Raw genomic sequence first — 121,896 nt, 5'->3', positions numbered from 1 at the left:
ACAATAAACTAATAAACTTTATTGCATTGAATCAAATAGGAACATGGAATTGTTTAAGAATAAAGTAATATATTATAGTAAATTGGAATAAATATGAAATAAAAACTTTAAAATTTTTTAGGGAACACTTGTGTTCCACAGAACACCAGTTAAGAACCATTGCTCTAGAGCAGGGGTTCTCAAAGTGAGTAAATCTAGGGGGGTGCTGGAAGCAGGGTACTGAACGGTGACCAAAGGCAAAAGTTGGAGTCACTGATGGGTTAGGGGGCATTGGGTATAACTTTATGGAACAAAGGGGGAGGTGGATTGAAAAAGTTTGAGAACCAATGCTATAGAGGAATGTGATTCCATGTTTCACTTCTGCTATTCTATTTCTACATATGAAAGAATACTGTTTTCTATCCTTAATTCCATTTTATGAAACATATTCTAGGCAGTTCCAAGGAACCATTCTGTTGGAACAGCTTCAACAGTTCCAGTTTAACTTCTGGAACTGAATAACTCTGCTGTTTAAAAACTTAACAGAAAGGACTATGTTTTAAGTGTCTTTTTTTAAGAAAATTTGAAGAATCTTAATTTTTTATCATTACCACTTAAAGGGATATACGTTGCTTAATATACGTCGCAGTCGTTTATCATCACCACTGACAGAAGACACCGTATTTTAACTTAGATCGTATTTAGTTCTCTGTACATTATAGAAAAACTAATAAATTTTTGATTTAAAATAAATCACAAACATATTTTATTAATTTCATTTTTATAAAATCTTTTTAAAAGATTTTATGAAAGTCATTTTTTTTATTACAAATGAAATTTATTTATATAAAATTTATAGAATTTTTCTATTGTCATTTCATACCTTTATAAAATGATATATAACAAATTAAGAAATAATAAAAATTATTCAATGTTTTACTCATATAAAAAAATATGATCCTTAACAATTACAAGTATAATATGATACATCTTTAATATTTTTCTTATAACATTGATACTTGTAGTCATTCCAATTTCTCTCTTATTTCACCAACTACTGCTATTGCTTCAATTTCTACTTGAGCACCCTAAGACAACAAACGTATTCAAAATACATATGTATTTTTGAAAAATATCAACTAACAAATGTAATGTCAGATCATTTCAAATCAATGTTTTCCAATTGGTGGATTATAACCCCCAACAACAAATTGTATTGTACCATTTATTCTTTTCTAGCCCATAAAATATATTGGAGTGACCATTACATCACACTGAGATGGCTACGTCAGCAATGCCCATAGTGTTTTAAATAACTGTAACGTGACTGTGACAGATGACACTACCTGTGACTTTAGGTGGCATGAGTGGTCACTTATGAGGGAATGAACAGACCCAGGATGGAGAAGGGAGTCAAGGGACAGTACACTCCACTCCACTATGCATTTAACCAGCAAACAACAAATATTTATTTTCAAGAGGGAAAATAATTTACAAAGAAAATTTAAATAGGAGAGGGTCTTATGATGGAAGAATAGAGAGGAGAGTGTATTCAAGTGACAGTACGGGTTGATAAATACCTGGATCTGTAATGTCTGATGATCACTGTCTGGCTTGGACATCCTGGAGAGAGGAAGGAGAATCTCTCACTAAGTTATGACGAGTCTTGAATCCCAAAGTTCATAAGAGTAAAATCCACAACTGTTGTTGTCCAATTGATTGTTTGTTAGTTTGAAGCAGCCAAGGCCTGGTGGAAAGGGTGGGAAACTGGGAAAATCAGTGGTGAAGCCTGGCAAGGATGAGCGCACACTTCAAAACGGGCAGGCAAACTCTCTCATTTCTTTCCCCTCTATTTTTATTTGGGGTTATTCCCCTCTGCTATTCTGACCATATTTGCTATGGTCACATTGGTGGTGGTTCGTCCAATCCCCAATTTTTTTGTGACGCTTCCTTTGATGAATAGTTTTTAGTGGAATGTGTCACCCACGAAGGAAGTGTTATCAGTGGGAAAATCTTGCAAAGTTCCTCTGTGGAATTTGTTAAAATAAAATAATTCTCTCTCTTAATTTTTGAACAAAAATTAAATAAGATTAAGATTGTCAAAATTACAAGAAAATACTAGCCCAGGTTCTCACATTGGAAAACATTGCTTTAAATGTCTTTTCCCCTACACTTATAAACTAAATGAATAAAAATAATTATTATTTAAAACACACTGCAAAAAAATTAAATAGTAAAAGACAAATATCTCATTGAAAATGATTTTATCGAGTTTAAAAAAAAATAAGTATAAAATTTGGTTCCTATTTGGTTATGTCAAAATGAAGTGATTGATACAATGACTCAAGGCATCAATATACTGTAGGATATTTAGCTTCCTTGGTTTTGTTAAAATTTAATATAAATAATTCAAAAAATGTATCCATTTTCATCACATTCATTACATTAAAATCTGTTTTTTACGAAACTAACAAAAAACTTATCTGATATTTCAGTACTTTTGAGCTTTTTAGACTCATTATGAGGGACAATCAAACAGAAATTCTAAATTCTATCAACTCAGCAATTTCATTGACGGAATTTAGAATTTTCTATTTGATTGCACCTGATGATGAGTCTAAAAAGTTCAAAACTATTTTGGTAAAATATCAGACAAGTTTTTTTGTTAGTTTCGCCAATAAAGCAGTGTTTAACATCAATAAGTTGTAGATTTTTAAAGTTAATTTATAGCTTTGAATAACAATTCTAGAATTTTATCCATTGTCTGATGTATACATGCTATAGCACTAAAATGTAACTAAGCAACTGACACTAAATCCAAAGCAATAAACAGGAACTTTATTTTTAGTCACTATATATGTGTACCAGCAGTCATATTTTTATAAAAAGAACACTGGGTAGGTGCGTTGAGCAAAGTCAACAAATTTCTTAAAATTCTTCAGCCAACATCACAGAAACAGCAATTTTCATAGTTCATGGAGAGTGAATTTGTAATCACACATTTAGCATTTCCATCAGATATATTTGAACATATAAACTAGTTAAATAAAATATCACAGGAAATATATAAGACATTACCGAGCTTCTCTAAAAATGATATGTGATATGTTAGAGAAGGTATTTTGGAAGAACAGCTCTATTTATCTGCACCATGTTGGACATCAGCAGAATTTACAGTTAGAGATGATAGATCTCCAGGAATCACTGCAAAGGTCAGATCAAATAAGCCAAAAATTTCAAAGTGAGCTTAATAGCCACAGATTCTTTGAAGAATGGAAATTCATGTTCTCACTATGTTTGGTTTAACATATCTGTGCATAGGTGCTTTCTTGCATATAAATTATAACAAAAACAAGTACAGGAAGTGTCATATTGTACAATGCATCCAAATTACAATGTCATATAAGCCAATTTCACAGCAATGGTTAGAAAGAGGATTTTCAACTCTTATTAAATGCAAAAAAAAAAAAAAAAAAGATTGACTCATTAAATTAACAGCATAGCATATGATACTTTTCAGTATTGCAGTGGCGTAGCAAGGGGGTGTATCATGCACCAGGCACCACTCACAGAGGGGTGCCCAAATGGTCTCCAAGACAAATATATGTGTTTCTGGAGGGGAGGGCGTCAATAAGGCGCCTGGCGCCAGTTATGTTCACTATGCCACTGCAGTATTGTATACCTATGTAAAGATAGCAGCACAATCAACAACACTTTTCTCTTTTTTTTCCTCTCGATTAGTTTAATAGTTGAGAGTACTATACACGATCCAGACCAGTATTATGTCTGGCAGTTCCATATTAAGAACCTTGCTACAAATTAGTTGAATATAGGTGCATCATATACTTATCAATTTGTGCTTTGTCTGGCAATAGTTGAATATGTAGTTAGGTTAAGGTTAGCAATGATATAGTGATTAGGTTAGTGTTGTTTTATTTAAAAGCAATTGATATTTTCTATTAAATTGGATCATTTGCATGTCGATACAACTGCTGATCTAAACCTAACTGCACATTCGTTATAATCCTGCACTGCATTTGTATTATATAGTGAAGCATTCACCTGTCATATCTGACAGGCTGTTCCAAGATCCTACTTGATATTTCAAAATGCACAAAAAGGAAATAGTAAGTAATTTTTTAATTAATATTGGAGACAAAGTTCGCCCATGCAGGGACCATCATTTATTAATTCTGTGTTCCAGACAGACAATACAATCTCGGCGACCGACCTTCCTTTTTAGGCTACTAGCCGCCAAAACGCTAAAAAGTCCTTTTAAAAAACACAAAAATTTCCAATTAAAAAATATAAAATTTTTCTAAAAAAGGAACTGGTGATACGAACGTCTTCTCAATGACAATCTTGCCTTCTTGGGGTGTTTCGGCTTTTTTATCCACAACGAAGTAGCGCTGGAAAATGCAATTTGAAAAAGCTTCCCCCTGGCGACGATATTTTTCAATTATGATTAATTTTGTGTTTTTTAAAAAGACTTTTTAGCGTTTTGGCGGCCTAGTAGCCTAAAAAGGAAGGTCGGTCGCCGAGATTGTATTGTCTGTCTGGAACACAGAATTAATAAATGGTGGTCCCCGCATGGGCGAACTTTGTCTCCAATATTAATTAAAATTAAAATAACCATCGGACAAAAAAAATTAAAGTATTTTTTTCATATGCTACAACTCTGTAAGTGATAATGTTGCCCTATCTGCACTAAAGGTTACCTATTATGACCGAAACAACTGGGTGAGCAGAGATTTTTGTTACAATCCTGTATATGTGATACAATATTCTTATTCTATCCATTTCTATAATAATTATTATATACAATATTATTAAATACAATACGTCCAAATCCCTTTTGATATGAATTGCCAATATTTCAAAATAATCTAAGCAACTATAAATTATTAGAAAGAATTTATAGTTCAATATTGCCCAATTAGAAAATAGATATAAAAAGAAAGCATCAATATCATTTTCTTAAATTTTCAAAATTAAAAGTTAAAAATATATCATCTATCAAACGCAATTTCATTTGCAGTTTTTACTTTAAAAACTATTTTTATTATCATCGTTTGAATAATGAATTCACAAATTTTATTCATTATTTCATAATATAATCCTTGGCAAAATTTCAAACTGCTTTTATGACTTATAAAAAAATTACTATTTTTAAAGTAATAAAACCTATCAATAAAATATTCACCATTTAATCAGCATTGCACTTATTTGACTATGAAATCTCTTTCTTTTAGTATTATAAGAAATGGATTTAATAAATAAGGTAAAAACTCGTTAAAATTTATATTTTGAAGATCACGTGAATGAAATATAAATCGTACAAAACCTCCTCTAACCTTTTACGACTATTTGAAATGTTAAAGTGCCAATAACGAATGCACTTTTGCGTCAATGTACTTTTTTAAAGTAAATCGAATTTCATAAACTATCATGTAATTGTGTAAAAAAGTATATTATCATTAAATAAATCATTTCAATAACTTTTCAAATAGTTTAAAATTAAATAAATTTAACAAATTATTTTCACAGTATGACAGTAACCAAATATAACTTTTTATAGTGCATTTTTTTCGTCTTCATTTCTCAATTTACTCCTTTCAAAATTTATTTTAAAAAAGCATAAAATTCAATATTAAAACACTGTAATTTCATTTTTATTTCGTAATAAAATAGCCAAATATTTTAATTATTATTTACTTACAGCCGGTAAAGCGGCTACTTGATAGGCAGCACGCGCTGGAGAATTAGTAGGAAAATCTACAAAATAATAATTATTAATTTCTTCGAAAATTCAAAAGAGCTTATAATATAATTTATATTATTTTCTTTTGAATTAATTATTATTTAAAATTTATTATAAATATTTAAATGATTTCATCCGAAACTAAATTTACGCTACAGTCTCATTGAAATACAGTAGACCGTCAATTTAATAGATTAGATTTAACAGAAAAATTTGAAACTTTTTTATTCGCAAAAAGAACATGCTGAAAGGTCTTATTAATGTATATTTTTATAACATTCAATTTAATAGACTTTTGGTAATAGTGGATCCCAATTAGTCCGTTAAATCAATGGTCTACTATAGATTTTTTATAATTAATTTCAATAATGTTTTAATTTAAATTACTTTTTATTTTTCTTACAAAATATTCATACATAATGTGACCTTTATTTATAAATGTAAAAATTTTATATTTATAAATAAAGATCACATTTTATAACTAAATCTGAAATTTATACTCAAATACAGTGGGTGATCAATTAACGAACATAATCTGTTCTAAGACTTTGGTCGCTATCTGAATTGTTCATTACCCTATTATCGATTTACCATAGGCTTTTATGGAAATTTGATTAATTTGTTCTGGAGACCCCAAAAAATAAAAAAATAAAAACTTTCTTACTACGTTTATTTATATGTAATAATAAAAATACACATATACACAGTCTTGCATTTTTATTAGTCGTGTTTTTTCCATTCGTGGGGGTTAAAGAATCTGTCTAATGTTGATTGCTTTTCTCTCTTCAGGATTTTTCAGAAGTAATTAATAGCATTGTAATTGTAGAGATCCCTAAGTCTATTAACCTCAACCTGGTTTGAATGCCATTCTAAGACCGTCGTTCTGACATCCTCCCACTTCTTCAAAAATATGTTTAATAGCAGATATTGACATTAGTTCTCTTTTTCAGAAGAAAACATATCTCGCCGAGTTTCTTGATGTTCTTCATTCAAGAATTCTCGGCATTCTTGTCGTCAGATCAGTTTCAGGTTCCATTATGAGCTCTTCGATGTTCTTTATTTCTCAGATGTGATTTTTGTTACTCCTTAGGCTGCTTGAGTCTTCTTGATTATACTATATCTTTCTTAGATAAGATTGAACTGCGGCCTACTGTAGACCTGTTTGAGCCATACTGCCCAGTGACATTGGACATCTTCTGCCCACTCTCTACCTTTGCTATTATACTTTCACCTTTCGAAAATAAAAACTGATGAAAAACTTAACGAGTGCCCAGCCGACAGTCTCGTGAATACTATAAAAAAAATTGTTTCTGTCAGAAAAATAAACAGCTGGAATTACAAGGGAGAGTTTCAAAGTTTGGAAAAATACTATCCGACCGGGTTGAGCGTCGATGTCAATGTCTCCCGTGCTCCAAAAAGTTTCAAATTGTTGCCTGAAGACAAGGTAAGACCAATCGGTATTCATTGTTTTACGTCGCTTCTTCTTGTGTTTGTTCTGTGAGGTGTTTGTTGTCAGAACATAAAAATCTTTCGCTAAAGTGTTCGTTATCCAAACTGTTTGTTAAACGATGACCCACTGTATTACACAAATATTAGGTGGTTATAATTAAATTTTATTTAACGCTGTCTGGAGAGAGATTGAATAATCTGACTACTATGAAGACTGTGGAAGACGTTCTTCAAGAATGCAAAATTTTGAGAAAATACACAGTATGAAAAATGTATTTTAAATGCATAATTTATACTAAGTTGAAAGAATATACAAGACGAGTAAGCAAATAACTTTTTCTCAAAAAGAATTTATCAATACTATCATTTTGTAGTATATTCTGTTTTACCATATTTTCATGGAATGACTAGCATGCCGCATCAAAACTGCGACTAAAATATAAAATTAATCATATCTAAAAGAAATTAGTTGTTAATTAAACATTAAAGAAAACATTCTTCCAAGTACAATAAAATAATAACATTGTAATTTGACTGACTTAAAATCAGGAAGAGTTTTCATTTACAAGAAAATAAAACAATTAATGACTTATTGACATTAGTAGTTAGTCAGTGTGGGCTACACTGACCATAAAAATAACACCCTCCTCTCAAATTTCACACAAAACCAATGTTAATTGGTATAAGCCCAGATAATTTACATCACTTTTCTTAAATTTAATATGTTTATTTTTGCATTTTTCAATCAAATAACAATACAATACACATTAAAAAAAGCACTTTCAGAATTCCACGAGTATTTTATATCATTACAAAGAAGACAAAATGAAGAAATTAAATGTATAATCATAGTTTTTGATGTAGTGCCAACAGTTTCACACTTTTAAAATAAAAACACATTCATTTTTACATGACATAATTCATTCAATTTCTTTTAATGTGTCCTCTAGAGAGGGATGTATAACCTCACTTAAACTGGCATGTCAGCATTCCCGGGATCAACTAGCATGCCAGCTTTTACCATATGGAAATATCTGATTTCGTGGTCACCCCTGGATAGACTGGCATGCCAGTCATTCTATGAAAATATGGAACTAAAATCCAAACACGTCTTCCAAATACCACTGCAATTCATTGAAGAAATTTCATTCTACACAGTGCTAAATGCAATAAACACTGAATGGATGTAAAAACATATAAGAATGTGCATGTTTTTGAATAGTTTGACAGATTTCAGAAAATTTATTGTAAAAGTTATCAACATTATTCTGAATTTTAGTCCTTTGATAGCAAGGGATTTCAATGAATGAGTTGACAAAGAATTTTTATTTAGTTAGTAAAATAGTAAATAAGAAATATGTAAGACACTGAATAATTTAATTTTAAAGAACAACTATTACATTCAAATTTTAAGTGACTGCTTAAAAGAATTTGTGAAAGCTGCACTCCTACATCTCGCCAGCTCTCCTCTCTCAAGAGGGAACATTTATGAATTGATAGGAAAACTTCAGGTGAGAGAGAGAGAAGGTTTGGAGACCAGATGTAGTTTTAACTAGTTGATTGCCGTCTTTTGAAATCTGAGGATGTGTTCCATCTTCTGTACAATATTCCTTTTTGTTTTAAAATAAGGTTGTAGTGATAGGTAAAACAAAGTGTACTCATCAACTTCTTTCTACTATTACGCACTGTAATAACTTTCCAATAAGATTTCAATGCTACAATCGGGAATCTGAACTTCAAACACTATGGCTTCACTTTGATGCTATTATTCATAAGCAAGGTGTTATAAATTTTGAATTTATTATGTTTTAGCCTATTTTATACATTAAAATTATTTTATATTTATTAAAGTTTAATTAACTATTAAATAAAACATTGGAGGTCCAAATGTTTGCCAGAGCATGCGGTCTACAATATCTACTATGATCTACTTGTGGTAAAACATAAAGAACACATGGTTTAGTGCTTTGTTAAATATCTAATCAAATTACTTTCTTTGTTTTTAAAACAAGTGATTCTCCAAGTCTTTCTTCACATTAAGTTGCTAGCCTGAAAGAACTGTAAAGAATTTTGGACAAGCCATTAGCAAAGCTAATCAGCATAAGTTCTTTAAAACTGCATTGAATTCAGCCAGTATTTTTCAGAAAATAGAAATTACACATGATGATGATAAAAGGGATATATCTATCAGAAATATTATTTTTAAAGATGTTTTCTGATGCATGCTAAATTTTTCTTTAATAAAATATTGTACTTAGTACTTGATTGCTTGCTATTCTCTCTTTTGATTGTATGTTCTTTGGAATTAAGCACAAATTTTCTATGGAGAACTTATCATACGGGAACACTTTTTTCGACGAAAATAGTAAATTTTATTTTCTAATTTTTATTAAAGGAAAAGCATTTTGGGCTGTATGTTTCTATTCAGTCCTTATTACATATAATGATAAAACTAATATAACTAATGTAATGATAAATGGAATAACTAAGTGTTAAAAACGTACGGTAAAAAGTAATTTTATAGTAAAACTATAAAATTAAAAAATAAACATTGTTAAAAATATGAAAAAAAATTGACAAATAAAAGGAGTAAAAACATAAAAACTGGCTAAAACAAGGTAATAAATACTTCAGTTTTCCAGTTTTCCAGTAGGTATTCCAGTTGTCAACATTAGTTATATTACAGTTGTATCATGTTATAGTTGAGATGGGTTGATAATAACAATAATAAGTGCAGAGCCCAAATGGTTAGGAGTTGAAAGTTGAAATTTGATCCCCTTCTTGGTGTACATCACGAGAATGTACACTAAGAAGGGATTTTTCGAAATTCCCCCCCCCCCGTGGGGAGAGAAGGAGAATTAAGAATTACTTTGAAGAACTTGGCTTCTACTGTACTATTTTAGATGCGGTTTTTTGTATTTTTTGCAGGAAATCGAACATATTTTTAGACCCACCTAAAAATCTTCTAATAGTCTCGGAAGAGGGAAGGGACTTAATCTTGCACCCGGTAAAAATGAGTAAGATCGGATATAATCTAATAATCTTAATCTTTGCTATCGTTGCTTCTTGCCTGAGCAATGCCGGGCTCATCTGCTAGTTATATATAATATGGACTGAAGAGGGGCATATAGCTAGAAATACATTTCCTTTAATAAAAATTAGAAAATAAACTTGTACTTTGTAGTTATTTCATTTACTTTTACTTTACTAAGCATCATATAATCTGTCATTCTTGATGAGCATATTTACTAGTGCAGTATTAAAAAAACTCATTTATTTTTGTTTGTGTGCAGTTTTTAAAGTTTTCCTTTCAAGAAACATTTAGCATTCATTTAACAAATTGAATTGTCTTTCTCCAACCTCCCTTGACATTTCAGGCCTGCCTTATTGTCTGGAATGTTGTAAATACTTCACTAGCTGATGGTTTGCTAACAAGTCTATTGTCATCATATATTTCTTTATTCAACATACTGTACTCTTCCACTGGTAAATTGTGAGTTTGAATATCACTGTCTGCATTCATGTAGTCCATTATTTTTAATTTCCTTCATAATGATGGCTTTTCTGAAGTAATTCTTGATAGTGGATGGAGAAACATTATGTTTCTTGACCTTGTGAATTTTATATACACAATCTCAGAGCAGAATTAAACCTTTCAGAGACTGAATCTCTTCTAAGTTTCCAAATTTTCATTAAAATGTATTTTCAATAATAAAGTTTAATGTTCTTTATTATTCCTTGATCCATCAGTTTCAGTTTTGAAGTTATGTTTAGAGGGGGAAAAGTTGTACTGTACATTTTGCTGTTTAGTTTGTAACAACTTAAGCTAAATAATTATCAATAAAAGGAAATTTCTACTTACTGTTACATTTTATTAAGATAAATAGCAAAACAAAAAAACAATAAGCTGCATTGCACTTACAATCCTTATAAATATCATTCACTTTTGAAAAATCATCCATATTCTTCAATAAGACAGTGCATTTTACCACTGAAAAAATTATTTAGAAATACATTAATAATAAAAATACATAAATAATAATCATAATTTATTCATAAAAACATAATAATAAAACTAAAAACTAATAAATAATAATGTATAAACAGAAAACACTACATAAAGCAACTTAAGTTGTTCTTACTTTATTACTGAAAGAAGAAAATAACAACAACAAAATACTCTATCTTACATGCTGTTATTTTGGTATCATGTCTTTTAATTCATTGAATTAAATTAGAACAAAATTCATCACAAGATAATTAGTTTTTATTTGCCAAATAGTTTTAAATCTATTGTTAGCTTAACCTAATTAGTAAAACATGCATTCATTGTAATTATACACAACACTGTTTATATGAAATTCATTATTTATTACAAAATCAATTATTTTTTATCATTAATTTTGCTGCGATGCATCCTCTATTATGTAGAACTAAATACAGTAAGACCCTGCTTAATGCGGAGATGCATTCCTAGACGACGAAGCGCTAAATGAAACAGCATTGAATGAAGTCATTTTAACATAGAGTAAATAGGGATAGGGGAAGACACAACCAAAAATAAACATATTTTACTTTAATTTTAAGTTATTTTTATATTAATTTGTATAATAATATATGTAAATAACACATAAACATATGCACACAGAAATCTAAAATTCATTTTTGTGACAAAGATTCTGGCTTTTCTGAAATTCTTGTTTCTTGCGATAAAGTCATTTAATTTCATTTGTCGCCTTTTTTCTTTCCTTAAGCAAATGTCAGTATCAGAAGATCGCATCCAAAACGCCTCATTTTGCTTTTGCACTCCTTTCAAAATTTGATCGTTCGTTACAATTTGATCAACGATTTCGGTTATTGCTGTATTGAGCTCTTCTCGTCGAGAATTCTTGGATACTTTCAGCCATAACTTCTTCCATACTTCATTCATGCATTTATCAGTTAATTCTTGCCAAGCCAAATCGATATTGCCCATGGCATCCATGATGCTATATTTTTTCCAAAATTGCACAAAACAAACATAGATTTAAGAAAGTTCAGCGCTACGATGAATTACCACCTTTCACTGATTGGTTTGTTTTCGTAAATAATCGTATTATATACGAATCAATGAAATGCTGAAATCATTTGAATTGGCGTAAATTTTGAGCTTTTTTTTAGGCTTCGAGCAGACTGTATGATATCGAATCAGTGTTAAATGAGGCAGCATTAAGTGGAGTCTTACTGTATATACATAAAACGATGAAGTGTAAATTTCTTAATGATTTTTAATAAACCTTAAAAAATAAAAAGCACCATAATTTTAAACATGGTGATGAATACGCGACAGAAAATGTCAACAGTCATCCCAACGGAACGGGACACATTCCACTGAGATGACTATTGAAAATAAGATAATTACCAGTATTCAGTTTAAAAGTTGCCATCTCAAGCATTAAACTATTGCTTTTTCTGTTTCATTTCTATTAACAAATCTTTATAAATGTACATAAACAACCAAGCACAAATATACTATGATAATCATACTTAGGTTTACCGTAATATTTTTTTTCTCAAACCGGGACAATTTTGAGAAAATACTTGCAACAGAAAATTAAGCCTACTAGGCAAGTACCTATGATTGAAAAGGTTAAATAAACTAGTTGTTAACAAAATCAATGAGTTAAAAGCAATTTTTAATAACTGAACTAAACATATCTTATTATTAAGAAGTTATTAATATTTATCACTAGTGTGAACTTTTTTAAAAATTCTTTAAATCAGTGCATTTAAAATATGGCAATACATTTGAGGAAGTTCCTATTGCTTGCCTTATGTTTTGCACATTTCAAGTGATTTTTAATGTTTGAATGCCCACCACGAGTTACTGAAAATTCTGAAAAGCACTGAAAAGTTCATATTTCAATTCGTCAATACAATCACAGACTTTTTTCAATCATCAGTAAACACACGGTTTCTTTTTGGCATTTTAGAGATTAAATGAATTTAATATACTGTACAAAATAATCGCAAATGCTAACCAGCAATTTGAACTCAACTAAGATATGACATGAGCAGCAATAATGTGGCCAGTGTAAGTTTCAGTCTTGCCAACTCTAATTGAAACAAAATATCTAAAAAAATGAAATAAAAATATCTGGATCTCATAGGCTACGTGCTATTATAAATTCTGTGAAAAAATATCTGAATGACAAAATAAAAGATCTAAATTCATTATGCCATATGCTATAAATTTTGGAGGAAAACATCTAGACAACATTAAAAGTACTTACATCTAGATACAAAATATTTAGATTGGCAACAGTGAGTGTAACAGAGGGGTAATTGCCAAATTGCCACTTTACTCAAGGCTGCACTATTTTTACTTTTCGTCAAACCAGGACAATCCTGGTCAAAACGAGACGTCTGGTAAGGCTAATTATACTAAACTTTGGATTATTCAAATTATAGTTTGGCTAAGTATTAATAATATAAAATAATTTTTCTAAAGATAGACAGTTAGACTGCTATCTTATGCTAACATTAATTAACAATTACAATAATTTTATTTAATTATTAAATTTAATTCAGAATAATAATTAACAAACTTAAAACTAAAAATGACATTAAGCAAAAAACATTATTTTTTAAATTCTAATGTAAAAATCCATTTTACATTTAACATTAGCGAGGTCGAGGCCGAAGTTTTAAAAGCGAAAATGTGTACGTCGGACATTCGGCACCGCTTTCTTGTAAGCTTAGAAGTTTGACAATGGTGTTTGGAATGACGAGGATGATTCCATTGACTTTCCAAACACCATTGTCAAACTTCTAGGCTTACAGGAAAGCAGCGCCGAATGTCCGACGTACACGTTTTTGCGTTTAAAACTTTGGCCTCAACCTTGCTATTAATAAAATTTAAAATATTAAATATCTTTCAATCCATGTGTACATTAACAAATAATAATTTCGTACAGTAGCAGTGTGTTGTCTTTGTTAATGTAATGTGTATTTAAAGATGCCTTGTGTGTATGTGTGTATCGTACAGTACTTAGCCTTAACAGGAAAGTGTCTACCGAGAAATCTCTTTAAAATACTGAGAAATCCATCCCTGTACTCACTGGTTATGCCCCTAATTTGATAGCAGATGTTTATAAACTTTCCCAATTATGTAAATTAAGTGTAAAATTAAATAAATACAATTTATCATTTTTATTTTATGACTAATTTCCTTTGTCCAATAGTAATAATAAAATAAACTTGAAAAAATTTAATAGAAAATAATTATATTATTGATATTATATTACGGACCTGAAATTATGGAACATGCACAATTCATAAGTTTTGTATTCAAACACTAAAATTTTTGCATTCAAAATAACCACTTCAAATCTGAAAACTTTGAATACAAAACTGAAGAAGCTAATATATAACTGGTGAAAGTATTTTTTATTTTTTAAAGTTTAAACTTTTCAAGAAACTTACAATACTTTGAATCTGCATTTATCATTGATATTTCAATGTGTGTAAATACTCAACCAGTTGAATTAAAATAACATTTATAGAATTACAAGCCAACCAATTCTGTATGTCATCGGGCTAGGTAACGGCTATAATACTAATAAATCATGAAACAATTTGATACTAGAGAGAGGCGTTAGGCACCCGATGACAAATAGCATTGGTTGGCTTGTAGTTTTATAATGTATCGGGTTTTAGTGATGTTGTTTGTTAATATTTATAGAAATTATATTTAAAAAATACACTTACCATTCTTACAAGAAAGACCTGCAGCTTCAAGTATTTTGCTTAAATTTTGAAGAGCCTAAAATTTAATAGAAAGTTTAATTAAAATCAAAATAATCAATGGATAAACAGTAATTGCACACAATATTCTTCAAGCAATAATATCACAATTTACAGATAAATATTTAGACTTCATTTGTATGGAAAGAGGAGTTTAAATAATATAATAAAAATGATCAAATTTCATAAATTTTTACACAATATAAGAATCATTAATTTTATTTAAATCATTAGTTTTAAACTATAATTTACTATCAGACATTATGTTATATGTTCTATGTTTTAACATATTAAATTCTGAAAATGCAATAATTATAAAGTCAATATTAATTAATTACTGTAATTAATGTGTGTACATAAATTTAAAATCTTTTATTTAATAATTTTTAAAATGGAAATATCAAAATACACCAAAGCATTGTGAAACTAACCCAAGTAATTGCATATTATAGGGAATTTATAATTCATACAGAAATTTGGAGCACAACTAAAACTGATTTAAATTATTATTTTAATAAACAAATAGATATCTTTTATTTAATTTAATAATGATTATTTTGATATAAACATAGATAATATTAAATGCAGCTTTAATATTTTTATACAATATTTAAAAATTTACAAATGCAGATATCTTAAATGATTAGTAATTACAGGTACTCCTCACTTTACGACCAAGTTCCGTTCCGACGACTGCGTCGTTAAGCAAGTTGGTCAATAAGCGAGGAACTTGCACCGGGAATATAGGATCGTTGTAAAATTATCCAAATTATGCAACAAACTTCAAATTTATTCATAAAAAGACTATTATAGTATGCTATTAGCCTATTATAGTACGTGCAAGCCTATTATAGTACACTTAGTGCACATGTCACCATTTGCCACAGACCGACACTCGAGCTGAGAAAGGGGATTCCTCGAATTGCAAGTTGAAACTCGATTGGTCGTAAGTGCAAGTGGTCATTAAGCAGATAGGTCATAAAGTGAGGAGTATTTGTATTTGTCACTAAATCTGCATGTCACAAAGTGTTATTTTATTTTACGAAAAAAACACAATTACATAAATATAATTTTAAAAATTAAACTGATTCTTAAAGACTTAAAATGAATAGTTAATAAAAAAATTAAGAAAACAAACTTTAAAAAAATGTCTAGAACGAAATCATGGACAAATACAAATAACTAATTTAACTTTACACTGGGAGACATTAATACACAGTCTATGTTTTTTTTCCTCTAGTGTAATTTAAAATTTCAATAAAGTTAGTTTGCTATATGACTCAAAAATTTGAAAAGTAAATTCATCCAATGAATTCCAATTTAATTTAATAATATACAATAAAACTTATTTGAATCTTATTTGATCAGTCAATTTTTCAAATTATTATTTTTACACGTTGAAAACACGTTTTAACTAGTTGAAACTAGTTTTTACTGGACGTCATTGTTATAACCCATTTTGTCTAGTTAAAACTAGAATTTACTGCTGTACATGTTTTGATTTTAGATAAAACTAAAATCAAACATTAACTTTTTAACTTTTAACATTAGTTAAAACTAATTTTAGCTACATAAATATGTTTGGGGGAAATAAATAAAGTGATGATTGGGATTAAAACATTTGTATTATTTAATAAGATATTTATTGAAGATATTGGTCACACATCTATGTTATTAACATTAATTAACCCTTTGTTCCCGAAGGCACCGATCGATCGGTACCCTGGCTTTTTAAGCAAAACTTCGAGGGTACCGATTCATCGTTACTTTGGTAAATATCGATTTTAGTAAAATTTATTAACAACAGATATAATCTCGTTCGATACGAAGTGAATAAAGCATAATAATTCATTATATTAGTTGATAGCAGTATAAAATTTTGATTTCAAACAAATGTTTGATATAATGTGTGATAATTTCACAACGAATAAACGTACATGCATAAGTGTTATATCGAATTGTACAAAACAATATTCTAGGTCTTTCTGGCTCAGTGCTAGAAAACAAATATGTAACTAGACAATGTTAATTTTCACAAAATGTTACAAATTATCAAGTTTGTGTGTCAGTTCTGATATATATTATTTTTTTTCCTATAAATTTTTCTAATAAAATGCATTGAAAAATATCGTATTTAAAACTAAAGATATTAATAAATGTAAGTGATTTTTTCATATAGATATAATGATAATTTGATTTTTGGTGAACTTTTAAAATAATATCGCCTGACTGACCTATATTGCCTTAGGAGGGATCGCAAAATAAATGTAAACAAGATGTCGGGGGAAAAGGGTTAAAGCGATACAAAATTCATCATACACTATAGGAACGTGTTAGCTGAATGACCTTGGTCGAAACAGTTTTTACTAAGCCATTTTGTTAAAACCTGTTTTGTCTAGTTAAAACTAGTTTTAAATCAAATTCATTTTTGACTAATGACATCCAGTAAAAACTAGTTTCAACTAGTTAAAACGAGTTTTTACTGTAACATATATATATATCACGAACAATTACACAAATTCAGTACTATAGAATATATTATACTTTTATTAATAAAATATTTTATAAATAGAACAAAGCATCATATAGTGAAAAGTATATAATTTGAACAAATGTTTGATTCATTTAATGAATCATCTTGAGCTTACATGTCAAAGAAATTCAAAATAGAATATGATAAAGTTTATTAGGGTGTTTAGTTCTACTTATAAATTATATCAATAAGCATTTTTCTTGGTTTGTTTTAAAATAAATTACAAAAAATTCATGATTACAAATTAAATTCATTTTTAAATTAATATTTAAATAACTTTCAGCAAAAAGTTTATATGATTTACAATACTTTCCTAATTTTAGTGCTCTATAATAGCAAATTTATTTATAAATAATTTAAAATCTAGTAGATATAAATTTGTATTAAGATAATATTTAACTTCAAGAAAAATATAAATGAAATCAAATATTCTCAACTTATGTAAAATTTACTCAAAAATATGTCCCAAATCATAAATAAGTACTATAAAATATTCTATATTTAGCCAAGAAAAATATTATGTTGTTCTCTTATAAGTTTATAAGAATTTGAATTGATATATAAACAAGCACAAGATTATTTTTATATATATATTATATTAAATATGAAAAATTTGCAATTAAATTTTATGTACAGTTCTCTACAAAACATTTAAAAAGTTGTCAAAACAATTAAAGATTGTAAACTCTTCTATTGTACACATCTACTAAAGATATAAACAAAAACATATATATATATATACACACATTACATGCTAAAAAATTTACAGTAAAAATTTAGGTAATATTTATTTCTGTTCTGATAAAACCTCTCATTTAAATTTATTCAACAGTCACATACCTATTGTCTGTCTACATCAAAACACATTTTTGTCTTCGATATTTGTTTCTTCAATGAGAATGCAATTGTTTAGTCTTTGGATATTAAATGTTTATTAAAAAGCTATTATTGTATTGTCTAACTTTCTGTTTTATTTATAATACTTCTATTTATATTCTAAAATATTTAAGAAATATACTTGTTTAGTTTCTGTAGTTACTCCTCCATTAACAAGTTTTCCAGTAGATGGATCTAATCCAATTTGGCCAGATATATACATTGTACGATCAGCAATTACTGCTTGGCTGAAAAAATTAACAAAAAATTTATCTGAAGGTATTAAAACTTTCATGCATTAATAACATTTAACATTTAATAAGATTTAAAGTTGAATATATTAAAAAAAAATCAATAATTAAAATACTTGATTACTTTCAATTAGTGATTCTCAAACTTTTTCAAGCCACAGTCTCCTTGGTTCCATAAAGTTATACCCAATGTCCTCTAACCCATTTTTCCTTGTTTGAGAGAGGCTTGGAAATATTCTCAGGAAAGCTTTTCTATGAAAATGACACTTTGTGTCCTTACCATTCAATGTTATCTGCACCTGGAAACCATTAAACTCAATGTTTTTTACCTGTTTTCATGAATGAAAGGAAAAGGTTGTCAGTGACTCCAACCTTTGCCTATGATCACTGTTCAGTACTCTGCCTCCAGTGCCCCACCACCTACTTGCTTCTTTTTGTCCCTCTAGCTTTACTCACCACTCACAGGGAGGCAGTAACACCCATTTTGGGAACCACTGCTTTAAATAACTTAATGTGAGTGTTGAATGTATATGGTTTCTTAATTAATTTCACTGATACAATAATTCTTATTAATGTTAGATGAAGAAATTTTATGGAAAAGTAGAAAGGGAAGTAATAAACAAAATGTATGTAAAATGAAATATAAATTTTCATTAAATATTTGCATTCTCTTTTTACTGAATTTATTAGTAAGTTTTTTTGTTGATGAACAAAAATTTTATGAATATTGTACACATTTGAAATAAATTTTAATTGTTGAATCCAAATTAATCAAAGAAGATTTTAAATTAAAATTCATGTTATCTATATCACTATTATCTTAAATTTTTATTAAACTATCAACAAAATTGATAAAAATGGTATTTAACAATCTAGATCATTTTCATAGATTGAAACAATCTATCTTGCATTATTACATTATTACTTCTTAAACATTTTCATAAGTAACATTACACTAAAAAATATCAATAAAGTTTAACAATTAGTGAACCAATATTAAAAATTAATCAAAATTCAAAATGAAAACATAGATAATAAAGACTTAGATGGATGGCATCATAAGTAACTAAGCTTTTGAATTTAATAAATACACCCATCTCTTAAAGCATTTGAATGATGATATGACAGATTAGTGACCAACATCCAAGAATTAGGATAGAAGTCATTATTACAATTCTATCTTTATTCCTTATGAACTTTCTCCAATTGAAAGGAAACATTATGCAAAAGATAAAAGCTAATAATAAATTTACACATTGGATTTTATTAATAGAATTGGTTCAGCAATGCCTATTTATTGTATTTAGATCTATCTGAAATAATAAATACCGTATTTTACGGACTATAAGAGGTACTTTTTTCTTCGAAAAATTGCCTCCAAAATTCAGGTGCATCTTATAGTCCGTAAAATACGGTAATTCAATTGAAAAGAACAATGACAAAAAGTTGTAGTGACTTGGATATATCAAAAGACATCTAGTCTATTGGTGGAGTAATGAATTGAGGACTTTACAAAACAAACATACTGATGGAACCAACATAATATTAATAAAAACATGACAAATCAGCTCAATTCTCAGACAACCTTCTTATCAGTTATACAGTTATCTTGATCTTATCAACTAATTACATAGGTAATTCTAAGTCAGTTACTAATACTACTACTACAATGCAATTATTCCTAATATATATACAATTATTTACAAGTTGGTAAACCAGGTTGTTGCATCTTCTTAGAACAATCACTTAGCTGAATCAGATACTCTTCTTTAGTCAACACGTGGTTCAATGAACAAAAAAATAAAAATCAGAATTGATGAAATAAATGTATGAATGAGTAAACCTGGTTCTTAAGTATACTCTTACACAAGTTACTCTACAGTAGGAATAAAAATCCTACTCTATGGGTTTGGATTGTCCTTTGCACACAGCAGTCCAATCTCCTATCATTGCTGTTCCATCCTTACCCTAACCCTCTCTCCCTTTTCAGTCCAGGTGGGAGCTCGAGAGTCCAATCCCATCTGAAGAATCCAAAGAAAAAGGTGCTCTGCCATGTGGGACAGGCACTTTTATAACTTCCACCATCTGGGAACTTCTCCACTCGTGATCCTTTCTTGACCAATCCACAATCACAACTGCCGTGACCCCAAGAGGTGATACAGAATGCACGACATTATGTTACTTGTAATAATAAAAACCTGATACAACATTCTTTAATAAACAGAACATGATTAATACAATTAAATAACCATAGTAGCAGAGCACTACAAAGTTCACATAAAATTTTTTATTCTTTCTGCCTGGTGGGCACTAAGAGGATATTTTTTCTATACTCACTATATGGAAACTAGGCCCACAATGGAGTAATCAGATGATAAGAGACTAGGCCCAACGTATTTAGAATTGCCTGGGATTGTTCACCCAGATTTGATCCAGTTCTCCAGAATGATAATTATCTCCTTAACTGCCCCAGTCATCTGATGACATAAAATTATTAGAAAGATAGAAATATGTTGGATAATGATTATAATAAACTGGAGCTAATATAAATAAATTCTAACCAAAAACCAGACAAGTAGTCTACATTGGAATCACATTAACTCCATTCTATAGAAATTTTAGTTTTATATTACTACTGTTTAATATATGATAGCAGCAATAGCAGAAAGCTTATTCTTACTATTATTACAGAGTAATGAAGTTAATCCTGTTACTTGTAAGCTATAGCTTTGTTTAAATATTTATTAAAATTTTGGTGTTTTATATAACTTTAGGATGTTGTATAGATTACTCCTGCTGGAATTTCGGGACTTTGAGTATATATCTGAACTGAGGGGACCGAGACAAGTTCAATGGTAGGACTTGGACCAGCTTTTGGACCAGAGACGAAAAGTAACAAAGTTATCATACTTACGATTTCTTGCCTTTCACAATGTATTCTATCCTATTTTAGTGTTTTTCACTAGGTGGCACTTTCTAATTCTTTATACACATTGTCCCTATTAAAACAGTATTTTATTATCTCATCATGTTTATTGATAATCAAACTTTAACAACTTACGTTGCGATCGGGAGTCGCGTCGCTCTCTCCACTAAGTCTATTGCGTGTTTAACAGGAAGTCCGGCAAGCCGGCCATATATTCTAAAGACACATCAGCAAAGACTAAAGAAAACTGCCCTTGTAAAAGGCCAAGAAACCAGATTGTACACTCACATTCAACAGAGACAGATGTCGATCCACGGACACACTGATCATCTGCATTTGGAGTTCTTTTCGCATGCCCCATGCTCCTCAACCTCGAGGTAAGTTCTTTTCGCACCGACTTGTCACTTTGCACCGCTCTTAAGTTCTCAACCTGAGTTAAGTTCTTTTCGCATGCCCCCATGCTCCTCGACCTCGGGGCCTACGGCCCTCAGCCACCGACATGTTCGCTATCGCTCGCGGTCAGCTAGTACTACGCGCCACTTTTGCGGCTTGTCTGAAAACCTAACCTACCCCTCCGGGAGGTGACCGTCACTAGTTAGGCTAATAGAAAACCTTTTATTTCGGTTCAATCGATGTTCAAGGCTGCAAGCCCACGCACGGTTGGATTAAATACATTACCACATAAAACGCTAAAATGATGTAGAATGCATTGCAAAAAGCAAGAAATAGTAAATACGATAACTGTTATTTTTCCTCTCCGGTCCAAAAGTAGTGTACCGTCGAACTTGTCTCGGTCCCCTCAGTTCAGATATATACTCAAAGTCTCGAAATTCCACCGGAAGTAATCTATACAACAGCCTAACTCGATAATAAATTTAATATATTGTAATGTAGTGATAAAATATCGTTTTCCAATAAAAAAAAATACCAACCTGTATGGTCCAATGGGTTTAGGAGCTAAAGGTGTATTTACAATTTCTTTTACAATTGTAGCCATTACAGATCTGATCATTCTAAAATAAAAATAAACGAAATGTAAAACATATATACCGTACTTATAAATAAATAACACGTAAAATATTATTATAATAAATCATGATATTATATTTATTATAATTTAAATAAAATTAAATTATACTATTTTACTCACAGTTCTAAATCTTCTGTCCTCTGTCCAAATCGCAATCTGTGATTAGATGAAATTCGTGCGAGGGAAATTGTATTTATTTATCTTAAGGTCGAACGTTGGGCAATGTTCTGCTATTCATCACGTGGGCTTTGACATCTGGTCGAACCAGTGGCGTCCTCTGGTAGTTATAATATTTTATATGAAACGTGCAATGCCAAAAAACAAACTTTTCGGGAGAGGTAAAAAAACGCTCTTTCTAGTGAATGAATACATTTTAATTTTACAATAAAATGGTAAAAAAACTCACTATGTTACAAATTCTCTGGAATGTCAAAATGATGTAAATATAAGCAGCGTCATAACTAGTCTTTTATGCGCCCGGTGCGAGCTTCTGTAACTACGCCCCAGAACTACGATATAAAACTTGGTCCAGGTCATTTCTACGCCCCCCAGGGTCTGCACCCTGTGCCTGGGCACCGCTGGCACCGCCCTAGTTACGGCACTGAATATAAGCAGTAACGTTTTAAGCGCCAAAAGTCATGTGACTTGACCTTTGGATTTTTTGGCTTCATATAAATTCAACTTCAAAATACAGCCAGGTCTAGTGCTAATATCGCCACAATGTTTTTTGCAGCAGAAAACATTGCGTTTGGGATTCAATTCTTCATAAAGAAAAATGGCATTTGTGTGAGGTTAGCCGATTGGATGGAAATGGTCACGACAATCAAGCGGTCAATACGGTCGTGAGGGAATGGAAAGACTCACTGAGGCAGGTTTTCTATCTTAAAACGGTTTAATTAAATAAAAAGTCCTTACAACTATTCTTATAATAAGGCGTAATACTTGGCCGGATGGCCGAGCAGTCAAGGTGGTAGCCTACCGCTCTGGGGGACCCGGGATCGAATCCGAACGGGTCGAAAAATCCCCAGAAATTTTTCGGGGGGTGGTCCGTTCGGATATGTCGGGCCCCGTCCCTCACCACCCGGTCGCTCCATTGTGGGCCTGGCCGAACCCATAATGGGCCTACTAAAAGAGGCCCTCTTAGTGCCCACAGGGCGGAAAGAATTAAAAAGAAAAAAAAAACGTAATACCTATCCGAAGGTGGAAAACCAGACTGTACAAAAGTTCAAATGTTCCGACGCTCCGATACTTGTCGTCGTTGTCTTCTCCGCCACCACCCACATACGAATGGACCCTAGATCATCACTGACGCAATTAACTGATTGCCCCCGGAAGTCGGCTTCTTGCAGAAACACAGCTTCTCTATCATCAAAGATCACGGCACGCCACTGCTTGACACATCAGGTAAGATCGCCCTGTGTTCTTCAACAGCTCGAATTCGATATCAAAGCGGTAGACCGAAGTCTTAACCGCTCAAACATCCGGCCGTCACCTTGTTATAGTAGGTGTTGAAAGTATAACAAGTAGCGACACTTCCATATAAACAGTTCTTATTATACAATAGACACTTGCACATAAATTGTTTTTTATGTTTCTGTATTTAATAATAACATACACAGTATGACAGTATTTAGACTATTCCCTCTTAAGAAATGTGTGGAATTATTTGTGTGTTTCGACTTTCCGTGCATGTTCCCGTTATTACTCTGAATAATCGGGAGTAAACTGTATTTTACATTTTATCAATTTTTAAAAATACAGTATTTTTCAAATGGAAAACTTCAGCAAGGCCCACAAAGGAACTATCGGGCGGTAAGGGACGAGGCCCGACATACGCGGACAGATGAACCACCGAAAAATTCCTGGAGTTTTTTCGACCAAGTGCTGATTCGATCTCGGGTCCCCAAAAGCGGTAGGCTGCACCTTAATCACTCGGCCATTTCACACCAAGGCCGCAAACTGAATTAAGTCGTACTGAAGCGAAGTTTGAAAGGAAACGAGTTTCCGAAATCGGTCATTTCATCGCTTCTATTTTGAGACATACTAAATAAATATTTAATAAAACTTATGTAATAGTTTTAGTATGTAGTTGTGTAGCAGTACATAATTTTTATCGAATATACAAAGAAAAGGAAGTGAGTGAAAAAAGAAAAACAATGAATAAACTCTATATTTAAGCATAAATCTCTCTCAGCTCAATTTGCAGACGTTGAAAACAACTAGTAATCACGAATATTATCAGTTTAATGCTATCAAAATTTAAGTGTTCTATGATTAAACATATGTTTTAAAATATACTTATAAAAGTTCGCTTATTGTCTTCAGAATTCGGATATAGTTATCATTACCTTCGGGTAAATAGGCCTAGATATTTTTAAGCTGTGTTTTCGTACTATTAGTGTTAATCAGTGCATTAAATATAGGATCTTGATCGCAATAAATAAAATTGATTTTGTTGGCAGAATGAACAATTTTAATGGAAAATTACAATAAATTAATGAATAGTTAAATATCGGAAATGCATTAAAAACAGTCCTGAATTAATAAATTTCATCGATTTACGTAATTGCTACTGGAAAATAAAGTAAAATGAAAGCAGGAATTTTAATGGTTTATCTTCTAATTAATATGTAAACAAAGCTAATGAATTATAATTTAGTTTTAGTGCCATACCTTTTAAGTATAGTCATTTAGTGTTATATCATAACTCACAGATTATATAAATGCGCGAATTCGATTTTCATCCTTAAGATACGGCTGAAGTTCATTCGCAATGCATTCTACAAAGGAAAGAAACGTGAAGAAAGACGCCTGGATACTGAAAGAAGGAACCGAATTGTATACAAACGTCGATCTCCTCAGCTTTATCTGAGGCCATCTGATCTCGACTCTCAACAGATAGACATTTATATTCTCTCATAAAACGCATATTTACTTGAGATTATTATAAACATTAGCTCAATTTAAAACAGGAAAATGAATTCAAACGTTTCGTTCGAAATAATGAAGGAACAATTATGTTTGAACTGTTTATTTCTTCCGTCATTTTCTCTACTGAAAACCGTCGGTTTGGATATATTAACGTCGTGCAAGAGTATACAATGTGATGTAAAAACTCGACTATTGAAAATATATTTGGCATTCGTGCAATTAATTTTCCTCGTTTCTGCTTCTTCTAAAGCGATAGAAATATTTTACAAATTAAAAGGATTCCAAACCGGATGCCTAAAAGACCATTCTTCTCAACAAGGTACGGTCTTTTTCGGTAGCTTATTCTTCACTATTTCGAGCTGTTGTTTCTTAATTTCTGTTTTTTTGAAAAATAAAAAACTATCAATAAATATTCCCGTAAATATTAAAGAATTCTGCCGAGTAATGAAGTTTCAAAGAATAATTATTATGTTCTGGGGCACCATCCATTTTTTTACTATTTCTATAAGTCCGACATTATTATTATTGTCATATCTCTTGCAATCTGGTAAAAACAATATTACTCGTTTTGTCTGTGGATCTCTTTACGCTTTATATAGCTTATTTGAAATTAATCTAATCATGTTTTTAATGATGATAGTTAATGTCATTTTATATTTGATTCAAATGAAGATGTCGAAAATACTAAAAGCCAACGAAAATGCAATAAAAGTGATGGATCATCGAAAGATGCAGCGAAACATGAAGAATCACGAAGCGGTGTTTCGATTCTTAAACCATATAAATCATACTTTTGAAAATTGTATATTCGTCGGCTATTTTGCCAGTATTTACTCATTGTGTTTGTGCATTTATAATGTGACAATTGGAGGATCAGCAATTGTAATTATGAAATATTTTTTAATTCCAATCATCATAGGCGTATCTCTTACTCTGATATATCTTTCCTATGGAATTTCACAACTTTTTATCTTGGTAAGATATTTCTTTTTAATTAAATGCTTGCTATTTTTTATTTTAATATATTCCCTTCTATCTTTATGAGGATAATTGAAAGTTGTCAATAATATAGAACATGTTTTATTCTATTTAAATTATGTAGTTTTACGGATCAAACCAAGAAGTAAGAAAATTCTCAATTTCTTCTTTGCCCATTCAAACGAAATTAAAGGTATATTTCGTATGTCGAGTTAAGCTATATGAAAGATTATCTTTCCCTAATAATAATAATCACAGAAATTTATTTCAGATGTTGTGTTTCATGAAACTGTTTTTTAACAAAGAAATTGGATTTTCTTGTGGAGGATTTTTTACTCTTTCCAGGACGTTTCCCTTAAGAGTTCGTAACTTTTTATATAATATTTTTACATACTGTATTTTGAAATTAACTTCATTTTTGTCTTTTAGGTTATTAAATCTCTCTTCAGTGCATATTCCCTCTTGTTGGAACTAAGAAGTTTAATGGAAGAAGAAGTATCTTGTAGAAAGTTGAACTTGGCTCGAAATATCAGCACTGCATTCAATGCATTTCAACACAATTCTATTATAAATTTATAAAAATCTCCTCAATTATTTTTCTCATTTTTTAAAATTTAGTCTTTATATAATAAATGAAAGATACGGGAATTAATATAAACGAACATTTAACTGAATATTATCGTGAACTGTTTTTAAACTTACAAGTGTAGGTTGCTAGTTCCTCTAGAATATAAATAAAGCTGTTTATCTAAATAAGCTTTCGCGTTAACCTTTATCGAGCATTTGAGCAAAGGGAGGAAGCGCGATTCTCAAACATTTTCAAAAATTTAAATTTTAAAAATATCGAGAGACTTGCAGAACTTTTCGCCGAAGTCCACATGGTTTGACGGCAGTTTTCCTTATATTTGTAAGAATATTTTTCCTCAAATCATTGCAATTTTTATATAAAATAATTGTAGCGACCAGAGTGTACTTCAACCATTTGCAAAATATGCATTTTGATCCCTTTAATTATAATTAACCCCTAGATGAATTGTTATATCTTGGTTTCTCATTAAGGGACGATTTGTATGCATGTTTCTTTCCTTAAATGCTGTAAGGTTAAAACCTTGATATAAACGCGATTTGGGTACAATGCATATTTCAGGTCTTTTTACTCGCACGTATTGCGATTTTAAGCTTATATTAATCTAATCCTTAAATTAATCATAAGTTTATTGTCTTTATAGCTAACAAACAGACAGTGAAAATAAAATTTTAACGTAAAGATAATTATTTTATAGTTTTGATTTAATTATTCAAGTATCAGGGACAGAACTAGGTTTTTAGGGGCCTAGGGCTTATTGAAGTCCAATAAGGGAACCATTGTCGTTTTCGGGTTCGATGATGTAATTGTTGTCACCAGAAGTCATCGTAGTAAGGTGAATTTTAGTTGTAAAATTTTGCCTGGGTAGGTGCGGTAGTTTATCCTTAGCGAAATAAAATACCCCAAAATAAATAGAATAACGAAATAAAAATAATCCCCAAACAAAAATAAAATAGTTCGGAATCGACTCCTTACAAGTTGATCTAACTTTCACTTAATAATAAATAAGTGGTCCTTTGTCCTCCGAATAACTCATTTTCTAGATTCCATCAGGACGTTACGATATGTTATTAAACCAAGAGGTGATGAGTCAGTTACATCTGAACTTCAAAGTGCATGCATGATTCACTCCCGTCTTTTATATAGTATTGTCCACATGCAAAATACACTTATCCTATGCTTGCATACTCCTAATGAAAACGTACAATAAAAATACACTTTAAAACTGCAGGAATAAATAAATTATTCGATAATCTATAAATATTAAAGCAAAACAAAATTAAATTTTAAAAAATAATAATGTTTCTAGTGAATATAAACGATTCTTATTTAAAATTCAGAGATAAATTGCCCGAAAGACTTTAACGATCTCGACACAAAAACACTCGTATATATATATATACAGACATAAGAACGTAATTATATATGAACAGACACACAAACACAGACGTAAACACCTATCTACCTGCACATACACAATGCAAAAGATTGTGACGATGACTGATTAAGAAAATGGAAATAGATAAAAATTAGCAAATCTTTATTTGTTTTTACTGTAAGAATCGTTATTTAGATAAATAAAATACTTTAAAACGTCGAGAAATGCAAAAAAAAGTTTGGGGATAATTTCCGTACGTATGGATGTTAGTGTGTATGTGTGGCATAATTTTGTTCACCCTCTTCGAAGGTTAATAACTCCCGTGCTCTTCCTCAAAAATTTCTAAAATTTTGCAGGGAGGTTTGTTCATTAGGGGGATTGATACTACTAAATTTTGGTGATTAAAGGTCGAGGGGATGGGGAGATAATAGGGATCGTGTGTATTTCCAGTACGGTCGGACTTAATGGCGATTTTACTCGTTATTAGTATTTACAATTTTTTTTAAATGAAAATTATTATATATAAAATAATAATTATTTTGAATTGGTCTAATTATTCCGCTAATTCAAAAGGATATTCATAATGATAAAACATTTTTTGAAAGGAACATATATTGTATGTATGGCGGGATTAACATTGGAGGAATGGCATTTGATTGTTCTATTATATTCCATTAACATGATAGCTTTTCCTTAATAAATAACATTAATGGAAGGCATTTACTATAATTATTAATAAAATGATGTAAGATTTAAAATCGATCCAATTATTAAATTTGTTCCATTAACATACTTAAGTTTATAGCATTATTATTAGTAGTAGTAAACGCATATTGTCATAAAATAGCGAAATTAATATGGATGTAAATGGAAAATGTAATGTAATAGACTTAGGAACATTAATCATTTATTTTTTCCTAATTAGAAATTAACATTGATCGTCTTTAAAGATAATCGATATTGAAAATAACTTCTTATTTTGACGAGCATTTTGCTATTAGCTGTAGCCCAATCTAATACTAGAAGATGTATGGAAATTCAAACATTTCAATCGGAATAATGAGGAAAAGTTTCTGTTTAAACTGTTCGCTTCGTCCAATATTTTCTCTGCTTAAAACTGTCGGACTGGACATATTAGAGTCGTGCGAAAATAAGAAATCTAATTTAAAAACTTATGCATTGAAGATATATTCGGCTTTCGTACAGTTAATTTTATTCGTTCACGCTTTTTCGAAAGCAATAGAAATCTTTTATAAGTTATTAAAAGGGAGTCACATTGGATGTCTGCATGACCACGCTTCTCAACAAGCCACAGTCTTCTTTGCAAGCTTATTTTGTATCATTTCATTCTCTTGTTTCTCCATTTCTGTTATTCTGGAGAATGAAAAATTCTCGATAAATATTCCTATCGATTTTGAAGAATACTGCCAAGTGATGAAGTATCAAAGAAAAATTATTATGTTATGGGGTTTCATCTATTTTTCTCTTATTATGATATTTCCCACCACGTTATTATTGGAATACTTCTTGCGCCATGATTACGAAAACATCATTCCATTTTTATGCGGATCTCTAAATGCTTTAAATAGCATATTTGAAATAAATCTAATCATATTCTTAGTAATGCAAGTTAATATGATTTTATATTTGATTAAAACAAAGATATCGGTAATACAGGAAGCTATCGAAAATGCAATAGAAATGATAGATCATCGAAAGATGCAGCGAAACATGAAGAATCACGAAGCGGTGTATCGATTCTTAAACCACATAAATTATACTTTTGAAAATTGTATATTCATCAGCTATTTTTCCACTATTTATGCATTGTGCTTGTGCATTTATAATGTGACAATTGGAGGATCAGAAATTCTGTTTCTGAAATATCTTTTAATCCCAGCCACCGTCATCGTCTCTCTTACTTTGTTTTATATTTCGTATGAAATATCAAAACTTTTTATTCGGGTAAGAAATTTTTATTAATTACAATGCCTACCATAAATTATCCTCGTTTTTTTATGGGAGTACTTTTAAAAAAATGTTATATTAATCTAATATTAATTAAGATTAAATTAATTAGCCTAATAAATACGGCTGTAATAAATTGGAAGGCCTATACATCAGGGAATGACTGGAGCAAAATAGACTAAATTTTTTACAAAAAATAGCCTTTAATTAACCACAATCAAGGTCTAGTAGGATGCATTTCGGGCACAAAGACCCCTCATCAGCCTACATACATCCATACAGTATAAAACACAAATAAAATACAATACTATTATAAGTAGCAATTCCAGACTAAAAAATATTCAATTTGAATATGAAAAAAGTAAACAACCTGAATTATTTAGATATTACTATAGTTAGATTACATTGTAAATTATTATTTAAAAAATATGTTAAAGAATGAGCTACTGGAAAAGTTATACACTTCAAATCTAGTATACCTTTATATATAAAAGAATATCTTTCAGATTTATATTAACAAAATTAAAGAGAGAACTATTATGCGAAATGATTAGGAAATTGAAATAGAAAATATAATAAGAATGTTTAGTTCATCTGCCATAAATCTTAATTGTTCCAGTTAATCACGTTTATATTAAATCTAACGTTTTCGACCCATCCCGGGTCATCTTCAGGATATCGTTGTAATCGTTGGTTGATGTTGTTTGAAGAATGTTTAGTTTAAATAATTATGCTAGATCTTTATTGTTAAAATGGTTAGAAACTGTAATACTAAATAGACAAACAAGTGAGGTTAAAATACAGTAGAGACTCGTTAATCGGAACCCCGGTAATCGGAACGATTTTCAGTCGGACTGTGTCGTGCCGAATCGAACGTTTTTGATACTAAATTTACTTCTAAAGTATAATTTTCATGTTTTTATATTCTTCAATATATTTATTTTGTTTGTACAAAATGCAGAAATAATTTTTAACGATACGATAGCCTCGATTATTATTATAAAAATTTTCGTTAGGCTTAAAATCGACGAAAATTCAACACGAAGCGACACGCAACGGAGAAAAATTTGAACATCGGACAGGTTAATATATTTATTCGTACATAATCGGTAATGGGGACAAATCACTAATCTGAACAACCCCAGTCCCCAATTGATTCCGATTTTCGGTTCTCTACTGTATATTATCTTAAAATGGAATATGTGTTCGGTGTTTCTGAAAAAATTAAAACTTTAGATATTATTCTGGTACCAGATCATACAAAGACCATAAGGAAAATGATTAATAGAAAATATAAAAATAATGAACATAGTGGTTTATAGAAAGAGGTTAGATTTACCTTAGGTAGCCAAAATTTCGGCTCGCTTCTAATTCCAGCAAACAGAAGGGAAACAGTGGAGACGCACGTTCTAACCTAACCTAACCTATTCTAATAATTTTGTTGGTAATAATTATGGTACTTTATTAGAATAGGTTAGGTTAGGTTAGGTTAGAACGTGCGTCCCCACTATTTCCCTTCTTCTGTTGCTGGAATTAGAGACGAGCGGCCATTTTGGCTACCTAAGGTAAATCTAACCGAGAAAGATAATATAGTTTATTCATTTGATTGAAGTTGTTTACATTAAAAAATATATATTGGGAAACCGGAAGAAAATTAAATACAAATAATTAACGAACGTATATATGCCATTAAAAATAATTTAATTTTGTCATCAGTGGCACAACATTGTAATAAAGAAGGTTGTGAACTTACAAAAAATGGTATTAAATTCATAATGACAGAAAATAATCAAATAAAAAGAAAAATACAAGAACATATTGAAATCTTGAAAGTACCTGAAGATGATAGAATAAATAACAATGTGGAACTGAGGCTATATGAGGGGTGAAGTGAGATCATATTAAAAATTTTGAAATCGAAACAAAACTGACGTTGGAGGTAAGATTCAAGCTCGAATGAGGGGTTTTTCGACCACCACCCCAATTGTAGACCACTTGTACGAGCAGAAAAGTCAACGGAACCATACCTGTACAAGCGACCCTTCGAGAGATACTTACCTCCAAAGGTCAGTTTTTAACACGTATCAGTATACTGCCTATTCTCCATGTTCCGTTCCGTATGTAATCGTGCCCGGGCGGGGGCGAGCTTCCACGACCTCCTAAAACTATATAACATCGAGTACTCCGCAACATTAATTATTTTTATTCTATTTAATTACATAGTTTTACGGATGTAATCAAGAAATAAGAAAATTTTCCATTTCTTCTTTGCCTATTCAAATAAAATTGAAGGTAGGCCTATATATTAATTATTGAAGTAATTACAATCAAGCATTTTTTCTCATAATATTTATAAAATTAATTTCAGATGTTGTGCTTCATGAAGTTGTTTTTTAAACAACAATTTGGATTTTCTTGTGGAGGATTTTTTACTCTTTCGAGAACATTTCCTTTGAAAGTTTGTAACGTTTCAATGTATCAATATATATATATATATATATATTACAGATAATTTAATTATTACAGATAATTTATTATTATATTTTTAGGTCACCAAAGCTCTCTATAGTGCATTTTCCATTTTGCTGGAACTAAGAAGTTTAATGGAGGAAAAAAGATCCTGCAAAAGTTTTCAATTAGCTCAAAATATTAGTTCTGCATTCAAAACATTTCAAAAAAATTCTATTATTAACTTTTGAAACTGTTTATAATGCATTTTCACATTTCAATAATTTAAATTTTAAATGCATTTTCAAAATAAACATTTATGTATTTTTGTCTTTTAGCAATTGTTTAGCGAATTCATTGAAGCTCGTTAGTCATTCAAAATTGTACTCATAAAAGATAATGTTACATAAAATTATGTTACAATTTAAATTGTAATTTTTTTTCTTTGTTTATTAAAAAAAAATCTCATAAAATTAATTTAGGTTTAATGTTACCTGTGGTTCCAAAATGGCATCTCGTCTCTGATTCCAGCAAACAGAAGAAAGGAAACAGTGGGGACGCACGTTCTAACCTAACTTGATCTATTCTAATAAATTACCATAATTATTACCAAGGTAATTTATTAGAATAGATCAGGTTAGGTTAGAACGTGCGTCCCCACTGTTTCCTTTCTTCTGTTTGCTGGAATCAGAGACGAGATGCCATTTTGGAACCATAGGTAACATTAACCTTAATTTATTTTCTGTTTGAATGTTATATCTCTTGTCTTTTATAAAGTTTTTTTTTTACAATAAGCTTTAATTTTCTCTCATTTATCTACGTCATTTCAATACATTAATTGCTGTATTTGTGAATGTTGATCAACAGTTTTTTATTCTTTCTAATTTTTCCGCCTTGAAAACAATAAGAAAAATTTTTATCGCTTCTTCTTAATGCTTGCTTTTTTTAAAAAAAAAATAAATAAATTTTATTTTATATTCAAATAAATTACGATAATTAAAAATGATTATTATTGCAGAAAAAATTCTTTTATATTTTATATAAATTTTAAAATATATTTACTTACAGAAAAACGTTTCAATTCGCTTCGCTCACTTGTTTCCAATTCATAACATAAATAATTTTGTGATGATTCATCGATTCTTTCAGTCCAAAACACGTAAATCGCCTAATTCCTGAAGGATGACAAGATTCGTTGATTTCCGGTTCCGCCGTTTTTATTCCCCCCCCCCATAGCGGAAAAGTGTCGTCAAAATTTTAAGCTAAATATTTTATATAAAAAGAATAGATTTAAGAGTAGATTTAATGGAATCCGTTCGGTTGTTTAGTCTATGAAATAAATTTTATAATCGTTTTTCTCCGTGTGGGATTGAGTGTAGAATCACCTACCCGTTCGAAAATCCCGTAAAAATTTGATTCTATAATTTCTAACAGGACTTATCTTACTTCTATGAGAAAGATAATAGCCTTTTTCCCTCTGTATAATAGCAGGGAAAGTAAAAATACTCATATAATATTTCATACGATTTAATTTTTATTTTTATAAATACAATCCTTCTAAGATTTTCTCTTCTTTCTGATAAAGAATTTTTTCTTTTGCTTTAATGAAATCGTCTTTAATTATTCTCATTCTTCTCTCTCTCAATGCCAGAAGACCCGCTTCGGTGCATAGAGCTTTGATGTCCGCACCGGAAAAGTCTTCTTCTTTAGATGATAATACATCGTCGATATTAATGTCATCTTTTAAATTCATCCTAGCCGTATGTATTTGAAATATTTCTCTTTTAGCTCCAGCATCTGGTAAGAAAAATTCAATTTTTCTATCGATTCTTCCGGGTCTTATTAATGCTGGATCTAAAGATTCGATTTTGTTAGTTGCCATTATTATTTTAATGTCTCCTCTACAATCGAAACCGTCTAACTGGTTCAATAATTCTAGCATTGTTCGTTGCACTTCGTTTTCTCCACTCGAAACGGAATCGAATCGTTTTTCTCCAATAGCATCGACCTCGTCTATGAAGACGATAGAAGGAGAATATTCTTCTGCTACTCTAAATAATTCTCGGACTAATTTTGGACCATCTCCACGATATTTTTGTATCAATTCTGATCCCGTAACTCTTAAAAACGTTGCCGAAGTTTGATTAGCGACTGCCTTGACTAACAACGTTTTACCCGATCCCGGAGGACCATACAAGATGACACCCTTAGGAGACGAAATACCCATTTCCTCATAAAGTTCTGGATGAGTTAAAGGATATTCGACAGATTCTTTAACTTCTCGAATTTGTGTTTCAAGACCTCCAATATCGGCGTATGACTGAAGAGGAGCCTTATCCAGTTTCATTACGGATACAAATGGTCGAACATCGTCTTGCAAGATCCCTACAACGGCATAATTTTCATGATTGAGTAAAACCTTACATTTTAATTCCAATTGGGTTTTATCTACGAAAGATAAAATTGGAACAAAATGCTCGTCTCCGGCTGATGTTGCGACGATGGCAAAATCGTCTTCGAATAATTCTTGTAGAATAGCTACAATCATTGGAGATCCTCGCAATTCGGAAACTTTTGAAGTTTCACGTTTAGATCTCTCGCGATGTTTAAATATTCTTTGATTCATAAGAAATTCTTCTTCCATTAATAAATAATCTTGAATTCTTTCCAGTCTTAATAATTTTAAACGACAGTTTTTATTCGGTTTTACTTCGGGCAACTTAGTGGCAGGTTCAGCGCCTCTTCTCTTTTTGCGATTGATTATCATTGGCACGGGCTTGACTTTGGGCCTTGGTTTTTGAGATGATAAAATTGTCCCCATTTTTTGGAATGAAAGGTGATCAATGTATAATAAACAGTAATTAAGTAAAACTTCGTATGTCAAATTTAAGAATGAGCTTTTAAACAATGAAATTATTGTTGCTGCTTCGATTATAAACTCCAATCACTTATTTATATGTAGTTGAAATGATTTTGAGATTTATTTCTGATAAGGATATTAACACAGCATAAATTTGGCTCTTAATTAATCGATTTTTTTCTGTGCAATTGCCAATGAAAATTAAAAAATATTACTTTGATGATTACACTATTTACTATGAGGTGCTGTATTAAAAGCATAATAAGTTTAATTGTTTTAATGACAATTTTTTTCAATTTTTACATTACTCGTATATACTATATAACCGACATAAAAATTGGTTTACGCATATTTATTGTGATCTCAAATATACATATCTACGAAATTAACATTGTAACTATGAGAACCATTGTATACTTACTAGGGGACGACATGGACGGCCGGATGGCCGAGCGGTAAAGGTGGCAGCCTACCGCTCTGGGGGACCCGGGATCGAATCCGAACGGGTCGAATAATCCCCAGGAATTTTTCGGGGGGTGGTCCGTTCGGATATGTCGGGCCCCGTCCCTCACCACCCGGTCGCCCATTGTGGGCCTGGCCGAACCCATAATGGGCCTACTAAAAGAGGCCCTCTTAGTGCCCACAGGGCGGAAAAATTAAAAAAAAAAAAAAGGGGGGGGACGACATGACGTTGAGTCACCGATTTTGATTAAACTCAGTGAGGTTATAATGCATCCTCAACATCTGACTTTTGACGAACAGTAAGGTGCAATACTCAAAACTAAAAGAGAAAATTAAATTTGAAAATTGCAAACCACTTAAAACCTTTAGAATTTCCATTATTTACAAGTATAGTATTAGTGGGGAATGTATGGGTATTTCGAATTCCGTTGGTTTTAATTTAATTTTTTTAATACAAAACTATAATTTTTAAATTTATTACATTTAAAAATTATTTCCGAATATTCTTGTACAGATGGGATTCGCACTAACATTTATTTATAGTTTATTTTGGAAGATCAGATATAAACAAAATTATCATTGTTCAAGGCCAAATTTATTAATAAAAAAGACACTTTTTCTAACATTGTTCAACCACGGCCGGATGGCCGAGCGGTAAAGGTGGCAGTCTACCGCTCTGGGGGACCCGGGATCGAATCCGAACGGGTCGAATAATCCCCAGGAATTTTTCGGGGGGTGGTCCGTTCGGATATGTCGGGCCCCGTCCCTCACCACCCGGTCGCCCCATTGTGGGCCTGGCCGAACCCATAATGGGCCTACTAAAAGAGGCCCTCTTAGTGCCCACAGGGCGGAAAGAGTTAAAAAAAAAAAAAAAAAAAACATTGTTCAACCTGTTTGCTTTCCGGGAGTACAATTTTGTGGATGATAAATTGTCGTGTGAAACAATAAGCATTTCGGCATTGTACGCATTGAATAAATGCAGATTTTTACAATGAAAATAATATTTACATGTCACTGAAAAAAACAAACTTGATTAATGTTTAAAAACATTTCATCAACTAATTTGGAGGAGAATCGTTGGTACCGTATCACATTTGAAAGTATCAAAGCGCTTAATGTTTTTTCTACCGCCTTAGCAACTTCTGAAAATGATGAAGAACTCCCGATTGCAATTATATCTTGATTTTGAAGGAGACTTTCACAATATGTAAATTTTGTAATATTATCTTGCTGTGATTCTTCTGTAAAGATGTCAAAGCCATCTTTTCGTTCTCTAGCGAGCGAAGATGCAATTATAGATACATTTGGGTTAAAAAATGACTTTGATGTCAGAATAAACTTATTTCGAACAAGCAGCAACAAACTTCACACTAATTTGTTATAATTAAACAAGTGAATTTCAATTAATAAAATAAAATGGAAATTTTATGATCATTATTCTATAGATGTTTGTATCGTTAAAAAATTCATGACAGTGGTTGCGGGATTCAAAATTGTGAGTTTAGTGGTCCGTGAGGTCAAATAGGTTGGTGACCAGTGTTCTAGAGGAAAAAGGGTCAGTGACGTCAAAATCATGTGAAAGCTGCAGCCAATTGATGATTCATTCTGTCAAAAAAAGGGGGGGAAATGTAAAATTTATTAAGTTAAACCATCGAGTTTGAGGCCGGATGGCCGAGCGGTTAAGGTGGCAGCCCACCGCTCTGGGGGACCCGGGTTCGAATCCCGACTGGTCGAAAAATCCCCAGGAATTCTTCGGGGTGGTCCGTCCGGATATGTCGGGCCCCGTCCCTCACCACCCGGTCGCCCCATTGTGGGCCTGGCCGAACCCATAATGGCTTGCAAAAAGAGGCCCTCTTAGTGCCCATAGGGCGGAAAGAGTTAAAAAAAAAAAAAACCATCGAGAAAACAAGTTATATAAGTGTCGAGTCGGCAACGCCGGACTTTGACATCGTCGCTCAAAACAGAGGGAAAACAAAATTTTAGAATAAAAGAAAGTTTAAAGGGGAATTATTTAAAACTTAAGACACAGTAAGGTAAAACGAAACGAGAATGTGAAAATATGAGCATAAGTGTCTTGGTCATCAATAAAGCGCGATCGGAGTCGAGAAATGGTGTCGAATAAACCATCCTGGGCAGACCTTTCTCGAGACTTAAACTGGTCTCAGTTTTCACTTAGAGACAGGTAAGAGACCCAATAGGGAAAGGGAAAGTCCGACCAATTAGAAATAATTCGATCCCGAGAAAATTATAAAACCTCGGCCGTCAAGGACAAAAGAGCTTCCTCCTGAGTGATCGTCGCCCTCTTCTCTCCGTGCTTCCTGAAGACATCTAACGGACTGGACTGTAACTTTAAGGGCCTAGTCAATCATATGTAAGCATGATCTTCAAAAAATAAACGGTTTCTTTGTGATACACTTGTCTTTTTCTGCCTCCGAAAACCACCACCTGCATACGCGAAGACCTTAGTCCATCCCGATGAGAGGGAATAAAAATCCTCCGCTATCGGCGAACTTACAATTCCTATTTCTAAGCGTACAGTACATCTCGTCTCAACCAGAAGACAAAACAAGATATGCTGGTATCTAGTGAGAACCGAAATATTAATAATAATTATGAATACATTAATAAAAAGTATCCAAATTAAATAAGCTTTAATGGGTTTTTTCTTATTATTTGTGTCAATAAGAAGACGTACGGTAAAAAGTGATGCATAAATAAATAACGGCCGGGTGGTCGAGGCGGTTAAGGCGGGATCCTGAGATTTAATCCATGCGATCATCTTCAGGGATTTTTCAAGGGCGGTAAGTCTCAGATATGTTAGACCGGTCCGTTACTGACTGGTTCCATAATTATAGACCTGGCCAAACCAGGGGGGGAAAAGGCCCTGGCATTGCTTACAGGGCAGGGCAGAAGACGGCCGGATGGCCGAGCGGTATAGGTGGCAGCCTACCGCTCTGGGGGACCCGGGATCGAATCCGAACGGGTCGAATAATCCCCAGGAATTTTTCGGGGGGTGGTCCGTTCGGATATGTCGGGCCCCGTCCCTCACCACCCGGTCGCCCCATTGTGGGCCTGGCCGAACCCATAATGGGCCTACTAAAAAAGGCCCTCTTAGTGCCCACAGGGCGAAAAGAGTTAAAAAAAGGGGGCAGGGCAGAAAGAGCCAAAAACACGAGTAAAAAATTAATAAAACATGAAAAAAATGAAATTTACTATTGATCTTCAATTGGAAGTTTTTAATATTATTTACAAGATTATTTTACTTTTTAATAATTAGATGACTACAATAATTATAAAAACAATATTTTATTGATAAATTAAAGAATTGAGTATTACAAATGAATCAAATATAATCAGTTTTATTAAAAATAATGAAATTTTAGACCATTTGTATGTAGTCGCTATCTACAAAAAATTAAATGAGTCAGTTTACACGGCCCATCTGAATTTACAATCAAGGATTAAAATTCAAAATCATAACTAAACCAATTGGAGTTCGCGTACTTAAAAGTACAATGAATCTAATTGGTTAATTTACGATCGTGTTATTATTATTATTTTTTTAAGTCCTCGTTCGTGAATACAAAAATTTAAATTATTATAAAGTTCAATCTATAATATTCACACTCCTCACATTATGTAAATATAATACGAGCGATAACACATTCACTAATTAACATTTATTTAAATAAAAAAATACACATCCTTTTATTATTTAAAAAACACACATATATATAATCGTGTATATTACATAATAAAATTTAAAAAATAAGATAGAATAATTAAACATCAATCACGAAAAACAGGAAAATCGTTACGACCAAACGATAATATATTTCATTGCCGTCAGGTGGCGCAACGATAATTACACAAAATTTAAGAACGTCGTAATGACGTCACTTTGTTGTTTGATCGGAGAGTGAAACAACAATTTTATCAGTTTTTGTATAAAAATATCTTAAAAAAGTTATTTTAAAACTTTAATTTTATCGCAATCAAAATATATTGATTAAATGCATTTGAAGAATGATTAAGAAAGGAATTTAGGTAAGTACGTGTTATTTATATATATATTTTTATTTTTCCTTCTTTGATAAAAAGGAGTTATAAAATTTGTAATGACATAACAACACAATTTTCTTTGGAAACAAAATATTTAAATGGAATTTAATGACATATTCGACGTTAAATTTCATCTATTTTTAGTTAATGATAATAATACACCATTGCATATAACATATGATTGCATAAAAGGACATACATGGTGTTTATATATATAATGTGTATATACATTGATTCAAGATCTTACTCACAATTTAAATAATTACTTAATTAATAGCCACTTTGATAACTTTTTACAGCATTTATTTAAATCAGAATTAACTACTTTCATTTACATGTTAAATTGTCAAATGATTAATTTTTTTTATCCATTAATAAACTTAAATTTTTCCTCATTGCAATTAATTTATGAATTATATTGATGTGCTGGGCTAATTACATGTTTTCTTGTAACGGTATATTGATATCAGAAGCAGAAAACCACTCCGATCCCTTAACCTTGAACGGGTTTGTCTACAGAGTTTTATGTTAGATTCCTTTTGTTGTTATTGTGTATGGCACGATTGGCAAAATGTCGTGCGATGTGTTTATGTACCAATATAAATTTTTTGGGATCTTAAGTGCGACCGAAATAATAATTTTGTGCAATAGGTTAGATCGTGCAAATTTGAAATCGGTTCGAGTTGTACGCGAATCGCCTTTAATGATTTTGCACGGTTTAAATAAATATGGTTAAATTTAAGTTGGCAGTTGAATTAGTTTTTTATTTACGTGTTGTCAAATTGTTTTTATGCATTAACAATTTTTTTCTTATCGGTGAGTATAATTGATCATATTTATATACATTACTGAAGCCTATAGATTTGTGAATTATATTTATTCTATAATTAAGATGGTGTTTTGCAGAAGTGATATGTTGATATTAGAATCAAAAAAAGTTAAATTCCTTAACCTTGAATAGATTTTGTGTATGAAACTGCTTTAAAGAATATGATAGTTTCTTTTCAATATTATTATTATTATTATTTGTATGTAATGTTTATTTAAAAACATTATTTTAAGTTTACATTGAAACAATAAAAATTCATGTTTCAATTATTATAGAATGAATCAAATAATAATAGTAATATAAGAATTTTAAATAAATAAATATTAATATATTATAAAATATATATATTGCAAATTATTATAAACAGATCTTTTTTACATATAAAGTTTTTATTAAATGGAAAGATTTTTACCTAATGTAAACAAAAATAATGATTAAATCTCATAATCTCGTTTACTGAATATATAAATATTTTGAAATTAAAAAGAAAGAAATAAGTTAAGATTTTAACAATAGATCAATATTTTTCCAAATTTATATTGTATTCTTGAGATTAGCTGTTGACATTGATTTGTTGGTTTGTATGCATATTAATGAAAAATAGATATTATGAAATACAATTTAAAAATGATTAATTGTGCGCTAAAATGAAAATATATCAAATTTATCTTGACGCTATTTTTAAAAAGAAATTAAAGTAAATTTTATACATAACAAATATAATCATGTTTACATTATTTTTAAAAATTATGTTTTATATATTAATTTATAACAAAAACAATTAAAATTAAAAATTTTTACAAAACAAAATTTGATTTTTTAAATGTAATGAAAATTTTATTTTTAAATTTTAGTAACTAATCTCTAAGCTTGTGAATGATTAAATATTAGAGTCATAATGAATAAATATTCTATATGAAACAAAGATCAAATTTGCTGCTAAATGTCTTTTAGCTAAATTACAATTGTATTTTATTTTAACTGTAAAAAACTTTTTTATAAATCAGATATAATTATACATTGGTATAGGTATTTATCTTAATAATTATAATTATTATTATTATGAAGCAATTCTACTCTTTGTTTATTAGTTTATATACATGGATAATTGTACTGTACATCTATAATTAAATTCAGTTTATAAATACTTTCTGTAAATGATTATATAATGTTTTCTTAAATATTCAAATACATAGAGAAGATCTATTCTAAATTCAAACTTCATTTTGATTTCATCAACACAAATTGTTTACTTAAGAACATCTTGACTGGAGCTGTATCAAAGTTTCAGTATTAGCATAATGCATAATAATTAGATGGTTATAAAATGCTTTTAACTCACTAATACTAGTATATTTTTCAATATCTATAAATTTCATCAAAGAATATACAAATAATATTTTAAAGCCATTGGACTTCAGCTACTGATTTAAAGCTGTAAAAATAAATATGCAACTTTTCATAATGACTTTAATTTTATTGATATAAAATTGTTTATATAAGAAAAGTGGTCTTAACTTTAAAAATAAAAATTATAAACTATTAAAATATTACTATAATTGATTTGAATTTATGTCAAGTTTATTAAAATTTATTTTTAGATTTAATTGACATTTAAGAAAAAATTTCTTTGTTATGAGTATTTTTATTTTATTCACTAAATAAAAATTGGAATTATAACAGATATTTACAATTAATTTTCTTTTCGGTTTTGTAATAGTGATAGGTATTTTGTTTGAACAAATTTTAATCTATCAAATCTTTCACAGCTTTACTTATGAAACTGCAATATTTCTGAAATATAAATAAAATAGTGGAAAGAAGAAACATAAAATAATACTATTCAATAATTTGTTGCAATAATTCCTGATAAAAATTAATTTATTATGAATAATAAGATCAAATTATTGAAAGGCATCATTTTATGGTGTATTTTATTAATATTTGAGTTATTCTGACAAAATGGATATACATTGAAAAATAATAACTTTTGTGGAAACTGAAAAAAAATCAATTTTATAAAGTACTATTAAAGAAAGTTTTTATTCTACAATATTATTTCACTTGTCATTATGTTCATATATCATGACTCAGTGATAAGATTTTATTTCGATAGCTGGAACAACAAAAAGATTTTATTTTGTAAAATAATTTGTCTTGTTTTTAAAAGATATAAAATTTTGACTTAAAATTGAAAAAAGTCCTTTTATCTGTAATATTTATCCTATACTTGCACTTTTATTATTTGTAAAACTTCAAACAAAAATTTTAATACACTTTTAAAGAAAGCTTCATTTTAGAAAAGGCATTAGTTTTTCTGATCTGAAGAACAAAATTATATTGGATATATCAAGATGATAATTTGCTTTGGAAAAAATCATACCTGACAAATACTTGATTTTTACATTTTTTCATAGTTCCAAGATATGATAGTCTGTTAAATACAATTAATATATAACATGATATAAAATATAAATAGCTCTGTACTTCTATTGACATATTCTTGTAACAATATTATCTGTAATATGTTTAATTTAAAGTTAATATAGAAAATGTTGGAAATTAAAAAAAAATGGAAAAAAATTATATTTGTGTACTGAATGAATTATAAGTCTAAAGTATAATTTATTTAAATTACATGTTGCATTCAAAGAAAACACTAAAGGGGTTCAAATAGAAAAAAAAATATTCATCCTTGGACAGAAGATGAATCACATTTTTTACTATTATTTAATGCTGTAACTAGTGAAGCTATTTGTATACATTATTTACTCAAAAGTAAGGACACTTTTTTTCTAGATTTAGTATCTATGAGAATAGAATGTGTCTTAGATTCAATGTAATAAGACAATCAGCAACCTCTAGTGCTGTGCATTTAAGTTCTTTGTCACTAATTTTATTGCATTATTTTAATGATTTTATTAGACTAAAATTCATAATAGTAAATGTTTAATGGGTCAACTTAGCTCAGTCTCATTAGTCTATTAGTCATTAGTCTTTCTCATTATTAGACTAATGAGACTGAGCTAATGAGTAATGTCATAAGTACATACTTGGATGAAAATCCCAGAAAAAGTTGTGCAGCAGTCTGAAAAAATGCTGCATTTCTAAAGTTTTACAGAGAATGTGATTGTGTGGGAAGATGTGAGCATCAAATCCAGTGTTGATTCAGAAGAGCCTAATATGTAAAGTGAAAAGTTTCCAACTTTGATACCATGGAAGACAGGGATTTATAACTTTACTTGCAATAACTGAACGATACTGAACAAATTTATATCAACAGAATCAGTCCTATTGAGATAGATCTGTCTTATTCTCTGTTTCAATAAAAAAAAATTCATAGTTGAACATATAGAAATTAAGGTGCATCTTAGCAGGGATGTAGCCACTTGAGGTGGCAAGGAGTGCCATTTCCTGTACTAACACTCTTCTGCCCCTCATTCTATACCAGCCCTACTGTTAACCAGCATGCATAAGTTTAAACAGCATAAAAAGTCACAAATACTCGACAGCTGAAACAGTAAACAGGCACATCAGACTTAAATACTAGGCTACAAGAACAGCCACAAGGTAAAGAATAAAGTTTAATACTTGCTCTTGTTCAACCTTTTCTTTTTCTATTGAATATTGTTGTGTGCATATCACATGCAAGGAGCTGCATACCAATGTGGTATACAGTTCCTTGTATGGGTTTCTTGTACAGTAATGTGTTACTAGTAATCTTGTGCCATTATGTTATTACAGTAGCCTATCTACTTATGCAAGCTGTCAGCAATGCCAATAACCTTCACTCAGAAATCTCTGATTACATCTCTGATCTTATATTTGTGCAGTGTTAATTTTTTGTATTAAATGTACCAAAAGTTGATTCTATGTCATCATTACTTTTGTTTTTCTTTATAGTTTAAATACTTAGAGCTAGGAGTGACTAGCAATTGAAATTGGTCTGGGGAAATTAGTTGAAAATGACCCATAAACCTATTTTTCAAAATTAGAATGAAGTTTTATTATTTTATGTTTCTTACCAATTTATTTTAAAAAATAAAATAAAAAATACATTTTAACTTCATTCTCTGTTTTATAATTACTTATAATTTTGCAAAAATACTATCACAAGGGATTGGAATAAAAAAACATTGGTCCATGAACACAAAGTTTGAGAAGTGCTGGTCTAGAAAAAAATGGGATTTACAAGGTCCTTTTCATTGACAAATGGAATGAATCCATGTTAAAATATACAGAGATGGCAGCTTTTAATAGGGATGGCCAAACATTGTCATGATAGGAGCAATATGTTATCCATCAGAAAAATAGAGCTGTATTTTGTTATATATAGTTAAAATATTATAGTTAACACTGTTTATTATAAGCTTTGCTGTTATGTTTTGTTCAGAATGCCTATATTTGGGGCTGTTGAGAGGGAGGAGAGCTGGGAATTTTTTCTTAGGTTTTAGAAAACTTATATTTACACAACAAAAGTTAAATGGGGTAAGAGTTATTCCAACTAAGTTATCAAAGAGTCAGTAGATCATAGGTTAAATGGTGTTTGCATGGAATTTAACTTGATTTAGGTTAACATGATGTCATTCTTCCAGTTAAATCTATCAGCGGTCTAAAGCTGTGACATATCTCTAAGCCACAAAGATTAACTCAGTTGCAGAAAGGATATTAAAATCACTCAGTTGTTAGAATATTGATCAGAATTGGATAACTCTCTGTTCTGTTCAAATGAAAAAGTTAATACAGACCAAGCCTTTGAACCAGATTAACTCTCCTCATGCAAATGTAGTATTAGCGGTTAATAATGGTTTCTCTCCTATAAAAAAATTAATATTATTTTTATTAATAGAAAATAAACTCTTCAAGATTGCCAATTTTAAATAAATGCATAGAATATTTCTTTATTCATAAAAAGCAAAATGGGGGCTTGCTCTACTTTCAGGATCTGTACGAGGTCTTGATGGTTCCTGTATATGTTTGGGTAAGTACTATACACAAAAAAGACTATCTAAAATACTTTGAGAAAGTAGCTGAAAAGAAATTAATTTATAATTAGTTTAAATACATATCAATGTTTCTCTTTTATTACTTACCGGATTGGAGGTTTGTGGGTTGGGACACTATTTAATTAAAGTTCAATTCATAAAAAGCTTAGAAACATAATCTTAGAGGTCATTCATAAATTACATAATGCAGGTCTTGTATTATTTCAATTTCTTAAAAAGCAGGGTATTTCCTAATTGTTTTATTTTTTGTCTTTCAGTGATAATACAGGATTAATTTTGTTTATAAATAAAGAATATGTAATGCAAGATCTTGCAATCACTAAATGGATAAACTTTAAATTCTTAATTTAAGATTTAAAAAACAATTTTTTTTAATAATTTTTTAAAATTTTATTAAAAAATACATTTTTTTTAATGTATAAATCTCTATTCAAACAAATCTTCAAAAACTATTTTATCTGTAAATAGTTTTTCTGATATTTAAACAAGTTCCAATGAGGATCATGAGAGGAAGATTTTTGCTCAAAGTTTTTCAAAGCTGTTGTCAGGTAGCAAGTTGCAGGCAGGCAGGCAACCCACCAGGCTGACAATTATCTATTCATAGGTTCACAAGAATTGACAAGTCTTTAACTGTGATATACTTCCCACTGTTTACAACCCTGATGTACAGTTGAACTTGGTTATAACAACATTTATGGGACCATCTTATTTGTGTCATAGCCGAATTTCATTGTATCTGAGATAAATATGTAAAAATATAGTATGACAACTATATGCATTAATATACTGACACTTTGTTGTATTATAAATTACACATCTATTGCTTTTAATGCTTAAAAAGTCAGTAATTTTGAGTCTTTGGCATTTTCCAATATATGTTTAAATCATTCTGGAGACTGGACGGAGTAGCATTGTCAGCTGTTTGAGAAGAAAATTTGAAGAATCGAGTCTATATTTCTGAAATGGCAATCTCTTCATTTATGTAGGAACAGGTTTCAAATTTGCAATCCCTTCACAGTTATCATTTCCATTTTCTGTATCATCATGATGACTTTTTCTCTTGTATTTCTGCTATGATGTCGACATTGGTTTATTGCACTTGTGCATCATGGTATGCACTTGAATATATTGCTGCATCTCTTCTGCATTTGAGATAATTTCAATGTTGATCTTATATCATTCAGATTCCTCAGAGTCCAAGCTTGCAGCTGCATCTGAAAATTATGTGTGACAGAAGCAGTTTCTAATTGTCTCTGGCACAACTTGATTCCATGCTATGGCTAAACATCTTATAGCATCTAGGAGAGAAATTGTGTTCTGGTTGCTGTTTTCAAAGCCCTGTAATACAGTAGAACTCCATTTATCCAGAATGAGAGAGAGAGAGATATGTATGGAAAACCTATATACTGTATATATGAAAAAAATCAAAGAACTAACTTTAAGTAATACATTCTTGCCTGAGTATAATGTTGCTGCTGTAAGAATACTGTTTCCACTTGACTCAATGCCAATTTTGAAAACCTGTGACTTTATAACAGAGGATCTGATAACAAAAATAAATACGGTACAGTGTATCACAATTATTTCAGTTCAAATTAGTCCTTTGGTTTCCCTACAGAGTGCTAAGCCTAATTACTGGTTGATCTTGATAATGGCCATAAAGAGAAGTTCTACCCCACACAAATGGTAGGAAACTTATGTACAGTACATGTACTGTACCAGATGATAGAAAATAAAGAACTGATACTATATGTATATATGTCTTTTGCTTTATACTGTTAATATTGTTGTGAATAGGGATTGCAATTGCTGGATCCCTCATCCAGCAATCCAGCTGGATCCAACGCAATCTTCGGCCTGCTGGATCCAGCGCTGCGGATCCGCAATACTCAATTAACTTTCTAAATAATGGCGCAAAAGTCTATGTTGTCGGCGTTGCTGCTTTGCTACGTGCGCTATCACTCGGCAGCGAGAGTGACGTTGCCGTTCAATGCGGCACGTGCTACACCCCTCTCTACACCTCACTGTCCGCCCTTTTGCCTCTGCTGATGTAATTGCTAGTTGACTTTCCGCTCTCGCTAAATAAAGTGTCTTCGTGCTAAATAAAATAAGTAACTCCTCTCCTAGTCCTGGTGCATAATTCTAATTTACGGTCAGTTGTGACGTCAATGAATCACGTGACGGAACGATTTATGATTATTTGATGACCCTGAAACCAACTAACGTAGAGGCAGAAAGGGCCTTCTCCGCAGCGGGATATATAATATATACAGTTCATTAAGAAGTAGGTTGGGAGACAACACCATCAATACCATTTGTTTCTTGAGATGCTACTTCCAGAAAAGTCAAAAAAATAACAGAAGTGATTGATTTAATTTTATTTAATCCTTTAAAATACTTTATTCAAGACAAGACTAATATTTTATAACTTCTACTCTAATTCTATTAAGTTAGAATTTTTAACTTTTATTCTATAAGTGGGCTAGACTAGGCAATTTTATTGTGAAAATTAGTGAGAAACTGAGACTACCTAGTTAATTAAATAGTTAATTAAATTAATGAGTATCAGCATCTTAGATATATGATGATATGAATGTATGTGATTCATGATTGTGATAATAATAGCTAACTACTAGACTACTACTAATTACTTACTCACTACTTTACTAACACGAATAATTAAATTAGTTATAAATAACAACAAACTGATATGTAGAGCCTATATAAGAAAACTGGTAAGACTGATAGCCACTTAACCACTGATTATCCGTCCTTACATTATTATAATATATTAATATAAATTAATTAGTAGAATTACCTTTGCTATTATTTAACTTAAATATTACATTATAATTATAATCTAACTAAATATTTAATTATCTCTATCTCAAGTGTTAAACCGAACCAAAGTTAAGTTTACTTCCTAAATGTGTAAGAAGTTTTACTGATTTATAGTGACCAGTCTAAATAATAAAAGTTTCTTAAAACATTTTTTAAAAATACTTATTTTCTTTAAAAAAAAACCATAAATTGCTGGATAGATAAATAGATAGATAGATAATACTTTATTGCACCAAAAATACATCTGCGCTGGATCCAGCTGGAATGATGTTGGTCCAGCAAAAATCTAGCTGGATTGAAAACACTGCTGGATTGCAATCCCTAGTTGTGAAAGTATATATAATGTACAACAAATTAAATAAATAACATAGTTTAGATGTACATTTTACGTCATTAATGAATTTTCCAGATTATCCAGATTTTCGGTCATCCAAATTGGGCCCAGTCCCATTTGAGCCAGATAAACAGGGTTTTACTATACGTGTATCAATGCCCTTCTGGAATGCAACTTAAACGTATCCCATACATTGTTCTGTTAAAAGTATTGTATTAATATAAATATAATTTTTCCTGTATAAATATTGCCTTAAAAATGTTATACTGAGAGAGATGTATTCTAAGAAGTTTGAGTATTAACTATCAAAAGATATTCTGTAAGATAAGACTGTATATTGGTTGGGATACTGCTATTCACTACAAATGAAAGGTAAATTCATGCATATCTAAACTTTATTGATAGATCAATATGAATATGTAAAAGTAATGTTTATTCATTTCATCTATTTATTTTAATGTATTATTAAAATTGTAAAAAAATTTTCATATTGTATATAAATAAGTATTTTTATGATGATTAATTGGAAAATGCTTCAAATGCATATCAGTTAAAAAGAAAATATTTTTACTTATTATAACTTTAAAGTGACAATTACACATTAAAAATTAATATTTAAAGATTTCCTCATACTTTGCTTTATAGCATATTGCTTATTATCTATAATTTCTGTTCAGATGACCGTTTCAGTTATTGCTCATTATGCTTATAGTTCTTTATTATACACAAAATAACAAACCTGCATTGTAAATGTCTGTGATTAAAGCGTGTGGCAATAATATACTAGCAGATAGTGTGATTCTGTTTTGTTTTTTCTATGCTCAATGGATCATTCAACTGTAATCAAGCATTAATTACTTTGTGGACTTTATAAAATTGTTAGTTGTGTGATATCAGTCTTAAGTGTTTTTCAAAAGACTTTTGGCAGACTGTGGGAACTTGTCTAACTGGTACCTCTATTACCAAACCTATCCATTTATTAGGAATATTGAGAGGTACAATATTGAAAGTTATAACAGCCTAATGCTACAAAGTAAAACATCTTCAGCTAAGAAAAACAGTTCTCAAAAGTATCAGTGCGGAATAGAATGACAAGACAGAAGGGTGCTAGATGATTACAAAAAGTTATAAGACTATTTTTAAAGTGATTGCAGAGTTTAATGGACACTTTCAGGATCCAGTCTCCACAAAAACCATTCATCCCACCCATAGGAGGGAACACTGTAATCAAAAGTCTCAAGAATTTTTTTATTTAATTTTTAAAAAATGTCAGTGTTTTATTTAATCATTCCATCATCGAATATACAGACCCAAAGATCATCTCCAATTGCAGATAGAAACACATTAATCAAAAAAACTTTTTTTTTTTTTTTTTGATTGGTTTAATTCAAAAAATACAAACATTACTGGAATACAATTTTAAGTTTTTTTTTTTTGATTGTGAAGTATTCATTATATCAAAATACCACTTAGTAGACCGAAATAACTCATTGGAGAGAACTTCATAAACTGTGAGTATTCCTGGCAGGGCAGCAATTCAAAAGCTACTGATAACACCAGATAATGCAAAAACAGTGGTGTAATGAGTATAAATATGGGACCAAACTAAATAATGAGTGAAATCCGTCTAGTTCACTATTCAGGAGGACTTCTCATTGGTTCTTTCCTTAAATTTTAGTTGCTAATAAACACTATTCAAATATTACACTACAAAATAACTGGATAAAGAAGAAAAACTAACTTACATCTTAACACCATTCAATTCTTCATTTGACTTTTAAGGGAAGTTTGCACATATTTCATGTATTACAAAAGAAAGGACGAATGGCAAATTATAGAATGATATTGGAAATACTGGAATGTTGATGACTCACAGGAAAACTGTTGTTTGGGCCAATGAATCAATTTTTATACCTTTTGCACTAGGAGTTGCATTTACGTTGGAGGACTATATTTTTAGAAGAAAAAAAATTGGCCTGGAGCAGGACTCAAAGCTGTAACTGCCACCTGCAGTTGCAGGTTCGAATGGAAGTACAGGTAGTGTTAGTGGAGGGTTGGACAGTGTCTGGATAGCCTAACTATATTTTTATGTAATAAGTAGAATAGAATTTCATCTGAACAGAATATGTCGAGAGAATATCTATAAAACATATCAACAAGTGTGACTTCTAATTAGCATGATACAAAGAATCTGATTATAATAATCATTTTGGGAGTTGATTATACTGATAATAATAATTGACTGATAACATAAAGAGGATAAATAATACTATAAATTAGTGAAAATTTTTAATTTTGTTGATTATAGATAACGAGTATGTTAAAATAATTTAAAAATATATGTTTAAAACTTTGTTATTATTAAACATTAATTTATCCAGCATATTTTTCAGTAATTCACCCCGACAACCTTTTGAAAAAATTAGTAAAAGTTAATTGAAAACAAACGTTTTTGACCGTTAACTCGGTCTTCCTTGGGTTCTAACTATTGAGATTCGTTAAAAGTTCAAAACTCTTTCAGAACATATTCAAACTTTTGAATAGAACCGTTGCGCGTTTGTGTTGCCATGGTATCATATGTGCTGTTGACATACGTAATACGTGTGACGCAATAACACAATGTAATTACATTGCATATATAAACGAAGGGATAGGGATGTACTGTACATTTTAAATAGAGCTGTGGGGAACTTCCCCTTTGTAACAAAACTTCCATGCTTGAGAAATGTTAAGTGCATCTTTAGAATTGATGCAGGTTGTGCGCAGTTATTTTTTAGTACTGTCTTTAACATGGCATAGATAATTAAAGTAAGAATTACTAATAGTTAAATTACAGATATTGTATTACAAAGAAATAACAATTACATTGATTAGCATATTGGTTATTTTTATTCTTAACCAAAAGTATTATCAGCCATATGTTGAGATTGATAGTACAAAAAGACAACTTCAAAATAACTATTTACCTGAAGATAATGTTGGTGATAAACAAAAATCTGATTACATTATGCAAAGTTTTATCAGTGTAAGTGAAAATGTATGCTAGAAAAGATTAAAATATACAAAAACATAACATATTTAACTCAAGATTGAAAATACATATTAGAAGAAAATCTTAGTTAATTTTCTTTTTTTCATTACAGTAGAATTCACTCATTGTTATCAGAATTAATGTCCTAAAACATAAGTTATAGCTTATATGTTTTGGGACATTAAAAAAAACATTGAATATAAATTTGGGACAAAAAAAAATTTGATAGCACTTTCTTCTAATATGTATTTCCAATTTGAGTTTAAATATGTTATGATTTTGTATATTTTAATTCTTTTGATGCATATATTTTTACTTAGAAATATAAAATTTACATAAATTTTCTGTATTGAGAATTTTTTTTTTTCCTTCCTCCTTCCATATGAAGTCCTCATAACAATAAAATTTTTGTATTACAGTAGAGTCCTAATAATTCAAAGTGGATGGGACTGAGACTATCTTGAATTTAAAAAAAAAACCCTGAACAGGACCACAGCTAATCTGAGTTATAACTTATCTCATTTGGTAGAACTTTAATTGAACTATGTTATATCTGATCTATAATTAGTGTAAAAAACTTATTTCGATATACAAACAAAAATGTTATTCTTAGATCTTGGTTGCTTGCTGTTCTCTTTACTATATGTATTTTCTTAACATAAGGTTGCTGATGAAAACAAATCACACAGGAACACTTAATGAAAAAAGGCTTTTTCCACTAAGTGTTCCTGTGTGATTTGTTTATTTGTACAACGTGTTATCTCCCAACCTTATTTGTACAATGTGTTATCTCCCAAATAAATTTGGTTGTGATATCTCTGGTCCTTCTTGGTGTTGCATTTTGGATGGCCAGCAGTGTAGCTGAGTTTTGCCAAACTTTAGGTTCAATATAACATGAAATTGTTCATAATATGGTTAAAGATTGACTCCCAATTTCACATCTTTCAAATTTGATACTGATAAGAGACAAAAAATAGGCATCTTATATATTTTTGTTTTGTTACAGCAAAGTATATAAAATTTTGATACAAGTTCACTTACAATACAAGGAAAATTTTTTATCTCATTGCCTTTATTATATTGGCTTATTACATATTATGATTTATCTTTAATCTTTTAATTTAAAATATGAATGATTGTGCATACATAGTTTCCTGTTAATAAACTTTAATTTAATATTTAATAGAAATGTTTTAAAATGTTCTGTTTGTATTTGATAGAATTTCAATAATAGTCATTTATCACTTTAAAACATTTAATGCACTAAAGCAGTGGTTCTTAACCTTTTTATACTTGCGGCTCACCAAATATTTCATAATTTTTTGTGACCACCATTTTTTCAAATAATAATTTATATTTGTTAAATTATCTATAATAAATTGATTTTTTATTATTGCTTTATTTTTTTATATAATAAATGTAAATCATAACTTTATTATTTCATTATCTGTTTAAATAATAATCAAACTTCACAATTAAACATGAAAACTCATTAATTTTTAACAAAAAATAAAATAAGAAACATGTTGATAAATCAATCCAAAGTCGATGCTAAAACTAAACTAAAACTAAAACACCCACCACTTGTTGTAAAGATTTTGCATATCTTTGGCAAAAATATTTAAATTTTTAAAGCCTACTACTAAGCCTACTATTTTTCCTAATTATTTTTAAAATTCCAAGCATTAATAATTTCTTAGAATTACTTTGGAATAAAAGAAGTAAATACTGGGGTGTAAGTAGCATATTTGCATTTATTTCTTCTGTACTAACAAAGTTGTATGTAGGAAAAAATAAAAAAAGCAAGAAAAATAGTTTTTCTATTTAATTTCACTTTTCAATATGATATTCGGTTATACATCAATTTTCTTATATTCTGAAGGAAATTTTGCATAATTTGGCGGCCCCGTGGCAAACTTCTTACGGACCCCAGGGGGCTGCGGTCTCCCTGTTAAGAATCACTGCACTAAAGGATTAAGAAATAAATATACATATATAAACTTTAAATTAGCTTCAATATTTTAATCCACTGGTACTATACTTCAAAATATTGTTTTATAAGAAAGAACCAAACAATTTTGTTTAGAATAAATACAGTTATTTATATCCTATCTGTTGGTTCTATCAAGCTACCTTCAGAAAAAATCTACACCTTATAATATAATCAAGATAGGTTGATGATGATGATGATAATAATGATAACAATAAGCACAGAGCCCAAACAGTTAATGAGTTAAACATTTCACTGTATAATTAAATTATACAGTGAAATGTTTAATTGTAAAACAAGAAATATTATCTAGTTATACTCGGGATTGGAATATGTATTTACAGTAAGTTTTAAAATTGTACTTTATTGCTAAGAAATTTTAAGTTATACAGTAACTTATTTGTTTTGTTATTGTTACTTTTTAGTGTTTGGTAGTAATACTGCTGATGAGGGGCATGCTAGCCCAAAACATGTATAATATGTGTACAGAAAGTATTACTACATGTGATATAATAAAGAAATTTTGTTCTTTCCTGAACTAATTCTCATTACTGTGCCAATCTTTAAACACCAGTATAAAGTCCTATTAATAAGTAAAGTCCAAGCAGACAATTAACAATAATATTTCTGTGAGATAAGCAGAGGGTCAGGGGGAAAACCTCGCTAACCACTTACGCTGCATGGGTTGGTAAAACCCGACCTCGTTGTCGTTGGATGGCTAGGAGGGCAAAAGTGAGTGGGGAGGTGCATCAGTAAGTCGACAGGCGTCCTTACTTGGACAGGAGACAGGGTTTACAAATAACAATAAAGGTTTATTAAACAACAAAAGCAAACATACAATAAAGATACACATAAAATAAAGGTATACAGATAACTACTGCTAAAATGCGGATAAAATATCCCTATCGCTAATCACGATCTAACCAATAAATTAGTCACGTGCCTAACCTCGAGTGGGAGAGAGTTTACAAAGTCAACATACCTTAATATGTGGTCTGATGAACGTATGCGATGACCTCCTGGACTATGGAAGCTGGAATCAGTCTTATGTCTGGGACTGGAGACTCTGTATTCAGACCTTCCTGGACGATCACGCTCTTTCCAGAGTCGATCAGGTTTTTATACCATCGTTGTTGGCACTGAGCCAGTCTATTATTCAATGTTTGATAACTAATTTGCTGACTCGCGATGACTGGGACTTCTGTTTTCTCTTTCTGACCTGATCGCGATGACTTGGATTTTTGTTTTCTCTTTCTGATCAGATCGAATATGTAATCAACATCCGATCGATTTCCTATCGAACTTGCGGGTCCTGAACCCCTTTAAACTCTCGAATTTACGCCCTCAAAGCCTGCAGGCTCACATTTCTTTTTTAAAGCTTATATTTTACTTTTTTCCCCCAAAATAAAATGATTCATAATACAATGCATTAAATTTATATAAAATAAAATAATTTTAAGAAAATAAGTAAATCTTAAGAATAAATATACAATGCAGTCTGTAAAGAAAGATTCATTTGTAAAAACCAAGGGTACGTTGAATTCATTGATTCTTTTTCCATGTTAAATTACTGTAAACAAAGACCAGAACCACTTTTCTTAAGATCTTGCACCATTGACAACTTAGCTTTTAATTATTAATTATAGCATGTTAATAGTCTGATGAATTAGAGTAATCATTTGGCTTAGTACCATTAACAACTTTAAAAGACCATTTGTAATGTTCCTGGATTATCAGATAAATGACTTAGCTCCTTTGTGTATGCTGTTAGCAGGGAATTAAATTTGCATGTCATGAAACTATTTAAAAGTGTCAAAGCTAGCTTTAAGTTTGAGCAGTTATTTGAAGATTTGAAGTTGATTATTCAAATATCCTTTTGATGTCATACCAGTAATAGAATCTGCAGAATCTTACATATTGACAAATTTCAGGTGGGGTTGATGAACAATTGTCTTGTGATTGGAAAAAAAGCTAGTTGAAAAATATAATATTGATCAAAATACTGATATTAATAGTAACATTGTAGATGCAGATGCTAAAAACTAAGTTGTTTAAAAATAAATTGGTCTTATGTTGAAGGTAGTTAAATGTCAAATCTAACAAGAATTAAATATATTTTTTTTTAAATCTAGTATTTAGATTTGTGTTATTTAAATAAAGAACTTAATTAAAAAGCATTTGATTAATATTTTGTGTCAAAATTTGTGCGTAAAAATAATTACATAAGTGAAAGAAGACATCTGTAAAAAAAGACTACGTTTGTTCAGAACTACAGGTTGTCTTCATTTACAGGTTACACTATAGTAGAATCAGAATAGGTTTTCTAACTTCAAGCATCTTGTTTAATATGTTTTTCTTAAATGTAATAGGCTATTTACAGAGTAGGAAGTTTTTGGTTTCAGATTTTTAAATTTCTATGATGGTTTTAATTTAAATTAACATTTTTGGACAAAGATGTTGATCTTTATTTAACTAAATAGTCTCAAAATAGCATAACCAAAAAGTTACAGCTAATAGAAGAAGATGGAAGTGAGTTTCTGGCATTGTAAAAACATTTCCTCTTGGCTATGGCAGATATTCAGAAACTAAAGCCAAGTGAATTGCCTGGATTATTCATTGGGCTGTAACAAGGCTAATTTAATGATTAGATATAACTTGGCTGTAAGTAGTAGTTAGACTGCCATCTAATGATAAAAATAAATTTAATTATTAATTAGAACATTCTGAAAGAAAGATCAGTCTATAGCAGGATTCAATTTCACAATTCCTGTTTGACATACAGATTTATTGCTAGTTACACTATCCAGACACCTGCTCAATCTTTGCTTCCAAAGCTGTTAATTAATTAACTAATTCAGATATAACATATGATCACTCACAGCTTTTGGCAGTTCATTTGGTATTAGTAATTGAATTGGATTGATGTATATGTTGTTGCAATTCAGAAAGAAAAACCAAGCTTGTTTGGATGCCTAAAGGCTGCAATCCTATCACTGAACTAACTATGTAATACAGTTATTTTCTATTTTATATTTTTGGAACATGTTAGTTTCATCTTCAGATTAAAACAAAAGCAAAAGATAGAATTAAGGAGCATTAAAAACACATAAAGTTAGAATTAATGTTATTCTAGTATAGTGATTTTCAATCAAATGTGCCATGAACATTTTTCAAGGGTATTAAATAAATTATTTTTGAAAGAAGTCCTTTTTATTATTATTTTTGAAAGAACGAGTTTACTGTACTGGTACATGTTATAATCAATTTATAGAGGTTTTAATTTTGAGTTTTTCATTGTTATAATAAACATATACATAATGTAGTAAAAGCTATATATTCATAAGCAAAATACTATGTACATAACATCGGGTTATTTCATTTAAAATGAAATTTTTAACTTAGAAATAGGCCTAGTGGGACATTGGGCAGGTTTCTAAAGGCAATTATTTTTGCCACTTTTTAATGCAAATTAAGACTTAATATTAATTGCTTTTCTTATGTAAATGAGAATTATTAATTTAAATAATTATTTTTGTAACCTGCTTTTATTTTAAGAAGAAACAATACTGTTTTATTTAATTCACAAAAAATAGACAAAAAGAATTAGGTTAAGTGGCAAGTAATGTGGTGATAGAATGTTTGCAAACAACATTAAATCACATGATGTTCTTCCAAGGAAATTAATTATGAGTTCAGGTGTGCTGTGAGATAAAAAAAAGGTTGAAAAATATTGCTCTAGTAGAAGAGGTGCTAAATAGGAAGAGCCAAGTCAAATGATACTTGTTTAATGGTATTGGTCTCAAATGGAGTTTCATTTGAGATTAAGATAAGAGTTTGTCTTTGCAACAGCCAAAATGATCTGATAATTGATAGGAAGGAATGTTTATGTCTAAACCCTATGAAATAACTCATTGAAAACTATATAAAATAAAATTTGAGATTTTACATATTCAGCATTTTAATATATACTCATTGCCTTAAAAATTAGTGCACAAAGGAGTTGTTGTTGTGTTGTATTGCTGAAAAACTTGGCATGCAGATAAGTCTCAAGCAGATATGGAAATGATTAGTTATAACATGATGACTCATTGCATAATGCCAGCAGAGGGCATTAAAGTGCATCCCCCTTGGCCTATAAAAAAAATGTGCAAAGGCATCCTGCTTGTAATTTACCTGTTGCACAGGGATGCTCTGTCTCTAGAGATACCTTTATGTCACAATTGAAGACCACATGAATAACTAACATGAGTTTGAGAGGAGAAAGATCATCAGGTTGAAAGAAGCTGGATGGTCATCTTGCCAAATAGCTCGCTACCTAGATCGTTCTGATACCACTGTGAGGTGGTGTTGGGACCTGTGGACAAGAGAGAGCTTGCACACATGGTGCCCAGGCTCAGGATCAGGCTGCCCCTGGCAGACCACTAGCCTGAGAAGACTGCTGGTCCTCTAATAAGCATGCACATAGCCAATCATATTGTTGTCTGCCATCTGGATGCAGATGGTACCATCATTACAGGCCCCTGTGTCTATCTTTTACATTTTGAGGCATCTGGGTGAGGAACATTTGGTAGTGCGATGGCCATTACACTGCCATTGACAGCCATCATCATCACCTCCACTTGGAGTAGTTTCGCTCCCAATAGGATTGCACCACAACAGAATGGAATCAGGTCATTTACAGTGATGAATCCAGATTCAGCTTGGGCACTGACAATGGCCATGTTCACGTCTGGAGACTCTGTCATTAATGCCTCAATTCTGCCTACACTTTGGTGTGGCACATCACCCCCACAGCTGATGTGATGGTTTGGGGTATCATCACATAGGACTGCCAGTCATCTCTAGTAGTGATCTAAGGGATCATGACAGCCCAGCAGTATATTAGTGACATCCTGCAGCCACATGTGTTCCCTCTTGTGGCAGGACATTTTCCAACAGAACAATGCTTAAATACACACGAGGGTATCACAGGACTGCTTCCACCACATTGCCACACTTCCCTGGCCTGCCTGGTCTCCTGATTGGGTGATTGAACATATCTAGGATCACCTGGGATGTCAAGTTGGACACTCTAGGAGTTTGGCTGAACTAGAGGACTGCTTGCAGCAACTGGATTGAGATGCTGCAGGACACCTTAAGGCACCTGTATGCCTCCAGTTATGCCCATATCACATTATGTATTCATGCTACATGTGGCCCAACAGGGTACTAGAACCACCTTTTATGTGTAGGTTTTTTTGCAATAAATGATTATTTTGCTTTCATTTTGTAATCACTTGTATCATTGTTACACTCGCATGTGTACAATTTTGTTTGATTTTGACAACTCCTCGGTTCACTAATTTTTATGACAATGAGCATATTTTATAAAACCTATTATATGTTTATTGTAATGGTTTATTATAATACATTAAAGAAATTGTTAAAGTGTAGCTTATTATATTCATACATTATTCCATTTTTGAATGTAACCCCACTTAGGAGTATATCAGACCAAAACCATTGGAAACCTTACTGATTAAGTAATTAAAACCTATAAATAAGCCAGTTTTACATCCTTTGGAATTTTGGTTAATATCATATGATTTGTGCCGTTAATTTACAAACAGAATTAAAGAAATAAAGTACAGAAGTAATAAAATATATCTTGCTTTGTACTTCACTTTAAATAATTTCAGACTGGTTGTCTGAAATTTTTTGCAATTTCAGCAGTTGGTTTAATTGCATTCAAAACATAAGAATTTTCTATGTTTCTAATACATCGTCATGGTTTCAAAATTAAATTCCTAAAGAGGACATACTTGTAAATGTTGAAATTGTTTAGAATTTTAAAATTTATGAGAAAAGTTCTAAAAGTTTCACAAGAAGTTAACAGAAGAAAACACAGGGCTATTTCATATTTTGTCATCCTACATCCTTTTCACACCTTAGGAACAGTCTTAATTAAAGTGGAATCGACCATTTATTGTCGACTCATCTGCCTCGATATGTAAAATGTAAAAAATTTTCTGTCAGCAATGTCTAAAATAAATAGAACATTAATAAAATTATTAAAAATGTAATTATCATCCTGGCTAGTAAATAGCCAGAATGATAATTACATTTTAAATTTACAAGAAAATTTTTTAAATTTTACAAGAAATTAACAGAAGAAAATACTATGGGGGCTCAGAGGCCATCAAAAATAAGATTATGCAAGTTTAGGGTAGGGCCCTGCCATCAGGTGTGTTTTGTGTGTCCAACAAAACACACTGGTGGCAGGACCTTACCCTAAACTTGTATAATCCTATTTTTGACAGCCCTCCAGCCCTCACAATACTTTTTCTTGTAAATTTTAAATGTAATTATCATCCTGGTTTTTTACTAGTTTTATTAATGTTAGAATTTTATTTATTTTTTTATTAAAGTATGTATAAATTAACATTAAATACTGGATTAATTATCTTAATGAATTATATTTAGTAATGTTTGCTATAGTAAAGTGGCTTTATTGAATAATTAATAGAATGAATATTATCTGTATTTCAGATATATTTATAGAATATATTTTATTTTGAAAGTAAACATTTGTATTATGCTGAGATATGAAATGTACTATACATAACATACTTTCTTGTAGTTTACATACGTACTGTGGATGTCACACTGACAGTAGATCTAATTCAAGCGAAAAATTTGTCAAATGCCTTTTGTGTGATTTGTTGCTTGAATTAGATATACTTTCTTGATTAAACCCAAGGAGTTTATTTTTAAAACATATGTATGTCCTGAGTGTTTCCAATGTTTGCATTTATTACCTTGCAACAAGACACAAGTGAGTAAAAATTGAAAGAAGTACCTAAATTACAAACTTCACTCGTGACTACCGGTACATATAAAGTCTAATCCAGCAACTTCAACCATTAACGAACCTGAAGAAGATCTCGATGGAGATTCGAAAACGTTAGTTTTTTCTGTTAATTTTCGTCGTTTGTACCGGAAATTTAAAGGTTGAAGTTGCTGGATTATACCTAAATTACCTATACATTTCTAAACTATCAAAAATATTTATTGACCATTTATTACAGCATTTGAAGTACTTACTGTTTTCATAGTTAATCTGATTCAGTGTCTTCCAGTTTAGTTGTTGCATTGTCATTCATGTCTGCTTTGATGTCACTATAGGAATCAAGATCTTGACTACCACCTGGTTCAAACATATCATCATTTTCCAATTTGAATTTCCCTGAGTACCCTTCAGCCAATAAGCTCTTGGCTTATAATCTCAATTACAACTTTCTGATGCTCAATATTTGACAGCGTTTGTAATTTTATTTCAAAAAAGTTTCTGTGAATGTTGGAATAGAAAGTGCTGTCATCTCTAGACAATTGAAGAAACAGAATATTAGTTATATTCCATACCTGTCACTTTAAACTACATTACCCTATACAGCCGTGGTTCTCAATCCATGGTCCATGGGTGTTTCATGAATCCACTTCAAGTGTTGTTTAAAAAACTCAAATCTACAATTAAAAATTGTTGTAAAAGAAAAATCAATACAATGTAAAATAATTTTTTTATGGGAATGTAATCAGCAAAATCCAATGACATTATATACAAGTACTAGACTGAGTGCGCTCTTGATTTCAAAAAGGTTTGCCAACCCTGCTTGAAAGCTGATGTATTGTAAGCGTTTCATGGGGGAAAAAAAATGTCAAAGTTTAGTGTTCCCCAACTTCAAAAAGATTGAGAATCACAGCTATACAATGCAGTACTTCAACATGTTTCTCATGCTTTTCAACCTAGGATTTATTTTTAACAGTGTATTTATTTAAATAACAGAGTTTAATTAAGATATATGGTATAAATAAATATGTACTGTACATTTCATAGTTGATGCTAATATACAATATAAAACTACAGAATAAAAAAGTATAAAGTTATATGCTAGTAATAATAAAAATATGACTATATTTTTAATTATTTATATTTTGTAAATAAACAATACCTTTCAACCTGTTACGGGTGTGTTGTTCCATGATGATGAAAAAAAAAAGTTTGTTACTAACATTTTCGAACCTAACAGGTTCTTCCTCAGGTAACGTTGAATTCCTGATAGAATGCAGATCGACAAAAAGGAACACAATTTGAAACTCGAACACGTGCCTCTTGATTACATCTTCCTGGGCATGCACTCTTCAGTGATTGAAGTTATTTATAGATAGCCTGCCACACTACTGATAGTTATCTCTTCTTTGTGATTGATGCAATTATTATTATTGCTGAGGCTAGCTACGTAGATGCATGTGGCCTCTAACCATCTGAGGTGTGGTGCAGATAACTCTCACTTGATTAAAATCTGGCTCTATGTCTGGATCTGAGCCGTAAATGGTCAGAGCAATGGTGGTCCTCTCATTCTGTATATCAGCTGAGTGTTCTTTCAATCTAACACCTAAGGAGTGCTTTGTAGAGCCTATGTAGACTAGGTTTCTATCGCATCTATGATTTTTAATTGGGATGCTGCATACACTGGGGAGTCTTTCCGGGTCAGGATTGTCCTTTCCGTTATGGAGGATGTTAAATATGGAAAGACTCCCCAGTGTATGCAGCATCCTAATTAAGGATCATAGATGCGATAGAAACCTAGTGATCTCAATTATTTCTTTAGGCCATTCTGTGAGATTGAGTCAGTCTCTTTGACTATTACTTCTTAGAACATGTTCAACTAGTGCAGCTTTTCAATTTTCTTGTTTACATCCTATCAATGTTTTGTATTTCTTCATGTTACTGATATAGTATTTTTCTCTCTACTTTTGACATTTCTCATTATGATTATATAAATGCTGGCAATTTTAAGAAGTGAGGATATATCTTTAATATTGGTAGCAAGTGATAGTGATTTATTATTTACTTGAATTTATTATGCATATTATGATATACAAAATGACTTTTCTCTTATTATGATATTCAGGTAATTAATTTCTTTATTTATAGATTATAAGCAACAATGAAGATGTTATATATAAATTTGTGAGACTGCCATCATTAATTTTTTTACCTAAGAAGACCTAAGAAGATTTTATATATAAAAATGTTAATTAGCACAAACTTTTAGACAATCATGGAATGGAAAGTAAGTAGTTTTTTATGAAATAATTATAAAATTTGAATGATTTTTTTTTTGTATTCTTTATTAAATATAAAGAATTCATTATTTTTCAAGAATTCATTATTTTAATTTATAATAATCAGTGATGAAATTGACTCAAATTATAAACGAGTTTAAAATTATGGAAAAATAATTATATATTGCACAGATTTTTTGCATAAAAAATTAAGGTGTAATACAGAATGAATTTTAAAAGAAAAATAAATAATATTTATAAGAAAAATATGAAAGTAATATATTGTATTAGAAAATATAATTGAAATAATAATAATAATAAAAGTCTTATGATTGGTTATACATCTTTTGCAAAAAGATGTGTATAGGAGATGTTGTGTACACAATAAACAAGTAGATAAATAAATGCAAAAAATAATTGAATGTGTAGATTATAAATAATAAACTTAAGCAGTTTGAGAGAATGAAATAAAAAATGGAGTATGATACAAAAATAATTGATGCTGAATCAGTTAAGATTCAAAAATATTCAGCTGAAAAATGAATTTTTACATCATTATTTAGTTATTTTTAAGTTCTGTTTAATTTATTTATATTGACTATATTACAATTTTGAACTAAGGTTTTGTTTCTGATTATTTTATAGGTTGATACATTTACTTTTGACAATGGCATATCTTCTGATCTTTTATTTGGTGATACGCCATTACCCTCGTTATCACCAGAAATCACGCATACGGTTTCTTCATCATTCAACAGGCAAGAATATTATTTTATTTAAGTAATATATATTTGTGTGTGTAAGTGTGTGTGTGTGTGTGTGTGTGTGTGTGTATATGTATATATATATATATGCGTGTGTGTGTGTGTACATACAATATGTAATATTTTGATTTAATGTAATTAATCACAGTGCCAACTGGGGACAATTCCTATGCCCATGGCCTAAGTTTATATGTAAGTACATTGCCAGGTGAAACGTTAGCTGGCTGAGTGCCATTGTGGAGCTGTACTTAGGCCATGGGCATAGGAGTGGTGCCATGATTAACTGCTTAAGGTTATATCTAAATTTAAATACATCTGGAAGCAAAAGCTTGCTCAGGGTCTGGGTGGCACAACTGGCATGTGCACCGCATGGTAAGCAGAGGTTGCAGGTTCAATCCATGCCCCAGGCCAGTTCTTTCTTCCAGATGATTATAAATTACTTAATAAATTAATAATTATAATTTTAGTAATTTAGATAAGAGATGATGCCTAATGTCTACCTTTTAGTACTAAATTATTTAGTATTAATCATTAAAATAGCAGATTTATAGCCTGATTATTTAAGGTGATTGTTTGGCTATGTATCTATAATAATTCAAGTTTTAAATTTTCTATACCATAATTTAATTTAATTTTTATTTATTAAACTACTTTCATAATTGATAGCTGATTTTATATATATGTCTGATACAAAATACAGGAAATCCTTGTTAGTTTGAAATTTAAGGGATGAAATAATTGTGACATTGAATTATCAAGTTTTGAATTATTCAAGATTTACATATATGTGTACAATGCCAAATTCCATGTAATTGATGTAATTTATTAAGCAAACAGAATAGGAATACATATACAGAACACTATTTTCGTTAATTAAAAATTAATAATAATAATTTAAATGTGAATATAAACAGCACATGTCCAGTGAGAACCTCACAGGTTGCCAGATAGGTTTTATAAAAAGTAAAGCAGAATTCCTTGAAATGAAGCCCAGATTACTTTTAAAATGGCCCAAAAAATAGTAAGTTGCCCAAATTAGCCTAGAGTTTTACAAATATTTCAATCTGCTACTTGTAACCCAATCTTGCAATTCTGAAACCCAGCCATATTTTATGAAGTAAGAGAAAAAAAGGGGTAGTCTGTGAGTAAGGTGACATCTGAAAATGTACTATTATTATAAAAGCAAAGCCATGTTGATCAGATTAAAGTTGTTCTTGGTCTATTGTTCTCTTATAGTATGGAGGCACATGGATCTAAACAAACGAGTTAACATACACATATCACAGTTCGGATAGAATTTTCACTTTGAATGTCAAAGTAGCCATATTTTGAACTAACCAAATTCCTTAACATGTAAATCTCGATATCCCTGGCTGGGACGAAAGTACAGTTATGAACTAACAGGATTTCAAACTATCCAAGATCAAATTAACAAGGATTCCTTGTATTGAATTCTTAATTGAACTTAGGATATATATTTTTACTAGTTTTAATTTTTAAAAAGTTATGATCTATATAGATTTTTTTCACTTTGTAGCAAGTTTTTTTTTTCTATTTTACTGAGTTCAAATTAAAAAATATATTTGAATGCTTTTTCACAGATATATTAATGAAAATAACAAATATTACTTTAAAAATTTTATTATTTCATCTTAAATTATTACAATCACTTATCATTAACATTACACTTCAAATGATGATAAAAACATACAATTGGAAACATACTAAATTGATTTAGTTTTAAATGTGATTTCTTTAAAACTTGTTGTCCCCAGCAAAATATTTACTGTGAAAATTATGAAATTACAAATAGATAGGAAAATAAAGAAGCAAACAAATTTATTACATAAAATTTATTATTATAAGACTTACAAAAAATTTCTCAGTATACAAAATTTTCTGTGTGAATAATTTTACAGTTAGGTAAGTATTCATTTTTCTATGCAAAGTAAGTCTACAGCATTTAATTGCACTGCAGTTTTTTAATTGTAGATTTATAGATTTCCACTGTCATCAGTTTGTCCTTCCTTAATCGTAGCAGTTAGGTGCCAGAGACCCTATCTCATCTATCTAAAGGGGCCCACACACGTTCAGGAAAGCCTTTGAGGAATAACTGTGCAGGCCTGGCCTTGAGGAATTCCCGTTAGTGTGTGGGGTGAAACTGTACAGTTTCAGTGACCTGAACAGTCTGCCGGAATAGAAACGAAAAACCATTTGATTTTCCTTCACAGTTTTGGACTGCGCAGGCTGACCGTAACATATGTGCCATCGTGTCGTTCAGTTGTGAGAACAATGTCTCGTGAATGTTTGGAAGAATTATTTTTTATAACCTTTTTAACTTTTATTATTTATAACCTGAAAATTTTTCAGGTTATAAATTATTTTCAGATCAAAAATATCTCAAGTAAATTAAAATTATAAATAATTTTAATATTTAGAAAACTTCTCAGTTCATTTCTTTAGTTTTCATAAAACATCTTGATACTTTATAATATCATTTTCTTTTACATTTTAAAAAATTTATTGTTTTAATATCCAAGTATATTAAAACATGACAACTTAAAATAATATTTTAACAATAGGACAAAGTAAAATAGGGGAATAGTTTAATATAATAATTATTTAAATTATATTTGTTACTTATTTATTAAATATCTATACAATGTATGATTTTGAAAATATCTATTTTTTATTCAATTAAGAATTGTTTGTAAGATAGAATATTGCAAAAAGAATAATGCTTTTTAAAATATTTGTGGTAATAACAATTCTTTTTAATATTATCTGATCTTGGACACCCAAGAAGTTTGATGTCTAAATAACTGTAGTGCCAGTTTTTAAAAAGATTTCTTTTCCTATCTATCCACCTTTAAATAAAAATAATTCTGTATACATTGAGAAATAATTTAATAAGTTTTCTAAATTACTATGTTCGATCCAGCCAGTTATATCCGATGGTTTCTCGACTATAAAATTTAACCCATGAATTTTTTTGGTAGTTAAATTGACTTTCCATTGATCTTTAGCTGATAATTGATGCTTTTTATCAGAATCTATAGCCCATGATTTCTCTTGAAAAATTAATTTTATGATCTGAAATAATGCCATTAAAAAATTATTCATATGAAAAATTAATTAGTGCTACCCAAACCACCACTACTACTACTACTCTTTACACATAGACTTCTATGCACATGTTTTTTCCTGCGAGTTTTAATACAATTTGTTGCCAATAAACATCCAAGAACAGCCAGTACATCGTCATTGGTTGACTGACTAACTGAGAGATTTTCTTCCTCGTGTGTGGGCGACAGGAAATTCAGAATTTCCTCAAGGCCAGGCCTGCACAGTTATTCCTCAAAGGATTTCCTGAACGTGTGTGGCGCCCTTAAGCTTTCTATATGGTGAAATCTATTTGCAATTCATTAAGGATAATTTAAGTATGAATTACATTTATATTTTATACATCATTTTGAAACTTATTTAATACAGATATCTATCCCTTGCTTAATGCAGGATTTGATTAATGCATGAAATTAATTGCTGCAATTCCTTTATATACAGAAGTTTTCATTCATACAGCTTTAACAGCTGTCTTTACTTAACATAGATACTGTATTTGATTAATATGATTCTGATATATGCAATAGCATTGAGGGATTAATTAACCATGTTAATCTAGGATACCTGTCTACATTAACCCTATTGCATCTATTTTACTGATTCATTTACAATAATTAGAAATGAAAACATGTTCAATCTCACTCTTGCAGTAGTGACATTCCTCTGTCATTCTAGCTATTGAACTTCCCCTGTCCAGTATAAAAATGTTTCTGAAAATAACTTCAATTTGACATTCTTTCATTGATTTCCAATTATTTTTAATTATTCAAGAATTGTTTAGTTGACAATGTCACAATAAGTAAACATTTTTGAATAATTAAAAATAATTGGAAATCAATGAATGTTAATTTGAAGTTATTTTCAGAAACATTTTTATACTGAACAGATGTAAGTTCAATAACTAGAATGATGGAGGAATGTCACTACAACAAGAACAAGGTAGTGCATATTTTCACTTCTAAGGGTATGTCCTATGTGGTAGCATCCAGCAACTGTGGGCAGACAGGATCTTTGTATGCACCTCCAACTCACCAGCGACCTTTTCAGAGTGAAAGCATGTTATTTACAAAATGGTGGCGAAAATGATTCGGAGAATGCTTGCTATGCAAAATATGACAAGCATTAAAATGGTAAATTTGAAAGATAAATGTTATCATTAACTAAATACACAATAAATATAAAGAATCTTCATAGAATATGTTAACCAAAAAAACTTTCTCTTTAAATATAAAACATAACACATGGCCGACGGTAATACATTGTATAAATATATAAAAAAACAACGTTTAACAAATTACTTTGCTTTTCGTTTATTCTTCCGTCGTTCGCTACCAGTTGACCAGTCCACATTTCCACAAATACAAAGGCGACCTTTCTTTATAGGCTACTGCCGACGTAACAAAATGTAAAATAGGTAAAACGTCCTCTGGAGCTATCGCCACTTTCCGTAAAAATTACAATTTAAATATAAAACATAACACATGGCCGACGGTAATACATTGTATAAATATATAAAAAAACAACGTTTAACAAATTACTTTGCTTTTCGTTTATTCTTCCGTCGTTCGCTACCAGTTGACCAGTCCACATTTCCACAAATACGAAGGCGACCTTTCTTTATAGGCTACTGCCGACGTAACAAAATGTAAAATAGGTAAAACGTCCTCTGGAGCTATCGCCACTTTCCGTAAAAATTACAATTTAAATATAAAACATAACACATGGCCGATGGTAATACATTGTATAAATATATAAAAAAACAACGTTTAACAAATTACTTTGCTTTTCGTTTATTCTTCCGTCGTTCGCTACCAGTTGACCAGTATATATTTATACTTTCTCATTCTGTTTTCATTCATCTACAAAAATCAGTCATTTTCTTCTTTAGAAGTGCGAGCATTGAAAGCAGTGATCAAACTTGCTTGGTAGCTGCTTCTTGTATGCGTGTGTAGAAGCGTCATCTGATGGTTGCTGTCTGCTGAATGTGGTTACTCTGGACATGCACATTTGCTTGAACCAGTTTGTCCACTCTGCTTGGAAGCATATTCATACCCACAGTTGATGCTGTCGCATAGGCTGTACCCTAATTATTGTAAATGAAAATAAGAATAAAATAAATGCAATAGGGTTAATATACATTAACCCTACTGCATCTATTTCAAAATGATGTATAAAATGAAATTGTTATTCATACTTACATTATCCTTAATGAATTGCAAATAGATTTCACATTAGCATAGTCTCTATATAAAGATGTTTCCAATTATAGTTCGTACAGCTATAAATGTAGCCTTATTACTCCTATAAGAACTGTACCTGTAAAACTATCAACCTTATATTCATCTTAAATGATCTTCAGGAAGTTCATTCTTTTAGAATGTAATTTCCTGATGAAGATCATTTTAAGATGATTGAAACATTTGAATAAAAAAATTTTTACCACATTAGATGGTTGTAGGGTTGATAGTTATACAGAATTAGTCATTTAGAATCAGAAGAAAGATTTTTAATTCTTTTCATCCTAAAAGCACTTAAGACTTTTTCCCATGCTTAAAGTGAGAGTAAAGTGAACCTTGATCCAATGCATCTGAATCAAACCATATATGAAAATTTATAAGGATCTAGGCTGGAATTAAAGTCATTTCCCTGAAAGTTTATAAATTGTCTTTACTGTCTCAACCATCCGGTCATTAAAGAGAATATTTTGACAATTTGCATTAGAAGATATTTTATATATTTCAAATTTATTTAAATATTGTTATATTGTTTTCTGCTTTGTACTCATTCCATTGAGATGATTGCATTTCTCTGGATGATAACATATTTTATATTTTTATGTTTAAAATGTCTGTTGTACTTTTTTATTTTCATAAATGATTTTGATTACTTATTGTATTATGCTAATTTTAATGTTTTTTCTTTCTATGTTATAATAATTATAATTTAGGAACATTGATTATATTTCATATTCAATAAATAAACTATTAAAAACAAAAACCTTGATATTTCCAGCAATAAATTATTTAATAATAACATTTTCGACTGTTTTAAACAGCCTTCGTCAGTTAAAACGAACTTAAAAAACAAAAGAATGCAGTAAAATAGAACCCAAGCAATACAAATATTTAAAATTCAAATTAATTCCAAAGTAAAAATGCCGTCGTATATTAGAAACTAACAAATTGCGCATGCGCTAAATATCGTAGTAAGAATAAAAAGTAAAAATAAAATAACAAACTACTGCCGCAAAAACATTTCTATTACAAGAAAAAACGTTATGCACTTCGGTAAAACGATTTCCATGCAGTTGATAAACCATCTGCGTCCCTATGGTTAATACAACCCGTGTTAACGTGGGCTTTGTAGATTTCCAGCTTTTCTAGATGTTTCACGAAATCAACAAAAACTCATATGGTTTGACTTTAGCGCTGGACCAAGAAAGTGCTTCTAATGTAAATTTCCTTGATCTTTCAATCACATGCAAGGAGGGTCAAATATGGATGGACATTTATAAAAAACCCAGCTATCAGCCCATTATTATACCAAAAAATTCTTTCAATCCGATGAATTTTAAATATGCAGCTTTTCATGCCTGGATCAAGCATGCTCACACGCATTGCACCAGTGTTATTGACACCTATAAGGAATTAAGTTACATTTGCACTGCAGCATTACAACACGGATATCAGAGTAAGGAGATTGAGGGGCTTATCGACAAATTTCAGAAGACAAAAAATCGGCAACTTCCTCCTATGAATCAAGGAAGAAAAGTGATTCTCAATTATTTTCCTTTCTTGCACACGATGATTAAGAAAGTAGCCATAAATAACAACATAAGGTTGTTGTATCGACGTAATCCTACAATATATCGATTATTGAGAAACGACAAGAAAAAAGAAAACCAGAGTTTTAAGACGGGTATATTCTATACCTTTAAAGGATCGTCAGTTTAATACAGATCTGGTATACGTTGGTGCAACTATGAGACATTTAAAGCAGAGGCTTAAGGAGCATAGATACTCCATCAATAAGAGCTTGGATACTACTGTGCTAGCAGCTTTTGCTAAGCATCAAGATGTCGACGTTCATTGTGACAAAGCGTCTATCATTAGGGCCACGACCAACAAACAAATGCTGAAACATCTAGAAAAGCTGGAAATCTACAAAGCCCACGTTAACACGGGTTGTATTAACCATAGGGACACAGATGGTTTATCCACTGCATGGAAATCGTTTTACCGAAGTGCATAACATTTTTTCTTGTAATAGAAATGTTTTTACGGCAGTAGTTTGTTATTTTATTTTTACTTTTTATTCTTACTACGATATTTAGCGCATGCGCAATTTGTTAGTTTCTAATATATGACGGCATTTTTACTTTGGAATTAATTTGAATTTTAAATATTTGTATTGCTTGGGTTCTATTTTTCTGCATTCTTTTGTTTTTTAAGTTCGTTTTAACTGACGAAAGCTGTTTAAAACAGCCGAAAACGTTATTATTAAATAATTTATTGCTGGAAATATCAAGGTTTTTGTTTTTACTATTTCATATTCTATTTTCTGTTCCTGATTTAAAAATTGAAATGATCATTTTTGTTATTACTGATTATATCTAACAAAATTAAACAGAATAATGTATTTAGTATATTAAATATAACACTGTATATACATATATAAACATCTCAAAGCCCAATGTTATTAATCAAATCCAAATGATCACCAAATATCCTGATTAAATATAACACTATTAAATAATACTGGCAATATTATTATTGTTGTAGAATTTAATAATTCAATTTTTTTTTCTTTTCAGAACTAGTCTAGATGATGGCTTGAGAACTCCAGAACTTGTCATTTTTTCAGCTGATGATTACAGTAACAATTGTGAAATATTAAATCAACAACTTCTAACAGATGTAAATCCATCATTACAAGCAACAACGCATAACATAATCGATTCACCAAACATCGATGGTTCATTATTAGAAAATCAATCAAATGTTTCTGAACTGGGAAAAAGTGATACTTTTCATCAAAAAGAAATGGATATAAGTTTTTATTCTAATTTAGATACTATCCCCGAAATACCTGGAATATCATCTATGAAAAGCATTGAAAATAATTTTGATACTACCAAATCATTAGAAAGTTTGTTTGAAATAGATAAGGAAATTTCAAATCTACCATGTATAAACGATATTAAGAAGGATGTTGATAATATGGAAATGGTACCAGTGTTACCAGAAGCATCTATAATTGATGATGATTACAGATTGCCAAATGACAAAACAGGTGATAATGCTTACTGCAGTCAAACTTGCACTAGTCAAAGTGATTTAAGTAAAGATGGAGAAATTAATGAATGTTTTCATTCTAAAAGAAATTTTAAAGATGAGATTAATTATGATATAAATATGAATTCAACTAAAGATGAAAGTAATGAACTTTCAGTTATAAATATGAACTATCTTTTAACATCTGAAAATTCTTATCTTTCAAAAGTTGATAAAGAAATTGAGGAAAATGGTGATTCAGAAAATAATACTTCTGTATTTACAGAAGATAATGCAGAATCAATGGAAGCAATAGCAGCAGCAGAATTTGCAATTTATCAAATGATTGAAGCAATAAGTGATACTTCACAAACTGACACCACAAGTGATAAAGAATTAACAACAAATAATTTTGATGCAACTGATTATAAAAATCAGGAATTTAATTCAGAAGAATTAATTTGTCAGGAAGACAATGCAGAAAATTCAAACATACATGTTAGTGAAATTTCAGAAGTAAATGAGATTAATCATTTCTCAGGGGAGCATGTTAAAATTGAATCTGTACCTCATGATGATGATGATAAAAACAACCAAAATGTAATTAATTTTGCTGACAATTAAATGTATACCTTTATGGCTAATTATTAATTGTTAATAAATAATTTTTCATTTCAGGAAAAGTATGAAATGCAATCTACTGTTGAAGACAGAGAGATCACTGATCTGCTTACAAATGATGCAGAACTTTTTAAAATTACAAATTTAGAATGTTTTGTAAGTTTGGAAAGACTAGATGAATCTTTTATCAAAAATTTGATTACAAGCAAAGGAAATGAAAGTAAGAATAATTTTTTTAAAGTATTAAATATTTCTTTAATATTTTAGTACCAAATTTCCATGGCAATTCTGCTATTTTAATATTGAAAAATATTAATAAAATGTCTTATCAAATTTCTAATATATTTACAGTGGTGCCTCATATAACGTACTTAATCCGTTCCAGGTGTACGTCCGTTATACGAAACGCATTTTCCCATAGAAATACATGTTAAAACATCTAATTTGTTCCGCAGCATAAAATAACCGTACTGTATTATTTAAAAAATGAACATGAGGTGCGTTCTTTTATTCCTCCGCGTAACTCTGCGCGAGCGATATCCGTTTAAAAAATCCTGTGGAACGCATTCCTAAATTCCGGTGGGAGTGCGCGCCGTCGAACGGCAAAAATGGCCGCTTGTAGCAGTAGTTTACGGTGGAAAGTAACATGGCGTCTTCCATGGCTCAGATAGTTTCGTTTCCGGGTCCATTATGTGGTTTTATGAATGAAAATTTAGAAATTGTGAAAGCGCGAGTTAGCGCAGGTGTCTTTACGAATTTTTTTCCTGGCTATTTTGAATGCTCTTTCAACAAATAATCCATTTTATGGTTAAATTTTACAATTGGGACCCTTCTTTTGCCTTTAAAAGCTCATATTTTAGAATTATAGATTTTTCCATCACGATACTATCGATAGTGCGGGCACCGCCATCTTTCTTTCTTTCACCGTTGTTCCTAAATGCCTACAAACAGCAGCGCACTCCCGTAGTAGCGGAGATGCAGAGCAACCGCTATTAAAGAACGCACCCGTGGAGCAGTCACCAATTATGCCGGAAAGTCCGTTGTTCGCAGCCAGTCTGTTGTTCAAGTCACATAACGGCCAAACAGAAAGTCCGTTGTTCGCAGCGTACGTTACACAAGGCACCACTATATATAAAATTTTATGTAAAATTAAAAGAATTACTTGACACTGATTAAACAAATTATGCAACAGAAAAATATTTTTTCTTATATAAAATAAAAAAGTCTTACTTATAATTATGAAATTTTATTTCTTTTTAGGTTAAATATACTGAGAACAGTTTAATATTAATTTATCGTATACTTTACATACATAAGTAATATCAAAAATGCAGGTTCTGTCTCACAAATGAATGAAACTATCAGGTCAGTCTATAAGTTCATGCGTATTTTTATCTACAAAAAAAGCAGCAAAAAATTTTAATTAAATTTTATTTCAATCTATAATGTATTCACCATTATTTTGTGCAATTTCTTGCCATCTTGATGGTAGCTTTTTAATCCCATCTTCGTAAAATGATTTCGGTTTTGAATCAAAATTTTCAGAAATAGCCTTTTTTACATTGCTCTCATCCTCAAAAGTTTTCCCTTTTAAAAAATTCTGCAAACTGCGAAAAAGATGATAATCACTGGGAGCAATATCTGGTGAATATGGTGGATGAGGTAAAATTTCCCAGTTGTAGCTTTCAAATTTCTGTACAGTTATTTTTGCAGCGTGTGGTCTGGCATTGTTATGCTGCAAGAGAACCTGCTTTCTGTTCACTAACGACAGTCAATTTTTTTTTTCAATTTTTCATTTAAATGCTCTAATTGCTTACAATGCATTTTAGCTGTAATTGTTTGATTAGGTTCTAACAGCTCAAAGTGAATTACACCTGACATATCCCACCAAACAGACAAAAGAATTTTTTTTGGATGCAACCCACCTTTTGCAGTCGGTTTTGGCTGCTTGTCACGATCCATCCATTGTCTTTTTCTCGTCACATTATTATAGAGGATCCATTTTTCGTCTCCAGTAACCAGCCTACCAAGAAAAGGTTCTAAAGCAATACGGGATAAAAGAGATGTGCAAATGTTTACACGTTGTTGTCGGTTAGCTATTGACAATTCATGTGGTATCCATTTTCCTAGCTTTGAAACTTTTTCAATTTGTTGTAGGTGTCTATGAACAGCTCCATGGGATGAATTTAACTCCTTGGGACTCCGGCGAATTAAATACTTTTTAATTTTAATGTAGTTAAACATAAAAACGAAAAAAAAATTATAGAAATGTGTTAATTTTGAAGAAAAAGCTTCAAAGTATAATTTCCTTTGTCTCGCCTTAGCGCGAAACTTGACACCGATGTGTCATTGTTTACACAGCTGGATGACCTTGAGAACAGCTGGTGTCGTCTTTCGCGGGACATTCTCATGAAACTCTCGGGAGGAGAAGGGTAAAAAGTAGGGTGAATACTAGATGGCGGTATATTTCTAAATATTTTTTTAAAATTACGATTTTAATTGAAATTTCCGACCCCCCGACTTAATTAAACGTATATATAATAAAATCTATTAATTAAAAAAATTAAAAAACTATTGGATGCTGTTTTTGACATCAGAAAATAGCTTTAAATAACTTTACCGAAGTAAAATCGACGCACTAGAACTTTAGAAAGATGAATAAAGTTTTATAAAAAAATCCCATAAAAAAACCATTAAGCGTTAATTGCGTGTCATTAAAGGTTAATTAAACTCGCAATAAAATTTTTTCGCGCGGGTAAAAATTTTTCAAAAAATTTGGAGACTTAGAAAACATCCGAAAAATCAAAAAAAAAAAAAAAATTTTTTAGGGGTCCTAAAGGACCCCATTTTTTGTAACGCTATACAACTTGCCCGAGATATCTCGGGCTAAGGGCTGAACGCGTTAAACGTTCCACAATTTCGTCAACTGTTAAAGATGGTTCTGCTTCAATTAATGCAGAGAGAGCATCATCATCAAAGTCAACGGGTTTTCCAGTATAAGCCTTATCCTCCACATTAAAATTGTTGTTTCTAAATCTTTCAAACCACTTCTGCACAGTCCTTGCACTAATTACAATTTGATTATGTACAGTATTTATTTTTTTGGCTGCATTTGTAGCATTCTCACCACTTAAAAATAAAAAGTATAAAACATGTCTTTTGTATTCATCGGTTACTTCCATTTTAAGGAAAATAAACAATTGAAATGTTCACAATTCTGAACAGTATTATATGAATGAGATCCAATTTAACACTTCAGTGTAAAAATTATCACATTAGACTGACATTTTTAACAGCAAAACAAGATTTTTCTCAAGGTCATAAAAATGGGCATGGACTTATGGACTGACCTGATAGTTTGTCTGTTTTCCATTTTAATAATAGCAAAATATATTTATGATGTGTTTTTTTTTTTTTTTTGTCACAACTAGGTGTATAGACAGACACTAGGCACCTTTGACATCACTCTTTATTCAGAATATCTTGTGGGCCAATATGCATTTCAGGCTCTTCTGTCAGCTTTACTTTTGAGATATCTTGTAAGGTGCTAACAAATATACATCTTACTTAAAAATCACATTAATTACAGTTAAAATTTTTTGGCATTACTCTCAACAGCACTTAGTTCATACTTGTGTTTTTGTTTTTTTTATCCTTACTTTCATACATTATTACCATTTGTATTGTCTTAAAACATAATTTTTATGTTTATATAGTTCTTTGGAAGCTGTGTAGAAATCTGTATCCTTTATATAGTTTAATAAACCTTTTCTTCGTGAATACAATGCTCTTGCTTCTCTGTTCTCTTGTTGCTAGGATGACATTGATTGTACCAAATGTTTAGTGTGCTTGATTGCTATCATTACTTCTGTTTATTGTGTTTCTGTAATTTTTTTTTTAAATTTCATCTCTCTCTAATAATCTTTTTATATTATATATATATATATATATATATATGTGTGTGTGTGTGTGTGTGTGTGTGTGTGGAAAATTGTGGCAAATATATATTATTAACCACCTACAATAATCTTTATCCAAGTTGTATAAACATTGTAACAGGAGTTCTGTTTCTAGAATGATGATGTCTTTGTTCTTTTTTTGTATAAGGCACATAGCTCAGTCTATATTTCAATGCTTTATGAACACAGTTTGGAGGATTCGCTTCATTCCAGCATATAAATTGTTGGTTAAGGTTACTACTTTCTTAAGTTAAGAAAGAAAATAATAACCTTAACCAACAATTTATATGCTTGTTCCATATTAACCATGTAAGTTTTCTAATCTGCTATTTTCTGATTGATCATCTTAAATTTTCAGTTGTAGAAGGTTGATCTCATATTAACATTCACTAATAATCTAGATCTATATTGTGAAGTCATCTTCTAAGTTAATCAGCTTTCATAGCAGGCTAAATTTTTTTTTTTTTTTGGTCTTTCTGGTGATTTTTCTTAAACAATTTTGATATAATATAATTACTAGAGATCAGCAGTCTGGAGGTGACTTGATGTGTAGAGAATATCAAGGGTCTACTTTGTTTGAGCTGCATTTTGTGACACAAATTCCAATTTTTCCATTTTTTGGGTTAATTTTAAGCCATTTTCTCATAGTGTGACTGGTATTGCCATTTTTATATTGCTAACCTAATGGTCTCAATACTAAATAAGTACAAATTGAAAAGTCACATATTTTTTCATTAATATCTGAATTTTCCTAAATTTTATTAAAAATAGAATTAAAGTTTAAGGCATTATTTTTAAATATAAATTATAATATGCTTTATCTAATATAATTACAATAATTATTGGAAAAACATTGTTATTTTGTAAAGAACACAGGGAACAGAAATTAAACAACTTTTCAAATTAATTTCAAAAGTAAAATTAATGATGAAAATCAATCTAACTGGAGATAAGAAGAACTCACTGAAGTCTTCATTCTTTATCTTATTCTATTTTATAATTTATTTAACTGGTAATCTGAATACAACTCATTAAATGATTGAAAACATTTTTTCAAAATTAATTATTCACTGTTAAGGCGTCCACTTCTGTTTTAAAAATTTGGTCTTTAATTAATTTTTATATTTTGAATAATAATTTAATGTGCTACCAATTTATCTATCTATGTCGTATTAAAAATGTTTATGGCAAGATTGGAAATTTTTTATTTTGATCTTTAAAACATCATATAATATATAGTTATCATCTATTTTATGAACATAGTTGGCCAATTGCAAAGACAACATTTAGTTGCTGATGACAGTTTAGACCAGTGATTCCCAAACTTTTTTTGAGCCAGCATTCCCTTGGTTCCATAAAGTTACACCGAATGCCCCTAACTCATTTTCCCTTGTGTGAGAAAGGCTGGGAAATAATGTTAGAAAAACTTTTCTGTGAACCTATACTTTGTGTCCTTATTGTACATTGTTCTCAACATCTGGAAATCATTAAATGCAGTGTTTCTTCTTACCCATTTTACACAGAGGAAAGGGAAACGTTATCAATGATCTCAACCTTCACTATTGTCACTGTTCAGTACCTTGCAGTCCACTTGCTTCTTTTCGCCCCTAGATTTACTCACTGCCCACAGGGGGCTTAGTGCCCACTTTGGGAACCACTGATCTAGACCTTGGTTCAGAAAAATTTCACTGCAGAGACAACACTTCTTATTTGCCACAGTTTAGACAGCTATTACAATACTTTCGTGTGCAAATTGACTTACTTTCTAGACTCACTTGGTAGCAGGTTTAGACAGCATTTTTAGTGGAATGGAAGTTGCTGTGTTGATTTATTCATTGCAAAGTTTAAATTAAAATGGATAATAGCGAGGTTGGGGCCGAAGTTTTAAATGCAAAAACGTGCATGTCAGACGTTCAGCACCGCTTTCCTGTAAACCTAGAAGTTTGACAATGGTGTTTGGAATGTCGAGCATGATTCCGCTGACTTTCCAAACACCATTGTGAGATCGCGAAAGCCACCAATTAATAAAATCAATTGTAAATTTTATTATTTAATATAAAAATAATATTTTGTACAACATTAATAAATTTTTATCTAAAATGAAGTTTCTGACACAAACTTCCTTGATGATGTAACAGGAGATACTGAAACCACTTTCATTTTCATTTGTTAAAGTAAAATCTCCTAGGTTAGAGAAAACAGAATATACCTAAATGATCAACCTTAATCATAGACCTTGGTTGATCTATGGATAGAGTAATATAAAGTTAGAAGATAAAGCTTCAATTGTAAAGTGAAAGCATTTAGGCAAGGCTTAACTTCGATGTAAGTCAAACTTCCTTTTCTGACTGAAGTGAAGATGAATCATAGAACAAGTCTTGGCCGGCTGCAGGTTGCTAGGCCCTATAAAAGGGAGCCGTTTTAGCGCCAAAATGCGCAGTCCATGGAAGGATAGAAGCCATACCCATAAGATGTTAGGCGCAGTCCTGAGGACAGGAAAAGCCATACAGTAATTAGGTGCAGTTCCCTAAAGTCTGAAGTAAAGACTCGAACGAGCTATTCTAGAAGGTGCAATCTATGGAAGGATAAAAGCCATTCTTATGTGTAGGTAGGCAGTGAGCCATATTTAGTTAGGTGGATCATCAGAAGATTTATCCTTACCAAACTGACCACATGATAGAAGATGCGATTGATCTGAATTCTTCATACTCTCTTATAAGAAGAAAACTTTGAGGTATTATAATTGATAGATGATTGTAAACTCTCTCTCTGCACATTTAGTTTAGATATAGCACGAGTAGGTTGAATATAGATCGTTCATATTAGTTAATTTCCATGCAATTTATTGTCGTGTTTATTTGGAATTCAGTTGTTTAATTTACTATGTATATCTCATAATTATTCTAGTTTAAGTCTCAATAAATATAATCTTTGTTTTATTTAACATTGGACTTAGAATAACTTCATTTTATCGATCACGTCATATTGTGAGTCGAATTACTACATGTGTTATTCCACGTATAACAAAACTGAATAACTGGTGTCGGGCTCCTGACATTAAGGAGAATGTTGATTTTGCGATTATCGATCTCCAATCTTTTATCTTTAAGTCCTTCCTACCACTATTTTTATACCCTATTTTTAAATCATTACATAAGGAACCATCTCCTAAATTGGGTATGACAAATCAGAGAAACTGTTTATGACAAACAGGGTCGTGTAAGTGGTATAGAGGATAGTTTCGTAACTTCCATACCCCCGCAGATCTCACACCATTGTCAGACTTCTAGGTTTTCAGGAAAGCAGCGCTGAACGTCTGATGTACACATTTTCGAGTTTAAAACTTCGGTCTCAGCCTCACTATTGTTTATTTTATAAATGTAAATGGGCTTAAGCAACAAAATTATTCTATCTCAACAATTATGAAGGGAAAGAGTAATACAAAATCAGAATAATCCTTTAGAAATTATTCTGAAGATGAATTTTAAATTTGGTTTAAATTTTCCAAATCTTTGTCTATATTTTAAATCGTATTGACAATAAAATTAAACTTCAAAAATAGAAAAGGATTGTTCTTAACTGCCGAACGACAGTTATTAACAGTTTTCTGATGTCACAAATGAATAACCTGTTTAGATGAACGACTCTTAAAAGAGGGGAGTAACAGCAAAAAATAAATAAACAAACTTTAACAAAACATTGGCTGTAATAGCCAATGTTTAGACATCATTCAGAAATAAATGATCATTGTCATGATCAGCAAGTCAACAACTAATGCTGCTTAGCTGTTAATCATCATTTAACATAAACTCTGTCTCTGCATTTGGCTGATTATGTTATGCATTATTGGATTTATGATATCTAAAATAAATTATGTTTAATTTGTGATTTTCTTCATTAATCCTTTTAATAAATATTTTATATTTATAGATTCACTGAAAAATCAGAAATCAAAGAATTCTACATTAAATGTTGTTAAAATGAATATTAAAAAACCAAAATGCAAAATTTGTAAGCGAAATTATTCTTCTTTGGCATCATTGGGTATGTAATATTACAATTATTCAATTTTTAGTAGTAAATGTATTTGTTACATAATATGTCAATATTAAAAGTAAAAAAGCATTTATAAATGCTATTATTAAAAGTTTTGTAATAATTTTTTTAATGATATGATAATTTAGGACAAGCACAATTTTGTGCAGTATTCTCCAGGTACAAAGTAGTAACTGGAATATTTTAGACAGAATTTAGATTTTTGGATGTTTTTCCCATGACTAAATTGTAAATTAAATGAATGAATTTGTAATTAAAATGAAAGTATTTTTAAATCATTACAAAAAATAACCTGCTTGCAGTTAATAGGTGATTAATTACTAATTATAACAATATATCTATAATTTAGCTAATTACTATTATTATAAATTTAGAATGCCTCAAAATTTTTCTACTAAATTTAATGCTTTATTAGAATTGAAGAATAAAATATACAAATCTTAGTTGTTGTAAAGTTTGTAATACATACAGTATTTTAAGCTATTGCAATATGTATTTTAACTAAATAATCCGATATTTATAGGATTATATATATATATATATATAGGATATTTATAGTATTTTGTTCAGCAAATACAATATCCAAGGTTAAAATGTACAGTACAGTTTATTCAACTCTATTCTACATATGCATTTTGGGTTGACGTAAACTCTCAACCCCTCTTCAGTGCTATAAAGTTTGTATGTATTAATAAAGAAACAATCATAAGTGGAGATTCAATTTCAAGTACAAGTGCCTATCCAGCATTTTATGATTTTATTCATTGTGGATTGTTGGACATTGTCTTATAAAATTTAGTATTTTTTTCTTTTATAATCTTTGTTTATTTAATATTAATATTTGGCTGCCTTACAACGTTTGGTTCCTAGACGACAAAGCACTAAGCGAAACAGCGTTAAACGAGGTCATTTTAACATAGAGTAAATAGGGAAAGGGGGAACACGTAATCAAAAATAAACAAATTTTACTATAATTTTAAGTTATATTATTATGCAAATTAATAAAAAATATGTTAAATAACAACAAACATATGCACACAGAAATCTAAAATTTATTTTTTGTGATGGTCTTGGTGTTTCTGAAATTCTTGCTTTTTGCGATAACATTGTATAGTTTCATTTGTTGCTTTTTTCATTTCTTTAAGCAAAGTCAGTAGCAGAAGATCACATCCAAAATGCCTCATTTTGCTTTTGCACTCCTATCAAAATATGGGTCATTTGCTACAATTTGATCAACAATTTTAGTTATCGTTATCAAACTTTTACTAAGGAAATCTGTAGAGAAATTCTTTGGATTCTTTGTTTTCAGAATCTCTATTTTCCAGTTTTGCATGAATTACTTGTTCTTCCAGTTCTTGAAGTCATTGGTAAGGCTCTCACCAGAAACCTGCAGTAACTTCTCAATATCCTGTGCATCTACATCTAGTCCTGCTGATACAATTAGGTTGACAATTTGGTCAACAAAATAATACAGCGATAGGCTCTTTGTTGAGAATTCTTGGATACCTTCAGCCATAACTTCTTGCACACTCCGTTCATGCATTTATCAGTTAATTCTTGCCAAGAGAAGTTGATATTTCCTATGAGCATCCATGATGTTATATTTTTTCCAAAATTGCACCACACAAACATAGATTTAAGAAAGTTCAGTGCTACGATAAATTTCCATCTTTTGCTGATTTGTTCATGTTTGGGAATAATTGTATCGTTTACGAATCAATGAAATGCCATGATAATTTGAATCAGCATAAATTTGGAGCTTTTTTTAGGCTTCAAGCAGACTGCGTTTTATCAAATCAGCGTTAATTGAGGCAGCGTTAAGCATGGTCTTACTGTATTACTATGCAGTTAAGAATCATAACTGCATAATAATACTGTGATTTTAGAAATTTGTAAGGTGATTGATGATTTAATTTTATTTTTAATTTATGTGAACTTTTTAAAGTTATTAAATGTTTATAAGTGGCTGGCTGCCTTAATTAATATTAGTTGTTTTTTTTATTAATACATACAAATATTATAGCACTGAAGATGGATTCAGAGTTTATGTCAACCCGAAATGCACATGTAGGACAGAGTTGAATAAATTGTACATTTTAACCTTGGATATTGTATTTGCTGAATGAAATACCATACCTATAAATATAGAATTATGTAGTTAAAATATGTAAGAATACAGCAAACCTGTAATTAAGAAACTATTACAATATGTTTAATATACATAGGTCATACTGACGTTTATAGATATGAGAAAAAGTAACATTCATTAATTAATAGAATAACTCTTGTTTAGTAGTTATCTCACTCTTACAAACTCCCACAATTTTGAAATAATGGGAAATGTTTCTGGCATAGTTTGTTTTCAATGGAGTTGTTTTGAGAGTATTTCCATATGATAAACCTGTGTTAAAACCATAAAATCATTAACTGAAATCAAATCATTTCAATGTTTGCTTTCTCAGATTTTGCTCTGTTCTGTATGCGTGTGTTTTTGTAGTTTTGTGGGTTTTAAAGTGGTGGAATGATGGGATGATGAGACAGCAGTTCTACATATTGTAGAAGAATATATGAATTGTATTGAGGCTATGGTAAGAATACGTTTGCAAGTAACATACAAGAATAAAGAGTTTAGTTTTGGCATGGGTTAGCAACAGTACATGAGATCTTACACAAATGTTCATAATGATGATTTGTTGATAGGTCTGCATTCTCTGTTAGACTAATAAAAAGAGGTTTGTATGGGGGTACTGCTGCTACCTGATCCATAGATTTGAAAATGAGCAATCAAAGCATATTTGGGAGATCATGACTGATGATAAAAGATAGTTATCAGTATACATTCAGTTCAGAAAAATGGAACATGTAAGGTGTTAACACAGGATGTTTCTACATCCATCAAACACAGTGTGTGCTGCTAGTATTATAAGACTAAGAACTAACCTTTGTCTTAATAATCTATTATTTGGCAAACAAATAGCATGAATTTGATCTTTGCTTTATAAACATTATCAAATTTACAAGTAACAAGTATGTTTTTAAATTATTAGAACACTGAAAGTAATGTTTTAAAATAATAGAACACTTACAAGCAAACCAAAAGTCTTCAGCTGTGGGAATAAGAAACCCATCTAGTAGCTGAAGTTGTGTTTTATCTTACCAGGTAACTGTTTTCTATTGTTCCATAGTCCAGTCATGTACACACGCCCACCGGAGTTGTAAGCAACAATGAAACTGGGTTAACAGAGGCATGTGAGCATCATCTGCTGTGGAATTCCATATTCAACAGTGTCTGATGAATTGTGTGCTTGGAAACACTTTGACCTGCATTGTATTTAGCTGTTGGTTTTACCACAGGTAGCCACCTATTTTGCTTCACTAAGTGGGAAAACCTTCAGACAGCCATATTCTTCGATGAGGCGTGGATGTTGGACATTCATGCCATGTCAAAGAATGTGGATGCCTGAGGCTTTCCCATCTATTAGAAGTTTTACCACTGTTTCTTCACTTTTCATAGGTACTAATGACAGCAGCTTGGAAAAACCTGATAAACTTTGCAGTTTCTAAGAGACTCATTCCAAGCCATAAAGCCATCACAATCAGGCTTTTGTTAAAATCACTTAAATCAGCAGCCTTCCCTATAACACACACATGTTATCAACAGAATGATCCCTTGTAGAAGCCAACTATTATATACCACATGGAACTTGTTACATGCCATCTGTGTAAGTCAGATGTGCCATAATATAGGGGTGGTCGTAATGTTTTGGCTAGAGTGTATGAATAAACACGTTTTTTTATTTTTGTCATCTTTTACCATAAAAGTATATATAAAATAATAATAAAAATAATAAACCATACAAAAAAAATACCTGGATAGATAGTCAATTTGCCCAGAAGCAACTCAAGCATAACTATAGTAACTTTTCAACATCTGGTGCATTGTTGCTCTTTAACTTTTTGCAAGTAATTGTTTTCTACAACATGGTACACTTTGCTTGGCAGTACTGGGTTAGAGGATTTTTACTGTTTAGTAATAATTCAAAGTAATCTTTCCAGCATTTTGTTATTCATCTATCATCAATTAATAGATTCCTATAATCAGCAACTATAAAACATGATTGTTGGTATTCTGTTTTGATCTGCCTTACTCTAATAAAAACTTTCTTACATTTTTACTTCCGTGGTTGATCTGTAGTTTATCCAGTATGTTGAAATATGTGTATATTTGTAAAGAAGTTACTATCAAATACATGCATCTTTATAGGCTTGTTTCATCTCATTTGTTTTATTGTTTAATCAGCCCTATTTTTTTGTTTTTTTTAACCTTTGTTGCATTCCTACAGTTATTTTTGAACTGCTTATCTAATGGTTGTAAGACTCTTAAACATATCGTAGCAGTACTTATGATGTATGTTTTTATCTTATTTCAAAGTGAATTATACACTATTTTGAGTTTATTGCTTTCCTTTCTTATTTTTGTAAGGACATTTTCTAACTCTCTATTGTACTTATTTTGTTTTTCTGCTTGCTTTAAATATTCTACATTAATGTTTTCCAACCTAGGATACTCATACCCCAGTATGCAAAAGAAAATATGTAATGGTTTTCAAATTTAATTTTAAATTAGCAATTTTTTCAATTTATGCCTATGCAATTAATTTATGGACTTTATGTATTTGTACATTTCTGACAGTCTACAATCAGTTATTTTAATTTAATTCTTTTATATTGATTAATATATTGCATCTGTTATTAAAATAAGTGCTGTAGTACTTCAAATTGCAAATTAATAATTAAAAATCAATGATAATGGAGCAATTGTTTAAAACTTTTATTGGAAACAAAGATTTAAACACTGTTGAAGGTATTTAATTAATTATTAAAAATTAGTTGGCTACCTTTCTAGTCTAGTAACACATTAGACATACCAGGATTCTGTTATTTGTAAGAGAATTTAGGACCAATTACCCCATATAGCAGGAAACATCCATCTCAGTATGGTTTTTTTCCAGGATTTTCTCATTTTTATTTGCCAAATGTCATTATCTTCCATCACAAGAATGCAATATATATATATATTGCATTATCATTTGATCAAAGATCAAATTGATGGCTTGATCATATATACGTGGTATGATCCAAAAGTTTGGGGAATGCAGTAATCTATGACAACAAAAGCATGTATTTGAAGTTACAGCATATGAAATGGATTCTACCAAATCACCTCTACGTGTTCAGGTTAATTTCACCCATGTCATGTGATTAAACCGCAAGCGCTGCTGTTTTTTTCCGAAGATAGTTACCTTTGTTCTGCGACGTAATCAACGTGGAGTTTCAAGAACAACCTCCAACATTTCGACTTCACCATGACCTTTCACCGTAGAATAACCGTACACCTTTCTTAGCAATTTTAAAATTTCTGTAGCTGTTTTACCTAAACGCTGACAAAATTTAATGTTGAAGGTTGTTCTTGAAACTCCACTTTGATTACGTCACAGAACAAAGGTAACTATCTCCGGAAAAAAACAGCAGCGCTTGCGGTTTAATCACATGACATGGGTGAAATTAACCTGAACACGTAGAGGTGGTTTGGTAGAATCCATTTCATATGCTGTAACTTCAAATACATGCTTTTGTTGTCATAGATTACTGCATTCCCCGAACTTTTGGATCGTACCACGTGTGTGTATATATATATGATCCAAACCATGAAATATGTGAAATTCTGACTGAAAAAAAACCTATAATTTAAAATAGACAGGGAAATCAGAGCATCTTATAATTATCATTAAACTACTTACCACTTAAACATTAATGTGCGGTATATTTTAACCCAGGTCAAGTATACAACTGTCATAATACAAAAAATTTATATCAGATTAATCTAGAAGCTGCTGAAAAATACCATTTAATAAAATTTGTTATCCAATTTAAATTTTATGATATCAAATTAAGAAAAAAACAAGAAAAGATCTACTTAGAATAATTTACTTGTATCTTTATAAATTTTAACAAATTATACATAAAAAGTAGTTTTCTAATGTGCAGTCAAAATTTTCCCCGTTGAAAAAATCTAATTTATTGAGTTTTAAGAATAAGCATAGAACCCTATCATTTCATTTCTAAATAAATCATCACAAGTACTTCTGCTTATTTCGAAAAGGAATAAAATGAAAAAAATGTAAGTTATTGATTTTAATTATAGGCATTCCGCTATTCCATTCAGAAATGCCACAAAATATCATAACTCTTTCATAACATAGTTTATAAAATTTTTATAAAAACAAGGTTGTTTTTTTCCAGCCATTATGTATACATAACAAGAGAAAGTATTGAAATTGTGTCAAATTTGGCCCTCAAAGTTTTTGCAAATCTTTGTTTGAGACCTCCTGAACCAAAAATATAGAAAACATTCCATGGATATGTATGTATGTATGTGTTTGTTATTGTCTACTTTGCTTAATATATCAGGCTGGAGCAATGATTAAGAAACAAAATTTGATTTGGTATCTTGTGTGTAAGGGGTATTGATGCTATTAAATTTTGATGGTTAAAGGTCAAGAGGATGGGAAGATAGAGGGGTCACATGTCATATCTCAAGAGAAATTGGACTTAATGAAGGTTTTACTCATTATTATCATATACAATTTTATAAAACTCATATCTATGCTCAAAATTCAGTGTTATGCCATTTTATAATAATTAATGATATGAAATTTTACCATAAAAACGTTTTTATAACAGATGGTGCCACGTACACAATTTATTTATTAATACTATGATTAATAATATAAAAGTTATTTTTTAAATAAAATCTAACAGCTGGTAAAGTTATACAACTCATTACTGGACTTTTTTTTATTAATACAATAAAATAGTTTTAAAAAATGAATGAATTTCTAATGAGAATTTTATAGAAATAAATTCAAAAATGAATATTTGTGTATACTAGGATTTAATTAAAAAGTACCAGAAAATAGAAACATCAGAAACCTATCTGGGTATTCTGGTACTTAGATCATAGTCTTAGTTTACCATAAAGTGAATAAATTCATGTTATGCTGTTAAGGATATGTGAAATTTTCCATTTTCTTAAGAGTGGTAAGTAGACTGGGAAGGTTGGGACCCACTGTTCTGTATTGAACCTGAAGATATTTTTCTCCATAAATATGTCTGGCATTGACATCCTTCTGATAGACTACTGCTGTCATAGCTTTGGTTCACAGGATCTCATAAGTCATTCCACTGTGACAAAGTAGAAATGCTTTCAGAGATGATATGTGATCATTCAATCTTTCTCAATCATATCCTACAGTTGGATATCAAACTTTGGAGAACATCTCATAAGTTAATATCAAATTTTTCACACACTACATATGACTTTGGCTCCTTTAAAGTCTTTGAATTAATTTGATGTGCTCTATTCTCAAGATAATACCTTGGAGAAAAGTTTCAAAGATTTAGATCTGAAAACTATTCAGGCTAATCATTTTCCCTTTTCAGTATTTTCCATGATGCAAAAATTGTTCAAAATATTTCCCTCAATTTTAACAAGATTTATGTACTGTATCCTCTCATTTCATGAAATAAAGCATTAAGTTTTATAAGTAGATTTTTGACCACCTTTTAATTTTTAAATAAAACTATAATAATTATAATATAATATATCTTTTATTTAGTACATATTTATATAATTAAAGTTATTTTAGTAATTAGTTTACTGATTTTATTCAGAACTTATGATATAAAGAATAACAGAAGTAATTATTTATATTTAATTTATTGTTAATTATAATCTCTAGAATCATTTCATATAAAAATTAATTATCTTTTATAACTATTTTTTCTGAATCTACCATTACTGTTTTAAAACTTTATCATCATACAACTATTAGAGAATTTAGTGTAAAATCTTTTAATCATCATACTTTGCAAATAAGAACAAATGTATAAAAGTTAAAATTTTTTAAAATAGGATAAATCTTGTAATTGAATTTTAGACACTTAATTTTTAAATGATTTTTCATACAATTCAGTTTATAATTTTGATCCTGTTCCTCCAGACCCTTTCAAAAACTGGATTAAGTATTCTAACTTCTTTCTGTACTGATACAAAATAAGAATAAATTACAAATAGGAATTAACAATTTTTTATTGGGCTGCAATTTGAAAAAAATTGCATACCTCTGTACATTCCCACTGATGTTCATTCGTCTGTCTATCTTTCCTGGATCTCGAGAACAGAGTTAGAGAGATGAAAGACGAGACCAGATATGGAAACTTTAAGGGCAGGAAGCCTCAATTAACTATACACAAACTTCCATTGCAAACCAGAAGTCATGTTATTTCAATTCAAAATCCCCCCCCCCCCCGAATGGTGTTGGATGACCTGCACGATTGTGTTGTTAAAGGGAAAGTATGACATACAGGGGCAAGCGATTACTAATTTGAGGCAGAGAGCATATATTTTAAATTAAATAATGAATTTTAATCATATTTTTAATTTATTTTGTATTTTACTGTAAAAGTTTAAAAGTAACATATTAATATAATAATAATTGATGTACAATTAAACTTATATTTTTAAATACATTAAAACCAAATTTGTCTACCTACCTCCAAGTAACCCCATAAAAATTTATCAACTTTTCAGATGATTTAATTGATTACTTGGGGATTGCTAGCTCCCCAAGTTGATTTAGATGATAATTAATTTTTTAAATAAAGATTTTTCTGTACAGTAAATTGCACAGATTACTAAATAAATATACAGTTTTAATGACAATTTTGTATTTTGCATTATTTTTATAGTTAAGTATATAAAAATGTTGCTCTTGCCATTAAAACTGTTTATTTAGCTGTTTTTTTTATTTATTTATTTAAATTCTGGTTAATTTTTGTCTTTCTAGAAATTCATAAATGCAAAAAGAGAAAATCACCTGAAATGCACAAATTGAATAGTAAAATCTCAAGTCCAACTACAGCTTTAATTAACCATTTTGAATGCAATATGTGCAATAAATCATTTGATGAAAAAGAATCTCTATGGGATCACATGAACATTCATTATAATTTTAGTTCTGAAAATGAAAGTTCGTCAAACACGACTGATGAAATTTTAAGGAATTCAGAACTTGATCCCAACAGCAATACATTGTGTTGTCAAAAATGCAAACAGACATTTCATAACTATTCTATTTTAATTCAACATTTATGTTATATGCATAGCAATCATTTCAGACAGTGCGAGTTCTGTAAATACAGATTTAAAGGTGGAGGCAATATAATGAATCACATGTCACATCATATAAATCATAAAATTTATAACTGCGATTCTTTTCGCTCCAATTTTCACGAACAACCAGAAACGCATATTTTAAAATGTCATACATCAGTGAACAAAGAACGTGATTCAGAAGATAATACCGTGGAACTGAAACCATGTAGTGTTCAGCTCGAAATTTTGGACTTGAAGATGTCTTGAAAACGGGTGAAGGGAATTTGGAAATTCCATGCCAGTCTGTGCCATTTTCTATGTACCTAGTTTTTATATAGTCATATCCGAACGAGTTTAGCAGCTCCGAAGATCGGTTATCTACTTGCAAATTCCTATAAAATGACAATTTTATTGCCTATTTCTTAGAAGACATCTGGGTCCAAGCCATTGTGCCATGTTGCTTTAAAATTTATATCAAATGTCTGTAAGCAAAGATAATACTGTTGAAATGATTTATATTTTAACACGAAATACATTGTTGTCTGTTGTGGAAAATTTTCACGACCGTTTTGCAATCAAATCAGATCTCGTTTGTTTTGACGTTCAACAACGATCATCGGTTCAGTCATTCATTCAAATAAATATCAAAAAATTTTGTTAATATTTCTAAAAGTAAACATTTTAGTTGAGTTTTTAAAATGATTTTCTCAAAGCAATAACTTTTTTATTTTCTCAAAGAAGTTTTTTTCTTATTTTACTTGTACAGAACAAATATTTTGATCATAATTCTCAAAAAGATTCAAAATATTTATTATACGTTGCCAATGAAAAGCCCTTTTTTGCTAAAGCCATTTATATTTCTATAATTTGTATTAAAAAAACGAGAATCTATTAAAGTATTTTATTGTAAAAAAAAAACAAAAAAAAAACTGATAGTCACTATATATTTCATTTGTGATGTGAGTATTGTGTAATTGCATTTGGAAAAAATAGTAATTTTTCTCCACATGCTTTCAACGTACAGCTATATATGTTCATCACTTCATTATGGTCAAATTCTGTTTTTTAACAGCAACAAGATCCAAATGTTCCAGGCCGGAAACAATCAAGACAAATTATAACTATTTCTTAAATATTTTGTATTCAAGATATATAATTTTTTTCGTTTTAATTTTGAAAATTAGGTGATAAAATGTATTTTTTTTTATTTAATAATTAGATTTTTTTCCTTTTTAAATTTGCAAATTAAATAAAAAGTTAACTTCTTCCATCTTGTGTAAATGTTTGAAATTACATTAAAATTTGTGTATTTTAATATGTTTGAAAATAAATGTTATCAATTTTGAAAATTTTATATGAAATGTCTATTGAAATTATTTTATAATATAATGTTGATATCGAAACTTTTTACATAATTTATTATCAGATGTATGTAGCTTTGCCTTTAATTTTGTTAGTTTATGAAGATTTGTTTTCTGATAGAATTATTTGAAATTAAAATGGTGAATTATTAATTTTTATATATATAATAAGCGTTTAGTCTATTATTAAGTATTCTAGTCGTATTTTAAAATTGTAAAATTATATTTTAAGATGTTGCAAAACAAGAACAAAGTATATTTTAAATTGGTGAAAAAGATGGAATGATTGAGAAAATTTTGTTGCAGTATCCCTCTGTATACATTTGATTAACTTCAAAAGATCAAAAATAAATATCTAATAGAGAAAATAAGCATTCGTATACAGTATTACATAATATAAATTTTTGGTCTTTTCTTTCAGATGTCCAAATTAATTAATGTGAGATGACAGCATTGCCTATTACTAGTTTTTAAATTATAGCAATAATTAATTTATAAAACTACACAATTATACCCCGAAAAAATTAGCAGTTATTTGACTTATACTTCATTTTCTTTTTGCTTAAAATACTACCTCTACCTTTTCTTATAATAAATAAATATAAGGGTGTGTGTGTGTGTACATACATATACACACATATACACACCCTACCGGTTAGTCGGTTGGTTGAGACAATAAAGACAGGCTGTAGTTCTTAGCAGATGGTCCTGACTAGATTCTCAGAAATTTTCTATAGTTTGATTAGTGGGCCACTTACTCACCATCCTGTTGTACTAGCGGAATTCGTGAAGAGATTAGAAGAAGATGTTTTGGTGCCCAGAGAATGAAAGGAATTTAAAACATACAGGACGAATCAAAATCTTCTGCCCCTTTTTCATTCTAAAAATACTGAAGATTATTAATGAATTTTTGTAATGTCATGCTTGGGGAATAGAGTGGAACATGTTGCTGATCATGAAAATCATTTTAAGATCAGTTAAAATACTTAATCCTTTTAAAAATTGAACTTTAAATTTATTATCTTAATTAAGCATCTGTTTACACCTTGCTGATTAAGAATTCAGAAAACGAATGGTACTCTTTAGATTTATTGGAACTTTACATCTGGTTAAAAAAATTACTGCATGTTTGCGATTTTCAAGTTTTATCCAATTTTCCATGCATGACTTCCTATGTAACTACATTAACATATACCCTGTGCCTTTTTAAGTGCAAGGGAGGACTTTTGACTCATCCCGTATATACACCGAAACCTGAATCTAGTGATACCTGTATTTAACAGACAAAACATTTGATTCTGCATGGCAATTAGGATTACAATATTACTGTTTTTTTCCCCTTAGTGAACATGCTTTCTGTGACAGTGACAAAAATTTCGTATTCGCCCTATTCTCGAAACGTGTAAGTGCACAGTTAAGTGGACGAACCAAAAAAAAACGTCTGCATTATAAGTTATGGATGTGCGCACACTTCACAGAGGACAGATAGGAAATCTCTTGCATTCTCGAGAAGGCAATATTTCTACTGCCCTTCAGTCACGAACCGACAGGGGCACTAACACCTCGTCTGAATACATTCATGTTTGCTTTAAATTTTGCTAGATCCACCTCGGCAATGCGATTCTACCCTTCTGCCCATACCATCCGCCCGCTCAAGCGGAAAGAAAATAGTGCTCGAGCTCAACACATACCTACCATGAAATGTTAGTGAAAAAGAAATTCGTTGCATTATTACATCAAAAGGATGCAAGATTGAAGAACAGTTTCATCAGAAATGTTCCACATTAGTTGTAAACATATTTCTGACAATGATCAATATACATTAATTGCCAGACTAAGTTAGCTATTTACTAATTTGTAGCATTTGTGACGAAGCTTTACAATGAAATATCCTTTCATTATAATAATACAATGAATTTTTTATATTTTTTACTGTCATTCCGGGTATAGAAGTTGATTACTTTTGTAGGCCTGTTTTAATGCGCATCGATTTTCTGTGTAACAAAATTTATATAACTGCGATTTAGATTTTTAAAACTTTCAACTTGTTTTAAATTATAAAATGTAGCTAAACGTGGAATTCGAAGGGCTATAAATATTATTATTATTTGCTTTGCTGACAGTTCATAGAATGACAAAAATTTTACTATTGACAAATTTTAAAGACTGCAAACGCCTCAATAATGCGCAGAAAGGCGCAACAGATCCAATGCCAAGATACATCAAGAGCTATAACAAATTCAAGAATGGCATCAATTTCCTCTGACGGACACGTAGCAGCTTATTACTTGTAGTCGGATTACTTCAGGCCTCTGTTCATGAACGTTCTGGATACCACGACATTTGCTTCGTAAGAACTCTGATATTTCAATTAGGCGATTTGGCATTTCGAAGGTGGACTGCGGTAAAATACATAAGCCAGAATAGATCCATTCGTACGATATCTGGACCAAAACTACAGCAGTTTTCTGAAGTAGTTACCGTTACCCAATTGTATCCCACAGTTTTTGGACGATTTCAACTTTCCTTTTTTTAAGGAATTAGCCATCGAGGGCGTAACTACGTATACGAATACTCCAATTTAACCGTATATACCTCGTATCAAAGTATCATATATATATGGTAAGACTTAAAGCTGTTTACGCAAAGGCCAACGTTGTACCGTGTACAATTAATAATTAATATGCAAAACTACTTTGCACCTTGGTATCTTCTTTGATTCATATTTCCACTATTCTATGTTCTGTATAAAAATAGCTTTCAATAATAAAATGATCTTATAATTTTGTATTTTATCATTTCTCGTAGTGAATGGTGCATTAACAATTAATTCCTTCAAATCAGCATTGCACTTCAGAATAGATTTTTAGTAATTACGTCTTGTTTTCAACTTTTTAAAATGTCTTGCTGAGAAGATGACGAGTCTAAATAATTCATTATGAATATAGAATTTTCAAAAGTATGATTTATATGGTTTAAAAATCGGTACATCACCTCGTGATTGTTCACATTTCGTTGCATTTTACGATGATCCATGGCGTTTATTGCATTTTCGATAGCTTCGACAATTTTGTTTGAATTAAATATTGAATGACGTTGATTGTCATTATTGAAAATATGATTAGATTGATTGCAAATATGCTATTTAAAGCATTCAGAGATCCACATAAAAATGGAGTGATGTTTTCGAAATCATGGCGCAAGAAGTATCCCAACAATAATATAGTGAAAAATATAAAAACTACAGAAAAATAGACGGAACCGCACAAGATAATAATATTTCTTTGATACTTCATCACTTGGCAGTATTCTTCAAAATCGACGGGAATATTTAAAAGTTTTATTCTTCAGAATAACAGAAATGAAGAAACGAGAGATTGAAATATTGAAAAATAAGCCAGCAAAGAAGATTGTACCTTGCTGAGGTGAATGGTCAATCGGGCATCCGATACGAATTCCTTTTAATTTATAAAAGATTTCTGTCGCTTTAGAAGAAGCGTGAACGAAGGAAATTAACTGCACGAGTTTTTAGATTACATTTTTTATTTTCGCACGACTCCGACAGTTTTAAGCAGGGAAAGTAATGGACGAAGCAAACAGAAATTTTCCCTCATCATTTTAATTGAAACGTTTGAATTGACGTGCATTTTCCTTTGTTCGATCAAGTTATCGCTTACAAATTAACATACATATTTTTGTTTTTAAACGATTGCTTAAAATATCAAGTTCTTATAAAAAGAAATATTGTAAATGTATACGTACGAATAAATTTTCTTCAGATGGCCACTCAGTGAGGCAACGTTCTATCCTTGCGGTATCCGGATTTGAATTCGATCCGCTTCTCTATAATTTACTATTTTATTGGGGTATCATTTTCCTTCTCCAACCTGTACTTTCCAATGCATTAAGAGTTGAACCAATCCAATAAGTTAGTGAAAATGTCAACCATTAATCCATTATCTTTCACATTTACTTTATACAAAAATTTATAATTTAATACCATTTTCAAATTACATAAAGCCACAATTAACATTCCTAAATTCCCTTACATGCTACACCATACATTCCATTATTCTCCAGATTACGTTCGGTTTTAAAATACATTTTTGTAGTAACATTTTTTACAATATTACTCGTTAAAAGCAATTATAAATCAGCTGATGAGTGACAGTGGTCTAAAATATAAAAGATGTACAGTACATTCGGACAAATAAAAAGTCGAATGGACAATTGAACGGTGTTTATTAGCAACTAAAATTTAAGGAAAGAACTAGTAATAAGTCTTCCAGAATAGTGAACTGGAAAGGTTATACATATTATTTAGTGTGTGTTACATAAAATAATAATAGTAATGTGTTGTCTATTGGCAACAGTTGCCAATACAGTATTCACCGAAATCATCTCAATAGAAGCAACGACCTTTTGACGCATCTAGAACATCGTCTTAAAATTGAATATTCTTATTCAATTTCAAGATGAGGAGCGTATCGAGTATCAGAATTTGATCGTCAATTTATCAAAACAAGATTGATAAATGGATTTTTCAGGGTATATGTTTACCTTTGACATTAACATATGCTGCACTTTGTTTCGTGGTTGAGAAAACTCTTACCTTTCCCGAAAACTTTTATTATTATTGTGAAAATATTTGATACAATACGTACAGCAAAGTTCAAATTTATAGAAATAAACTGAAAATGGCAGATGACACGATTTTATTATTCGGTTACTTGCTCATACCCGAAGGCATAATACTTGATCCTGAGAGAGTTAGTGCTGATCTAAAGTATGGTCCTCAAACCGCTGTAAGTGAACTGCAAAGATTTCTGGATTTCATCAGTTGTTTTCGATACTACATTAGAATCTTTCATCACTTTCTAAACTATTCACCGGTTTGTTGAAAGGCCAGTCTCTAAATACACGTCCTCAGTCAGTTACACTTGAACTTGAGGCATGAGGAACCACTTAAGGTGCTCACTGAACTGAAAAGAAGCTGTCAAATCAACACTACTCCTTGCTTATTTCAAACACGCTGCTAAAACTTATATTGAAACGAATGCCTTATACAGTGGATTAGGTGCATTACTTTCACAGGATCAAGATAACGAAAAGGTTTTAATTATTCCATATGCTAGTCGTTCACTCAAAGACCGAAACTCGCTACCATTCCAGCGAATTAAGAGTGTACTGCTGTACATTAAACTGTTGAACAGTTTCGAATATATTTGCACGATTCAGCCAATCACATTAATTACTGATAATTTTAAGTTGTCTACGTACTTGCGAAATCAAAAATTAATCGTAAATTTACTCATTATGTAATTATTTATCAGAATTTGTCTTCACCGTAGAACACCATGCAGGAGCTGCAAACAATATTGCAACTCAGACTGAAAACTTTTCCTATTTGTGTAACAAATGTCTGTTTATCTTTTTTGTATGTCTATTTGTGGTCTTAAATACAGTTCAGCTAGCTGCATTGATCAACATTCTACCTTTCACATGGATTTTCACTTGCTTATCCAAGTAAATGCATCTTGATACTTACATTGAAGATATACGTCATTTGAGCCAACTTGACCTTTTGGCTGAACGAGGGGCACAGCCACCACTAGCATTGAAAAATTTCGTGACATTTCTTTCATATCTGGAGATTTGGTAACTTATGATTGGCCTGTTCATAAACTTTCGCCATGTTACAAGGATCCATTAAAGATTAGGGACCGTTTAACTGTTGAAATAAATATTAATTTTGGAAATCCAATAAAACCTGAATTAAGGGAGTAAGAAATGCGAATTATTTTTATAAATTTGTAATAGAATTATGCTGAAATGCGTTTAATGCTTCACTGATGTTTCGAGCCAAGTAAATAGTTTTACAAGATTTTTCTCCTCCATTAAATTTTTTAATTCCAGCAACGTGGAAAATGTACTTTAGAGAGCTTTGATAACCTAGAAAGAATAATAAAATTAATTCTAAAATATATACGATAAAAATATGTAAAGTTACGAACTCTTAACGGAAATGCTCTCGAAAGAGTAAAAAATCCTCCACAGGAAAATCAAAATTCTTTGTTAAAAAACATCATAAAACACAACATCTAAAATGAATTTTATAAATATTATAAGAAAAAAATGCTTTAACGTAATTTCTTCAATAATTAATAGGCCGAAGTTTTAAACGCGAAAACGTGTACGTCGGACGTTCGGCGCCGCTTTCCTGTAAGCCTAGAAGTTTGACAATGGCGTTTGGAAAGTCAGTGGAATCATGCTCGACGTTCCAAACGCCATCGTCAAACTTCTAGGCTTACAGGAAAGCGGCGCCGAACGTCCGACGTACACGTTTTCGCGTTTAAAACTTCGGCCTCAACTTCGCTAATATATAGGCTTACCTTCAATTTCATTTGAATAGGTAAAAATCGAGAATTTTCTTATCTCTTGATTACATCCGTAAAACTATGTAATTAAATAGAATAAAAATAATTAATATAAGAATTTTTAAACTACTCCCATAAAAATACGGAGATAATTTATGGTAGGTTTTAATTAATAAAAATTTTTTACCCGAATAAAAAGTTCTGATATTTCATACGAAATATAAAACAAAGTAAGAGAGACGACGACGGTGGCTGGGATTAAAAGATATTTCAGAAACAGAATTTCTGATCCTCCGATTGTCACATTATAAATGCACAAGCACAATGTATAAATACCGGTAAAATAGCCGATGAATATACAATTTTCAAAAGTATTATTTATATGGTTTAAGAATCGATACACCGCTTCGTGATTCTTCATGTTTCGCTGCATCTTTCGATGGCGTTTATTGCATTTTCGACATCTTCATTTGAATCAAATATAAAATAACGCTAACTGGCATTGTTAAGAATATAATTAGATTTATTCCAAATATACTATTTAAAGCCTGTAGAGATCCACAAAAGAAATTGGTAATGTTGTAATCGGCGCTCAAGCATTTTACTAATAATATTATGGTTGGAAGTACAGAAATTGTAGAGAAATAGATGAAACCCCACAACAAAATACTTTTTCTTGGTATTGTATTAATTGACAACATTCTACAAAATCGACGGGAACATCTATTGAGAACTTTTTATCTCTCAGTACAGCAGAAAGTGAGAAACAACAGATTGAAACAATACAAACAGGTGGCAAAGAAGATTGTACTTTGTTGAGACGAATGATCATACAGGCATCCGATATGAATTCCTTTGAATTTATAGAAGATTTCTATTGTTTTCGAAGAAGAGTGAACAAAGAAAATTAACTGTACCAATGCCAAATATATCTTGAATGCACGTGTTTTTAGATTACATTTTTTATTTTCGCACGACTCTAATATATCCAATTCGACAGTTTTAAGAAAAGAAAACGTTGGACGAATCAAGCAGTAATTGTTCTTCTTGTTCTTCTACGCTAACATTTGAATTCTTCTCCATATTTCTACGTTTTGAGTTAATATTTACGATATCATATACGCTTTTCTGCTTATTATAGAAGATGGCACGTCTCGATTTAGATAACGGAATCTACGTTCGAATATAACTCGGTTCCTCGTTACGTAGTTCGAATTGGTGGCATCTTTCCCTATTTCTTTTCTATGTTGGCCGAATTCGTTCGAAAGTGATAGGCTCAAATACGAAAAAGTTGAAACTACGAAAGTATGCGATTAACATTCCATTTTATTTTATATTTTCTATTAACTCGTTAATTTATGATCATTTTTGTTTATTAATAACGCGTGTCGGTACAAAAATAACTACGCAAGTTAATTAAAGTCAACAATTTAAAGGTTTATTTAGAAAGCTTATTCTTCAAAATATTCTACAATTAATTTTAATTAAATTTTTACTTTCCAGGCCGTTACGTATGAAAGTGTGGCGATTGGTTAAAAAATGTCCCACCCCCCAGATTTTTACATTTTTGGAATCAAAAAGACCTGAGGGCCTTGTTTGTTCAGTTAAATTACGACAACGCAACACTTGGACGATCTGCCTAGGGGTGTGCCGTCCGGGAGGTATTTTTAAGCCCCGCCTTTTTTCCCGTGATGCTATGGGCCATTTTTGCTAGGTAAGCTACGCGGATCAGCCGCAAACTACACAGCGTTTGCTAGCGTAACGTAGTCCACATGACCTGGATTCCACAGATGTGGATTGGCTATAGAACAACGATTTTATTATAACCTGTACTTGTAATCAGTCAGTTTTCGTTCCGAACTTTGAAACAGCATGGGAAAAACATGCCTACTAGTTAAGAGTAATGGTTATTTTAATACTCGTGTGAAGTCTTGTAAAGTTAATGCCGAGATAAAAATGAATAAAGTTATTCACGTGTGTCAGTCTGCCAAGTTGTGTAATTTGAAGAATCGGTTAAGGTCATTTAATGTCGTGGTGGGCTCATCTCTTCTTTACGCTTCCGAGGTATGGGGGTTTCAGGCGGACAGCTTGGATACAGTATTGGTTACTTTTGTTAAGGCGAATATACGGGCTTCCGAGGTGTACTCCTGGTTATCCGGTGTCTATGGAGTGTTCATTGATTCCTTTATCTTGCTTAATCTTGAACAAATGTGTTAATTGGATTTTTAGAACGTTGAGTTTAAACGAACAACGCCTTAGTAAGATTTGTTTGCGTTCTGTCTTGGAACAAGTTGAGTTTCCTTGGTCGAAGTATTGGTTGGCTAGTTGTTCGAGGAACGGAATCAATGTTGATAATTTGTTACAAGATGTTAACAGTGTTTATTTATTAAAGTTAAATAGTTTTGATAATTATATTTTCAAGTTGAATCACGGTATATTATTAAGTTCTTATTGTGAGTGGTATAAGAGTTTGAATGAACCTTTTTTTGACTATTCTCTTTATAATAGTAGTTTTTCTGCTAATGTTATGGCTAGGGTTTCTTTCCCGGGATTCCCGCCGTTTATTCCCTACGAGAAAAATCCCGGGAAATCTCGCTTTTCAATAATTTATCATTTCAGGTTTTCTTTCTACCATTTATTACACGAAAAGTTGCATTTTGAAGACTCACCTAAGAGAGAAATTTTGAGGTTTCATGCCGCATATTATTACCCATGTTTTACAAGTCTCTACTTGTTAGTTCATGTAATATCTATGTATTGTGTTCGCGTATCATTGAGCATCGGAGCACTCGCTGAAAGTAAATATCGCTCATCGCACTTTAGTTTCGAATTGAAACGCTTTATTTTATTTTCATCTTATAATGTAAGAGAACATAAATGAATTGAGCCTAACGCGTCCGTATGGGTGAGATTCCGTCCGTTTCTTTTGAACTAGTGGTTTAAATTGTTGCTTTTCCTTTTTTTCTAGGTAAGTTTTTAGCCTAGTTTGTTGCTAATTTGTTGTGGATAGTTCTCCCAAGTAGTTCTTTAAGTTTCGTTTTGTTGATTTGAATTTAGTTTAAAATGATAAATATTAGTATTTATAAAATTTATAATTATCAATTGTAATAATATATATATATATCTGTGGAATGTTCTTCTTATTATTTTGTAAGGTTATGTATTATGTTTTGTTATGTCCCCGCATCAGGGTTTTTGTACCAGAATGCTTAAATAAATAAATATAACGAAGAATTGAATGCGGCAGGATCGAACAAACATCAATCATTTGTGGAAATTTTATTTAAAAATCTTATTAAAAAAATATCCACACACTTAATTCTACGTCAAAAATTACATCATCTGGACGAGATTCAAGTATTTTTCTGCTTGGAAATACGCAAGAAAGTGCGAAGCTATTGTTAGAGAAATGAAATTGTCATCACTAACAATAAACTAAATTGAAAATTTGCCAATTGTTCTTATAATTTCCGGAGAAAAGATCATGTTTAAAAAGTTAGAATTAGCGCAACTGAAGGAGGAGTACGAATTATCGTACATCACCAAAATCAATAATGGCTACAGATCAGATGTGTACAGCATGTGGGATTATAGGAGACATCATTCGATCGCTGTCAAGATACCAAATTCATCAGGAGACGAGGTTTCTGCTAATTATTGGTTCCACATTCATCATTCGAATGTTATACCGTTATACGAAATAGCAGAATTGAAGGATGGAAAGACTGCTTTCGTCATGCCACTCTATGATACAACACTGGAGAAGGAAGTCATGTCGCGTAATTTCCAGAGTAATTCTCTAAGTTTCGCATTGGCCAAGAAGTGGATTTACGAAACTTTATGCGGATTGACAGGAATACACTCTCAGGGTTTGTGCCACTTAAATTTAAGACCGGAAAATATCGTTTTAACCCTCGGAAAATCGGCCAGATTGGGTGGTTTATCCATGCTGAAGAAGAACAATGCGGATGCTACAACTAAGCTCACGATAAGCCCATTGTATGCTCCTCCAGAATTTTGGGATAAAAGTGAAACGAAGGGAGCACAATTAGATCTTTGGGCTTTCGGCATCGTTGCTTTAGAAACGTTACTTGGGAGGACATTCCGTAGAAAGTTGTTTTCTAAGTCGGACGTCATTAACCGTGGAATCAATGGATACAGAATATGGAACGATCACGTTGGCCATTTCTGAAAAAAATAAGACATAAAAATTATTTTAAAAGTCTTTTAAAGAAAGCTCATCCCGTCGCTTCTCTTATGGACAGTGAAGTAGAATCTGCTTGGAAATTTGTACATTATTTTCTAAGAGATGATCCAAGTCGGAGGCTGAAGGCTACTACGGTCTTTACAGATGAATTCCTGTGGCCTTTTAATAATCAGGAATTACACGGCGATGGAGAACTTCGCCTTTCGATTTCTTTAGAAAATAAGCCTAATTATCACTTAGAAAACATTAAGTGTTATAGGATTTTTTAAGGATAAATTGATTAATAAGCCGTTGAACATACAGGTCTCGCCTCTCGTCGTCTGATCACTGATGAAATTCCTTACACTAGAAGCGACAGTAGAGTTGAATTCAGCAAAAGAAGACAATTTAATTAATTTTTAACGTCGATTTTAATAAAATTCCTTTAATTTCTGTTCGAATATACGCGTAAATTTTTAATTTTTAGATGAATTTCGATCTCGAACAAGCAAAAAAGAATCGGTGTATCTAAATAAATAAAATGACTTGTCCTGACTCACTGATTCATCATCGCCCAGAGCAAACCGCTGACCCTAAAGAGGTGAAATTTGATACACAGTTATTGTGCGTTTTCATGACGTACCCTAAGGGATTTTTCGAAATTCCTCCCCACGGGGGAGAGGGACAGGATTAAGTCTTAACACTTCCATCAACGATGAAATTGTTACGTAACAATGGAAGCGTTAAGAGAAAGCGGCGTGCAAGACTTACAGACGCAGATAAAGTTTTTTGTGTTTTTGCGGGAAATCGAACATATTTTTAGACCCATCTAAAAATTCTGTAATTAGTCTGGAAACAGGGGAACCCAATTCTTGCATTCTGTGAAAACGGGTAAGGTTGACTGTAATGTAATAATCTTAATATTCGCTATCGTTACTTTTGCCCGAGCAACGCCGGGCCTACATGCTAGTGTACAATATTTACGTATTACGAGTTTTCAACCAAATGTTCGAACCGTTTTAAATTCGAATTTGTTTTTATATATTGGTTCGATTATAGAACGATTGCAAACGATCTAGAAAATTGATCAAATTGAAAACGTTCAATTGCATTAGAAAATTCTCAGTAATAAGGGGCATGTGTAAGGCAAGTAATTTTATATACAGTGGTGCCTCGTATAACGTACGCCTCGAATAACGGACGCTGCGAACAACGGACTTTTTATTTGATCAATTTTGTAGAATGTTGTCAATTAATAAAATACCAAAGAAAAAGTATTGAAACCCCACAACAAAATACTTTTTCTTTGGTATTTTATTAATTGACAACATTCTACAAAATTGATCAAATTGAAAGTCCGTTGTTCGCAGCGTCCGTTATTCGAGGCGTACGTTATACGAGGCACCACTGTATATAAAATTACTTGCCTTACACATGCCCCTTATTACTGAGAATTTTCTAATGCAATTGAACGTTTTCAATTTGATCAATTTTCTAGATCGTTTGCAATCGTTCTATAATCGAACCAATATATAAAAACAAATTCGAATTTAAAACGGTTCGAACATTTGGTTGAAAACTCGTAATACGTAAATATTGTACACTAGCATGTAGGCCCGGCGTTGCTCGGGCAAAAGTAACGATAGCGAATATTAAGATTATTACATTACAGTCAACCTTACCCGTTTTCACAGAATGCAAGAATTGGGTTCCCCTGTTTCCAGACTAATTACAGAATTTTTAGATGGGTCTAAAAATATGTTCGATTTCCCGCAAAAACACAAAAAACTTTATCTGCGTCTGTAAGTCTTGCACGCCGCTTTCTCTTAACGCTTCCATTGTTACGTAACAATTTCATCGTTGATGGAAGTGTTAAGACTTAATCCTGTCCCTCTCCCCCGTGGGGAGGAATTTCGAAAAATCCCTTAGGGTACGTCATGAAAACGCACAATAACTGTGTATCAAATTTCACCTCTTTAGGGTCAGCGGTTTGCTCTGGGCGATGATGAATCAGTGAGTCAGGACAAGTCATTTTATTTATTTAGATACACCGATTCTTTTTTGCTTGTTCGAGATCGAAATTCATCTAAAAATTAAAAATTTACGCGTATATTCGAACAGAAATTAAAGGAATTTTATTAAAATCGACGTTAAAAATTAATTAAATTGTCTTCTTTTGCTGAATTCAACTCTACTGTCGCTTCTAGTGTAAGGAATTTCATCAGTGATCAGACGACGAGAGGCGAGACCTGTATGTTCAACGGCTTATTAATCAATTTATCCTTAAAAAATCCTATAACACTTAATGTTTTCTAAGTGATAATTAGGCTTATTTTCTAAAGAAATCGAAAGGCGAAGTTCTCCATCGCCGTGTAATTCCTGATTATTAAAAGGCCACAGGAATTCATCTGTAAAGACCGTAGTAGCCTTCAGCCTCCGACTTGGATCATCTCTTAGAAAATAATGTACAAATTTCCAAGCAGATTCTACTTCACTGTCCATAAGAGAAGCGACGGGATGAGCTTTCTTTAAAAGACTTTTAAAATAATTTTTATGTCTTATTTTTTTCAGAAATGGCCAACGTGATCGTTCCATATTCTGTATCCATTGATTCCACGGTTAATGACGTCCGACTTAGAAAACAACTTTCTACGGAATGTCCTCCCAAGTAACGTTTCTAAAGCAACGATGCCGAAAGCCCAAAGATCTAATTGTGCTCCCTTCGTTTCACTTTTATCCCAAAATTCTGGAGGAGCATACAATGGGCTTATCGTGAGCTTAGTTGTAGCATCCGCATTGTTCTTCTTCAGCATGGATAAACCACCCAATCTGGCCGATTTTCCGAGGGTTAAAACGATATTTTCCGGTCTTAAATTTAAGTGGCACAAACCCTGAGAGTGTATTCCTGTCAATCCGCATAAAGTTTCGTAAATCCACTTCTTGGCCAATGCGAAACTTAGAGAATTACTCTGGAAATTACGCGACATGACTTCCTTCTCCAGTGTTGTATCATAGAGTGGCATGACGAAAGCAGTCTTTCCATCCTTCAATTCTGCTATTTCGTATAAGGGTATAACATTCGAATGATGAATGTGGAACCAATAATTAGCAGAAACCTCGTCTCCTGATGAATTTGGTATCTTGACAGCGATCGAATGATGTCTCCTATAATCCCACATGCTGTACACATCTGATCTGTAGCCATTATTGATTTTGGTGATGTACGATAATTCGTACTCCTGCTTCAGTTGCGCTAATTCTAACTTTTTAAACATGATCTTTTCTCCGGAAATTATAAGAACAATTGGCAAATTTTCAATTTAGTTTATTGTTAGTGATGACAATTTCATTTCTCTAACAATAGCTTCGCACTTTCTTGCGTATTTCCAAGCAGAAAAATACTTGAATCTCGTCCAGATGATGTAATTTTTGACGTAGAATTAAGTGTGTGGATATTTTTTTAATAAGATTTTTAAATAAAATTTCCACAAATGATTGATGTTTGTTCGATCCTGCCGCATTCAATTCTTCGTTATATTTATTTATTTAAGCATTCTGGTACAAAAACCCTGATGCGGGGACATAACAAAACATAATACATAACCTTACAAAATAATAAGAAGAACATTCCACAGATATAATATATATATATATATTACAATTGATAATTATAAATTTTATAAATACTAATATTTATCATTTTAAACTAAATTCAAATCAACAAAACGAAACTTAAAGAACTACTTGGGAGAACTATCCACAACAAATTAGCAACAAACTAGGCTAAAAACTTACCTAGAAAAAAAGGAAAAGCAACAATTTAAACCACTAGTTCAAAAGAAACGGACGGAATCTCACCCATACGGACGCGTTAGGCTCAATTCATTTATGTTCTCTTACATTATAAGATGAAAATAAAATAAAGCGTTTCAATTCGAAACTAAAGTGCGATGAGCGATATTTACTTTCAGCGAGTGCTCCGATGCTCAATGATACGCGAACACAATACATAGATATTACATGAACTAACAAGTAGAGACTTGTAAAACATAGATAATAATATGCGGCATGAAACCTCAAAATTTCTCTCTTAGGTGAGTCTTCAAAATGCAACTTTTCGTGTAATAAATGGTAGAAAGAAAACCTGAAATGATAAATTATTGAAAAGCGAGATTTCCCGGGATTTTTCTCGTAGGGAATAAACGGCGGGAATTCCGGGAAAGAAACCCTAGCCATAACATTAGCAGAAAAACTACTATTATAAAGAGAATAGTCAAAAAAAGGTTCATTCAAACTCTTATACCACTCACAATAAGAACTTAATAATATACCGTGATTCAACTTGAAAATATAATTATCAAAACTATTTAACTTTAATAAATAAACACTGTTAACATCTTGTAACAAATTATCAACATTGATTCCGTTCCTCGAACAACTAGCCAACCAATACTTCGACCAAGGAAACTCAACTTGTTCCAAGACAGAACGCAAACAAATCTTACTAAGGCGTTGTTCGTTTAAACTCAACGTTCTAAAAATCCAATTAACACATTTGTTCAAGATTAAGCAAGATAAAGGAATCAATGAACACTCCATAGACACCGGATAACCAGGAGTACACCTCGGAAGCCCGTATATTCGCCTTAACAAAAGTAACCAATACTGTATCCAAGCTGTCCGCCTGAAACCCCCATACCTCGGAAGCGTAAAGAAGAGATGAGCCCACCACGACATTAAATGACCTTAACCGATTCTTCAAATTACACAACTTGGCAGACTGACACATGTGAATAACTTTATCTATTTTAATCATGTGTCATATCTCGAGTGGGATTCGACTTGATTTTACTCATTATTAACATTTACAATTTTTCATAAAATTCATCTCTATCCTCAAAATTAAGTTTTGTGTCACTTATAATAATTAATTCTCTAAAAAGATTTTAAAATAAAATATCATAACAGATGGCACCACACACAATTTTAAATGTTGTCGCCGGGAAAGTTACGCAACTCGCTGCTGGATTTTTTACTCGGGGAACGAAATCGGTGTGATAAAATCCGATTAAGTTAGTTGGCTTCAATTTCTTGCATTAAAACATATAAGCCCACTGTATAAAAGGGCTTTTTGGAATAATTGAATTTAGGATTTCATTTTAAATTAATGCTGTTTTCCTAATTTATACATAGGGTGGCCTACTGTGCTATTTTAGATGCAATTTTTTTGTTTTTAACTACGTTTTAGTAGGGCACCACATTTAGTAGGGTATCACTGGGGATGAAAGAAGTGTATTCTTTAACAATGGAAGTGTTAAGAGAAAGCGACGTGCACTACTTACAGACGCAGATAAAGTTTTTTGTGTTTTTGCGAGAAATCAAACATATTTTTAGACCCATCTAAAAATTCTCTAATTAGTCTGGAAACGGTCTTTAATTAGTTTTTTCCAATTTTTTGAGCAGCGTTCTTCATATGTCAAAAGGTGTTTTATCTGTGATAGAAGTTCAAAGCAACCGCGCGACCATTGAACATGTTTTTTTTTTTTTTTTTGCAGATATGTAAAACTGGGTAAGGCCAATGTCGTGACGAAGTCAGAATTTTGAATTTCGAGCTATAGGCTGAGATATTCCAAGTCATATTTCGCCATGTAAAGCAGTGGCGTGCCGTCATTGGAAGCGGTGGAAGCGCCGCTTCCCTTGTATTTTCTAAATAATTAATAGATTGTGCGATTATTCTCATATAATTAAAATTAATATTTTATTATAACCGTATTATGTATCTTATTACAAATTTCTATACTACATGTGAAAAAAAAATAAGATTGCTATTGTATATTCGAATATTAGTGGCGGAATGGAAGCGCTGTATTGTCAGCTTCCAAACAGCCAGATTATACTCATTCGCGCATGCGCTTTACAGAACACCAACCTTACCCGGTTTAGTTGGTGGAAGCTACACACATATAACGCTTCCAATTCTATCCAGGAGCGGTCCTAGGCTGTTAGCCGCCCTCGCCCGATTATGTGAATCACGAGTAGATTTATAACTTAACCCAACCGATAAGAATTTACTGGTATGATGTTTTTATGATTAGTTCTGTATAGTTGACAGGAGTTTAAAAAAAATCCATTAAAATATGTGATATTTTTATTCTGCTCTCCCATCTTATATTACTTACGGATTTCAATGTTAAATCAGTGATATTACGATTTCTTATGTCCCATCTATAAGGAAATGTAGAAAAAAAAAGTGTACAAATCTTGTAGAATGTTGAAAAATTAACTATTACTTTGGCAGCATCATTTACAACAAAATTTAATGAAAGATTCATAAGGTACAAAAAAAGCTCTAGAATTTATTTTCCTTAAATTTACGATTTATATATCCGTTGTCATAAAAATTTGTCTTTCCACTTTTTCCCAAGACTACAAATATTCAAGTACAAAGTAACCAGTTTCAACTTATTTCTACTTAAGAAGTACAATAGTTAAATAATTAAGAGATTAGGGAATTGGGGACACAAATAAAACCCTGCTGAAAGAGCCGGAATGGAACCAAGATCATCACTGACGCGCAATTAACTGATCTCACAGAAACACAGCTTCCCTATCATCAAATGTCACGGCACGCCACTGATGTAAAGTCTATGGACGGATTGCCGGTTGTAAGTCTAAAGAATCACAAGATCATTAAACTACATACGTACAATTCTGCAAAGCCGTTATTTTGACGAAACCGGAATTTCTTTACGTTTTTGATGGACATGCAACATCTTCCAAACTTGAGGGCTACAAACTGCTATAGACAAAATGTTAAAAGCGTGTCATCGTATTTGAAACAGGAAAACTTATGCTGCAGAACTCACTTTCGTTTTCCTGGAAAACACCAACTTTTTTAAATGGTTTATTGTTTAAGACTTCTGTGCCACATTTTATACTCAGTACATTCTAGTGCCCCAGTCAAATGGCCCTTTTATATGGGTTTTTTAATCTTATGAAACCGTGTTTCCTTAATTTCTTTGATTCACTAACACAAGGTGTGTTACCATTTCAATACAGCCAAGTGTTGAAATGGTAACACATCTTGTGTTAGTGAATCAAACCTTTTATATGGGTTTGAAAGTAACTGAGCCAATTGTACGTACAGTATTCCTGTGAACTCATTGAACCACTTGAACCAATCGAATCTAAATCACTTAAGAACCCATTAAAGATTAAAATAATTGAATATTTCAGTATTGTTATTGAACGTCTAATACGAAGTAAAGACAAGAAATCGTGTCTTGTTTCCATAAAGATGTTTCGAATTTTATTTTTTCTAGATCTTACTGGGTGAATAAAATTGTTAAAACAAATAACATCCAAAACATATTTCTCTATGCGGATTTTAGTTCCTTTACTTTGTGACTATTATAAGTAATGCCCAAAAGAGCCCAATTCGTGGGTTGTGTGTTACATCTTTAAAAACAGTAATAATTCCAAATAATTCAAAATAAATCCTAATTAACTAACAACTCCCATTCGATCTAAAGCTAAAAGTATGTCAGACTGTGCCGAAATTTTATTCCAGTTCGTTATAGAAATTAATATAATCGGATCTTCTCAAACGTGTAACCAAGAATGTCCATTTGTTCCGAGCTTCACGTTTACGGGGGCCTCAAAAACAACGGAAAAAGCATATATTTATCAAGGGGTCGGGCCTCTCTAAGCATCCGAAAGGCTCTAAATATAATTATTCCATTGATTCGTTGCGATTGCAGAACAAACGCAAAACTCTTGCCCGTCCGTTTGTCTAACTTGGGGATCTTGAATTAAAGTGAATCATTTGCGAAACGGGTGATAAAATAAAGCTAATTTGGCCCCAAAACAAACAAAATAATTAAAAAACGTCACGTTAATCATCTAATAAAGCAATTAAGATAATGATATTTTTTGTTTCGTTAATGATGAAAGATAAATCGTAGCGCATTTATCTCTAAATGTTCGTTCACGTTCCGTGTTAATTTGCGGTCCGAAATTTCTGCAAAGGGATTATTATCATTAAAACTCGATTACCAAACAAACCTTACTGTGATAATATATTCAAATTCGTGCACTTCTCCCTTCATATAATATTATTGTATATCATTACTTAACAGTATAAGGAGTTATGTAATTAATTAGCAGCGTAAAATATGAAAATAAAGGTTATATTATCCTTTCATTCGCCTACAAATTAGTATTAAATAATTAAAACTTTTTATAGAAAATTATTAATAAAATACATTGGCAAATTTTCATTGTATATAATTAAATAATGCTATATTATAGCGCAGCGTACACTAAATCTATTTATTATAATCGTGTACAGATTTATGTGTAATTTGTTAACTAAGAGATGGCGCCACCAGCACAAATTGTAGCGATTATCGTAAGATCCGAACCCACGTCTACTGTCCACGTGTATGGTAACAATAAACTTCGCGTTTACGTCAATTTGACGTCATTTATACCTTTCTGTAACGAAAAATGTTTCGAAATGACGTAAGATTGACGTTAAATACGTAAACTATTGTGACAAATCGAATACGGGGTGTATAACGGAAACAATGTAAGCTATAAATATACTTTTACAGTATTTATTAAGTAGTTAAAGGCATTCAAATAGATAATGAGGAATGTTTTAAAAATTTAAATTTTTTATTTGCATACGTAAGACCATACCTCGAGATTATTTTAAGAGGCGGGCATGCTATCACAATGACGTATACGTATAATTTAATACAATTTTTACTGCATATTACCATTAAAAAAAAATTCTTTATTGTGTATTATATACATTGCTACTGTATACAGTAGTATATGATATTTAATTATTAAAAGAAACATTCCAGCAGGAAAATTCGATTAAAAGAGTTCAATTTATAAAATTTAAAACGAAATAATAATAATAATTAAGTGATAAAAGTCATTCATTTATATTAGATTTGGAGAAAATAAAATAAAATTTACACTCGATATAATATCATTTGTTGTTGTTAAAAACAATATAAGTAACATGTTTAACAAAAGTAAAGTTTAATTAAAGTTATTTTAATGTCTTATCTATTTAAAAATTCTCCAGAAATTATGTATAACAATACACACAAATCTTTTCCTCTTCCGTTTAAATGATACTTAAGCCATTTACTTGGCTTTAAATTTCTATATATAGGCCTATACAGTGTGTAGTCTTTTTTTTCATACTCTTCCTTGAAAATTTAATGTTAATAAACACAATTATTCAAACATTAAGTTATAATAATCTTGTAAGTAATGAAATAATGGGCAAGTTTTTAATTTTTTTATGGTTTGGATATTAATCAGCCATTTTCTAGTGATGTGCAGAAAATGCACTTTTTTCCCTCCTCCTCCTCCTGGAAGAAAATTAAAAGTTGAATTATTTAATCGAAATATCTCTCTCTCTCTCTCTCTCTCTCTTTTTTTTTTAATTTTCAGATTCAATAAAGTCTTTTTCTAGAGTTTTAAATGCTGTAAAAATGAATTGTAGTAGGAAAGGAATAGGGTCTATTTAGTTGATAGGAGTTTTTGAATAAGAAAGTAAAATTTTAATGACGAGACATTCGAAAATTAATCAAAATAATTAATGATTTAATTTAACATTTTTCTTCTTTTATTATTTATTTATGAAAATTTTGTGTAAGTTCGACAGAAAATTGTCTTCAGCTTTTTCTAATTTTGTCGTCTTAAGTTTCTTCATTCAATTTTTTGATAGATTTACTTTTAACTCTTTCATTCTTTATCATTGCAAATTAAGGTCTTCTCTTCTTCTTCTTCGTTAGAAAATCTTTAATATTTGGATCAAATTCGATTCTGCATTGTTTATATTCCACGATTATTGATAAGGTTGAGAGTTTTACAATGAACTTTGGGCCTGTTTAGATTAATTTAGGAAGATGAGCCTCATTATACTTCTTTCGTACTTTAAATTACTCATTACTGGACGTCGACATGGTGGAAATTTAAAAGAAAATTTAACAAATAGACAATAAAATAGATTCTATTTATTACTTTACACTTAAACGTTCGACATCTAGTAATGAAAAATGCAGTAGAGATGTGTTAAACTCATCTTATATTGAAGAACTTGTATTCTGTAATGCGACAAAACTTGTATTTTGAGTGTTTTCGACGAGTTTAATGCACAATTTAACCATTTATACGCTCGAATTCCATTTTTAAATTCCGAATTTTATCTTTTTCTTGGAGCGCGCCATTGACAAATTTAGCCATCAATAACCGATAAATCAATCCGGATTACATTTATTACTAGTCAAAATTTAAGCGGGCAAACGTCTTTCTAGAAGTAACGCGATCAATCTCGAACCAATACACTATTTATTATAGCGTTGAGCTATCACTCGCTACTACATCAACCTGTTGGACTGCAAAAAAAAAAAAAAAAGGATTAATAAGGCTATTTATCTGTTCGATTTTCTTCCATTTATAACAATTTCATCGATAATTAAGCCCTTGATAATGGCAAATTTTTAAGAATACTTTTCTTAGTTTTAGAAGAAGAAGGAGGAGGCACATATCGAGCATTTAAGTTTATAAAATGGATTGAATATAATCGAATATCGATTAGTAAACCATCCGTCTTTACCTCATCAGTAAATCTATTCTCGTTTTCTTTCCTAAGTTAACAATTTCGTCGACAAATCGCCTTTCCATTCGAAAACAGTTCCGACTGCTGACATTGCCAACAACAGACACTTTTAAATATGTGCTTAGTTTGCATTCCCAGTTACATTGGGATGCTGGCGACAAAAACAACTATCTCCCGTTGCAAGCAGCAAGTCACTCTTACCAATGCAAGCGAGCGATCCACAATTTCCCCTCTCCCCCTGTGCCAGTTTATCTCCCTCCCCGGAGAAAACCTGCATATAAATAACATCATTACATTGCCTTCCATTCCTGGACGAAGTAGAAACTAGGCTGGACCCAGCCTAACATCGACTCTCCTCTCTCTCTCTCTCTCTCTCTCTCTCTCTCTCTTCTATCGTTGCCGCCAATCGCTTTTGCGTTACATCATGAAGGACGAAGAAGGGTCCACAAGCTTGAACCATGCAAGGATCTGTTGATGGCGACTGGGTATTCTCGCCACAAATTGTTCCTCTACTTCTTCCACGCATCGCATAAATTTCTTCCAAGTTTATTTTTATTTTTTTAAAGCATTTCTCGTGTGACAAAATGACGTTCCGCTTCATTTTTGTTCGCTACTAAAACCAGTGCGGAGATAACCAAGGATAACTCCTTCCATTATAATTTATCTTCTTAAAAATATTTTAAAAATTAATACTTAAATATATACGAGAGGTTTCTAAAAAGAAATGCTCTAAAATTATTATAGTATCTTTAACTTTTCGTGGCCAGAAAAGTGCGGCTTATATACGGTAATTCGGATTATTTCGGGTTAGAAGTGATTATTTTCATCCTTTTTATTTATGGATTTTTTTTTTTTTAATGTAGAGTGTAAAATTTGATTAATTTAACGTAGAATCGTGGTTTAATAATTTTAAATAAGTTAAATAAAAGCGGCAATTAATGCCGCTACTTATCGATGGTTGGGGCAGAAAAATGAGATTTTCGATCACCAGATGGCAATAGTGAAATAGATGGTAAGCAACCCCAGTAGACAAGATCTCTACGGACTAGGAAGTGCTATCCGAACCGAGAAAATATATAGAGTCATCAGCAGGTAGCGGTGTGGTCCCACGCTCTATCTGTCATTCGTTCCGCAAGGTCGACTTTTAGCGGTTCTGTGCATCGAGCCCGGATATTCGAGAGACTGGGACGGATAGACAAGAAGAAAGAAGAATACCAAAGTTTCAAATCACATTTTTCCTATATTTTCTGGATATTTCTGTTTATATTACTTTAAAAAAAAAACTTTTATTATAAAAAATGTCCATCACCAAGGATAATGATTAAATAATGGAATCCATTAGTCCAATGTCCTTACGTTGGACTAATGGGTTCTCGTTGTTTAACAATCAAAATATTTGTATTTTGCATTTTTTTTTAATGAGGTTTAATCAAAACTATTTAAATCATCGCTTTATTCAAATATTTTATTACGAAATTTGTTGAATTTCTTAAAAAAGCAGCGAGGTTTTGGGCAAGCCGTGTAATTAAAAAATGCTTTAAAATATAAAAAACTCTTTGTTTATATAAAGAATTATTAAATTTAGATAAATAAAATCGTTAATATAGCCCATTTTTTTTCGTTAATAATGCAAAACAGAATTTTTTTAATGGAGTTTCCAAGAGGATCCGGATACGATTTCCATTCTGAAACTCTTCTTCTCTCAAGTTCTACACAATAAATCCGATACTTAAGGGGTTAATATTAAGCTCTTAATTTAAATTAATTTTTAAGCACGTTTTACAGTTATCTCCAACACCCTGATGTATTTTTTAAAACAATACCCCTATTTAGTTAAGAAGTTTTTCAAACTAATACCAGAGAATATACTTAAAGGAAGTGCAAGAAAAACCGAAAGGAGGGGGGGGTTAAAAGCGTATCTGGCAGTTCAGTCAAAGGTTAGACTTTGTTGCTACCCATTCATTAATAATCTTTATGGCTTTTCAAAACGGAACCCGAAGAAAGAAAAAAAAAGGGTTTTCATTCTTGGAACAACGAAGCAAATGTCAAAAATGTCTGAAAGGACGATAGACCCTTATCGTTTGCGTCACGTGTTTATTGCATGATGGGGGAGGAAATGAAAACGCGCGTGCATGCACCGTTGTCGCTATGGTAACCGTAACAATGCACCTGTCACGTTTCATCCCGGCGGAAGTCCAAAATGCAATTTTTATCATATTTTTACTTTTGTTTTTGTCTCGGTTTCTTCTGTACAAAAGAGAAAACAGCTGTTGAAATTCGTTAACTTTCTTTTTAAATTTCTTCTTCTTCTTCTTCTTCTTCTTCTTTTTTTTAATGATAATATCTTAAATAAAGGCGTCAAAATTATTATTAAATAAATAAAGAAATTAATTAAAATTTTTAATAATATATTTCTCTATTTAACACTTTGTTTCTCTCGTTACTTTTCTTACTTTTTCATTCGATTTTTTCTTTTTCTTTATAACTAACTTTAAACGTAAAAAATAAAGGGAAAAAAAGCTTTAAATTCTTTAAAATTAATAAATTAATAGAAAAATATTATATTAGAATGAAATATTAAATGTAAAAACGTATATTTTAATTCATTTTCGACTTTTTACTCTCACTTTTTCCTTTAAAATTACATTTTTTTTTTTTTAAACTAAAAAAATCATTTAAAAATTCTATATTATATATAAAAATATTCGATATTCGTTCATTTTTAACATTTTTTTTTTCCAAATTATAACACTTTTAACTCTTTGTAATTCTTAAAATTCAATTAATCGGTAAAGAAATTTTTGAAAAATTGCCTCATTTTATACGAAAAATGCGAAAATTATAATTAATTAACGAGAAAAAACATTGAAAAATATATAATTTTTTTTAAATTTATTTCTAATTTTTTCTTCATTTTATTCGATTATGATTACGGACGGTTATTATCTAAGCAGTTTCGATTTATTTTTCAGTCGATCTTACACGACTATTTTCTATTTATTTTTATTTTTTGATTTGCGTGATATTTCAATATTAATTTTTTGTTTCTTAAGATTGAAAGTTTTCTATTTAGAATATCTTTTTGATAAATAATAAACTTATTTTTTACTTTAAAAAAAAAAAATATATGATTTAAAGTTAAGATCACTTAAACATCGTTTCTACTGAACGTAATAAAGATGGTTTAAGTGGATCACGTGTAGTGTTTTCCTACATTTTTAAAGAATAATAATTATTGAAGTGGATTTTATATTGATTTTTCTTCAAGTTTACAATAACTTAACCGTATTTTTATCGTTTATTTGTTAGAATATTTTTCTTAAATTCCTCCTCGACTGCCTAATTGGATGTATCAAAAATACTAGGATTTGTAGACCTTGGGTGATGTTTTAACACTTTATTCTCAGAAACCCGTTGGAATTAAGTTGTAGTTAATATTTAGTATAGTTTATAATTGTTTAGAAGTTTGAGAGAAAGAGTAAAGGTGACATTTATGTAGAGATCTTTTAAATTTGAAGTATATTTCGAGGATGGTGCCATCTGTCGTCGATATCGGTCCGTAGGCGTTGTTCTTAGACCCGGGACGACTTTCTAATCCAGGTGCTCTTCTTTCTTTCCCCCCTTTACCGTCTGTTCATCCATCAAAGAGGCCCAGAAAGAGCTCGTAGTTTGGCGTTGGATAATAGATTGCGACCGAACCAAGGTGTTTTTCCTTTTATTTTTTTATTTTTTTTTCCTTCCTTCTTTTGGCGTCGTCACGTGATTCCCCCGGGCCAAATCAATTCCCGTCAAAAGGAAGAGGGTGGATACCAACTTCCATTTGCTCGACTGCTTCAACAGAAACTCTACCATTGGGTTTTGCTACGATCTCCTAAGACATCCTGCTGAGTGCTATGGATATGTAAGGCAATCTGAACCGTTAAATTAATTGCCTTATTTTATAATATATGACGTGGAATAATCTTAAGAAGCCATTTTTCCTCCCTCTTCGACTTCTATGCAAATTAAGGGATGGCCGAACAAATTCAAGATGTGTTTGATTGGGTAAAATTGTGCGAAATTTCTGTTTACACATCCTTAAAAATTATTGGAAAAAAAAAAACATTTTTTAAAATTTAATTAACAAGAAAAATCGTTAATTATAAATTAGCCTTAAGTAATTTAGTTAGCCTTAAATATATAAAAAGTTTTCTTAATATTCAATCGAGTTTATGGAAATTGTCTTAGCTTTAAATTAAGAGAAAAGAATTGTAAAAAGCTAAATAAAAAAAGTATTTGCGAAAATCTGTAATATGTAGCCTTAAACTCTTTCGAAAGCCTTAAAGCGTATCCTAAATAAATTGCCTTAAATCACACCCTAAAATCAGGTTTTTTAATCATCTCTTCGACTTATGAGTCTTAAATTACAATTCTTTTAACCATTAGTTCCTTAATCGGGGGGGGCATTAAATACGAATCTCGAATCACGTGCTTTAATCAGAGCCTGCAGAGATTTATTTTTCTATATCAAGTAAATGAATAAGGATCTCACTTAGGGAGAAAGAGGGAATTTTTCATTGGATTTCGTACACGGAAAGAGATTGTAGTTCTTTTGTTGTCTTTGAAGAAAAATTCCCTGGTAATGTTATTGAAGTTGTCAATTTGTTATAAAGATAACGAAGCAACCAACTACATAATTCGATAACTTTACGAAAAGAATAGTTTTAGTAACGATAAACGGAATTAGCTAATTCCATCGACTCGAGTCTTCAAAGACAAGTTAGACGATTGTGTACACAAATCATCGTTCTGTAAACCGTGATGTCGATGTTTACTCGCATTTTTAGTACGAGAGACATACACACAGTCACTAGGGTATATTGTGAGATGCTACAGCACACTCAATACAATGTACCTGAAGTGGAAACAAAGAACTAGCGAAGTATTGTTCCTTCAAACAAGTTCGAGTTTATCTCGGCCTGCTCCGTGCCGAACAATGAAAGTATCGCCTCTAGCTATCCATGCTACAGAACTCGCCGTTTGTTTTTAACGCGATGCGATAAGAACCACGTTCCTCTATGTCACACGCACCTAGCGCAATCAACTCTTCGCTCCTTTCCCCCCTTATCCTTTTCAAAATGGAGTCGTCTTCCGGTTTCTTTCCTTTTCCGCTAAAGGCATCGAAATCACCGACTTCACTACGCTAGGCTGCTTTTAAAATATTTACTTGATGGTAGAGGAGGGTGGGCAAAAATAAACTAAAGTAAACTTTAATTTATAAAATTCGGGCCCGACTTAATTGACTTTTTGACTCGTTGAGTTTAAAGGTGAAGCCTACCACCCAGTCGCTTTCTGTTTAATGCTTTATGGCGTCTATCTACTATCCATTCTGTGACTTAAGAGGTGTTTAGAATTTTGTTATCGAAGGTGAATTCTCTAAAATCAATGCTACAATATCTCTCTATTGAGAATATCGCCGCATAAATTGGCTTTGTGGCATTTGAAGTTCAGAGGTAAAGCGCCTGCATTCGCTTAGTTCTGTATGAATTAACGTTATGCTAATGATTGTTAACTGATAGTTACACACGATATAAGCATTGAACCGTTTACCATCCGCCTTAAGAGCTTAATTTATACTCGATACGAGCCTTGAGAAGTCTTTAAAATTTGATTATTCAGGGACTATCCGTAGAAATATACGCCGAAACCTCTCTATCGGCGCTCAAATTGGTTAATATCGTCCATACGAATTATGACGTTAATTAATTTTAACCAAAAACCTAACTTGTCTGAGTTCAAATTATACGCTTTCCAATTAAAATTCAGACTTTTCACTAGTCACTAAGTGTGCAAGCAATGCTCTATTCATTCCGTCTTTAAACATAAAACAGATGTCTTCTATGTCTTTGCATAACTAAGAATTGTGAAAAAAATGTGGCTTTATTTCTATTTCGATATATAACAAATTAAATGGCATATTCTTAATACTCTGACCCACGTTGGCCCCCTTTAAGTCTGCTTAAAGGAGGTCAGCGTGGCCGTTTGATCGGACACCAAACACAAAGAGGCTACCAAATGTAATCTTTTATGCAAAAGAATTTAAGTACGTTCACTTAAAATCTTGTAGGCCAATCAAAACTGTAAGGAATTTATATACGAAGGATATCTCTGTAGGGATTTTTAAGGAGAAATTATAAACTGTAATCTATCATTCACGTGATAAACTCTACATCGCGTAGGGTGTTATAACTGGAAGAATACAGTACAGTGAGCACTTCAGAGGAACTTCCGTTTCCGGTTTTCGATCTTATAAATAAAATATTTAAGTTGTATTTTTGAATAATTTTTCGATTATAGGCAGACTATATTAAAAATTAATTGTATAAATTTAGAATAGATACACCGTTTAAACGTACTGAACAGTACTTAAACGGAGGTTCAGACACAAACAGTATGTACTAAAACTCATGTACTGTACAGTACGTACACACATAACATATATATATATAAATTATATAATACCTTTTTTTAATTATTTAAGCCCCGTTCGCATCTATAAATTTATAGAACGTTTCTTAAATTGAATTAATTATTGTTTTAAGAAATTTAGTAAAAAAAAGCACACTTAAAGTGTCGATTATGCGCTGTAAATGCTCTTAAAATCTCCTCCCACCATCAATACACACACGTATTTTATTCAGAAAATAATAATAATAATAATACTGCTTCATTTCCTTCGCATAAAAGTAACTGTTGGGTAGAAAGCGTTACGGACAGATTTCACAAAAGCGTACTACTAAACAGTGTTAAATAAATTAGACGTTGTAGAAATTTGGTAAAAGAAGAAGGGAAATTTCCGATGATATCACATAAAATCCCCAAGAGAAGACAAGTATAGGGGACAGTATATTTTCTATCAGTAGAGGCTATAGATGTGAAGATATGCATCGACAATGCACAACAGGCGCGAACACGCATCGCTATCACCAACACAGTCTCCCATGTTGTGCTAACACAACAGATACGTTGCCTTCAATCGATCAGGGAAAGGCAGGGGGATGGGCGAAGGTTTGCGGTTCCGTAGGGAGGACGCACACGATGGAAGCAGGAGGTGGACGCGAACCGAAGTCAATTTACTTGCCCGGTACCATTGGGCCGAAGTAGAGAAAATGACATGTCAGGGGAAATTTATGGCGCTCGGCTCAGAGGCGGGAAAGAAGCAATGCAATGCTTGTCTGTCTTTCACTCGACTAGACCCCTCTTTCTCTCTCTGCATTGGTTCTCCTGCTTCTACATTTAGAATTGGTTTACCGTTACGAAGTCAAACATCCGACCCCATCCATACGTTTCCTACCTTTGATTTCTCCTATCTCCTTGTAAACAATGGATATACGCTATCACCTTTCCTATCCTACATTCTTTTATATACCACATTAATCAAGAAAATCTTTCCTATTTTTTTCTTTCTTTTAATATTTTTCTCCTATGTTCTTGTAAACACTATCGTCTTTCCTATCTTAATATAGACATTAATCAAGAAAATCTTCCATTTTTTATATATATTTAAAGCATATTTTTGTGTATGCCAGTGATTTTTTATGTATTAAAGCGTATAACACCGTCGTACAGTGTGGCACGTGCATGTAGCACGTGATGTTACGTGCATGCAGCACGCGAAAATATGTGAAAATGTGGTATTATATAGAAGATTAATTATAAAAATTTATTATTAATTAATTAAATTAAATTTTTTTTTAAATTTATAATAATTTTAAGCATATAAAATTAATAAATAATAATAATAATAATAAGTTAAATTTAAGAAGAAATTGTTAGATTAAAAATTAATAAATTAATTTAAAGAAAAATTTCGAATTTTTTTTATCTTTTCTAAAACCTAATTTAAAGATATTTTAAATTTATTAAATTATTACAAAAATAAATTTAATTTGTATATATTTTTATATTAATTTATTATGGTTTTATGGTAACTGATTTATATGAGTAATGCTAATACCACTCAACAGATGGCGACACTAATATTAAAGTGTGGAGTACAAATTACAGAATGGCACGTGACGTACAGTACGTATGATTTATTTTTATAAATTTTACACATAAAATATCACTAAATGTGCTTAATTTATCATTAATTAAATTAATATTTTATTATTATTATTATTTTTATTTTTATTTTTTATAATAATGATTACAAGCATTACTTTGCTAGTGTAAAATATTGCAGACGTTTGCACGAATTACCCTGCTCAATTATGCAATAATTTTAGTAAATTTTAAGGAAAAAATAAAGAAAATTTATACTTTGTCTTGTTTATTTATTATAAGTTATAATAAATACAACCATTTGCAGTTTATTACTTAAAAATTAATTGTTTATAACTCGAATTATATTAATTTTAATTTAAAATATTCGAAATAAATTGCATTCAGTTAATGTAAATTAAGTGAAAGTATGCTTTAATAAGCTTAAATTTATTTACTATAATTCATTTTTATGTATGTAATATAACGTAACTACGCGCGAATTTAAAAAAAAGCATAGAAAATAATGTTAAAACTTGAACATTTTAATTGTATTTTCTTAACTTTGAACGTAAAACATGCATACGTTTACACGTCTACATTATTCTAACGTGTATGCATTTATATAAATTATATTATAACGTAGACATAAGCATGTGTGCTTATATTTACCTCATAATATACAGTAAAAACTGTAATAAATGTGTTTAAATTGCACTTAAACTGTGTAGTTTCGTAAGTATAATGCATAATAAAAATGTATAAACGGTATACTAATGATAATTAACGTAACTCAAGTATAAAAATGCTTGCATTATGTTAATTGTGGTTTATAATGTACTGTACACGTAAAGGTGTAAATAATGCAATTAAGTAACAGTAAATTTCTG

General features: G+C 30.9%; 4 protein-coding genes and 1 long non-coding RNA gene across 5 annotated transcripts; 3 read left to right on the top strand and 2 right to left on the bottom strand.

Annotated features, from left to right (window-relative positions):
- Window positions 1–901: 901 nt before the first annotated feature.
- UK114 lies at window positions 902–22,868 on the bottom strand. Its single transcript, XM_067276148.1, has 7 exons — window positions 22,711–22,868; window positions 22,493–22,573; window positions 18,526–18,631; window positions 14,939–14,993; window positions 11,112–11,180; window positions 5,699–5,754; window positions 902–1,067 (listed from the first exon to the last, which is right to left on the bottom strand). Exons 2-7 carry the CDS (start codon window positions 22,570–22,572, stop codon window positions 1,005–1,007), a joined length of 429 nt encoding a protein of 142 aa, XP_067132249.1. The 5' UTR covers window position 22,573; window positions 22,711–22,868; the 3' UTR covers window positions 902–1,004.
- A 2,706-nt stretch (window positions 22,869–25,574) lies between these two features.
- LOC136980110 (uncharacterized) lies at window positions 25,575–27,106 on the top strand. The gene is made up of 3 exons (XR_010881497.1): window positions 25,575–26,692; window positions 26,771–26,860; window positions 26,929–27,106. It is a non-coding gene; the product is annotated as an uncharacterized lncRNA (long non-coding RNA).
- Window positions 27,107–29,360: 2,254 nt separating this feature from the next.
- LOC136980231 (uncharacterized) lies at window positions 29,361–32,747 on the top strand. Its single transcript, XM_067276324.1, has 2 exons — window positions 29,361–30,428; window positions 32,655–32,747. Exons 1-2 carry the CDS (start codon window positions 29,490–29,492, stop codon window positions 32,745–32,747), a joined length of 1,032 nt encoding a protein of 343 aa, XP_067132425.1. The 5' UTR covers window positions 29,361–29,489.
- A 1,651-nt stretch (window positions 32,748–34,398) lies between these two features.
- On the bottom strand, window positions 34,399–35,709 carry LOC136980109 (26S proteasome regulatory subunit 4-like). The gene has a single exon (XM_067276147.1). It carries the CDS (start codon window positions 35,698–35,700, stop codon window positions 34,420–34,422), a length of 1,281 nt encoding a protein of 426 aa, XP_067132248.1. The 5' UTR covers window positions 35,701–35,709; the 3' UTR covers window positions 34,399–34,419.
- Window positions 35,710–40,057: 4,348 nt separating this feature from the next.
- On the top strand, window positions 40,058–91,681 carry LOC136980180 (zinc finger protein ZIPIC-like). Its single transcript, XM_067276235.1, has 7 exons — window positions 40,058–40,248; window positions 63,269–63,407; window positions 64,045–64,157; window positions 72,100–73,159; window positions 73,238–73,400; window positions 81,070–81,183; window positions 90,105–91,681. The coding sequence occupies exons 2-7, from the start codon at window positions 63,396–63,398 to the stop codon at window positions 90,677–90,679; spliced, it is 2,037 nt and encodes a 678-aa protein (XP_067132336.1). The 5' UTR covers window positions 40,058–40,248; window positions 63,269–63,395; the 3' UTR covers window positions 90,680–91,681.
- The last annotated feature ends 30,215 nt before the right edge of the window (window positions 91,682–121,896 follow it).

Source organism: Centruroides vittatus, unplaced genomic scaffold (genome assembly GCF_030686945.1).
Source record: "Centruroides vittatus isolate TY-2023 unplaced genomic scaffold, ASM3068694v2 contig_680, whole genome shotgun sequence".
NCBI classification, from domain to species: Eukaryota; Metazoa; Arthropoda; class Arachnida; order Scorpiones; family Buthidae; genus Centruroides; species Centruroides vittatus.
Note: the sequence above shows the minus strand (reverse complement) of the source record. Positions and strands in the feature narration are given on the sequence as shown.

What these genes read in the sequence shown, in the direction of transcription:
- LOC136980109 (XM_067276147.1), bottom strand. Translation starts at nt 35,700, where the DNA reads ATGGGGACAATTTTATCATCTCAAAAACCAAGGCCCAAAGTCAAGCCC.
- UK114 (XM_067276148.1), bottom strand. Translation starts at nt 22,572, where the DNA reads ATGATCAGATCTGTAATGGCTACAATTGTAAAAGAAATTGTAAATACA. An exon ending in AGGTCTTTCTTGTAAGAATG is followed by an intron (nt 11,181 to 14,938) that starts GTAAGTGTATTT and finishes TAATTTTTTCAG; the next exon opens with TGGTAAAATGCACTGTCTTA. An exon ending in GAATGATATTTATAAGGATT is followed by an intron (nt 5,755 to 11,111) that starts GTAAGTGCAATG and finishes ATTATTTTGTAG; the next exon opens with ATTTTCCTACTAATTCTCCA.
- LOC136980180 (XM_067276235.1), top strand. An exon ending in GTTTCTTCATCATTCAACAG is followed by an intron (nt 64,158 to 72,099) that starts GCAAGAATATTA and finishes TTTTCTTTTCAG; the next exon opens with AACTAGTCTAGATGATGGCT. An exon ending in TTCTTCTTTGGCATCATTGG is followed by an intron (nt 81,184 to 90,104) that starts GTATGTAATATT and finishes TTGTCTTTCTAG; the next exon opens with AAATTCATAAATGCAAAAAG.
- LOC136980231 (XM_067276324.1), top strand. Translation starts at nt 29,490, where the DNA reads ATGTATGGAAATTCAAACATTTCAATCGGAATAATGAGGAAAAGTTTC. An exon ending in TATCAAAACTTTTTATTCGG is followed by an intron (nt 30,429 to 32,654) that starts GTAAGAAATTTT and finishes TTAATTACATAG; the next exon opens with TTTTACGGATGTAATCAAGA.